Source organism: Lissotriton vulgaris, chromosome 10 (genome assembly GCF_964263255.1).
Source record: "Lissotriton vulgaris chromosome 10, aLisVul1.2, whole genome shotgun sequence".
Classification (NCBI taxonomy): domain Eukaryota; kingdom Metazoa; phylum Chordata; class Amphibia; order Caudata; family Salamandridae; genus Lissotriton; species Lissotriton vulgaris.
The window spans coordinates 810749900-810894078 of NC_141698.1; positions in this window are offsets into that span (position 1 = coordinate 810749900).

Sequence of the window (144179 nt, forward strand, 5' to 3'; positions counted from 1 at the left end):
CCTCTGTAGCACCCCCCAATTGCCTTCCAGACGTCACACTGTTTAAAACAAAAGTTCCTTCTAGTACGTATGCACACATGTTGACACTACTTGGACAGGTGTGCCGCAGTGGCCAGAAAACATGTGTTCAGAGCACAGAGCTCAAGATTTAATCCTCTGCTCCAGCAGCACCTCAGCTCACCACCATGTGACTCTGGGCAATAGCTCACTTAATAGCTCACATAATTTCCACGCCGGCCTCGAGGGCCTTTAGACCCATACGGGTGAGTAGTTTGCGCTTTACAAATACTGTTTTGATTTACCTTCGCACTCCCTATATAACACCATCTAAGCACCATATACAAGTTGGAAAGGTGTGGCACAGCGCCCAGAGCACATGACTTCACAACATAGGACACACAGTTTGGGCTCACGGTCTCATCCCCAAGTCCAGCAGCAGCTCAATTTAGCAGCATAACACTGTAGGCAATACCTCACTTAATTTCCGTGCTCCGCACTTTCAGACTGGTTGCGGTCAGTGGTTCAGCGGCTTTATTCCCGAGTCCGGCAGCAGTTCAACGTGCGCCCCCAGCGCCATCAGTCCCGTAGGAGTGAGTAGTTTGCACTTTACAAATACCGAATTGATTTGATACGCGCAAATTTACCTTTGCACTCCCTGTATAACACCCCCTAAGCACCATACACAAGTTAGAATGTTCTAAACAAAAGTTCCTCCAAGTAGGTATAACTGCATGCTGACACTACGTGGACAGATGTGGCACAGCGGCCAGAGCACATGAGTTCACAGCATGTGATACACAGCTTGGACCAACGCTTTCATCCCCGATTCCGGCAGCTCCTCAGCTTAGCAGCACAAGACTCTAGACAATACCTCACATATTTTCCGTACCCCAGAACTTTCAGACCAGTACGGGTCAGTACTTCGTCCTAGTAGGTATAAACACATGCTGACACTACTTCCACAGATGCTTTCATCCCAAAGTCAGGCAGCGCCTCAGCTTAGGAGCATGAGACTCTAGACAATACCTCACATATTTGCCGTACCCCAGGACTTTCAGACCAGTACGGGTCAGTACTTCGTCCTAGTAGGTATACACACATACAGACACTATTTCCACAGACGCTTTCATCCAGAGTCCAGCAGCAACTTAACTTAGCAGCATGAGACTCTAGACAATACCTCACATATTTTCCGTACCCCAGGACTTTCAGACCAGTACGAGTCAGTACTTCATCCTAGTAGGTATAAACACATGCTGACACTACTTCCACAGACACTTTCATCCCGAGTCCAGCAGCACCTCAGCTTACCAGCCTGAGATTCTAGACAATACCTCACATATTTTCCGTACCCCGGGACTTTCAGACCAGTAGCGGTCAGTACTTCGTCCTTGTAGGTATAAACACAGGCTGACACTACTTCAACAGACGCTTTCATCCCCGAGTCCGGCACCACCTCAGCTTAGCAGCATGAGACTCTAGACAATACCTCAAATATTTTCCGTACCCCAGGACTTTCAGACCAGTACAGGTCAGTATTTCATCCTACTAGGTATAAACATATGCTGACACTAATTCCACATCTGTTGTGCAGCGGCCAGGGCACATGACTTCACAGCATAAAACACACAGTTTGGGTTCAGGCTTTAATCCCTGAGTCCCGCAGCAGCTCACCTTAGCAGCATCCGACTCTACACAATACCTCACTAAATTTACGTAGCCCAGCACTTTCACACCGGTAGGGGTGAATACTTCGCTTCACACCCCCTCTATAGGACACCCTAAAAACCCCACAGAGGTTACAGTGCTCCTACCCTCCTCTTTCCTACTTTTTTCGCCCTATTTTCCCCTTACTCGCTTTAACGGAATCACAAAATGGAGGCCAACACTTCCTAGTTGCAACCGCTCGCACCGCTCACAGCCAATAAGCAGCAAGCTCGTGCTCGAACCGTCTCAGCCAATCAGATGGCAGAATTCCCAAATATCAATATCTGTAAATTTTGATATTTCTTAAAAACTACTGAATGGATTTACACCAAATAACCAAAAGCGTGCTTTCTAGACCAAGACCCTTCTCCCTGCCAAATTTGGGGAAATTTGGTGCACCCGTTCGACCTGTAGCCTTGTCTAAAGTTTCCTACGGAAAATAGCATGGAGAAAACACGTTAGGGACCCCCTTTTATCTCACAGTTATTTGAGATAACTGTTCAAAGTATTGTCAAAGTAACCCAAACAAATGAAGGGAAGGAGGTGATAACGCCCTATTCATGATCCCAATGAAATCACAAAAGCACAAACAATTGGAGTGTCATTAAACATATTGATCCTGTCAGTCAATTCTAATTTGGGTTGCTGTTTTCAATTTGCTAATTATCTACTAAGTAATAAAGGCTGAAAAGGATAATTCTCTGTCACAATTTCTGGGTGCTACCCCTCCTGAACGTCTCTCTGCATCGCCCATGAGGGGCAACATGCCCGCAGCATCAGGGAGACTGCTGTGGCCTGAGTAGAGTGGTGACTGCAGCGCCACTTAGTGGTCGCCCACTTGAACCGCATCCCGGTACGTGGCTTGTGCGAAGCGCCCCAACGGGGGCTAACATATTTGGATAAAGACATGCCGTCCTGCCACCTGGCATAAACACAAAGCTGTCAATGCCCCTAGACCTCACCCAGAGCAAAAACAAAAGAGACTGAGAAGAAAGCCACGCTGCACTGACACACACTGCCCCCAGCACAGAATCAACGGGTGAGAGTAGCCTGGGCGTGAGGATCCAGGCTTCTGTCTCTTCCCAAAAATGCTTCACAAGACAGAGGCATGAATAGCTCCAAGCCTGAAAGTAAACAGAGACTGTCCCAGTAAGAGCTACACAGTTCTCCCCCACCAGGCCCCCCGTACCTGCAGTGCTGGGAACTACCTCCAGCAGGGGGAGGAGAGTCAGTGTCAGGTGAGAACAGAAATGCACACCTCCTGTCGGCTGTCTGCCGCCTCCACAAGAGAAAAAAATAAACGGACTGAGCTTTCTCTGTGATGGGAGTGGAAGAGCATTGCATGCCCCTTGGTGGCAAGTGGCCACCACTGCAAGAGAGAAGAGCAGGCATACATGAAACCACGAGAAGGAAACACTGACATGATTCCACACAATAAGGAGCTGTCTGCAATCAACCTCACACATGTATTCAGCATCACCAATGCTTTCCAGAGACAAGATGGGAGAAAAGGCCTAGTGTGGCCTGAAAGCAGGAAGGAGAGCATCTATTTTACTGCTCACTGACCCATTACAAGCACAAGGAGTGTCAAGGTGTCACTGCAAATGTAAGGAGACCCCTGCCTCTCACTGTGATCATGAGTTGCACCCTGAATACCTCGCAGAGGAGGAGAAAGGTATGGAATAGGCTGCAGACAGGCTGCAGACCGGATCCATGAAAACAAACCTACCTCCACTGCCGTCCACAAAATGGCTGATGCAGTGGTGAGAAAACACCCTGTCCTACAGACTGGACAGGACCTGCGAGTGGTCATAAACGCAACAATTTTGAACTGTTGACACCAACCGCATCACCGCAAGACCATGCAGGACATTGACCCAACTGACATGCTGCCAAAGGATCCCAATTTCATCTGCACAGTCTTTGTGCCCAGAGGTATCTGGTCAAACCATGAACGCCTGCTGCACCTGCCCACTGCCATCCTGCCGACTGCCTCTCGAGTCTGAGAGACTAAGTGCTGACTAGTGTGTTCTTGTTTTATTCCCAGAGGTTGGACTCATTTGTGTTTTAATAAAGTTTGGGAGGAATGTAGTGTCCTGCTGGACACATACGTGTGTTCTGGCATGTACCAGTTTCCCAGACATCCCTGAGGGCTGGCCTTTACTCCCACCCCACACCCATCCAACACAGGTGTTGTGAAGTCAGCATACCAGTAGTTGGGAGTGGGCGGAGCTAGGGGGTCAGAGGAAGAGGAGGAGCGGACTTAGGAAGCGGGCAGTTTGAGTAGGGACAGGGAACCAAGCACACGTGTTAATAAAGAGTTAAGATGTACAAGTCGGTGTCCGTGTATGATTGATGTGGGACACGACAGCTGGCGACGAGGGTGGGATACAGCAGCAAACCCACCCAGACGAGCCCCGTCCCGCGGCGTGGAGCGTCCAGAGCTCCGCTGCAACTGCGACCCTGAGGCGTCATGGGAGAAGCCTAGGAGTGACCCAGCAGACCCTGGAAGCGGGAAGAGTCGAGAGGAGAAGAAAGCGCAATGTGAAAGCGCCGAAGCGCCAGAAGAAAGAGCGCCGAGTGAAAGCGCTCCTGAAGCTCCGTGGTTGTGGAGCTAGCGCGATTGCGCGCCAAGAAGGTATTCAAATATCGCCCCCTGAAGCGTGAGTCCTAGAGAGGAGCAGAAGTGCCCATCGGGAACTTACCCTGGCGACAACTGGCCTGAAGCTCGCCCTGCGTGTGGGGCTGGAGCGTGGAGCTAAAAGCGCCTACCGAGTGCCCACCTCGGCGGCCGAAGCGCAAGTGAGAACGCCCACCGAGTGCCCACCTCGGCGGCGAACAAAGCGGAGCTCACCCCTTGCCTGGAGGCTCGAGCGCGCCCACCGGAGCCCACCCGGCGGCAGTAGCCGTGAAGATCACCCCACGTGTGAGGGGTGGACAAGAAATAAGCAAAAGCCAACCGGGAGCCCACTCCGGCGGCAAGGGACGAAGAAAAGAAGTCTCACCTGCAGCAGCTACTCTGGCGGTGGATCGCGGCTGAAGACGACGAGTGGTGAGTGGAAACGGCAGCCCCGAGTGAATGTGTGGCTCCGGTCGAAGGAACGAGCAGAGAAGACCCAAATCTCGTTGAAAACGAGATTCCCGGCGGCCATCTTAGAGTCAGGCGTCTGAGAAGGACAACTCTGTGCAATGCAACGGCGGCCATTTTAAAGTCAGGCACCGGGAAAGAAAACAAGTATTGGCAGGGTGGACCAAAACAAACATTGGCAACAACAAGTGAAGCAAGCATTAGTGAAAATAAACATTGGCAACTGCAAGTGAAGCAAGCATTAGTGACTAACAAAACGAACATTGACACATGCAAACAAACACTGGCAAATGCAAGTGCAGAATAAATAACCATTGGCAACTGCAAGTGAAGCAAGCAGTAGTGGCTAACAAAACAAACATTGACACATGCAAACAAACATTGGCAAATGCAAGTGAAGAACAAACAAACATTGGCAACTGTAAGTGAAGCAAGCATTGGTGACGGCAACAGAACAAACATTGACGCATGCAAACAAGCGTTGGCGAATGCAAGTAAAGAATAATAAAGCGCTGAAAGGACGACAAACAAGCCCATGCAGATCCAAGAAGCAGTCTAAGAAGACAAGCATTGGTAAAGGAAAGTCACCAAGCATTGGTGCCTGTAAGGACAAGTATTGGACAAGAGCGAACAAGCATTGATACATGCAAACAAGCAAGCAGTGGCACATGCAAGTAAACAAAGAATTGATCCACACGAATCGTCAAGCACTGACACATGCAAATCAACAAACGAAAGCAAGCATTGGCAGTGACCAAACAAACGCTGGGGAAGACAAGTAAACAAGCACTGGTGCATGCAAACAATCACGTGTTGGTACGTGCAAGTCAACAAGCCTTGGTATGTGCCACTAAACAAACGCTGGTAAATGCAAAGCAGTAAGCGGGACAACGGCACGTGGACAACACTGCACAAATCTTGGCAACCAAACAGAATAAGCACATGCTAACACGAGAGTGTATCAATCAACAAGCACGAGCAACCACAAGAGTGACTCAACAAACAAGCAGCGACAAAACAAAGGTCAGCACGGGTGGAAACGCGAACAGTGGGATACGCAAGTGAATGTGCAGTGGCGAATGTCAGGAAGTAACGCGCGTCCACCAAATAGAGGAAGCCACAAACAAATATAAACAAGGACAAGTTCAGGGGTGTAATGTTGACCGAACGCGGAAGGACTAGTGAGCAAGCTCAAGCTAGAACACAAACTGAAGCACCTGAAATCCGAGGAAAAGTGGACAGCACAATGCCCCGCGTCTACGACCGATCAGGACCTCCTTCTCTCAGGGCGGGAGGAGACGTAACTCAATGTTTCAATCCACATCTTGAAGTATCGCCCCTAGTGGCACAGAGTGACGATTGGATTCAGGACCTCAAACGGCACTGGTGGCTAGAAGCATTGGACGACTTTTTGAAAGCCAACGGTGAGCAAAGAGAAAGAAAATGCTTACTGTTACTCCTCCATCTGGTGGGTCCCGGGGGCCGATGCCCAATTAGAACATTTTCCAAGGAAGAAGCAGACACTTATGACAAACTCCAAGAGGAACTCTATGCCCATCTCAATGCACAGGCAGAGGTAGATCATAATCGCATGGTCTTCAACACAGCACGGCAGGAACCAGGCGAACCATTGCCGCATTTCATCATTCGGTTGCAAAGTCTGGTTCAAGGCTGTCATTTCAACACGTTTACGAATGAGGATGCTGTTCGGCTCCGAATAATAGAAGGCTGTGAAAACCCCGAAACAAGCCACAAGATACTTAGAGGACATTGGTCGCTAAAAGAAATCATCAAGAAAGCTGAAATTGGGATGCACGTCCAAACAAGAGGCAAATGGAGGGATGTGCATCTGAGTACAAAACTTCGAAATACCTGGGAAGAGAGAACCCAGAATTCCAACAACCACAAAAAGAGAGAGAGAGAAGGCAGACCAGAGAAAAGACAAAAAAGACAGCGGAGGAGGCACAGCAACATGGAATGCTCAGAGTCAGACTACTCAGCGTCTGGCCACTCGGAGAGAACCAAAGAATACTCGGACTCAACCATCCAAAGAACAACTCCCCGGACTCATCCATCCTCCAGGAGTCCCTCAAGAAGTCAGTCACCGCATAACACACGTCACTCTGATAAAGAGGGAGCGTCCAGTGGGACAGATTGCACTCCTGGACAAAATGACATTCTGCACAACCAGTGGGGGAGAAAGACAAACAATAGGAGGAGCGGCAGTGATCAAGACAGGAAATCGACGTCGGAACATCAATCACCAAGGGGCGAAGATGAGCCAGAGGAAACAGCTAGCAGAAGGATGCACCACCAACAGCTCAGAGACACTAGATCACCAAACAAATGGGGAGGAGAACCAGATCACACAAGACGGACTGGTCCCGCACAACAACAACAAGCAAGAAAAGATCCATACAATCATGGGCCTCAAAGCATCCCTGGGCCCCGCGACAACGTAGAAACAGAGCGTGGATGGGTAACATCAGACGAGAAGAACGAAGAGGCAAACGCCTGGGATCAAGCGCAAGGAACAAGCGCGGAATCTTCAAACAATCTCCCAAATGAGACAACAGTGAAGATGCTACGACACAGGCACACGAAGAAGCCTTGCAAAGGCAATTCCGAGACGGAAAGCAGCTCGTCACGGACTACCCGGTTCCGAAGACCACCTGGTAAGACATTCCCAAAGGAACACTCACAGAGGAGACTAACGGAGCACCCCTCTGATTCAGAGAGCATGTCGGTCCGATCCTTTGAGTCAGGAGAATCGTGGTCCCGACAACGACCACACGCAACATTTTTAAAGAAACATTCCCAGCGGGAAGTGAGTGAGGACCCCTCTGACTTAGATAACATCTCGGTCCGATCCGTTGAGTCGACAGAGTTGTGGTCCCGACAATGGCCATGGTGCCAAGCACCTGAACACATCAGCGAACCAAGGGACACTTTTCCCGTTAAGAACAACGTGTCTAACCCCAATGACAATGCACACTCGATTACTCCACCAGACAACCTGTCACATCGAGCACAGGTGCATTGCGACGCAAAGACTACACCGTCACCCCGGGTAGGGGCAGAAAGGTTGACTCGAAGGTCCTGGTCCTGGTCCCACAAAATGGAAACAGATATCGTGGCCAGTAGCACTCAAATAAAGACGGACCAACCAGTCGATCCGCAGAGGAAGTCGGGCTCGCCCGGAGAGGCAAGTCATCATCAGACAAGAACGAAACACACAACTACCCGGCCGGTTCCAAGGCTTGCCTGGATCCGGCGCGAGCAGGAGTGGGAGAAGCAACCCGAGGCAACCACTCAATCTCCGAGTCATACCAAGATGGCCTCCCCAGGTCATACTCCACCGGCTGGCATCCCAGACTCGAAACAGGAAGACAGTGTTGGTCTCGACCTGACAAGGCAAAATGAAGCAAAAACACATACAGACACTTGGAAGGGAACTAAAGTAACATCCCCGTGGAAAAGAGGCCGAGCGTCACGTGAGCAAGAGTCACAATGGGGGACAGACTGCCAATATCAAACTGAACTCACCGTAGGCACCCCAGACACTGAAGGCCCCATCCCTCCAGACATCCGCAACAGAGCTTGTCTAGTCAAAGACGAACTATTGGCGAATACTCATCACGACATACGTCCACCCCAGAGACTGATAGTGGAGATGGACTGAGAAGTCAGTTTCTTTGTTTGTTTTGTTACAAAGGGGGGAGATGTTGTGAAGTCAGCATACCAGTAGTTGGGAGTGGGCGGAGCTAGGGGGTCAGAGGAAGAGGAGGAGCGGACTTAGGAAGCGGGCAGTTAGAGTAGGGACAGGGAACCAAGCACACGTGTTAATAAAGAGTTAAGATGTACAAGTCGGTGTCCGTGTATGATTGATGTGGGACACGACAACAGGTGTCATGAGTGACGTGTGCCTGCCAATAAAAAGGGCCTGAGCACACCTGCTCAGGGCCAGTTCAGTAAAATGACTCTCCATGTCTGTGTCATTAACTGTACATTACGTGGGGCTAGGGCCCAGAACATCACAACAGACTGCCGAGTGAGACCACAACTATGTATGGATAATAATGGCACTGAGCTGAGCATGAATGCACTGCGGTCCTGTGCAGCTGCCCAGGACGTTATGTAGGTAATGTGGAGTTCCTTGCAACTCTATAGAAGACTAAGAGGAATTCACCTTAAAACTAGAGTGTTCTCTTCCATAATGGTGCCCCAAGTCACATCTGTATACTGAAATGTTGTACAGCTAAATCTTTCATGAGGCATGCAGTTAATTGTTTTTCGTTTATTGACACTTTATTCAACGTAGAAAAGAGTTTATGATGAGAATACGTGTGCTTTGCAGACACAATTTGCTTCCCCTTTGGGTTATTGTGTACATCTCTGTAGTCACCAGCTGAGTGGTAAAAGTTTGCCATTTCCCATGAAGTTAAGTGCCAACTATTTTTTTGTTTCTCTTGAAGTCTAATTGTGGCTAGTAGTATTTATATCACGTTTCAGTTCTTCATACTACGGCAAACTCAAAAAGAAAGCAGCTCGTAACGCGGCACCGCGCAGGACTCTGCTTGCTTATTTTCATTAGCTTAACGGTGACGGGCATCGAGCCGCTCGCTTGTTCCTGGCTGGCATCTTCGTGGGCGCGCGCGCGCCGCAGCACTATGACTGGAATACCGATGAGGTCACCCGCGCCGCTTGAATCTCTGGCGCGGCCTTCCCTCCAGCCCCACTTACTATGATATACCCGATGACAAATCTCCCCTAAAACGCCCCTTCCTTGTTTATATTTAGCCTATCTCTCCGTCCAGAGCCACGGAGCTTCAAAGGCACTGACCTCTTGTCACCTGATTACACACCAGTTGCAATGAAAATCTGACCGACGACTGACCTTCCGTGGCAGCAGTGACGGTCTATCTTTAGAAGCCGAGCTAAGAGACCCTTCAACTCCCTGTGCTGCTTGCAGTCGCGGCCCATGAACAAGTCCCACATCATATAAAACAGAGCAGGGTGAGCCGTCTCAGATTATGAGGAAGTATTCGGTGTCGCGCAGTCTGGCCAGCGCTTTGCACTTTGTCATTCCAATGACCTTTCCTCGTAAAGAAGCGAGGTCTAATGGTCTGTGTTGACGATTCCAAACTGGGAGCGAGAAAGGAAGCGGAGAAAAGGGAACGATTACCTTTCAGCAGAGTTCAGATGTGCCAATTACCGCCTTGGCATATGCCAGGCCGAAATGAGTCTGAGGCAGAGTTGGCAGACTGAATATAAAACACACAATTTTGAAATTAGTGTGTTTAGTACCTTAGCAAGGATGCCAGGGGCCCTGGTTCAAACAAGTAATATGATCCCTTTGGTTGGGATAGGAAAATATAGCAACTGTCTGTGTTCAATGGGCCCCTCAGGGCTCGGGCCCCGGTGCCATTGCACCTGCTGCACCAATGGTAGCCACACCCCTGATTGTTTTGGGAGATACATGCTGTTACACCTATGATGGGGTCCTTTCTAAAACGTCTTGAGAATGCTTGTAGAGTTTACAATGCAAAGTAAAGAGCTACAAACATGAGAAAGGAATTACAATGTCATGTATGGCTCTCATGCAGAACCAGTAATGTGAATACCAGAGTCAAAATCGAGAGACTCACTGCTTTTACAACCAAGCACTGTTGAGGGGTTGCCATGGGAAGCGCTCTCTTTCTCAGTGTTCTCACCAAGTGAATCTCCAGAGACCTGAGCGAAGGGAGGGGGTGATGGCTGGCTGTCTCACCCACCTTCTCCCAATGCTCCTACAGACCAAGGCAAGACTGTGCTCTGCCACCACCTTTGGCTATTAGGTACGGATCTCCCCTCAGTCATGGATTTCAGAGCTGCACTGACATGGCGCCCAGAGAGTTTTAAGTGTAGTACCAGCTCATTCAGTGTGTAGCAAGGTGGTACCCGGTGTGGAAAACTCTCTTGTCACCCCCGGCTTCACAAAATGGTAAAAATATGTGTTTAAAACACATATATTTGCTATTTTGTCACCCCCCCCCCCTCAGTGATGACACCCAGGGCGACCTGCACCCACCGCATCCCCTTCCTACGCCACTGAGACCTATGCTCCATGTAGAGAAGATAGTACAGCATCAGTGAGGAGGAAGGAAGGCACAAGAGGTAGTGGAGGTGGATGGCAGAAAGTCAGGTAGTTTATTTTATTTTTGGGCAGAGAAGGAATTAAAGAAAGTGTTGCGTGGTTGGACGGACACAAATGCATATTTTTTTACATTTGGGAGGGGAGGTGTGGGAAATGTTGATGGTGGTGTGAGAGAGTGGCAGGATATCAGGTGTGTATGGTAAAATGTGGCGGTGGTAGTGTAGGGATAGGTAGGGAGTGTTGTGAAGAACACCAGGTGTAATATGTGGTGGGGGTGCACACAGGGGAGGCCATGATGTGGTTGCTCCCTGTAAGAAAGTAAATTATTACTGGGATGGATGGGAATTCATCACATATACAAATGTCACTATCTTTTTAGGTCCAGAAAGGGTTTCAATAATTTAAACCTGAGCTCAACCCCTGATAGCTATGGTACAGACCAGACAGTCTTCACCATGTGTAAAGCATTTAGAAGCCCCATACCAGCTAAAAATCTGACAACAAAACATAATAAAAAATCCAATAAGTGGAAAACAGAAATATGATTTCTTTAAAGTTTTAAATAAAAATAGTGCCAAAAAGCTTTGAGTGCCAATATTTCTCAACAAGTTGCAGTCGACTGGGACCTAGGTGCGATTTAAGGATGACCATGACAGCGGGTGGGATGGATACACTAACCAGGTTCAACCCAGTCTGAGATTTTACCCTCTTACCTAGTCTTGAAAATGGAACCCAAAGTCCTTCAGCGCGGCAAGGCAGCAGGCTGTATCCAAGAAGAGTTACCATTGAAGCTGTTGGTTTAGGTGGGAATAGCTCCAAGAAGGGAACATTCAAAACGTGCACTATGGGAAGTCCTCTCTTCGGCAGGATACATCTTGCACCTTCTGTCTTGGACACTTATTAGGAGATTGGAATCCTCCAGCAGGCAAGACTGCAGTCTGTAGCTGAAGAAGACTCCACAAGGCCGAATACCTCATCAGAAAGGTTCAGCTGAAACACATTTTCCTGCTGCAGAAAGGCTTTGAGCAAGGAAACCTGAATCTTCAGCCCAGTGGCAAAGTACCTTGGCCCAATCAATTAGGCCCTGTCCTCTGAGATCTTAGAAGACAACCCGTTTCTAAGTCTCAGGTTTTTCAGGATGTTAGGAGGAGTATACATTGACACAGCCAATGGTCACAAAACCTCAGGAATCACACTTGGGGGTCAACTCCAGCAGATACCCCAGCAGGGTCATGGTTAGTTTTAGTTTGAACTGGTCAGCTGGGCTCTTTAGGAAAAGGCTTCTGGCAGGTTGGTGTGGCCATTTAGCTTAAAAAGAGGTCAGCCAACTAACTCTTGGAGTCTGCTTCTTAGACCAGGGTACAAGTGGAGGCATATCCAGCCCTTCAGGTCTTTTCACAGATCTCAAACTGCAGGTGCAGTCCTACTTCTGTTCTTCCACAGGTTCAGAATGTTCTGAAAAAGGTATCATGTGATGCTACATTCATGTCTGGCACTAGCTTGTGAGTTGAGATGATTCCTGCCCCCTCCTTAACTAATAGAGTAAAGGTTACCAGGGGAACCCTACCAACATTTGCAGCATTTTCTGTGTCTCTCGCTGCCTCAATACAAAATGCTGAAACCCTTTACCCATTGTGCAGAGCCTGTGTGCCCACACCAGAAGGCGTGTGGCTATGGTAGTGAGCAACACCTCTTCTGCAGTCACTTCAAAACTGTTCTGGAGCTAGACCCTTCTTTGTTGTGATGAGAATCTGCCTGACTGAGGGAACAAAGAATGGAGTCTGCTGAGGTCGTAGTAATCATTTGCCTGTGACAGGAAAGGCCTCTTTGAAGTTAATTACGCTCCTGGGAAGTGCCCAAATGGTTATCCTGCCAGACAAACAAACACCTCCCCCACAATCAGGCTTTTATCCCTGTTCTGGGAACAGTTTTCACACCTCACCAGGGCTTGAGCACTCAAAGAGCTACAGCTGAAGGCTAAAAGCAAATTAGCATCCAGAGGCTATATGCAGGGAAAAGATAATTTTATGTTCCTTCATATTTATTAAAAACCCAACTTCACCAGTGAATTTGGCTTTTAATATAGCCTTATAGCCCGCCGTAGCAGGCTATACCGGCTATTAAAGGCCCGCTCCAGCGGTAAAGGCCCGAGCCGACGGCAAGGCCCTTTAACAAGGGACCAGGTCTTTAATAGCCGGTATAGCCCAGCTACAAAGGGCTATAAGGCTATTAGAACATTCTGTCACTAGAGGGCAGAATGTTCTAACAAATAAAACAAAGGCGTCTCGGAGCCCGAGGGGGTTTAAATCCCCTTGAGCTCCGAGAGGCCTTTGTTCACAGCACATGCTGTGAACAAAAGAAACATTGCAATGTTGCTCTGCTGGCCTTTACCGGCCCGTAGAAGCACGGAGCACTCCATTGTCTGCAATAGAGCTCCCAACATTCCAATGTTCTAATATAGCCTTATAGCCCGCCGTAGAGGGCTATACCGGCTATTAAAGGCCCTCTCCAGCGTTAAAGGCCCCGAGCCGAAGGCGAGGGCCTTTAACAAGGGAGAGGGACTTTAATAGCGGTATAGCCCATCTACGAAGGGCTATAAGGCTATTAGAACATTCTGTCACTAGAGGACAGAATGTTCTAACAAAAAAAACAAAGCCTTTTGGAAGCGTGAGGGGATTGGAATCCCCTCAGGCTCCCTGAAACCTTTGTTCACAGCCAGAGCTGTGAACAAAGAAACATTGGAATATTGGAGCTCCAGGCTTATACCAGCCATTATAAGCCCAGAGCACTCCATTTTTTTCAATGGAGCGCCCAACATTCCAATGTTCTAATAAATATTATAACAAATCCAAAAATTACATTGCTAGATTTTTCGCAGCTGCCGATAACATTATTATATTAAATAGTGCAGCCCAGTACATCCATATAGAAAAGCCAGCTTTTTTTTTTTTTTAAGTCCTCATTTCACCACTAGCAAATGCAAATTAACCCTTACAGCCCATTCTGTCCTGAGCGCATCGGCCGGATCTCTTGCTTTCGCCTGGAGCCAACCCGGCCTGCCCTTTTATACCGAGGCATGGTGTAATCATAGGACCTTTCAGGGCTTTAAACCATCCTCATTGCTGTCCCCCATTCTATAAAAGGTTCCCAAACCGTGGTATTTACATTATGTGCCATAACAAAATTCTAACCGTGCAATTCTCAATGTTGCTCGAAGCCAATTTTCATAATGAGGGGGGCTGGCATCCTTCCAGAGCTTACAGATTTCTCTTCAAGCAATTAAAATGAAACAAAAAAATAAAGCAACTTGTGCCCCCCTTAATCCACTAGTAAGGTCCGCTTCCATACCAAACATAACTCTAGCTATGTTCAGGCTTAATTTAACATTAAAGATACTCTTCATAGCCTTCTCCACTGTAACCCAGAAAGGACACACTACAGGACAGTCATAAAAAATATGGATATCATCTGCCTCAACAAGTCCACATCTAGGGCAAAGAGGAGGCGGGTTTACAAACTTCGCTATTTTTTGGGGCGTGTAATATAACCTGTTTATGGTATAGAAATGATTTTTCTTACGAGAAACAGACCTGACATATTTATACAGAAATTTAAGAGATGTATCATATAAAGTAGCTGAGGGAGCCTCGAGCCTAGAAGAGCTCCAGACATGATATAGTGGGGGAGACTGTAGTTCCTCTGCCTCCAGCATTTTTCTGTACCAGAGTCCGACTTCCTTCTTCCTAGGCCCTGGGGATTGGAGAGCAGACTCAATATGCCCCCGATGTTATCCTTCTCGGCAGAGAACCAGGAACAAAGTTGGATGTATTTGAATCTAGAGAAGGAGTCCCCAATCATAGATCTCAAAATCTCCTATGGGAGGACCCCTTCTGATGTTACTAGGTCCGACCAAATTATTATTCCTGCTCTCCTAATGGGAAGGGACAAACTGTCCCTAAGGCATGGTGGCAGGCCCGGATATTCCCAAATTGGGGCAAAGTCAGAATAGTATTTTATGCCCCACCTTCCTTTGACTTTATTCCATACCAAAAGAGCTAGTTTTAATACCTTGAGGCGCACCTTTTTTGTAAAACTTTGCTGCTCCAAATTTATACAAAAACACAGACCCGCCTCCCTCTTGATCCACCATTATATTAAAAATCCACCCCCAGTTAGAATCATCGGGGCTTGAAAGCAGACTTCGGATGTTTTTCAGCTGAAAAGATAGAGCATACCAATAAACGTCCGGAAGAACAAGTCCCCCTTTTAACAATCTTCTTTTCAACTTTTTCCATGATAAGCTAGAATTTTTATTAGCCCAAATGAAACTACCAATTTTCCCCTGAATTTTCCCCAAGATTTTATCAGGAAAAATCAGGGGTATCGAATTGAACAAGTAAGTTAATTTGGGCAAGATTACCATCTTGACCAGGTTAATACGGCCATAAATTGTCAGTGGGAGGTTCTGCCATCTCGAAAAGAGGTGATCGATATCCTTGCCTACCTTCTTTATATTGTTTTGAACTATACTGTTAAGATCTGATGTTATAATTATGCCCAGATATCTAAACTGGCTGTTTCGAGCTCCCTCCCAGTTGTCGACCGCCCAGCACATTATTTCAGTTTTCGAGTTATTGATTCGGTAGCCCGAGTGGAGTCCAAAATCAGTCATTATCTCCTCGACTCTAGGGAACACCTCAGCCGGATTTCTGGTATAAACCAGCAGATCGATGTCATGACCTGACAAACAGATGACGGACAGGGCAACAGGACAGTAGGGACAGCGGACACTAGGACCCTGTGGGTCGTGAGGGAGGTGACCAGGTCACCGGACACCACATCCGGTCAGGGGACAGGAAGAGGACATTCTAGCTAGGACCATAGGAGAGGACGGACGTGCTATTGATCCGCTCCAGACAAAAGAAATAAAGGAAGCTATAACCACCTACCTGTGTCCTGTATTATATGCGCTGCATGCGAGGAGAGACAACACAACATCTGGCGACGAGGGCACATGACGAAGCCACACGTGCAGGACAGTTGACGAAAAACGGAAAAACAAAGAAAGACGCGAGGAGCTACACGGGAGCCCACCCCGACAGCGTCCAACGAAAGAGTCTGAGCGCGGTAAGGAGCCTTCGGGTGATCAGTGCTAGTGCCCGTAATTGAAAGCGCGAGGTCCTCGCGCTTGAAAATCAAAGCGCGAGGTCTTGCGAGAAGTGCACATCTCGGCGGCCAGCACAAAGTCAGGCAAAGAAGGCCAATCAGGACACTGGAAAATACCGGCGGCCATCTTAGAAACAGGCTATGCGAGATTTCGGTCGTGAAATCTCGCGTGAACACGGCGGCCATTTTGTGTTGGGACATTGGACATTTTAAAGACGGGCAGAATCGAAGAATAAGAAGAACAGAAAGGAAACAAAGAAGAAAAAGAATAAGAGGCACAAAAAAGAGTGTCGCAGCAGCAGGAATAAAACAAAAGAATAGAAAGGAGAAGAGAAAGAAAATAAAAGGAAAGAAAAGGACAAAGAAAGCCTAGACAAGGATAAAATAAAATAAATAAAAAGAAGAAGAAGAAGAAGAAAATAAAAGGACAAGAAAAGGACAAGGAAAGAAAGGAGACACAAGAGAAAAGAAAATAGAAAAAGCTAAATCAAAGAAAAAAACAAGAAGAAGAAGAAGCAGAGAAAGACAATAAAAGGTAAACAAAAAGAAGACAGAGCAGATAAAATGAAGAAGGCAAGAATGGCAGATCCAAAGCCCAGCGCACAATACAGGAGACCACTACCGTTCAACTTATCGGAGCCACAAACAGGAATAAGGTGGGAGAAGTGGATCAGACGGTTCGAAAGATATGTAGAAGATACAGATGTAGGAGCTGGAAAGAAACTGGGACTACTGTTGAACTTGGCAGGGGACGACGTCGAAGAACTTCTGGTGACACTGCCGACCGAAGAAACAAAAACATATGACCAACTAAAGAAATGTCTAACAGCCAAATTCGACCCGCAACGAAACATCGACTTCGAACGATATACTTTTACCATAGCATGTCAACAAGTCGGCGAAACACTAGACGACTTCGCGACACGGCGGAGGAAATTGGTGACACATTGTGAGTTTGACAAATTTGATAACGAGCAAGCAATAAGGCTACGGATCATAGAAGGCTGTCGCGACACAGGATTCAGAGCAAGAATACTTAAGGAACCGACCTCATTGGAGAACATCCTGTCACTAGCGAGAGCAGAGGCGAGAGCAACGGAACATGCCAAGGAAATGGAAAGAGGGAAGAGCGTTGAAACAGAAAACGCATACTTTACGACAAACAGATATCGCACAGACCAACTAAAGAATGACTGGAGGGAACAAAAAGAGAGGAGACGACCTGAAAGAACATGCTACAAGTGCGGAATGGAATTTCCACACAGAGGTCAATGCCCAGCATTTGGCCAGACGTGCAGAAGATGTGGTGGAAGAAATCAATACGCCAGTATGTGCCAAGGGGCCCCATTAAGAGACGACAATGGGAGAACAGGAAGACAACAGGAATCAACAACAAGACATGTCAGGTATGTCGACAACGAAAGGAGGAGTTCATCACGAGGGTCAGGCGAAGAAGAGGAAGTAGAGAAAGTGGAAAGACTATATCACATGTCGGAGGTGCACACCGAGCAGAGCGAGGAAGAAGAAGCAGGAGAAACAACACAGCCAGCAGACAGAAGCGCCCGGGGAAAGACAGACCATGCAAAGATAAGAGTAGGAGTGCACGAAACAGACTTTGTACTGGACAGTGGCGCAACCTGCAATGTCATGTGTGTATCGGAGTATGAGAGAATGGAAGTAAAGCCGACCCTGAGAGCGTCCAAGGTAAAGATTTTTACCTGGGGGGCAAGGAAAGAAGTAACTAACTTGGGGAAGTTCACAGAGGAACTGAGATACAATGACAAAATAAATAAGGAGGACATTCATGTTCTACAAGGCGATGTCCCAGGGCCATGCCCGATGAGCAACAGCACCGCCCAAACGATGGGCCTTATAACAATGACATATAAAAAAGACAACAGCTATGCTGAGAGCAAGCAAAGAGAAGACTCATGAAACAAAGAAAGAGGAAGAGAACAAAAAAGAATAATGGAGAGAACAAATACAACAAAGGGCGGATGTAGAAAGAAAGGAGCAAGAAACAAAACGGAGGGCAGAGAACAACGATCAAGGCGACGAGAGGCCGGCAAAAAGGGAGCAGAAGGAGGACAACGGAAGAACAGAAAGAAGACTAAGAGGAGAGAGCAACGACAAAGAGAAAGAGCGACTGGCAAACTGAGAACAGACGGAGAACAACTGAAGAGCAGAAAGAGAGATGACGACAGAAAACGAAGACCAATGAAGGGATGCAAAGGGACAAAGAGACTACGTAGAAAGAAGTAGGAAACAGAGACTGGGGAGAAGGGTCGATGAGACTGACAATCTATCTCTATCTCTCTCTCTCTCTCTCTCTCTCTCTCTCTCTCTCTATATATATGTCTCCCTCTCTCACTGCAACGGCGAGTTAATGATGTAAAGGGTGGTGACACGGAATTGATTAGTAGAACTGTACCACAAACTGTTGTTTGCAACAAGGGGGGAGATGTCATGACCTGACAAACAGATGACGGACAGGGCAACAGGACAGTAGGGACAGCGGACACTAGGACCCTGTGGGTCGTGAGGGAGGTGACCAGGTCACCGGACACCACATCCGGTCAGGGGACAGGAAGAGGACATTCTAGCTAGGACCATAGGAGAGGACGGACGTGCTATTGATCCGCTCCAGACAAAAGAAATAAAGGAAGCTATAACCACCTACCTGTGTCCTGTATTATATGCGCTGCATGCGAGGAGAGACAACACGACAATCATTAGCATATAGAGCCAGCTTACAGCTATATTCCTTGACTCTAAAGATGTAATTGAGTCATCAATCCGCAATGCCTGCGCCAAAGGCTCGATGTAAAAGTCAAACAGGAGGGGCGAGATGGGGCACCCCTGCCTGGTACCCCTCTTTATGCTGAACCTTGATGTCAGAAAACCCTTCAATAATATTACAGCAGAGGCGCCCTCATAACACCCTCTCAATGTTTGAATGAAGATTTTACCAAAGCCCATAACACTCAGTACATTCCACAAGAACCCCCAGTTGACACGGTCGAAGGCCTTTGCAGCGTCGTAGGCAGCAACCTCCAAGGGCTCCGACCGTGCCACCGCTAAATCTATATTGCCAATCAGCTGCAGGGTCAACTCATGAATATACCTTCCAGGTACAAAGCCTTTCTGGTCGGGGCTAATAAGTTGTGGGGCCAATTTAGCCAATCTCCCTGCCAAAACACTAGTGAAGATTTTATAGTCAGCGTTTGGCAGGGAGATAGGCCTATAAGAATCTGCCTTAAGGGGATCTTTCCCTGCTTTAAAATGAGTACAATTATGGACTCCTTCCACAATGCTGGTGCCCTACCCTCAGAGCTATAGGCATAGTTGAACAGCTCACATAACCTTGGCACCAAGACATCCGCCCCACTGCTTTGTTATTTTTTTGTTTGTTATTTTCTATCTGTTTGACATGGGCCCTGCTTTCTTCCTCTGTGAAGGGGCTATTGAGGATGACTCGACCTTCGTCGGTCAAGCTAGGTAGGGCCTTACTCTCTAGCCACCGTAGGGTGTTCTCAGGGCTTGGAGACGATTCTTCCTCATAAAGGTTAGACAACATGGAGAGCAAATGCTCTTCCATATCCTTCTGATGACAGGATATATTTCCCTGGTCATCGAGCATTAGCCTATTTATATTGTTCCTCACCCGGTCTGCTCTGATCTTACTGGCCAGGGTTGGCCCAGCTCTTTCTCCATATTCATAATTTTCCATGGCATGTACATCCCATTGGGCCTTTATTTTTAAATCTAAGAGCCCTCTATATTCTGAACAGAGGAGTTCCAGCTCCTCTAAGACCAGTGGTAGATTGTGTGGGTGAGCTCCCAATCTTGCATTCTCTAACAAGGCTATTTTGTTTTCCAGAATTTTAAATTTCCTCGCCTCCTCCCTATTTTTCAAACAGATCATACTATGAAGGTGACCTCTAGTATGAGCTTTCCAGGCATCCCAGACAAATTCGGGGAGGGCAGAGCCAATATTATCAGAAAAATAGTTATCTATAGATATTCTGGCCGCAGTAGCTATATCCTGGTTATTTAGTGCCGCCCTTTTTAGAGTCCACCTAGGTGATGTTGTGACTCTGGCCCTTCCAATTAGGACCGAGAACATAACAGGTGCATGATCACATATAATGGTAGGGAGTATTTTTATATCCGCCAGGGCCTCTAAACATGACCTAACGAACAGAATATAGCCCAATTTTGACGCGTGGCCGTGTTTTTTGCTGAAATGAGTAAAGCCGGGTACAGTCCCCTCTCTTAAGCTTCCAGACATCTATTAGGTCCAACTCATGCATCATATTGACCATGGCACTCCGAGATTGCGGTGCAGCAACATACTGAGAATAGTTAGAGCTATCTTGCTGCGGATCAAGCAGGACATTAAATGATATGATAATAGATGAAGTGGCCTCCACTAAGTTGGACTGTACTTTAAGTAGGTGGGTGGGGTCATCTATATTCGGCACATAGTAGGAAACAATTATCTGCTCACTTCCGCCAAGATCAGCCTGCACCAAAACCCACCTTCCTGATTGGTCAGTTGATATTGACTTAATGGAGCCTCCTACCCCCATCTTTATCAAAATTGCAACCCCCTTATTTGCGACCGACTGCCCAGAGCAGCAAAAGGCCCCTATCCATCTGAGCTTCCCAAAGATCTCATTGCCCTCACTGAAACTTAGGTGGTTTTTTTGAAGAAGAAGTATTTTGGCTGGGGATTGTTCTAAATACTTCAAGATCAACCTTCGTCTCCTGTGACAACGAAGCCCGTTGACGTTCCAGGAGAAATATGGTATCTTATTACCAGTCATTAGGTTGTCTCCACCCCCAACTCCTTACCCGACCGCCGGAACCTCGTATGATCAGTAGGGACCTCTTGTGAGCTAATGTGAAATGAGAACTCAGTTTTTCCTTTTTCTCCCCTAACTCCCCATCGATGGAAAAGCCAGCTTTGCTACAGTGAAAAAAGCTTTTAGGTGTTAATCACTGTAAGGCCATGTTTAATGTTTACTTCATATATGTCCTACTCTTAAACGCCATTCTCACCATTTTATGAGCTATTGTCCAAGGGCTTATTTTTGCAGTTCATTTTAAAGTTTGTAACCTGCCTCAGTCAGCGTACAATGTTATGCTTGAAAGAGCTAATACAACAAGCGTGTTCTATGAAGAATTTCCCTAATCTAAATACAAGAATGGAGTAAGGTGCCAGGTCAGACACTCAATAACGAAGTCTGATGAGAGAATAATGTATTAAGCATAAAGCCTTTGCGGGGGGTCATGGCTAGCCGGGCTGCGAAATGGCCGTGCTTTAGGCGACCTCTGCCGGCTGAGGGCAAAATCCTTAATAAATCCTAATAACATCGTGAGTGAGGGGAGCAGGCGGCATCACATCTTGGTGCGGAACCCCTGGTGCACCAATTGATCGGAGGTTCCCGAGAAGCGGAGGTGATTCATCCCCCCTACGCCGGTGCTTGTGGCGGCCGGTGTACCACGCTGCCGCGAGCCGGGGGCAGTGAGACGTTTGTCGGCTTGCAAGCAACTCGAGGCCGGGGACATGTGGGCCCGACTGCAACGCAACTGGAACCAGCGGCGGCCACCTCCAGAGCGCTATACCAGACACAAAAGACAAACACTGCATGCCGACCTTGATGAAGGAGCTGCACTGGGAGCTGACGAGCCTCTAACGCTTAAGGTACGGTGGGGTGCTCCTGAAGCCCTGCGAGAGTCGCCATTTTGGAGGCCCAGATCTCGACTTTTTGCTACAGAGGTCCAGACGGGAGGAGGCGGAATATAGACAACATTGCTCGAAATGTGCTGTTGGCATGATGTAACTCGCTATATAACAGCCTAAGGGATAAGCGGGCAGAGCTAGAAATACGGTGTGCTACCACATCACTGCTTGTAGCTGAGGGAGTATGTACGGCGGACCAAGACGCTAGTACTTACCGGGAGGCGGGATTGCCGTATAGCTCTGGCCGTAACCACACACGACGAGCCCTGCCTGGGGAAGTGTAGTGAAGTGAACCTGCGCCATTTTGGAGAACTGTGGCAGAGGAGGCGCATGTTGGAGAGATAAGGCTGAACAGCGAACTGTGTGACCATATAAAATCTGGGCATTGTACACAATGTCGGCATTGCAGCCTCTGCTGCCCGCGCCCGTGCCAAGAGAAGCTGGTATGACTAGACAGGCATATATGACTGTGCGGTGTGGAAGCGCTGCTAATTGGGCTGCATTGCGCTTGGGGAGATAATCGAGTTCCTCCATACATACACGAACCTTGGAGGAAGTTACAACCTCTCTCCCCTGAGGCTTAGGGCGCCCAAATAGCCGAGATTGTGCCGGACGGTGGCTACTAAGCGTCATAAGGTGCGTGGCACTATCCCTGGTCTGAAGTCACCTGGCGCGCAAACGGCATGGGCAAAAACGACATGAGACAGGCCAAAATTACCTTTGAGGCCAAGTGAACTGGCAAACCTACAGGGCCTGACCCTGGAACACAAGGTGCCTCGGGCGACGATGCAGAACCAGAGAGCCATGAAGAAGATCGTCGATCGCTGATGCGAGAGATTCGCTCAAGCTTGCGCACCATAGACGCAAAGTTGGATAACATGTATCCACGCACAAAACCAGATTAGACTGTCTGGAGAATAGACATACTGAATCTCACGAATTCCAACAGGAGACGAAGGAGCAGCTCTTCCACATGGACAAGTTATTGACAGTTATAAGAGATAAGAATGACGACTTGGAAGCGCGCTCGAGAAGGAATAACCTTCGAGTCCTTGAAATTCCAGAAACTATGGCCATAACCAAGATGGAGACTTATATTGCGGACCTTCTACATGAGCTGTTTGACCCTCATCTATCCCCGGTGTTTATAGTCGAGCGGGCTCACAGAGCGCTTGGCCCAAAGCCACCAGTGGGTGGCACTCCGAAGTCAATCCTGGCAAAATTGCTGAATTATCAGGACAGAGACATCATCTCAAGCTGGGAGGGAAAAGGGTCAAATAACTCATAAGGGAAATTCTATCTCTTTCTATCCTGATTTTACTCCGAATGTGCAGGCTGCGCGGAGAGAGTTTCTCCCTGCCAAACGTTTATTGTTACAGGCGAAAATCCCATATTCGCTCCTATACCCTGCAAAGCTTAAAGTCACTTATGCTAAATCAGCCCTTAAATATGCCAAGCATATCTGTGGTCCGAAATCAAAAGCAATGCAGATGGGGCATGAACTGAGGGCTGACCTTATAAGTGATAATGATTGACTTACTCCCTCACCTAGTTACTATTAGAAATATGTTACTTGCAAGTGCATGTTACTTCTTGTCGGGTCTTTAATATATATACATAAGGTTCCAGGAGACTGACAGTTTTAAATATGACTCATTATACCTTACAGTGTCCTGTTGTGAGGATATGTTGGTGCACCTCAGTCTAATTTATAATTGCTACTTGTGCGGGGTACCTGCTTCATTGTGCCTTGCGATTTCATTCCCCTCGGCCACCCTGTGAAAACAGGGGAGTATGCCTGTGCTTCCTTGCCCTCCTGGGGTGTTTCCTTGAGTTTGATTTGTTCCACTTCTTATGTGGCTATGGGGGGGATTCGACACAACCTCATTGGGGGGGTTGGAGTGGGTGGGGGGTGAGGGGTGGGCTGGGATCGTTGGGTGTTTTACAGTATACCAGTATCTGCACTCTAAGAAGATTAATGTGTTGCTCTGTTGGAAAACGATAGACTGGGTTATGTATAGATCTGTCTACTGGTAGTTGCTCCAATGGGTATGAATGCTGAAATTCTTAAAATCCTAACGTGGAATGTGTGGGGAATAAATGATGACAGGAAAGCTCATTTAATGCATGCATATTTAGCGAGACATGGAATTTACATATGCTTCCTGCAAGAAACACACCTAAACTCACAACCATCACAGAGGCTAAAACACAGTAGATCGGAGGGAATTCCCTCTGCGATTTACTCGAACTACGCAAGAGGGGTGGTAATCCTTATTCGAAGAGGTCTAGACTGGTCCATTAACATGGTATATACTGACCCGGAAGGACGCTACGTAATACTCCATGGGTGCTTGGGCGGAAAGTCGGTGATACTGGCTGCCGTCTACGGGACAAATGTAGACTCACCAGAATTCTTTAGAGACGTTTGGGCTTGTATATCCTCTATAGATTGTTCGACTGTCATATGGGGAGGCGACTTTAATGTTGTTTTGAACGATGCCCTAGACCACAAAGGGGCTGACCGACAGTTACATCCACAAGCCAGTAATGCACTGCATGATATAATGCTTGAAGGGAACTTGCTTGACATTTGGAGAGTTAGACACCCAATGACCCGTGAAGGCACTTGTATATCAAACCAACAGGCGGCCTGGTCCAGACTGGACTTTTGGCTGATGTCATCTGATGTGGCCTCTTGGACGGCAGACATAAGTCACCTAGTTTGTTCATTATCAGATCATGCCCCATGCCTGCTCGAATTGTCCCTTCCAGATGCACCCTCCCAAGCCTTTAGCTGGAGACTGCCCCCTCACGCACTGTTAAATGAGGCCTTTAAGGAGGAGATTAGGACTTACATCACAGACTATTTTGATTTAAACTCAGGTTCGGTGGACACCGTAGCGACTCTATCGGATGCATTCAAGGTGGTGATACGGGGTAAATGCATAGCCCGACAGGCAGGAGTCCTAAAAGCAATAAGGAGCACATTGGTGTCGCTCGAGACTCAGATTAAAGACCTTGAGAATCAGTTCTGCCTGGATCCCCAACCTGGGGTGGCGGCGGAATTGAAAACGAAACTACTAGAATTCGCAGAGGAGACCCAGAGAGAACTCAAGTTCTTGGGCAAATATGCAGAGGCGAGGAGATATGGAGAAGGTGACAGACCCAGTCACACACTAGCGGGAATGATCCGTAAATCCAATTCAGCCACTTTTATACACACAATCACTACTCCTGAGGGTCACACCGTTACAGGGCAAGCCGAGGTCCTGCGCACTTTCAAGGACTTCTACTTAGACCTATACACCAATACTCAGCTGTCAGACCCAGAGCACCTGCAGGACATTTTAGACTCCATTGCATTGGTATGGTTCAATGACACTCATCGCCTATACATGGACCTACCTACAACCATCTCAGATATCACACAGGAGATTAGCGGGTTACCTTTGAATAAAGCCCCAGGACCGGATGGCCTAACAACAGCGTTCTATAAGACGTACGTGGAGGAACTAGCCCCGCGCTTACACGCTGTATATGCCGAGGCATTGGAGACGGGTATCTTACCACCTTCAATGCGTGAGGCACTGATCATGACATTGTTAAAACCAGATAAAGTAGACACAGCGCTGGATTCATACAGGCCACTTTCCCTAATTAATGTAGACGTCAAAATTTATGCCAAGCTCATAGCAAACCGCCTCCAACTCCTCCTCACAATGGTGGCTCTCCCTGACCAATCGGAGTTTATTCCCGGCAGGGCCACGTCACATAGCGTGAGAACACTCTTCTCGGTTCTGCATTACCTCCACCCTACGGTGCACGCCGCTGCCATCTTTCTGGACGCCACTAAGGCGTTTGACTCCTTAGAATGGCCGTATTTGTTTCGGATACGGACCCGCATGGGCTTCTGCCCTTTATTCATGACCCAAATTAAGCTCCTTTACACGGCACCACTGGCTAGAGTCAGGGTGAATGGCATGATTTCAGAAGTGTTCAGTGTGACTCGCGGCACCAGACAAGGCTGTCCGCTTTCGCCTCTACTTTTTGCTATTGCTATGGAGCCCCTTGCGGCCAGGATACGTAAACACCATACGGCCAGAGAAATAGGCTTCAGTACTAGAAGCCTATTAATTTCTATGTATGTGGATGATGTGACGATATGTCCTAAACCCGACAGAGAATTTGGATCCCTTACTTCTCGAGTTCATTAAATTTGGCAGCCTATCCAATGTAACCATAAATTGGTGGAAATCTGTGATTTTTCCCACTAACGGACGGCACACCTGAAGTCAGGTCAGAGTTCCCATTATGCTGGGAAGCTGACGAGGTTAAATACCTGGGGATCTGGATTAGCTGTAATATGCAGGAAATTTGGAACCTGAACTTTGGGCGGGCTGTGGACTGGTTGGAAGGCAAGGTGGCGATTTGGTCCAAACCACCACTGTCCATTGCGGGCAAAGTGGCACTGTCGAAGATGGTGGTGTTACCCAAATTCTTATATTTATTTATTTATTTATTTTTCGGTCTTGTATAGCGCAGGAAATCGATCTCCGAGGAGATATCTTCGCGCTTTGTTACCGATAGCAGAGCAGGTACAGAAAAATGTCTGTGTAGCATTATTGGAGTTACTGGGTGGAAAATAAGAACGTCTTCAGGCATTTCCTAAAGGTGGTAAGGTTGGAATTTAGTCTGAGGGCTAGGGGCAGTGAGTTCCACAGACCAGGACCTTTGTAGGCGAGGGCTCGACCTCCCTGTCTTTCTCTTTTTATCCTGGGAATCTGGAGTAAGGCTTGAGTTTCGGAGCGTAGAGCTCTACCAGGATAGTAAGGCTTAAAGATCTCAGTCAGGTATCTAGGGCCAGTTCCAAACAAGCACTTGTGGATAGTACAACAGATTTTGAATTTTATTCTCTGACAGATGGGAAGCCAGTGAAGTTTATTGAGTAAGGGGCGGGAAGAGGACCCAGCAGGGGCATTGAGAATCAGCCTAGCAGCCGTGTTTTGGGCCACTTGTAGCCTCCTTAGCTGTTCTTTGTTGGCAGACAGGAGCAGTCCGTTGCAATAATCCAGCCTGCTAATCACTAAGGTCTGTACCAATGTTCTCCTGTGGTGGTCTGCCAGATAGGGAAGAGCCCTTCTGAGTAGGCCAATCACCCTCATACATGTTCCTGTCACTTGTATGGCATGATCTTTAAGCACCAGAGGTTGGTCAAGCTTGACACCCAGATTTTTCACACATTCCTTTGGGCCTGGAGCTGAGCCCAGTTCCGGAGGCCACCACTCAGGTGACCAGAGGAGTGGGGCATTCCCAAAGAGCATGACCTCCGTCTTACCCACATTACATTGTAGGTAATTGGAGGCCATCCATCCAGCTATTGCCCTCATTCCAGCAGCGAAGAAGTTTTTTACTGCTGTAGTCATCTTTTGAAATGGGAACAATAGCTGGGTGTCGTCAGCGTAAGATATTGGTGTGAACCCGTATTCCCTGACAATGTTCGCCAAGGGGGCCACATACACATTGAATAATGTGGGGCTTAAGCATGAGCCTTGTGGGACCCCCTTGGTAAGCTCCCTAGAGATGGATTGGTGGGAGCCTAGGCGAACATTTTGGGAGCGGTTGGAAATAAAGTTTTTTAGCCATGAAAGGGCCGTTCCATCCACTCCTACATCCCTCAAACGACTGATCAAGGTGCCATGAGACACCGTGTCGAAAGCAGCGGACAAATCTAATAGCACCAGGATCATGGAGTCTCCTCTATCCTGTGCCATCCGGATGGTATTGGTCACGGAGAGGAGAGCCGATTCTGTGCTATGATTTGGCCTGAACCCAGATTGAGAGGGGTCCAGGCCGTCCGCTGCCTCGATAAATTTGGAGAGATGCAGGTTGACATGTCTCTCAGTCATCTTACTCAAGTGAGGCAGGAGGGATATAGGACGTAAATTACTAAGATCTGACCATGGCAACGCGGTGTTTTTGCGAATTGGGTTCACTACTGCCCTTTTCCAGTCATTGGGGACCATTCCTTCTCTAAGAGAGAGATTAATTAGTGCTTGAAAGCTAGGGGCTAGTAGGCTACCCAAAGGGGCTACCAATTTGGCAGGTAGTAAATCTGCAGGTGAGCCCGATTTAATGAGGTTAAGAAGGCTATTAACTTCAGTCAGACTAATCTCCGGAATTGTAGTCATAGTAAGACCACTTATTCCGTTTTTAGTTGACTCAGGACTAGGGACAGTGGTATCATCCCTGTTATTAAGTGCCTCAGTGATTTTTCCATAGATTACTTCAATTTTTTCCTCAAAAAAAGCAGAAACCTCATCACATAGATTTTGACTAAAATCATCTGGACTTTCAGAGGCTGTGGGTTTGACAAAAGATTGCAGAATTCTAAAAAGTTCCCTGGTAGAATTTCCTGCCTCTGTTATCTGCAGATCAAGTTTATATCTTCGGGCTTTCTTTATGTTTTTAAAATACTTTGATTGGGCCTCCAGGTATTGTATTTTGCTGATAGGGGTATATGATTTCCTCCATTTTTTCTCTAAACTCCTGCATTTTTGTTTTTCAATTCTTAAATCTTCTGTGTACCATGTTTCCGTTTTAGTTTTAACATTTTGCTTATGTAATTCTAGAGGTGCTAATAAGTCTATGGCTTCTAGGAGTGCTTTATTAAATTTAGCTAGACCTTGTGTAATGTTATCTTTTTCAGAGAGAGTAGGTTCAACCCATATTTCCTTTAGTCCTTCAAGAGTAATTTTATGCCATTTCCGTTTCCATATGGCAGGAAGGACTTTGGGGGACAGTCGGTGGGGAATAATCTATTATTCACAAATGTGCCAATCCCCCTAACAAAGCACTTTTTCCAGCGTCTCCGCTCACAGCTACTTTCGCTTGTTTGGGCGGGAGGCCAGGCCAGGGTGTCGTGGGACCACCTGACGTTACCACTGAGACAGGGAGGCCTTGGTGCCCCAGATATGCAACTATACGCCCTGTGTGCACAGGCCCAGTTTTTGCACTTTTGGATTTATCCAACCCCATACCAGCCAAATGTGGCAGTGGAGCTGGACTCTGTGAAGCCAACGCCGCTAGCAGTGGTGGTTTATAAAAATGTTCCTAGGTCTACGCTGGATATAAAACAGCGGATAACTTGCGATGGGCATGGCGGGAACTACAGCGACGTGCCCGGCTTCCTCTGCTTTAGGCACAGGCTGTCATTTTGAGAAGAAACCCTATGCTGGCTTGTTTGGAAGAGAGCGGCGGGGATGTGATGATAGGAGAAAAACAGCTGCACACTTTTGCAGATTCAAACCCGGACGGCGGATTTAGGGCACCACCAGTGGAAAAAGAAGGACGCGAGGTCTCTTTCCAAAAGACCTTCGCCTATCATAACTTGAAGGCTGCATGCCGCTCACTGTGGCAAGAATTCCCTGACACCCCCCCCCATGCTACAAGCATTGCAGAATATTCTTGCTAGAGCTTCACCGCGCAGACTGGTAACTCCCCTTTATGCAACTATACAAGACCAGGCCCCGGTCGTAACCCCAAAATCGATGCTGGTCTGCAATGAAGAACTAGATCCCCACCTTACGGACGAACAATGGTCCTTCTGCTGCAAACAATTTCTGGAATTGTCCCCTAATTATAGACTGAGGCTTGTATACTTTAAATTCCTCCACAGGTTTTATCGAACTCCAATCAGCCTACACCGGATGCATCTGAGAGACGATGAGAGGTGCTGGAGATGTGGGTTTGAACCGGCTTCCTTTCTACATATGGCATGGCACTGTCCAAAACTGGCTGAGTTCTGGGGAAATATATTCGAAGCTATAAACCAAATAACGGGACGGAATGATCCCCCATCCCCACACCTAGGCTTACTCGGACTAGTGTGCGACACTGTGCCCCAAAACAGAAAGCTACATGCCCTGTTGCTGGTTTATGCACGAAGACAAATTGCGATCCAATGGGGTAGATCAAAAGTACCTACGTTTGATGCGTGGCTATCAGACGTAACATATGGACACACTCAGCTAGGTGTATACTGGGAATTGATGCCATCGGCATGCAGACCACGTGACATCTGGGAACCATTTTTGCAATGGGCAAGGGCCAGGACAGGCTCCCCCACACCTACTGTCACAGATGACACTCACTGAGAGGATTAGGGGAGATATCAGCTGTATATGGTCGGAGGAAGGTTGTGTCTGCTTGTTGATGCTGTGTGTTTGTTTGATGAGAGACATCTATTGTACGATTTGACGGGTGCAAACCATCCCGCACTTCTAGAAATAAGTTCCTGTGGAGTACCCACACGACATTCAAGATTATCTGTAATTTGCTGCTCCTCACCCATTACCCAATGGTAAAGATTATGTTCAGATGCAACTATGTATTGAATGCACTCATGTTAAACTGTGAAGGCGGACAGATACCACAGGGACAAATAACTGGTAGTAGTTTTTTAGTTAACGTTTAGTTTCATTCTCGTTTTCTTTTAAATTTCTATCTGACAAATCCGACAAAGATGATGTAACATTGTATTGTCTATTGTTTCTATTGTTTTGCTGAAACCTTAATAAATAAAAATAAAAATAAATAGGAACCCCACGGAGTTTGTGTGCAGTGTGGAAACACGACCGCGTTCTCCGTACAAATCAACATGTAAATCGCGGTTGCAATTTTAAAGAAAAAGGATCCTTCCCAGTGTACCATGAAGAAACCCCGTAGAAGGTTGAAGAGACACACCACCCGTGGATACCTTAGTTCCCACATTACCCACACCAGGGAAGCAGGGTGCATAGGTGAGAAGTAGTGTTGGAAACCACCATCGAACCCAATAGAGGACCTCAGGAAAGTGCCGCTGCTGGAGAAGAAGAAAGTGTCCAATGGAATCCGAAGGTGGATTCAAGTTGAAGAGTAGCTGCAACCAGAGGGGATAGAGTCTATGTCACTCAGGAGTTACTCGGAGACCTGGAAGACAAATGCCCACCAATGTCAGGTGTTGCAGGGGAGTTGACGGTGACCTTGACTCTGCAGCTGTGAGAACCAGGTGATGCTGAGGAAGAACAGGAGCTGTGCACGAGCTGTCCCACGATGGATGTCTAGAGCTGAGGGGTCAGTGTCAGTCTGGAGCATCAACAAGCCTTGGCAGCTGCAAACAACATGGATGTTGAATAAGGTGCAATGTCGCGACCAGCAAGTTCCAGGGGGCTTACAACAAGCAGGCTGAGGGGTGCTGGCAAGCGCGCCTACCAGGCCCCAAAACACTAAAACCTGTATGGGAGGTGGTCACACCTCCCTGTGACAGGATACCTATTGTTCTGCCTTTCCCTGCTCGAGCTTGGCTCAGCAGGAGGGCAGAATTGTGTCTCTGGTCGGCAGCAGCCATGTTGTGCTGTCTGGGTCTAGCAGACTGGTACCAGGAGCACTGAGAGACTAACGGAGGCCCATCTCAGTGCTTGGGACCATACCTCCCACACAGTTATGGTGTGGGGGTATGATTCCAACATGTTTGTTAGCAAACATGATAGGATTCGTTGCAGCCAGTTTTGATATGGTCATCCCGTAATTATGCTATGCCCCTCTACATGGTATATGGCTGCTTCACTTACAACCCGAGAGAATGGACTCCGTAGGCTGTAGGGGTGTCTTGCTCATTCAGGGGCACCCTCACACTTAGAACCAAGGCCCCTGCCTTCAGGATTCATAAGGCCTGCTATAGTGGTGACTTATAGGTTTGAAGTGCAATGACCCTGGATATAGGAAACTTATATCTTTCGTAAGTAGTGCTAGCACCTGCTTACACAGGCTGCAATGGAAGACCTGTAGTTGCATTTTTAATGATCTCCCATGGGTGGCATAATGCATGCTTCAGCCCTTTTGGGGCCTCTGGGGTACCTATGCCCTGGATACTGAGGAAAAGTGTTCTTCTGATCGGCATCATTTGTACCGGGACTCCATTGCTTTTTCATTGCCATCTCGTGTCAAACACTTCCACGTGACCCACCTGGTCATTTCTGCTGATGCCTGGGGAAAATCTAAACTGACACGACAGAGACTATCTTGCAGCCTGCATTTCTGCCCGGAAATGTCGCACACCCAACCCCCTGTTCTTTGCAGTTCAACAGAAAGCCATGAGACACCCATGCCCTGTGTAAACAAGCTTGTTTTTCATCTCCTGCTTCCAGCCTGGTAAACATCCTTGACACCGTGATCAGGATATCTGGACAATGGTCTGACTGTTGGGCCCTGATCAGGTTATTTAAACAATGACTTGAAAGACCGGGCTTTGATCAAGGCAATTGAAAAATGACCTAAAAAGACTAAGCCTTGATCAAAGCCGAGTGAACTATGATTTGTGTACCAAGCCTTGACCAGGTCACCATCTACAAACGTCGTCTGGATCTGGTTATCAACTGCAAACACTGCCCTGATTAAACAATGAACTAACAGCCAACAGACTGGGATGAAAAAGTATAAAAGGCTTGTAAGCTACAGAGTGAAGTAGCAGCCTCCTCTGTCTTGTCTCTGACTAGCTTGGGACTCTGTTCCATAGCCCGGGCTATTGAAATAAATCTGTGTTCCTCCTGCAGACGAAGGCTCCTGTGTCTTCTTTTACTAAGAATGGAAGGTATGGAAGACTAGGGCGGTTCCCCCGCTGCCGAGACCCAGTAAGTGGGTTTAACCGGTTCTTCAAATGGGGCCTGAACAGAGACTCCACGAGCACGAAGGTCAGGCCCAGTGGATGTGAGGAGGTGCACAGAGAGACTCTGACGGAGGCGCCCTACCCGAGGGATTCTTGTATTCCGGTAGACCGAAAGACTCGCCCGCTGTCCCTCCCCACCCGGTCTGGGCCACATGCCCGTGTCCTCGCTGGAGTCCCCAGCAAATCATTTTTGGAGCAGGACACAGCCCTACGTCTGCTGAAGAGAACTACCCCTGTAAGGTAAGGGTGGACTGATCATCCACCAAGTCTGTATGATTCTGTTATTGACTTTCGCAACAGCCAAGTTGTTATTGACTTTTGCCAAAGCCAAGCAAGCGAGGTGAAGTTTTAAAAACTCGCTGGTGTCTGTTCTGTATGATTCTGCTGTTATTGACTTTTGCTAAAGCCAAGCAAGCGAGGTGAGTTTTAGAAACCTGCTGGTGTCTGTTATCTGTTTTTAAGCATGCCAGTCAGTAGTAAGTTCAAGAAATTATGTAGTTGTATGTGTACGCAGGACTCCCAGCTGGCAGCGGCCTGTCCGCTTCCTCCAGAAGGGACCCCTGGCCATACGATGTATGTTAAACATGGCCCTTCTGCCATAATGTTTTCCTCATTATGCGTAAAGTACACCAAACAAAGTAACGCGGAATTGGGTGGCCACTTTATGGCTCCTTTAATTCCCAAGTTCTCGCCAACTTAGAGGACCAATTAATGAAAAGATAAATGCGCCGTCTATGTTTGAATCTGTCCGATTTTGGAGGAAAGAGATAGAGCAGAGAGCTAGAAAGCAGAAGGCCCAAGAAAGGAAACAGGAACGTATGTCAATGGCCGACCACGCTAGTGAAAATTTACAAAATCAAATGACAAAATCTGTAGAAATAGCCGATAGGGAGCATGGGGCTCGGGTACAAAAATGTTATCCAGCTCGTGAGGAGAAAGGAAAGGGCCACATGGAAGGGGGAGAAGAAGGTGATTCCTTGCTTGATACCATGCTAAAAAGCCCTCCTGCATATGCCCCAATATACCCTGACCTGATGCCTCCCACCCAGTATGTCCCCCCGCCACCGCCCACTCCTGCCCCCACTGGCCCTCCTACTGTTCTCCCTGTCACACCGACCCTCCCGACTTTTCCTATGACACCGACCATGCCCGTTAACCCTGTCCTCGCTGCGGGAATGACAACAAGTCTTCATCCGCCCAGCCCCTGCGGCTTTACCCCTACCCGCCCTTTTCCTACAGTTAAGCAAGATTTATATAAATTGTTGAATTCCCCCCAACTGGCCTCCTTGCGCTCTGCAGTCAGCTTTTCGTCCCTTCGAGAAAATGACCTACAGAGGCAACAGTGTGAATGTTGGATAAATAACGGGAATATTTATACCTTTAAAGAAATATGGGCCACCTTTTCTCAGTGGACGATTATGGAACAGGCCACCTGGGCTGAATACATGTGTACTTTGGTCATGCAAAGATTTGAGAATGCGCTTATGCAGATACCCACCGGATTAATGGACCTTAGGTCACAAATAAAAAGAGGCGATGTTCAGGGAGAGGGGACGTTTGGTGCTATGTCTGCTTTAATGGTTTACCGTGATATGACAGCTTTTCTCAACACCCCTTTGGAAACAGCTATGCCAATGAGAGAGGCGCCCCTGTCTTTGTTAACGCACTTACTGATGCCCAAAATAATGGCAGAGGGGCTGTTGAAGCACACTGGCGCAAGCTTTGGGTTCATGTTCCTTGGGAAAGGTCAGAAGTAATGCAGTTAAAATGACAATTAGCAGATCTCTCGTTCTTTAGGATATAGATTTACTTTTTGGTACGGTTGTCCCCACTGAAATTTGGGACAAGATTCGACATACTGACCATGAATTGGCATTGGGAGGTAAATAGGCTGACCTTGAGGCTATGGAAGAAGCAAGTGTAAGAGGGACTAAACCAGAAGCAGCCATCTTGACTTTGCCCGGTAAAATAAAGACGTTTATGGAAACACTTTTGCCGGAAACTGTCCTTAACTGGGATAAAATGGGTAGCTGAGTGCATCAAACTTAATCCTCAACCGGCTGTCCCCCCCCCCCTCCCATTATGGGAGATGCATCACAAGATTCCACAAACTTTCATCTGTGGATTGACAAAGTGGTCTCTGCCAATTCTAAATCTGTCACTCAAAAACCAGTTAGAGGAAAAAAGAAGCCAAATGCCCCCTGGTATACTCCGGCCCTCACTGACTGTCACCTCAAGTGTAGGATTTTGGAGAGAGAATGGAGAAAAACCTACGATCCTACTTCCAGATCCATATACATTCTCCAGAGAAAACAATATCTTTCCAATATAAAAAAAGCAAAAAAGGCATTCTTCACTCTAGCAATAGACTCAGCTAAACAGAAACAACAAACGATTTTCAATATAGTAAAATCTTTCACTCATCCCAAGGCACTGGCACTTGAAATCCCCCCCTCACAAACTCTCTGCGATCAAATCGCAGATTTCTTTGAGGAGAAAATTAATAATATTCATAAGGACTTCCCCCCTTTACCCACTCCAACCCAAGAGCCTGATACAACCCTTCCTTTACTAAATCAATTCACAACAGTTTCCCTACTGCAAACGCAAAAAGCCATTTTGGCCTGCAAATCAGGTGCCCCTACGGATTCTTGTCCACCAGTGATCCTGCACCATCTTATCGAGGCCGCCAACCCTTTAATTAATGCCATTGTGAATGAATCTCTCAACTCTGGTATTGTTCCTACTGAGTGGAAGAAAGCCATAGTTAAGCCCCTCATGAAAAAGCAAAATAAATCCCCTACTGACTTGTCTAATATGCGCCCAATTTCTCTTCTCCCAGCGCTAGGCAAAATCACCGAGCAATTAGTTCATGAGGAATTAAAAAAATGTGTGGAAAACAAACGCATCTTGCACCCACAGCAATCCGGCTTTCGCCCTGGCCATTCTACAGAAACCGCTTTGATTGAGTTATCAGACACCATCAAGTTCTTGCAGGATGAGGGCAGGCAGGCTGTCCTCATCCTGCTCGACTTAACCGCGGCCTTCGACACCATCTCACATGCCATTCTAATCAATAGAATGCGTGAGATTGGTGTCTCGGGTTCCGCGCTTGCTTGGATAACTTCATTTCTGTCCAACCGCTCCCAAACGGTTTCCTTAGGCCCCTTTCTTTCTGGCGAACGATCCACCATCTCAGTTGTGCCCCAGGGTTCCATCCTGAGCCCTCTTTTTTTTAATATATATATGGCCCCCCTTCTCACGTTGATCGAGTCCCATGGGATTCTTGTGACATCCTACGCTGACGACACCCAGCTTGTCGTCACTATTGACAAAAGACTCCCAGATGCTGCCATTAGATTTCAAAACTGCCTGTCAGAAGTCTTTTCCTGGCTTAACCTGAATCATCTAAAATGCAACAGCGCCAAAACCGAAATAATACCTCTAGGCAAAGGCACACTCTTTTCCCCCAAAGACTGGTGGCCTCATAACTCCGAAGCACCACCGAGCGCGGTTGCTTCAGCCCGCAATCTTGGAGTTCAATTTGACGCATCCCTCAGCTTCGATGAGCATGTGCGCATTACCGCAGGGCGCTGTTTCAGTCTGATCAGGCAATTAAAGAAATTTTTCAATTTTCTGCCCATTTCAGCCAGGAAATCAGTCGCGGTGGCGCTTATCCTCTCCCGGCTGGATTATTGTAACGGCCTCCTAGCAGGCATCAAGAAATCTTCCCTTAAAAAATTACAAAGTGTTCAACACGCAGCTGCAAGGCTTGTCCTGAAACTCCCCCGCAGGTCCTCGGCCTCTGCAGCCCTCAACGCCCTCCATTGGCTGCCCCTCCACAAGAGAATCTTATTCAAGCTTCTAGTCACTGTCTTTAAATCCACCAGGTGTACGGGTCCATCTTACCTGATCAAGCGCTTCCAGCGTTATACTCCAACTCGCTGTTTGAGGTCATCAGGTGCTAATTTAATCACTGAACCCCGAATAAAACTAAAAACTAAAGGTGGAAAGACCTTTTCATTTCTGGCTGCTAGGGCATGGAATCGTCTTCCCCCCAACCTTAGGCATGCCCCTTCAGAAAGCCTTTTCAGGAAATCCCTGAAGACTTGGATTTATTCTCAATCTGACTCATCAGTCCTCGCAGCTATCTGATCCGTGCTCCCCATAGTCGATCTTCTGTGAGCTCAGCGCCAAGATGCTCCCTCCGGAGCGAAAGTAGCGCTTTACAAATGCTAATAAATATCAAAAATCAAATAAAATAAACGCCGGTAGGCAGCGAAAAGATAAGAATGTGGCTGACTTCTTTACCCTTTTTGAGACAGAATACAAGGGACATAGTGGTTTGGATCCCCGGACCCCAGGTTCTGGCCCAGTGTTTTTCGATAGGTTTGTCGGCAACCTGCTTCCTGAGATCTCTGCCAGGCTTAAGAAAGTTGAAAGTATGTTGCCTGCCCAAACTATGACTGGTATCTTGGCTATGCCAGAATATCACGATAATAGGGGGAATGAAGATAGATACAAGGAAAGTAAGAAGGTTAGGGATCTTAAGACTAGGGCACTTCTGCAGAAGGCTTACCCTCCCCGAGGCCCCGATGCTTGCGGGAATTTTAGACTTCAACTCCAACCCCTTCCGTGGGCTCGCCAGTCTACCCCCTCCAGCCCTCAATGTACGGGAGCCCTCCAAACAGATCAGTGTGCTTATTGTAAGGGGTACGGCCATTGGATAGATGAGTGTCCCGTGTTAGCTGAAAACATAAGAACAGGGAAGACTCGGCCTCGCTCTCCTAGGGAAGCGAGGCCGACTAGGGACCATGGCCTGCCCCATCCACAGGATAAAGAATGTAGGCCCAGGATGACGCTTCTGTCCGGTCGCGCCCGGCCAATAGGTTTGATGGGTACGACGCAACACGCACTTATTACATTGATGATTATGACGAAGTTGATCAGACAGGATCCTACCAAGCATAGGACAGCCAGGAAAGGTGTTTTACCAGAGTGCAAATTCCAGTGGTTCAAAGGGGCCCGTATGTTCCAATGTCAGTTTTGGGGAACGATAAGAATTTTCTTTTGGATATTGGGGCCATCAGGTCTTCTATTGCACGCCTGTCAGTCCCGGAGGCACCCCTTTCTGGCAATATGAATGTCTCCGTGGGTTTTGCAGGAACACCTGTAACCAACCAGGTCTCTGAGCCCCTCCCTCTCGATATTGGCCCTGCACATGTTGACGCTCCCTTGGTCCTTACTACAGGTTGCAGTGAAAACTTGTTAGGCAGGGATTTACTGAAAGCTCTGTATGCGACCATATCATGTAGTTCCCAAGGTGTATCCCTAACAATGTCTCCCACCACAACTTCCTATATGTACCTGTCCGGTCCCCTCCCACCAGAGTTGCAGTCTTTACCTTCCTCCCTCTGGGCATCATCAGAAACTGATGTAGGGTGTCTCAACATACTCCTCATGTGGTACGCATCCAGCCAGGTGCACTTCTCCCCCGCCTCCGGCAGTATCGACTACCCGCGGAAGGAGAAATGGTCTTTTTGACAATAATATCTGAATTGATGGACAAGGGCGTAGTGGAGGAGACATGTGGCAATATTCTGTAACAGTCCCATTATTCCTGTTCTTAAAAAGCCCAATGGAGATGCTCTCTCCCCTAAAATATACAGATTTGTGATTGACCTGAAAGCCCTTAACAAAATAACAATCTCCCAATACCCTGTTGTCCCCGACATTACAGCCCTCTTAACAATGGTCCCTTCTGACGCCACGCACTTTTCTGTCATAGACCTGAAGAATGCTTTTTTCAGCATTCCTATACATCCTGACAGCAGACAATTCTTTAGTTTCTCCCTTGGTGGGCGGAGCTTTAGATTCTGCTGCGCCCCTCAAGGTTTCACCGAGAGCCCCAGTATCTATAGTCAAGCCCTAAAAAGTCAACTAAATTCCTTGGAACTCCCTGATAATTCTACAATTACAATATGTAGATGTTAATGTAAATGTATAGGCATTTATATAGCGCACTACTTACCCGGAGGGTCCCAAGGCGCTTCGACCGCTGCAAAACCCTTCCTGGCTTCCCTGAGAGTGGTCCCTTAATGGGTATCTCCAGGGTAAGACCAGGCATCCCCGGCGGTCTGGTGGGGCCGTTAGTGAAGATAAGGCAAGCTAGTGCCCAGAGTTGCCAAGTGTGATCGCTGATCAGAGTGGGCACCGAGGCGAGAGAATTATCGAGTCCGCTGACCCTGGTCCAGAAACCTGCCGCGCCGGGAATCGAACCCTGGTCCCGGGCCGTCCTCTGCTCTCGGGTCTGCCACCTCTAACCAGTGAGCCACACTAATGACCTCCTCATTGCTGCAAATTCTGCCCCAACATGTAAAGAAGCTACTCTCTGTCTGTTACGCCACCTTGCCCTCCATAACCACTAAGAATCTTTGAAAAAGCTTCAGTTTTGTCAAGAGAAGGTGACCTACTTAGGTCATCTCCTCTCGAAGGAGGGAAGGCAGCTCACCGCTGATCGTGTAGCCATTATCAATGCTTCGACGGCCCCACAAACATAAAAGCAGGTGCGAGCCTTCATAGGCCTAACCTCATTCTGTAAACAGTGGATTTCCAATTTTCCAGCCATGGTCAAACCTCTTCTTGCCCTCACCACTAAAGAAATATCAGACAGTTCCTTTCCATGGACTACAGAGCGTGCACAGGTCTTCCAAGATTTGAAGAGGGCCCTGTGTACTGCTCCAGTCCTCGGTACTCCTGACTATAGCAAACAATTTTTTCTTTTTGTACATGAGACAGACGGATGTGCATGTGCTGTCCTGACCCAGATGTTTGGAGGTCACCAACGGCTATCTGCCTATTTTTCAGCCACCTCAGATACTGTTGCAAGGGCTCTCCCAGGATGCCTACGGCCAACAGCTGCGGCCACCCTCATGGTCCGTCAGAGTGCGGGAATCGTCATGACTCTGATGGCCCCCCATTCTATAGATACCCTCCTTAATAACACCAAGACACAGTACCTCACTAGCGCACGACTTACAGGATATGAACTTACACTCTTTGCCAGCCACATTAACATCAAAAGATGCACTGCACTAAACGCCGCCACATTACTCCCACTGGATACTCAGGATGCCCGCTTAGACCCACAAGACTGTATATTGAAGACAGAGGAGGAGACGAAGGGGCGGGTTGACTTACAGGATACCCCGATTGCAGAACCCGAAGGTACACTGTATGTGGACGGATCATGTCTCAGAGGGCCAGATGGTAACACCTCAGCCGCCTACGCCCTCACGACATTGGGGCAAGTAGTAGAAACAGCTCAGATTCCGCAGTGCTCTGCTCAGGCAGCAGAATTAGTGGCCCTCACTAGAGCCTGTGAGGTAAGCAAGGGAATAACAGTAAATATCTATACTGACAGTCAGTATGCCTTTGGGGTGGCCCACATCTTCAGGAGGTTGTGGAAAGAAAGGAATTTCCTTATTTCCCATGGGACCAAAATTAGACATGGCCCCCTAATTCACTGACTGTTAGACTCCCTGACACTCCTCAGAAAGGTGGCCATCATAAAATATAAGGCCCATAAGAAAGCGACAGATTATGTTGGGAAAGGCAATGCCCTGGCTGACCAGCTGACCAGACAAACAGCTCTTAGAAAAAGGGAAGCAATGTATGTAGGAGGTCCCGCTAGGTGGGTGGCAGACGAGGGCATGGTTGAAAACATAGTACAGAGTGTGCTTGATATTCAGTCCCATACTATAGCAAAGGAGGGAATTGTTGGTTGCTGGGTCCGTACGACTATGGAAAGACAATGGATGTTACCTGACAGTCATGTGCTAGCAGTAGTTGCGATGGCCCATGGTCCTGCCCACATTAGTGCAAAAGGGATATGTAAATTATTGGAACCTACCTGGTACAACTTTAAGATACCAGCATATGCTGAAAAGTTGGTTAAAACATGCATGATTTGCCTAATGTATAACCCAGGAAAAGAAACAGTTACTCATAAGGGACGATTCTCTCCTTCTACCTCCCTTTTGAAGTCCTCCAAATGGATTACATCCAGATGGACAGGTACAAAAAAATTAAAATATGTCCTGGTGGTGGTCTGTACCTTCAGCCGATGGGTGGGGGCCTACCCCGTCGAAGACTGCACGGCTATATCTACCACCAAAGTGCTATTAAAAGAGTACCTTTCACGATTCGGTTTGCCCTGCTTGGTCTGGAGTGACAACGGGACACACTTTACGGCTCAAATTATGGAATATGTCTGTACGGCATTGAGTATAAAACAAAAATGTCATGCAGCTAACCACCCCAGTCAGCAGGTCTAGTGGAGTATACAAAGGCATCCTAAAAACAAAAATGGAAAAAATAGTAGCCGAGACAGGTGTCACTTGGGTTGATGCTCTGCCCTTGGCCCTACTATCCGCAAGAACCAAGGCCCACACAAGGATAGGGTTATCTCCCCACAAAATTGTGTTTGGGAGCCCTGCCAATGTATGGGGTGTCCCACGGCCTAAGAAACTGTATGATGTTAAATATCCTGCATTAACTGATTATCTGTACAGTCTAACTAATACCTTTCGTACTCTTTCTCAGCAGGTGCACGAGGCCATACCTGACAAAAGCGAGGGCACAGGACACGTTATCCAGCCTGGTGACTGGGTCCTAATCCGGAACTTTCAACGGACTAAGAGCCTCGAGCCCCGCTGAACACAGCCCCGTCAGGTGTTACTGGCCACCCGCACCTCTGTGAAAGTAGAAGGTCGGAAGAATTGGGTGCATGTGTCGCATTGCAGGCGTGTGCCTCTGCCCCTCCCCTATGATCAGTGGGTAAGGGAAGGACAAGGAGACGAAGAAACAGAAACAGTCCCGATGTTTGTCCTGTTCAGCGATGCAAGACCGCATTCTACATCTACAGAAGCAGAGAGTGAGGTCATACTGAAAGGAAGGGTGGAACCCTCCCTTAACTCTGCTCGACACCAAGAACAATTGTTTCCCCACCATACTGTTCCTGCTTCCGACCGATATAACTTGCACCCCAAAGGCTTGGCTTGCCCTTGACTTCACCAAGTACCTACAGGCTGTAAGGCTGTGATCTTCCCCGGCTGAGAGTAGTGCTCGTGTGTCAGACTGAGGTAAGCCATAAGGGCCCTTGGCGCCTGCACCCAGAGAAGCAACCACCAATCACAGACAGCCACTAGAGGTCCCTGGCTTAGCACAATGGCCGCCGTCCAAGACACCCGAATCCAGAAACAAGATGTCAGCCTTCGACATAGTAAATGCTTCATGGCCACCGGGGTGACGCTGTTTGTCTCCCTCATCCTGTCTATCCTTGGTTGGCTGTTGCTAATCTACCATCCTGTTACTTCACCAACTCCTACACCGACTCCTTCAGAGCACCAATATTACACGCTACCAGCTCACGAATTACCCAGCTGTGCAGATTTCTTCAACAGCACCTTCATCCAAATGTTGCATCATAACCAGCTGAACATGAACACTTCCAACTGCTGGGTGTGTAGACTGATGCCGCATTCCATGATACACCCTGTCCCATTCTTTCCTTACCCATTTTCCATCTCTGGGTCTTGTCTTGCATGGTGGATGTTGATGCAGGAGGCCTACACTGTCAATGGTACTGCCAATTCTATCCTTGGGATATTTCGCGATGACTTCTGGCGGAACAGGTCTGGCAATGCCAATGCTCCTTTTTGCCCGACCAGCTCTTCCACATTGCTACTACCACCAGATGAACTCGGTGATATGGTAGTATTCAACTCAACCACTCGACGAACATTTTCTAGATTCCGCACCAGAAAGATACTGCCTGATGAACGAAACACTCTGAATGACATAAATGTGCAAGGCCGTGTCTGCATCCATGGCCTAGGAACCAAGAAAGTTGGTACCAGTACGTGTGATATCACTAAGGCCTTAAACTCTACATCTCCTCCGAAGCTGGTGGCATCCCCCAACACCTATTTTATCTGTGGCACTGCCGCCTACACTTGGCTTCCCCGTAACTGGTCTGGTACCTGCTATCTGGATTTCCTCCTTCCACCAACGTATTCCACCCATGGAGACTACCACCTGTCAATGAAGGGCACCTTGCGGCGCTCACGTAGGGGAGTCATATCAGCCGAGGGTACAGCGGGCCAGGAAGCCGGGGACTTCTTTAAAGGTTTCCTTCCATTCTGGAGCCCCATGGCAAACAGTCGAACTGTATGAGGACTGACCAGGGTCCTTGAGGCCACCATCACAGTAACAGCTGGTGCCCTCTCCAACATCACTGCAGAGCTACAGGCGGACTGCCTTATAACGCTCCAAAACCCCATGGCCCTCGACATCATCCTTGCTGATCGTGGTGGTGAGTGTAAATTGATCGGCTCCAGCTGCTGCGTGTATATCTCAGACAACGCACCTACAGTGTATGATGCCATCCAACGTCTGCATCGCCTTTCTTCTGAAATTCATCTGGATGAAGGCAACTGGTTCCTCACAGGCTGGATCTGGGGTCTTCTTCCCAGTGGGGTTGAGGGGGCCTCATCTTTCTTGCCTTGGGAGTAGCTGTCCTGGTCTCCTGCTGTGTGTGCTTTCAGTGCCTGCCAGTGCTCTTCACAATGTGTGTCCAGACCATTAAGCCTCCACCCTCTAACATTCACAACACCAATATGATGATGATGCTCCAACAAGAAACTGATGGCCTTATGAACATTGACATATCTTAAAGTATTTGCCACTCAATGGCAAAAGGAGGAAAAATGTTCTGATCGGCATCATTTGTACCGGTACTCCATTGCTTTTTCATTGCCATCTTGTGTCAAACACTTCCACACGACCCACCTGGTCGTTTCTGCTGATGCCTGGGGAAAATCTAAACTGACAAGACAGAGACCATCTTGCAGCCTGCATTTCTGCCCAGGAACTGTCGCACACCCAACCCCCTGTTCGTTGCAGTTCAACAGAAAGCCATGAGACACCCACGCCCTGTGTAAACAAGCTTGTTTTTCATCTCCTGCTCCCAGCCTGGTAAATATCCTTGACACCGTGATAGGTTATCTGGACAATGGTCTGACTGTTGGGTCCTGATCAGGTTGATTAAACAATGACTTGAAAGACCGGGCTTTGATCAAGGCAATTGAACAATGACCTGAAAAGACTAAGCCTTGATCAAAGCTGAGTGAACAATGATTTGTGTACCAAGCCTTGACCAGGTCACCATCTACAAACATCGTCTGGATCTGGTTTTCAACTGCAAACACTGCCCTGATTAAACAATGAACTAACAGACTGGGATGAAAATGTATAAAAGGTTTGTAAGCTACAGAGTGAAGTAGCAGCTTCCTCTGTCTTATCTCTGACTAGCTTGGGACTCTGTTCCATAGCCGGGCTATTGAAATAAATCTGGGTTCCTCCTGCAGACGAAGGCTCCTGTGTCTTCTTTTACTAAGTACGGAAGGTATGGAAGACTAGGGCGGTTCCCCCACTGCCGAGACCCAGTAAGTGGGTTTAAACGGTTCTTCAGTACCTAGTACCATATACTAGGGACTGATAAGGGTACCAATATCCAATCTGGGATGTACCTAAGTACTGACCACAACAATTTAAGGGAGAAAGCAGAGAGAATGGGGTCCTGATTAGGAGAATCCCAGTCAGACTAGTCAAAAACAGCTTAGCACCAGGCAAACAGTGGGGGTGACCATAAAAGATCCTACTTTCCTACAGGAACACACGTCAGTATAAACACAGTGAATTAATAATCTAAACAAACAACACTTTCTCCGTTCACAGCATCCAATACATTTCAGTAAACACCAGTCCCAGTTTATCACTTGTTCACAATAGGCCATAGATACAAGTCCTTGAAAAGAAACTTCATCCACATTTTGCAGTTCAGACAGTTACTCTCATGAATCATTCTTCCTGTTGTCTTCTCTACTCCCAGTGAGAGCCACACTATCAGTTGTCTAATAAATAATAAATGCCTATGCACTAACTATCAGACAGCTTATGGAAAGTTACAGCATTTGCAGTGGAAAGAAAAAAAAACATCCCCCGGTTGTATGATACGAGTAACACGTGTTGATCTAGGGGGCGAAAAGCTTTTATAACCAGCACTTGGACTACAAGCACCTGTAATCGTAACCAGGTCTCTTGATGAAGAATCAGAACATTTGTATTGGATAACTATGTTTTGAACTAGAACTCTTCCTGCACTGCAAGAACACTTTACTGCTATCACACCTGCAAACCCTGTTTATATTTTTGTTTTAATGTATTCTTTAAAACATTCTGTTTGATATGAAAAATAATTGCTACTTTTTAACTGAATTGGGCAACACATTACTGAGCCTGGTGGTCATCATTTAATGTATTGGGTACCAAACAGGTTGGAAAAAAGATTATTGCCTTCCTTACAATAATGTAAATGTTGTTAAAAATGATTCCAACAGAACAACATATGTTTACCCTGATTATGTACCCAGGTTCTTAGAAATACAGGGGTTCCCCATTAGTTGTTACGTCTTTTAGAACAAACATGCGCCTTTACATGATTTTAGTTTATTATTGATCTAAAAAAGGTGAGTGGATTTCCGCAGACCTGGTATTAGCAGACACACACGAAAAGCTCTCTTTAAGTGGTTTCTTTTGCTAGAAACACTCTATTTCTCGAAACTCGTGATGAGGACTAATAAAAAAACAAATATGGGGAAAAGCCTTTTTGATTTTCAGCAATATTTTTCACCTTTCCCCCCACAATAAGTGCATTTTCAAGGTCTTTTGACCCAGACGCCTTCAACAGGGAATGGTAAGTAGCTACCACTGCAGTTCATAATTTCTTTGACCTATTGCTTGGAAATATAATTTGAGTTTTTCCTATAGGTAATTTTCCTGTTCATACATCTGCAGGAAAGCCTACACATGCTTAGCATTTATTGGCTTTGAGGTAGGAAGTACACCTATTAGGGTACCATAGTATGAAATCTCGGTCCCATTTACACTTCCTACACTATTTTGATTTTTTTCATTGTTCAGGGTGTATCCATTTCCTTTGTTCTGACATCATACATTCATATGGGTCAAATCGTCGACACTGAAAGTATGAGTATGATGGAGGCTGATTGTTCAAGGGCAGAATATGATATTCACTGTTTTCCTAATTGATTCTGCCTAAAATGACTTTCAAGCTCTCTGTGATGCTCCGTATTTTGTTTGTGTGTTCTGTTATGATCTCACCTTCACAAGTACTGTGCTGCTTTTCACTTGTGGAACACCCCAATGTGAGGATTTTTCTGCTTCACATTTTGAAATATATTTCGGTATAACTAAGTGGTGTGATTCTTGAATGAATAATACTCCTGACCAGAAAAGAAAAATGATTTTATGTAAACAGATCCCCGACAGAATCACTTGTGAGAATATATTTTTTCCTGCATGAGAATCATTTGAATGAATCTTCAATAAATCTATTTCTGTCTTTAACCTTGCAAACATTTATAGTTGGAGAAAAGCCGAAAACACTCTTTGTGTTATTTTCAGACAGGAAATACCAGATTTAATTCAGGTACATATTAAGCTGTCAGGAAATGGAAATTAGACAGTATGACACAGAAACAGAAGTGTGGTTCTCAGTGCCCTATGTCACTTTGGGTCCCATACAATAGTGGGCCAGATGTACAAGGCATGTTTGTGGTCGCAAATGCTCCAATTCAGAGTTTGTGACCGGGAAAGAGGGGAGAGTAGTTGCCCAAACGGCTAGTGTGGTCGACCTCGAATCTGGGGAACTGGGTTCGAGTCTCGTCAATGACGCTGAACATCCTGTGATTCTGGGCAAATCACTTAATCTCCCCGTGCCTTACAAAAAATGAATGTGTCCTCATGTGATACAACTGGTGCTATGTAAAGTGCTCTGATACCCAATTCGGGTCAAGTTCATGCTATATAAAAAAAACTGTAAAAAAAAATGCTTTTTTGCAAATGGGTTCAGAAATGTATAAGGAAGCTTGTTGTAGGCGTCCCTTCCAAATACCGATTCCTATACATGTGTTATAATGGTCTAGAATCAAATTAGCATTCGTTAACCTTTGAAAAGTTATCGACCCTAAAGATAGGATGGTAACCCATTTGCAAAAAGGAAACGGGTCCTAGGGGGCCCTTTTCCTAGAGTAAATGTTTAAAAACAATTTGTTGTGGAGTAAGTAGACAGTGGTGCCCAGGGCCACTGCTAACTGTCAAACATTTTTTAAAAAACGTAAACTTTTCTTTACAAATAAAGTCCCATTTCCTTTCAGGAAAATGGGATGCAATTGACTTACCTACCCATTCCATGGGTGCCCTCAGTTACTAGGATTGCAGCATGATGTCCACTACGTTATGAATAAGGAAAGGCAACTAAACTGGTAGGCAGAGACTCGATCAGTGTACCAGGGAATGCTGCAGGCTGGAAGTAAGTGGTCAAACTGATTCCTGATATCCAAGATGGTCCCATGGTTGTTGTAGGAACTTAAATAAACAGCAGTTGCTCACAGCAAAAGCTGTAGTATGGCTGAATTGTCCACGGGCCTCTAAAGTGCCAGCCTTGGAGTGTGCCTCCTTTTGCTTTCCTCCTACAGAGAGGAAAGTCTACTTATGTTTATCTTGAATGGGATGTCCTGATGGCCTCTTTCAATCAATCAATCAACAGATTTGTAGAGCACTACTTCTCACTTGTGAGGGTATCCAGGCGCTTGTTAAAGGAGGGGTGTAAATATATCCCGGTGGGGCTCCTTCCCTTTTGTGAATGTTATAAAAACATTTTTTTGGGGCTTAGATAGTGGACACCATGGCCACTGCTAAATGGCAAAATGTAAACTATTTTAAGCGCAGTTCCATTTCTTTTCAGGAAAATACTTATTGCCAACTTGTCATTATCAATAGAGCATTTCCATGACCTTTCTCTATATTTTCTCAATCCTTCTGGAGGCCTAATTTTTACTGGTCCCCTTGCTCATGAGGAATTGTTTTTTCCAGAGTTTTATATAGCACGAACTTGACCCGAACCGGGTATCAGAGCACTTTACATAGCACCAGTTGCATTACATGAGGACACATTCATTTTTTTTAGGCACAGGGAGATTAAGTGATTTGCCCAGAATCACAGGATGTTCTGCATCATTGCCGAGACTTGAACCCAGTTCCCCAGATTCGAGGTCGACCGCCCTAGCCATTAGGCCATCTCCTCTCCCCTCTTCTGGAACTTTTTCTGGATCCACGGTCTTTCTTACCAGAACAAGTTATTTATTTATTTATTTATTTATTTATTTATTTATTTATTTATTTATTATTTACCTCAAGGACCCCGAGGCAAAGTGCCCTTTCTGACTGTACATTTGACGTCCACAGCCTCCTTATTGGGCACTTGCAAATCACCTGGGGCAGTGGAATTCAGGGACCCCCTCCTTTTAAAGATCACACTCCTTCAGTACTACTCCACAGAAGATCTAAAGGATCCCTACAGGGTCTCCCCAAACAGGTCCATCCCTCGGCTGTACCCCCAACGGTTTAGGAGGGCCAGCACCTCTAGCCTTGGAGAAAGAAATCATAGTCCCCGAGTATCAACTAAAGTAATGTAATGTAAAGTAATGTAAATACAATATATATAGCGCAACCCATGCCCGAGGGCATCTTGAAGCTGTGGAGGTACAGCTAAAGGCAGTGGCAATGTCTTGTGGAGGGTTATGCGAGTACACAGGATGCATTATAATCCTGTGTGAAGATCCAAGTTTTTAGGGCTTTTCTAAAACTAAATAGGGAAGGGGCTGTTTTTAGTGCCAGTGGCAAACTATTCCAGAGTATCGCAGTGGCCCTGAAAAAACTCTTCCCCCTCATATGGTCTACCTGAAGGGGGGACTATCATGTTCCTGGCAGAACCCAAGCACAATGCTCTGACTGGTACATACCATTTAAGTCTCCTCTTGAAATGGTGTGGCCCAAATCAATGCAGGGATTTATATGCAGGCAGAGGGCTTTGAACTTACATCTTTGTCTAACTGGTAGCCAAAGCAGTTTCCTAATGGCATCTTTGGTCGATTCATATTTGGGAATTGAAAAAATGAAACTGGCAGCAGCATTCTGCAGGATCTGTAATCTTTTCAGAGGACCTGATGCAAGAGTGAGGTAGGGACTATTGCAACAGTCAGTCCTTGTGAGGACCAAAGCCATGATTACTGTTTTTAAAAGTTCTGGGGGCCAAAAGATTTAGATTTTTTTTATATGCCTTAAGGAGCAGAAAGAGGCAGAGGTAATTTTATTATGTGGTCTTTAAATTTCAGTTCGCTGTCTACCAGGAATCCTAGGTTTTTTACGTTAGTTGAAGGTGTTGGCAATGTGTCTAGCTCTGGAGGCCACCAGTCCAGATGATAACCTCGGTTTTTGATGCATTCAATTTCAGTCAGTTGCAATCCATCCAGTTGCTCACCTTGCTTATGCATAGACAGAAAACCTCGCCCGAGTTGTTCTCGCTGTTTGCTCTTGACACCACAATTTAGGCGTCACCCACGTAAGATGCTAAAGTAAAGCCAGTGTCTTTGATTATCGACGCAAGTGGCGTAACATAGAGGTTAAAGATCATTGGGCTTAATGCTGAACCCTGGGGGACTCCATAGAGCAAGGAGAACTGCTTGGAGATGAAATTACCCATAGTCACATTATGTAATCCGTTAGACAGAAATGACTTAAGGAGTTCCAATGCTGTGCCCCCAATTCCCAGGCTTTGCATACGAGCAGCCAGAATCTAATGGCTGACCGTATGAAAAGCAGCGGAGAGATCCAACAGGATCAGTGCCGCCATCCTTCCTCTGTCAAGAATTTCTTGTATATATTCGATTGCAACCACTAGGGCTGACTCTGCTATCATTTTTTTTAAACCATGTTGTGTATCGTCTAGCAGAGAGTTTTCCTCTATATATTCTGAGATCTGCTGATTCATAATATTCTCAGCCAACTTGGCAGCAAAAAGAAGTCTTGAAATAGGACGATAAGTTTTGGGATCCAAAGTCTTCAACTTGTCTTCCTTTAGGAGCGGGAGGATTGAAGCAAGTTTCCATTGAGGTGGGCAGTCAGAAGTACTTAAATCCATGCTTGTGGTTTGGGCCAGATGTCTTGTCTCTTACAGCCGGTATTCCTCCAACTTGCCTAAGTGTGTTCCTTGTGCTTGGGGTTTTAAAAGGCAGTGGATAGTTTCAGGTAGGCACTTCTGCCCAATGATAGGGTGACAGATCACCCCACCTCTGCCCTAACTCTCCGACACAGTATGTTGTCAATTTCCAAGATGGTCTCACTAAGTTGTCCATTGAAAGACCTTTTCTTCAAGCCTAAGCTCTGCTCATAATTGCCTCTGCTGTCTGGTCCCACCCCTGTAAACATTAAAAGAGCAACCCTTCCTATGATTGGCTTAGGAGGTTCTTTGGAGCTGAGCCTTCCCAGTTCAGCAGAGGTGTGAAAAGTAATTAGGACATGCAGATTCCTTCCCCACCTTCTGCTCTCAGAAAGAGAAGGACTAATTACTGGCTACTAGTACTATTGTGTGGGAAGGCCTTTGAATGCCCACTGGCCAGCAGGGTAATTAACTTATCCTAGAATGGTGATTCAATGGTCTGAATATAATTAGGAGCCAAGTTAGAGAAAAATGATAATTCTTGAGTGCCACATGGAGTGCTGAAATTTGGAAATGAATGCCAGAACTATAATACCTCTGGGTGATATATGCACTCTACAAGAAGCAGTACATAGACATAGAACTGCATTCTGTTTCCTGATTTACTATAACATTGGTGAATCAACCAAGTCTCTAGGCCTAATAGTAGCGATACTGTAGTTTGGTGAAGATTTTGCCCATAGTTAATAATACAGAAAAGCAGTCCAGGTGTACATGCTTATACATATTTTCGGCCTTCAATGGTCAGCACTAATTCCTGAAGGGTTACAGGCTTACAATGCACAGATACCAGATTTAGCTAGATCGTAGTCTCACTTGCTCAGCCTGCACACAGTTTTATAATAACAGAGATTACAGTCTCTGGTCCGCCATCAATCAGAAATTTTCCACCTTCTGGATTCAGAACAGCCTGACGTCTTGTTCCTGACCGAGTCCTGGCTCACAGATGACTCATCTCCAGACATCCTGGCAGCCATCCCCCCAGGCTATTACATTCTGCAGACCAATCGCCCTACTGGCAAAGCGGGCGGTGGGGTTGCAGCTATCATCAGACACCCCATTAGGTTCTCCTTAGTGCCCTTTCCCAGCATCTCCTCGACAGACTGTCTCGTACTAAGACTGGAGCAGCCTGGGTCTTCGCTCATCTGTGTGCTGATTTACCGCCCCCCTCAACCCATGCCTGACTTCTCTATTCAGTTCGGCAACCTGATCACCCAGCTTACCATTAGCAACTCCAACGTGTTGGTCCTGGGCGACTTTAATTACTGGCCGTCAGACACTCATGAAACTTCTGACTCGCGCGCCTTCTCTGATCTAATGCTGAGTCTCAACTGTACCCAACACATACATGCACCTACGCATGTTAAAGGCCACATTTTAGATCAAGTCTGGACCACCTCTCTTGCCATTTCTGTTCCCCTCATCTCTCCCTGTCTCTGGTCAGATCATCACCTCATTACCTTCTCCATAGCTATGTCCTCCCCTATCACTGCTGCCCGCCAATCCAATTTCCTGGCACGCAACTGGAATAAAGCCGATCTCAACAAATTTACTGCTCTTCTGAGCTCATCGTCCCCACTCATCACTGGACCCAACACCTCCACTGACCTTCAGTCCAAAACCCTCACAAACTGGCTCACCACCGCGGCCGACTCTGTGGCACCTTTAAAACCTGTCAAGACAAGGCGCAGACATGATGCCCAAAAGTGGTTTACCGCTGAGCTAAGCGCACACAAACTCAGTCTCCGCCAGGCAGAGAGATGCTGGCGCCGGGACTACTCCCTCGAATCAAAAGAGATTTTTTTGTCTCGGCTGAAGGAGTATAAGAAAGCAATTACTGCGGCCAAATCATGTTACTTCTCAAGCAAAATCTTGAATTCCTCTAATAAATCCAAAGATATTTTCTCTATAGTGGATGAACTATCTAACCCGGAAAGAGTCGCCTTAGCCCCCCTTCCTTCCCAATCCCTGTGCGACTCCCTTAACCAATTTTTTGTGGAGAAAATCATCAAAATTAAAACCAGCATCTCCATTTCTTCACCTGCTCCTACATCTTCCTGTGTTCCCAGTTATTCTTACACTCACACTCTTACTCACATCCCCCCTATCTCAAAGGATAACTTTTCATCACTCCTACACAAAGTCTCTTCTGGTTCTGCCAGCGATTGTTGCCCCCCCTCGGTCCTCCGAGAAGCTTTCACTTCCTGTCCAGCTCCCCCCCTTGCTCTTTTGAACAAATCTTTGACCACAGGGGAGGTTCCTGGACCCTTCAAACAGGCCGAAGTGGTTGCCATTCTAAAAAAACCCTCGGCAGACTCTTCCATCATGAGCAACTATCGCCCAATTTCCCTTCTTCCTTTTCTCAGCAAAGTTTTAGAGTCGCACGTCACTCAGACTCTCAGTTCTTTTGTGGAAGAATCTAGTGTACTGGACCCCCAGCAGGCTGGATTCAGACCCGCGCACTCAACAGAAGCTGTCATTCTTTCTGTCATGGAGGAATTGCGCAAGGGAGCCGACGCTAACATCTGCCAGGCCCTGGTCCTCCTGGACCTGTCGGCCGCCTTTGACACGGTCGACCATGATATTTTGGTCGACCGTGTCGGGGAGGCCGGCATCCAGGGTACCGCCCTGGCCTGGGTCCGCTCCTTTCTGACCCAACGCCATCAAGCTGTCAGACTATCCCAGTTCTCTGCTTCCCAGGTCAAACTCACCTGTGGTGTCCCACAAGGTTCTTCCTTATCCCCCCTCCTTTTTAATTTGTATCTTTCCCCACTTATTCGTGCCCTCCGACAGTTCAATGTCACAGCGTTCAACTACGCTGACGACAACTAATTTTCAACATTGATTCCTCTGCTGATTCTATTGCCACCTTCCAAAACACCCTATGCTTTATTAGCAATTGGATGAGCTCAAACCACCTGAAGCTCAACCCCGACAAGACCGAGTTGGTTCTTGTCGGGGGCTCTTCCAACCCTTGGGACTCTTCTTTCTGGCCTGTCAGCCTCGGCAGTCCACCCCGTCCTGTCAACTGTGCCAAAAGTCTGGGAGTCGTCATCAGCAGCGATCTCTCCCCAGATTAGCGCGGTAGTCTCCTCCAGCCATTTTCAATTAAGGAAAATCAGGAAAATCTCCCGGCTACTTACTTCCGAGGCCCTTACCCTGGCCCTGCTTGCGCTAGTATTATCGAGGCTTGACTACGCCAACGCGCTCTATGTTGGCATCCCAGCCTACCAACTTAGGCGGCTTCAGCTGATCCAGAACCAGGCTGCCCGCCTGATCCATTTTCTCCCAAGAGATCAACACGTCCGCCCCCTTCTAAAAAGCCTCCATTGGCTCCCGGTAGCCGCCCGCTGCAAGTTCAAGCTGGGCTGTATCATTTTCAAATCCCTTGCCGGTCAGGGCCCCCTCTTTATTTCTTCCCTCCTTCAACCCTACGTCCCTCCTCGCACTCTCCGGTCTTCCCAACTGGCCTTGTTAACCACTCCCAGATACAAGAGGAAGAAATATGGCGGGCTCAAGTTCTCCTTCCTGGCCCCCACTTTTTGGAATTCCCTCCCCCTGCCTCTCAGACTGTCCACTCCGTACCCCAAATTCAGATCTTCCCTTAAAACTTTTCTTTTTACTGAATCCTACAAATAAACGGCCTCTTTGCTCCTTCATCTGCTCTCTTCATTATGGCGCCAAGAAACCTAATGGTGTTAGTTGCGCCTTATAAATTTGTTTAACATAACATAACATTAACATTTAACATACTGTGACTGAGACTCAGGAAGCAGACGTAAGTCCGCGCTTGTGTGAGTTGTACCCTTGTGGTTGTCCGTGTCCGAAAACTGTTTTTAGAATCCAATTTGCTACTTGCATTTTGTTTTTAAAGCAAGCTGATTGAATAGCTAAATCACTGCTCTTACCTGCGCCGCATGCCTCCCCTCCGACCCCGGTCCACCGCAGCTGAGGCTGATTGAGTGGAGGGCGGACCGGGCTGAGCGAGACACACCCCCTGACTCGCCTCAGAAACAATACATAAGGCCATTAGCTTTCCCAGGCGCGAGAGAAGCAGACGTGAGTCTGCACTTGTGTGAGTTGTACCCTTGTGGTTGTCCGTGTCAGAAAACTGTTTTTAGGATCCAATTTGCTACCTGCACTTTGTTTTTAAAGCAAGCTGATTGAATAGCTACATCACTGCTCTTACCTGCGCCGCACGCCTCCCCTCTGACCCCGGTCCACCGCAGCTGAGGCTGAATGAGTGGAGGGCGGACCGGGCTGAGCGAGACACACCCCCTGACACGCCTCAGAAACAATACATAAGGCCATTAGCTTTCCCAGGCGCGAGAGAAGCAGACGTAAGTCTGCGCTTGTGTGAGTTGTACCCTTGTGGTTGTCGGTGTCTGAAAACTGTTTTTAGAATCCAATTTGCTACCTGCACTTTGTTTTTAAAGCAAGCTGATTGAATAGCTACATCACTGCTCTTACCTGTGTCGCACGCCTCCCCTCCGACCCCGGTCCACCGCAGCTGAGGCTGATTGAGTGGAAGGCGGACCGGGCTGAGCGAGACACACCCCCTGACTCGCCTCAGAAACAATACATAAGGCCATTAGCTTTCCCAGGCGCGAGAGAAGCAGACGTAAGTCTGCACTTGTGTGAGTTGTACCCTTGTGGTTGTCCGTGTCGGAAAACTGTTTTTAGGATCCAATTTGCTACCTGCACTTTGTTTTTAAAGCAAGCTGATTGAATAGCTACATCACTGCTCTTACCTGCGCCGCACGCCTCCCCTCCGACCCCGGTCCACCGCAGCTGAGGCTGATTGAGTGGAGGGCGGACCGGGCTGAGCGAGACACACCCCCTGACAAGCCTCAGAAACAATACATAAGGCCATTAGCTTTCCCAGGCGTGAGAGAAGCAGACGTAAGTCTGCGCTTGTGTGAGTTGTACCCTTGTGGTTGTCCGTGTCGGAAAACTGTTTTTAGATTCCAATTTGCTACCTGCACTTTGTTTTTAAAGCAAGCTGATTGAATAGCTACATTACTGCTCTTACCTGCGCCGCACGCCTCCCCTCCGACCCCGGTCCACCGCAGCTGAGGCTGATTGATTGGAGGGCGGACCGGTCTGAGCGAGACACACCCCCTGACATGCCTCAGAAACCATACATGAGGCCATTAGCTTTCCCAGGCGTTAGAGAAGCAGACGTAAGTCCACGCTTGTGTGAGTTGTACCCTTGTGGTTGTCCGTGTCTGAAAACTGTTTTTAGAATCCAATTTGCTACCTGCACTTTGTTTTTAAAGCAAGCTGATTGAATAGCTACATCACTGCTCTTACCTGCGCCGCACGGCTCCCCTCCGACCCCGGTCCACCGCAGCTGAGGCTGATTGAGTGGAGGGCGGACCGGGCTGAGCGAGGCACACCCCCTGACTCGCCTTAGAAACAATACATAAGGCCATTAGCTTTCCCAGGCCCGAGAGAAGCAGACGTAAGTCTGCGCTTGTGTGAGTTGTACCCTTGTGGTTGTCCGTGTCGGAAAACTGTTTTTAGATTCTAATTTGCTACCTGTACTTTGTTTTTAAAGCAAGCTGATTGAATAGCTACATCACTGCTCTTACCTGCGCCATACGCCTCCTCTCCGACCCCGGTCCACCGCAGCTGAGGCTGATTGAGTAGAGGGCGGACCAGCCTGAGCGAGACACACCCCCTGACACGCCTCAGAAACAATACATAAGGCCATTAGCTTTCCCAGGCGCGAGAGAAGCAGACGTAAGTCCGCGCTTGTGTGAGTTGTACCCTTGTGGTTGTCGGTGTCTGAAAACTGTTTTTAGAATCCAATTTGCTACCTGCACTTTGTTTTTAAAGCAAGCTGATTGAATAGCTACATCACTGCTCTTACCTGTGTCGCACGCCTCCCCTCCGACCCCGGTGCACCGCAGCTGAGGCTGATTGAGTGGAGGGCGGACCAGGCTGAGCGAGACACACCCCCTGACTCGCCTCAGAAACAATACATAAGGGCATTAGCTTTTCCAGGCGCGAGAGAATCAGACGTAAGTCTGCACTTGTGTGAGTTGTACCCTTGTGGTTGTCCGTGTCGGAAAACTGTTTTTAGGATCCAATTTGCTACCTGCACTTTGTTTTTAAAGCAAGCTGATTGAATAGCTACATCACTGCTCTTACCTGCGCCGCACGCCTCCCCTCGACCCCGGTCCACCGCAGCTGAGGCTGATTGAGTGGAGGGCGGACCGGGCTGAGCGAGGCACACCCCCTGACACGCCTCAGAAACAATACATAAGGCCATTAGCTTTCCCAGGCGCGAGAGAAGCAGACGTAAGTCCGCGCTTGTGTGAGTTGTACCCTTGTGGTTGTCCGTGTCGGAAAACTGTTTTTAGATTCCAATTTGCTACCTGCACTTTGTTTTTAAAGCAAGCTGATTGAATAGCTACATTACTGCTCTTACCTGCGCCGCACGCCTCCCCTCCGACCCCGGTCCACCGCAGCTGAGGCTGATTGATTGGAGGGCGGACCGGTCTGAGCGAGACACACCCCCTGACACACCTCAGAAACCATACATGAGGCCATTAGCTTTCCCAGGCGTTAGAGAAGCAGACGTAAGTCTAGCTTGTGTGAGTTGTACCCTTGTGGTTGTCCGTGTCTGAAAACTGTTTTTAGAATCCAATTTGCTACCTGCACTTTGTTTTTAAAGCAAGCTGATTGAATAGCTACATCACTGCTCTTACCTGCGCCGCACGGCTCCCCTCCGACCCCGGTCCACCGCAGCTGAGGCTGATTGAGTGGAGGGCGGACTGGGCTGAGCAAGGCACACCCCCTGACACGCCTTAGAAACAATACATAAGGCCATTAGCTTTCTCAGGCGCGAGAGAAGCAGACGTAAGTCCATGCTTGTGTGAGTTGTACCCTTGTGGTTGTCCGTGTCTGAAAACTGTTTTTAGAATCCAATTTGCTACCTGCACTTTGTTTTTAAAGCAAGCTGATTGAATAGCTACATCACTGCTCTTACCTGTGCCGCACGCCTCCCCTCCGACCCCGGTCCACCGCAGAGGAGGCTGATTGAGTGGAGGGCGGACCGGGCTGAGCGAGACACACCCCCTGACACGCTTCAGAAACAATACATAAGGCCATTAGCTTTCCCAGGCGCGAGAGAAGCAGACGTAAGTCCGTGCTTGTGTGAGTTGTACCCTAGTGGTTGTCCGTGTCTGAAAACTGTTTTTAGAATCCAATTTGCTACCTGCACTTTGTTTTTAAAGCAAGCTGATTGAATAGCTACATCACTGCTCCTACCTGTGCCGCACACCTCCTCTCCGACCCCGGTACACCGCAGCTGAGGCTGATTGAGTGGAGGGCGGACCAGGCTGAGCGAGACACACACCCTGACACGCCTCAGAAACAATACATAAGGCCATTAGCTTTCCCAGGCGCGAGAGAAGCAGACGTAAGTCCGCGCTTGTGTGAGTTTTACCCTTGTGGTTGTCCGTGTCTGAAAACTGTTTTTAGAATCCAATTTGCTACCTGCACTTTGTTTTTAAAGCAAGCTGATTGAATAGCTACATCACTGCTCTTACCTGTGCCGCACGCCTCCTCTCCGACCCCGGTCCACCGCAGCTGAGGCTGATTGAGTGGAGGGCGGACCGGGCTGAGCGAGACACACCCCTGACACCGCCTCTCAGTATATATTATGAGCACAGCAACACCGCGCAGCGGGCGCGCAGCGGCGTGCCAAAGGCAAGCCCGTCTGCGCCACTCCGCGCCGGGACCGGGCGAAGGGCCACAACCCCTGTCAAAATTAACCTCCATAGAGGGAGGACAATTTAATTCGACTGACGAGCTACTCCGACTAAGACCCAAACCCTGCTGGAGCCCGTTCTCCCCGCTATCAGAAATTAAAGACTGCGCAAATTGTCAGCTCAAGTTTGAGTTTATATGCTGCAGAAGCATGACGCTACGCACTCAGTCTACTATACCTGAAATAAAATCCTTTAGAGCTGGACTCATTAATGCCCGATCACTAGTTAAACACAACTCCGAAACAGCAGACCTCATTGAGGATAAAAGGCTGGATGTAATTTTTATTACCGAGACCTGTGCCGACGAAGCCTCGGATACAGACTTGTTATTAGCAATCCCGGAAGGATATACAATAACCAGAGCAGACAGAAAAAAGAAACGGGGGGGACTTGGCAATCATTGCCAGAAATGAACTACAGATGAAGGATTGCGACTTAGGTAGCACACCTGATTGCGAAACACTGTCCTTTCACATCAGACTAACACAAAACTATACCTTCAAGGGCCTACTGATCTATAGACCACCTAAAGCCAAAACTAACTTGACGGCTACACTAAACCCCTTCTTAGAATCTAGCGGGCAACACCCTAACTTTACCATTCTGGGGGATTTTAATCTCCATCTGGAAAATAATGACGACACGGACAGCAGCGCTGACCGACACACTGAATAATATGGCCCTAGAACAATTAGTGCACAAGGACACGCACAAAGCAGGGCACACCCTAGATGGTATTTTCACATCTAATAAAGACATTAAAGTAATGGACTGTCTCCCCGTTCCATGGTCAGACCATAAAGTTATAATTTTCTCAATAACTCTGGATCATACAGAGGGAATAGTGCCTCCCCAGAGACATGACAAATCTACTTCATATCTGGACGGGGCAAGGTTAGACACTCTTAAATTACAAGAACACCTTGCGTCGCATGCACCCACTTTGGACCTGGAAAGTAATAAGGCCACTGACTAAATCTCAAAATGGATAACAGCAGCCATAAATATAGCTGTACCACTGAAAAAAGCTAAATTCAGGAAAAAACAACCTTCCCAACCCTGGTTTTCTGAAAATCTAAGGACCCAGAAGCAAATATGCATAAAACTTGAAAGGATATGGAAAATAAGCTACGACCCGGATAATAAAATCAAATGTAAAACCTCCCTGAATATCTATAAAAAAATTATCTTCACAGCAAAAAGTCAGTACTTCATTCTAAAAATAGAGGAGGCAAAAAAGTCTAGTCGAGAACTATTTTCCAAGGTTAAAAAAATTATCCCAAATAAAAGCGAACACGAATATGCCAGCCAGTACGGAGTTCTGCAACACTCTGGGTCAGTTTTTTATCGACAAAGTGACCCGGGTCTATGAATCCTTTAATGCAACCAACCCACAGATCCCCACCCCAGATAAAAGGGACCAAACAGAGATTTCAGATCCCAGAAGAACATCTATACCATCTTTTAAATTCTGCCTCCCTGAGAGGGAACAGGGTCACTAGATAATCGTGACAACGAAATCTGGGGCATATTCAGACCCATGCCCAACGAAAATTTTCCACCTCTTCCCAGAGCTGCTCAGTGAGCAAATGGTTGAGCTTATGGACCACATAGTGAATTCAGGTTCCTATCCCGCCCTCTGGAAACTAACATTGGTCTTACCCTTGTTAAAAAAAACCTAACCTAGACCCAGAAGAACCTGGAAACTACAGGTCAATAGCTAGGATCCCCTTTGGTGCCAAGGTAGTAGAGAAACTTTTGAATAAACAGCTTGCCCAATTTATTGCTGAGGCAGACATCCTTGACCCTTCCCAGTACGGTTTCCGTGAGGGACACGGTACTGAGACAGCCTTGCTGATGGCGGTGGAAGAGCTCAGGAGCGTGTTGGACGCCGGGGGGAAGGCCGCCTTGATCTTATTAGACCTCTCGGCAGCCTTCGACACGGTGAACGACGACACACTCCTGGACCGACTAGCATCAGCAGGAGTACATCAGGATGCACGAAAATTGCTAGCATCATTTCTGGACAGCAGAACCTTCACAGTGGAACTAGGAGAGATAAAATCTAAACCCTTCAACTCACCCTGTGGGGTTCCGCAGGGGTCATCATTGAGCCCAACGCTTTTTAACTTATATGTAGCACCATTAGCTGGAATCATCAGGGCTGTGGGATTCCTGCCTGTGTCATAAGCGGATGAGACACAAATTGTTGTGTCAATCAAAAATGATAGTTCAGATACCGCAGACAAATTCAAAAACTGCATGAAACAGGTCAGCCAGTGGATGGAGCAAAACTGCTTAAAATTGAACGGGGACAAAAGCGAGGTTATGTTATCAGGAACAAATGCAGGAATTTGGTCACCAGACTGGTGGCCTGCGGATTTGGGCAACTGTCTGTCACCTGTGACCAAAGTTATAAATGTAGGCATCTTGTTAGATAACAGACTCACGTTTGATGCCCAAACCAGCAAATTAGTATCCACTATGTGGTTTATATTAAAAATGATCAGGAAATTAGTGCCATACATCCCTCTGGATTCCCGTAAAACTGTGGTGACCACCTTAGCCTTGTCAAGACTCGATTACGGGAACGCATTATACGCTAGTATGCAGGCCCAACACCTGACCAAACTACAACGCCTGCAGAACTCAGCAGCACGACTAATCCTAAATATCCCGAGAACAGAGCACATATCGCACCATCTGGATACTTTACATTGGCTCCCATTGGCAAAACGAGTAAGGTTTAAATCATTATGCTTAACATATAAGGCACTCCAGGGCTCCGGACTTCTGTTCCTCAAAACTCACCTTAAGCCATACATGCCCACAAGAGAACTACAATCTAGCCAGGCAAAACTAATACAAGTTTCTAGGTTCAAACAGACTAGATGGGGGGCAGAAGCATTCTACTGCATGCTGCTAAAGACTGGAATCGACTCCCCCTCGCCATCAAGAACAGCGCCTCCCTGATGTCATTTAGGAAATCAGTAAAACCATGGCTGTTTAACCCTCGATAAACCAGCTCTCACTATGTCACTAGGATACCACGTCTTCTTCTGCAGCGCCAAGACGCCCAAGGGCATACGCGCGCTTTACAAAACCACAAATTAAATCAAATCAAATCAAATCAGGTAGTGATACTCGCGTCAGAAGACCATGAACCAAGGTAATCCAAAAAACTAATATTCCAGGGGGTTTAAATAGGGCAGAACTCATTTCTCACAATGATAAATTGCAGTCAGCACTAGTTTTGTTGTTATGTGCCAAGTGGCCCTCCTAGGCTCACATTCTTGATGCAGGTGTGGGTGGAAATTTGTGGATTTCTGCACATTTTCGTACCAGAACAATTCATCAGTCAGAAATAGGATTTTATTCGTATTTAGGAATAACTTTTAAGATTGCATCATTTGAGAAATGTTGTGCATGACAACATTGCCTCCCAAAAACTATTGTTCCTAGATTATACTGGTCTAGACATACAGTACAGGAACAGAAATTGTTGCTTTCACTATTGCAGACATCATCATTAGCTGTATGTGAGGTTATTTTAAGCTATTGTTTCACAGTAGCAGCCTGTCACCGGGATCAATACACTCATGTTGGACATACCGACCAAACTCTAATTTCTGTGTGATCTAGCTATTGTTCTTAGTAAGAGCACTGACTGCTTTATTCTCATTTTCACAAGGTGCCATAGCAGGTTGCATATAATCCTTGAGAAAACAAAACAGCTTTGGAAAAGTGTTTTTTATAACCTGCTGATTGGAACTTGTTTCCTCCCCCGTTATAGTGCTCCTTCTCTTCTCTTTGCTAGTTTTTATTCTGCTCTTTGAGTAAGATTACTCCAAATCTACTCTCCACCCCTCTTTACCCTTGTCTGTATTTTAAAAAGCAGTGCTTTTTCATCTTAACTAATTGTTCGTTTCCTCACCCTTCTTCTTCTCGCACATAGTTTGTTCTCTTCAGTGGTGGCCCCTCTGCTAAGGTCGAGGAGCATCGTCTCACTGCTTTTGCACGGTGAAATTAAGGAAAAATAAAATGAAAATCACTCAAGGTAATCATAATTTTATGTGTTCCTGCTGCAGCATCTCTGGGGGGTGGGGGGGGCTTCTCTGCTCTCAGAGCAGGGGGAGGAGTGGTATGCACACTCTGTAAGTGTGCATGAATGTTTGGCTGGCTATCTCAGACCGGCCAAACATTAATGTGCACTTTGCATGTCCTCCACCCAGACTACATTGCAGCCTGGGTGGAGAACATGCACAGACCAATCACAAAGCTGCATTGAGGTGCCTGGGTGTGCTTCCTGTTCCAGCTGAAGGCAGGGACCACTAAGGAGAGACCGGCTAGAGCGAGGGACTACGGAGGAGAGAAGCAGCGAAGAAGCGGCGAGAAGGTACATTTTTTCTTTTACACTAGCTTCCCTGCCCCCTTTCCCCCGCCTTCCTCCCCCAATCTGTGCCCGCTGCCACTGGCTCTGTCATTGCTTTTCTATGGCTTAACATACTACAAAATGCAAACATCATACATTTCTGCCTGTTTGAGACCTAGTGTTATGGTTTTGGGAAGCAAGAGCACTGTTGCTCTTAATGTGACATAGGACTGCAAAAGCAGCTGCCTACTACCTGCATGGGCAAGAAAGTGAGGGAATAGTGCTGGAGTGTGTCTGTTCCAAAAGTGAAAGGAATCACCAAACACTCACTCATAGATAAGCAGAGTGCAGATCCCAAGTGGTGATCAGCATTGTCTGAAAGAGTAATTTGGAAATGAGTGTGACAAATAGGGAGCTGGGACAGAATTGTGTGAGAGGGGGACCATTTGCAGTCTTGCCTTTATCCCTACCTACCATGTACATTACATTTGGCTTCACTGAAGAAGGGCACTTCTTTGGGAATCAGTTTATGTCTTCTACTCTACCTGCCATTGTCATCTCTTTGTGTATATCTTAGTGTCAAAGCACTCCTAAGCCACCAATGACCCTGTTCAAAGTTGGATTGCTACAGTGCAAGCCCCCTCAGGCTCCTGCTGCATAGATACGTAAGGCCAAGAGAGTGCAGGACTATTCTCCCTAATGCTGGCTTTGTCAAATGCCTAGAAAGAAGCTGTTACTGATGCCGCTACAAACAGAATTATCATTCAAACCTGTGTTGAAAAACAGCAATCCACCCTACTGACTGAACTCTAATAGTGCACAGGTAGCTAAAATACATCAGCTGCATATACCTAAGTCATCTGTAGCACTGGAGACCAGAGGTTAGGGTCTCAAAATCATGAGGCGCTTAGGGAATAAGCAACACCAAGGGTGTAGGAGGTTAATATGATCTAGAGTGGTGAAAGGGCATACTAAGAGATATATTTTCACCTTTGTTTTGTCCGTCTGTCTTCTATGAGCTGATGGTAACTGCCCGTGAAAAAAATGAGAGCAAAAATAACTTGAGCTCACATCCTAATGCAAGAAAGTGAATATATGTTGTTACAACGCATGCAATTACAACACATGCCTTTACAACGCAGTCTGTACATTGCAACTACCATTACATTGCATGGTTTTAGAACGCATGCCATTACAACATATTTTTAAAAACTACCATTACAATGACTTCCATTACAGCGCATACCATTACAACGCATAATACTTTTATGGCAACAGTAGGGTACGTTTTGGATAGTGTATTGGTAAAAATTACTATTCCCACTCCAGTGAGTGCAACACTAGGGTAATTGTTGAATAGTGTTGGTGTAAAAATTACTAAGTGTTGGATAGTGTAGGGGTAAAAATCACTATTCCCATTCCAGTGAGTGCAACAGTTGGGAAAGTTTTGGATAGTGTAGGGGTAAAAATGCCTCTTCCCACTCCAGTGAGTGCAATAGTAGGGAAAGTTTTGGATAGTGTGGGGGTAAATATTTCTATCCCCATGTACCCCAAAACCCATACCCACCCTACTACTAAAAAAATCTACATTACTTTCCTTATAATGCGTTGTAATGGGGTACGTTGTAATGGTATGTGTTGTAATGGCATGTGATGTAAAGGCAGTTGCGTTGTAACAGTTGTGTTGTAAAGGTAGGATTTTGTAATGACTGCGTTGTAATGGATGTTTCCCCAAGAAAGTTCTAATAGAGGTTCACATACTATATCTATCTAATTTATCACTTGATCATGTGTCTAAAAGACCACACGGGTGTCTTCACATCAACCCTCGAATAGGTAGATGTAGGCAGGATGGGTGCCCTCAGATATTAGGATTGCATCATGATGCCTACTATGTCCTGTAAAAGGAAGGGCAACTAAACTGGCAGGCAGAGACTCTGTATTGGGAAGAAAGCAGGCTGGAAGTAAGTGGTGGAACTGGCTCCTGAGATCCGAAATAGACACATGGTTTACACAAAGCTAGATAGAATCTTAGGGGCTTATTTACAAGCCCTCTGCGCCACCGGTACGTCACTTGTTCCCCATGCTGAAAGTGACGCACCTGCGGTTCAAGGGGCTTGTAAATAAGCCCCTCAATAAATAGCAGTTGCCAGAGCAAATTCTAGGGAAGGGCTGAATTGTCTGCGTGCCTTTAAGGCACTAGCCTTGGAGCATGCCTCCTTTTGTCTTCTCCTACTGAGAGGAAAGTGGACTTATCTTTGTCTTGAATGGGATGGCCAGATGGCCCCTTTTAGGACTGATGCGCTTGTGAGGTGTGGGCTGTCAATATATACCATATGATTTTTAACTCTCTTGTAATATGTGGACATCAATTTATCCAACATTTTTGAGACATCAGAACTCGTGGTCTATTGGAGATTGATATTTAATAATGGAACAAGATATCTGACTTTCCCAATATCTTTTGACATCTACAACTTAATTGTCGATGGTTTGTGTGATAGCTTCGAAATTATACTCTGAAATTATTTTGCACCGAATTGAACGATTGCACTCAGTGAACACAACTGTTCACAACAATTGCGTCGCATCGCATGTAAAATATGATAAACCACAATCATCAGCTGACTTTTGATCTCATTTGGTTCCCTTGAGCTTTTGCTTGGAAAGGCCAGGGATGGAACATAAAAAAACTGTAAAGCTGTGATGCCCACATATAGCAGAATATGTAATCTGTAACATTTTCAGCTCTATGAAGGAGATTGGTCCAAACACTTGTAGTCAATCTTTATTAAAAGAATGTAGGAGGATTACAACATCCCTAGTGCGTTATCTTTGAGATCTTTTTGAATGCTTCCACGTGTATAGTGCACAGTCAACATTTTCAACAAAATAAACTGAATTATCACAGCCATGGAAATATAATTCATGAGAAAGTCCTATCCTGACACCAGAGCGCCTATTCCTGTCAGCGCGTTCTGAAAATTACATACATAATTGGCCGTCGAAATCACAAAGCAAGGTGGCAAAGGTTAATATGAGAACTACCAGATGTGACCCATGAGGTTAGCCTAAAGACTAAAATAAATCTACAATGCACAGAAAATTATTGTTAACAGGATATTTAATTGAAAAGCATAAAACCTTAATGCATTGTGTCAACCTAAATTACCGTTTCCTTTGCGGCGCAGACACAAAGAACAAATGAAATTGAGAGAAAAATAAATACTGAACATACTTCCCGATGCAATCTATAAAACATCCCTGCCGTCCCTGTACAGTGCTCCAGGAAGGAGGGTTATGACGACAAACCTATTAGTGGGTGAGAAAAGCTATTAGACGGAAATAACATCGAAGGAAATTAAAAGTATGTGTTTGAAAGTCACCTCTAAAACACACAGAAAACAAACTTTCAGAAGGATATCATAAGTGCATAAAGAATAACTATCTATCACCCTAAATCACTTGCGACCGGCATAGATCATAGGTGGTTGGGTGGGCGCGGGGAGGGGGTTTCAATAATAAAAAATAAAAAAAACGACCTTTCTGCAGGCCTGGGTCCCGCATCTTCACTGCTCGGTCTGCTTTCCTATCTCTGGCGGGAACAGGTAGCATGCAGCCTCCCTTCCCTCCCCTAAGCCAATCACAATGCTCCAGTGGAGCGTTGGGATTGGTCAGGATGCCGCCCAGCCAGGGACTGTAGGGTATTGAATGTTCTCCATGTAGGTTGCAATGCAGCCTGCATAGAGAATTGCAGAGTGCGCATGACTGGTTATGGCGGCCCAAGAGGTCCAACCAAACCAGTCATGCGTACTCAAGAGTGGGCAAAACACTCCTGCCCTGCACGGGCAGCTCCGCCTACCCGCCTGCCTGCCGCAACGTGGAACGAAACATAAAATGGCAATAACCAAAAGTTATTACCATTTTATGTTTTGGTTTTTTCGCACTGGGAGAAAGCAGTGGGGCAACCCTCCTTCGCCCTAGTGGAGGAGCCACCCTACCCTGTCTACAATGTGGTTATAGTTTAAGAGAAAAGTCAGTTTTTGCAATACTTTTGAAGCATTGTTTCTGCATGGCTGCCATTTTGTGTTCGATGTTAACAACACAGCTCGCATTCAAGACTAAACTGGCGCAGCCCTATAAATGTGTGGAACTTCTTAGCACTGGGTCAACCTCTAAAAAAAAAGCTGTAAACTGTGTATACTGCTTTCCCCAGGAAGAAGATGGCTGTTCCATTTCTGCTTTCAATGACCACATTTTATTTGTCAATATACCCAATAATAACATGGTATCATAAGACAAGAGCAACGACAGACATGGAGACCAAGGACCAATTTAGAGTCTGATGGACATGATACTCTGTCACATTTGTAGCTGTGCACTCTGGCCCTCAAACTGAAGGCTGCCCGCTCTATTGAGATTCGGGCAGACCATTATGTTTCTGATGGCAGGGCCTGTGCTGGCTCTGCCATTGGAATTCCTAAATCAACACCATGATTGAGTTGGAGCTGTCAATGTAGTTCCATCAGACCGTCCACCATATTCAGATAGGGCGGCTGCTGGACTCTTTTTCTATTCAGGTCCACCAGGGAAAGCCTTGTGGTTCAGAACAGAAGTTAAACATGTCTCCCTCATCCTGTGAGGAAACTCCCAGGTTATCACTACTCTCTAGTGGAGATGGATATCTTTTCTAAAGCAGGTAATTTCCTAAACATAATTACCATCACCTCTGGAAATATTCTACTTCATTGTAGCCAAAGTTTATGTTTACATTGTCTTTCTTACATGGTATTGCCTTATTATTTGTATTGGCTGCTCTGTTTGCTTTGTTATTTAGTTATGCAGTTCTCTCTAGCACAGACATTGTATGAGGGTTTTGTGCGCTTAAATTAAAGATAATAAGTTAAAAGTGAAAATGAACAACTTCAGCAATATCAATGAGAACATCATTGTTGAAGAGAATGGAAAAAAACGTGTGATGTTGAGCCAAATAATAATGCACCTTTTCTTTTCAACAAGTTAATCAGAAAGAGCATCCTAAAAAAATAACTAAGGAGCCCTAAGTAATAGAAAAAATAGAAAGGGCACTATCTAATGATCATAAGGAACTAAAAAAATGTGACTGGATTACAGTAAAGCAGCACAAGAGGACATTGCAGTGTAGGGAGGCATGTAGAGAAACTAATGAGCAACATATTTGAACCAAGGGAGCTAGGTAGAGGGGACATTATCAGGATTTTAATGTTTAATATAAAGGAATAATCAGAGGAGGTAGATACCAAAGGGAACTGGGCTTAGCTAAAAGTATCGTTGGATGGGAATCTAAATGAAGTATTCAGAAAGTAACAGTTCTCTTAAAAATTTGTTCTACAAAGTCAATTTCAATTAGTAGTGGTATAACAAGTCAGTTTTATTATAGGCATCTGAAATTACTATAAGAGTTGGAGTGTTTGTTATTGGAATAGATAGATGGGGTACTTTCATCGTATCTACAATCAGGGCTGGCTTTACAGTGGTGCGACCAGTGCAGCCGCACCTGGTGCTGACATCGCCAGGTTTTGGTTTTAAAAGCACCTGCTTTAGAGTTCCTTGCGTATTCAGCAGTTTTCAGACAGCAAAAAAATTATCAATTTAACTCTGGTGATTAACGCTTCTGCTGGAGAGAGGGGTTGAAGTTTTGTCTAGTTGCAGTTTTGACTCATAAAGTTGCTCAGAGAGTTAAAATCCCCAAAATAAAGAAATTCAAACTTTGTACTGTGAAAGCCCGTCAGACTAAAGAATGCACATAGAATGCTCTTGATGCTGTATAAAATTGGGGTATCTAAAATTCTTGAATTTGCTTTCTGGATTTGAAAATTGATAATGAAATTGGATTTAGCTTTGATAAAGAGGTAGTGCCTAGAAACATATGTTGGCAGTGTTTTGATTCGAGATTGTTTTTAAACTGAAAAGGAATAAAGGAAACAAAAATATGGTGCCCATCGTGATTGAGAAAGTTTTGGGGGTCATAATTGATGAGTATCCTGCCTGAATGTGTGCTATGCAGATCACAGAACTGTATTTTATGTGGATATGGACTGGCAGGAATGGTGGCCTGCGAATATGTTTCCTCCTGCAGGCTCCTCCCAGCTGGCTAAGAACTTGGTCGTGAAGATCGATAATGGCCTGACACTGCGATCCCAGATTCTGGGTCTTACTGGCACCTGTTTTGGTCTGCTCCGGATGCTTCGCAAGTTTCTTCCTATACTATCGGAGGAGCACAGGAAGATCACGGTTCAGGCCTTAATCGGTTCGAGATTGGATTACGCTAATATTCTCTATCTCGGCCTACCGGAGTATCTGCTGCAACAACTGCAGGTGGTCCAGAATTCGGCAGCACAGGCCATTTTTGGACTTCCTGGCCGTGTTAGAACCTCGGGCCTCCTGCAGTCACTTCACTGGCTCCCTATCTGGAAGCGGATTATTTTTAAGGCCCTGACCTTGGCTCATAAAGCCTTACATACTTCAGTAGCAAAATACCAGCAAAAAAGGTTAGCTTTTTACCATCCTGCCAGGTCCTTGAGATCGGGGTCTTTGTTTCTAGCTGTGGTCCCTCGGATAAAAAGGGCACGTATAGGAGGTCGATCATTCAGACTGCTGGCCCCGCAGCTCTGGAACACTCTGCCAGTGACACTGCGTAGCACCTCAAATCTACTGGCGTTTAGGAAGGGCCTCAAAACTTGGCTTTTTACTATGTAGTGATAAGGTTCCATTATTAGCTAGGGATCTCTCTTCTTGTCTGCCTTTTTTTCACTGTTGTGTTGTGATACAGGTCTGCAATAAAGCGCCGGGACACTCTTCTGAGTAGCCGTGCGCTATACAAGACAAAAAATAACAAAATAACATAACATAGCTCAGGGGGTTGCTGCTTATGTCACAAAGCTTCTTTTGTTACTTGCAGTGCATAAGTTGCAATCCTTATATAGCTCAGTGAGCTACTGGATGATATAGGTTAGAAAGGTACGTTTTTACCCTAGACTTACATTATCCTGATGTTGCTAAAAAGGTTTTTGGTATGGGGCGTGGCAGAGGGCAATGTTTTCTGCCTCGAGCTGCTAATGCGACGCAGCTCCTTGCTCGTGGTGTGTGTGGCTCGCTCCGGCTCCTCGATGCGATTCCGTTGGGGACAGTTTATAGGTCATCATGTGACAGAGTGAGGCACCAGACAGAGTGGGAGCGATTTGCCAGATTATCGCTCTCCCCAGGGCTTACTTCCATTTCAAAATAAACACTTGAACTCACCTGTGAGTCTCGTGTTATTTCAGTCTCAGCAAATTGGCAAAAAGAATGGGATTTGAAGCCCTGGAGTTTCCTCATCACGCATGCAGTACTGCTCACACCTCGTTTTCTTACAGGAAAAATATTACGTTTTTTACTCCCTTTTCTACCAAAACACAGAAGGAGGTGGTTTGGTTACTAAACAAAGAAGCTAAGGATTCCTATTAAGGTACTGTTAATTTACAGTTCACTATCCTGTTTCCTCCATTAATTTAACCGTGATGCACACACTTGTTGTGCACTTCTGTACCAGACTGGAATTTTCTCTTATTAGTTTGTTTTCTCAAGGCTCATACAGTGCTACTAATATTTAATAGAACATTGTTGTCACGCAAGCAGTGCATTCTCCTTCACATTTTCTAGAGTTGCCTGGAGAACCTGTAATTGTCTGGAGAAGTGTGGCTCACTGGTTAGAGGAGGCAGACCTGGAAGCAGAGGTCAGCCTGAGACCAGGGTTCAATTCCCGGCTCGGCGGGGTCTTGAGTCCTAAAATGTCCATGGACTCGACAATTCTTGCTCCAGTGCCTACTCAATTAATGGGTTCACACTCTGCGACTCTGGGCAATAGCTTGCTTAATGTCCACAACGGCCCCTCGCGGCGGGATGCCTGGCTTTCACCTTGCGGATACCCTGCCGGGGTTATCTCACAGGGGAATACCAGGACGGGTTCCCTAAGCAAGCGCTTAGAAACCGGTGGTGATTTGCGCTATATAAATTCATTTACATTTACATTTGGAAAGATTAGTACAGGCCATTTAATATATATTTAGGTGCGATTGATGGTCTGCAATTTTGCGCAGAAAGGAAAACGTTTATTTTAGAACACTGTTTGGGGTGAGAAGGGTAGCGTATTTTGAACACTTACCTATTTGTACGCCACCTGATGAAGAAGATTTTGATGATTTTCAAGAGACTGTTCTGAGATTAGCGAAAAGATTTGATTCTCACAGGATTTTTGTTGTTAGACAGTTTAAATTCTTCTAGAGAACAAAAGCAAGATGAATCAGTCGAATCTTATGTGACTCCAGTAAGAATTTTAATAACTAATTGTGAATTTGAGAAGTTTACTGAGTAACTTGTACGGGACTAATTAGTGGTCAGATGTCGCAATAAGTCTATGCAGGAGAAATTGTTTATCTCTTAAAAGTTATCGCTTTCTGAAGCGATTGATGCCATATCTATGATTGAGTCTTTGCAAGCTGAAGTAAAGATTTTAAGGAAGCACACTGAAGAACCAATCTTGGCAGTAAAGAGTAAATCACAAGTTTGCATCGTTATGACTTCTAAAATTCATTTTAAGGCGATTACTACATCCAATAACACATGTTGTGCTTGTTATTGTTGTGTATCTACCCATCATGCAGCAAATTTCAAGTTTTGTCCTGCAGTTAAGAAAATATGCAGTCTATGTGGCGCAACAGATTATTATGCAAAGGTTTGCATGAAAAGAAGCCATCAAGTAAATGAATTACCCATCTATACAGAAGAGGACTCATTGAAAGAAAGTCTGTCTGATCTGGTTCTAAATATCACTGCATTGGACAATGATGACTGTGAAAAACCCACTGCTAACATAGGAAGTGGCTATTATCACTTATGATACTTTCGAACAACTATGGAAAGATGAGCTAATGGAAGATCCTGACATTAGAACAGAGCCTTTTCAAGGAAACACTATTAATCTTATAGGTTATTTTGTATCTACGATTAGTTTTCAGAATGTGTGTTTCTCTGGTAAAATCTATGTCACCTTCAAAGGAAATAATATTTTAGGTTGGGTACATAAAGCCATGCTAGATATTGTACTCTACCAAGCAAACGTAGCAAAGCAATGTCATTTTCTGATCTCTCTTGTGAGATTTTACAGTAACACACCAATAGTATTGTTATTTTGTTGCAAGTTACTAATGTTGATTTTAATTTCAGTTCCCAACTTCAACAGCTGCTTAGAAATTACAATGCTCTTTTTGCAGATAAGCTTGGTGTACTAATTTTTCTTTTTATTGAATATCAAACTTAAAGATAGTGTCAGGCCGATAAAACATAAGTGAAGGAATGTTCCCTAAAGCACTAGAAGTGAACTATCCAAAGCTTTTAAAGATTTGCAAGATCAAGGTGTAATCGAACCAGTGGATATTTCACCTTGGCTTTCTCCTGTTGTCAGAGCCAGGAAAAAGAACAAAGAGTTGCGCATATGTATGGATCTTAGGTCTTTGAATAAGAATATTTGGGTGGATTCCCACCTGTTACCTAGAGTTGATGAGCTGATATGAAACTTAATGGTGCAAAAATGTTCTCAAGGTTAGAATTAAAGTCTGCTACCATCAGATTGTTTTAGCTGAATCCTCAAGACACCTTACTGCATTTGACACTCCAGATGGCGCTTTTCAATTTTGTTGGTTGCCATTTGGTTTGGCATCTGGGGCATCAGCTTTCCAAAGGATTATGAAACAAATTCTAGGGGATACAGAAAGCATTCCTAATTTTTAAGATAATGTTTTGGTAGCAAGTGCAAATCAAGATGAACATATCCACAAACTTACTGCTGTGTTTTAGAAGATCAAGGTCAATGGTTTGCAGTTAATACAAGATAAATGTAGTTTTGCGCAAGATCAATTGAAGTATTTGGGGCACATTTTCAGTACAAATAGCATAAGTCCTAAACCAGGTTTAGTTACGGCTATTGAACATGATCCTTAACTTTGAAACAGAGAACACGGCATGTCCTTTAGGGACATTCATTATGCTGATTCTAGCAGCTAACATATGCGAAAACAGCTTCATCATGTACCGTGGCATGATGGGTCTTTGGTAATCTTTCCACTGACCAGGCGCCTACCATGCAGTTGGGATCAATTTGAGGGGCAACATTTCTGCCGCATATGTGAGTAACTTTAATTTTTGCAAAACACTAGGAGGCTGATTTATTAACAAGTCACATAATGTAGCAAGACCATTTTCTGAGCTGTATTGTAGTAAGATATGGTGCAATCCTGCCCTCTCCCTGCACTGATGAACTGATTGCAGCCTACCGCTAATGCAGGCACCCTTGAGCCATGGAGCAGGGGTGCCTGAGTTACAGACAGGATTATTTTTATGTAGGAAGAGGCACCTTCTTGCCCAAAAACAATCATCTGAGGCTTTTTTCTCCTTTTATGAGTGCTGCAGACTGCAGCACATGTAAAACAAGCATTTGCAATGCAATCAGTCTCGCCTATGGGACCGTTTTTAGCTATGCCGCTTATTATCCTGGCTGCTATAACATCTAGGGCCAGATGTAGGTGGCCCAATACCGGTCGGTAACGGCCGAAATTACCAAATTTTGGCCGTTACCGACAGGTATTGGGCATTTGGGATGTAGGGGAGGATTCGGTAAATAACAAATCTGTATTTACCGATTCAGTATTTACCGTATCATCATTTACCGATTCGGTATGTGCCGAATCGATAAATGACATGTAGGGAGCACTTTGAAGAGTGTTTCTGTGCTTTAAGGATTCATTATTTACCACCAACTATTAGTTGGTAGTAAATAACAAATACCTGTGTAATTGCAAATCTGTGCATTTACACCTGTGCCATGTGACAGACATACATGCCCTTAGGATATGTATGTGTGCCACATGTGCACACAAGCACTATTCAGGGGTCCAACAGGGTGTCAAAGTGACACCCTGCCGCCCTTGACTCTTTCCCTATTTTATCGAATCGGTAATTACCAATTCGGTAATTGACATTCATTCCAGGCCCATAGGAATGAATGGCAATTACCGAATCGGTAAATACCGATTCGGTAAATACCGAACCTTAACGATTTGGTAATTTTAACTGAATTATTAGCTACATAGGATTTACCGATTCTAAAATTCTAAATCGGTAAAATTCGGTATTTTAGATTCGGTAAATCCTATTTACCTACATCTAGCCCTTAGTGTTCTATAATGTGGAAGTTTTTGTTTTTTACAGTTTATATAGCGCAAATAACCCATGAAGGTTTTAGGGCACTTAACAAGAGCCTCAGTTGCATTACGCAAGGACACATAGGCATATTATCGAACTGCATCGAGAAGTATTTATTTAAAGTGTTATTTTTGTATAACTGGCTGGTAAGAGCGCATTGCATTCATCCAAGGGTAGGTTGCTAGGAAATGGCACTTCCTTTCAACACATATATGATGTCTTATGAACAACAAACTTACCTTTAGAATATGTAGTGAATTGCTGCTGTATTGTGCCACTAAAAGACATCTGAATACCTTTGGGTGGATATGTACTGGAGTTGTAGAATTAATACGAGCTGCTTTAAATTAAATGTGTGCCTAGCAATATCTCTTGTTATATATTTAATAAAGAGGGAGCAAGGGTAAGGTAACTCTGATGGAGTTTGAATCCTGACATGCAAGTTACACATATTAGCAGCAGAATTATCAACTCACCTATTTAAGTGGCTAGCGTGAATGTCATGAATGATGAACATTAGCATACACAACTGCGTTTCACCAGGTCTATGTTACACAAGATAAAGAAGAAAAAAAGTTAGGGCTCAAACAGCTGTAACAGTTGCCCAGCCAGTAAAAGTTTAAAACAGCGCCTGAATCTTGTTCAGCATCTACGGAGACAGAGGGAGAGGTGGTTTGCTTTAGTGATGCGAAATAGCCCGGCAAAAACAGTAAGGGAGAGAAGTTGTACCTTTTAAAACAGCAACAGAAGATGGCTGCAAAAGCTGGAGAGGATTGAGCAAATGCACAGGCCCTTGTAACAGGGAAGAAGAAATTATTAGGATGGGTGGGAGCCTCAAACAATGGTCAGGCGAAGCTCTGGTGAGACTTGGAAATCTGCCAAATGCAAGCCAGGGACAAAGTAAACATGAGGGCAGAGTCCGGCTGTTGCAAAGTGAAAGAGCGAGTGGCACGCTGTAAGAGAAACTCAATAAGGAAAATAGTGCTTGCAAGACTAGGTAACACGTACTGTGTAACAACAAAAGTAAAGGGGCCTGCTGCCTTAGGAGGTCACAAATGATGACAAGGCTGTATTTAGGACGGACTAACAAGCCTATTTACGAATCAGAAGCTAACATTTACGAAGGATAATGACACAAGCCATTGACAAATATGGGCGTAGAGTGGGCGGGGCTTCCATTCCATACTCCTCTACAGCAGATCGCCAGCGCAGCGCATGGCCCTAGCTCAGGCTTGACCTAAAGAGCATTTTGGCATACGCAGAGAAGAAAGAGCAGACATTTTTCAGAATTAACAGCTTCGTATGGTGCGGTAGATGGCGCACTTTGTATGCTTTGCAGTTAGTCCTCACACATAGCTGCCAAGGTTTCAGATTGCTATGTGGGACATTTTAATAATTTTAGTGTAATGAGTGACATTTCAATAACTATGAGTGACACTTTTGCGGGAGCAAAATCAAGCAGTGAAAACTAGGGAAACATGCTGGAGCTGAATAAAGAAGACTTACCACAAAGTCACCTTAGTAGTGAGTTAGATTGATTTACACAAATGGAACGGCACCCACTGACTGCAGGCAGACTGCTGCCTGATCACGCGCTGCCAAAAAGGAATTTGTGTTAAGTAACACACGCTCAGGTGGCTGGTAACATATTTTACCAGCAATATCCCTGCCAGGGACAAGTGATTGTCAGGCCCAGATCTTGCAGCAAGTCCCAATCCTACATTAACTGAGGCCACTCAAGCATCAGTGACTGCATCTAGCGGAGGGGATGGGGATGATGAGGATGAGTGGCTCTATGGTTGTATGAGAATTCATAGCAGAGAGCCTGTGGACGGGGACAGGGAGAGGGGCTTTCCCACAGATGTCCTACTTCAGCATGGTTTTCACAAATATATCCAATTTCCTGACAAGCTTTGATGCCCTGACTTCTCCTTTCCCTTTTGCACCTCTCCCACACACGCGTACATTTTCTGTATGGTAAACACTGCGGGCCATGCCAATTGGTAACTTTAGTTGGACAATGCTTCTCCTTCACTTGAGCCAATGTAAAATGACATCCTTGTTCTTCATTGTTCCTTCTTTGAATATGCGCAAGCTCTGAGTTTGTGGACGCTACATTTATGAATGGTCTGCCCTAGCCTAATGACCTGATGTTTATAGGCATCTAATGTGCAAGCATTTTAATTATGCAGACTACTATAGCAGAGTTCAAGATATGCCATTGCTTTATCATACTATTGCTCTTTCCTTTATGGTCTGATGAAGTGTTTTGTTAATCGGTCTGGCAACATTACTTTTAAGCATTGCTTTCATTTTACAAAATGGTACTCTAAATACGGATCATATATGCTGTCCATTCACACTACGTTGCCATCTGAGGCCACTGCAGTAATTTGGGCTAGCCACCTGCTTCAGTCCTTAAGGCCTGTTCACTGACAAAGGCTGTCCAGGCAGACTCTACAAAGGTCACTGACTCCAATCCCCCCGGCAATTAAATTTGCCGCAACTCTGGGGTCTGTTGATTTTTATACTGCAGCTGACAGCACTTAGCGGGCTGTGCAAGCAGCAGCCAGTGCTGTGGGCACCATTGCTGCAAACAGCCACCTGTACTGTCTTATGTATCCAAATACTCCTTCGTATCCTCATTTCTGTTCCTTTCTCTGCAATTTTTCATTTAGTTTGTTTAATGTTTAGAGGGGTTGGGGCAGTGCGTTTGAAGGGGGAGAGGGGCTCATGCTAGTAGTAATCGGATCCCTCACCTGAGAAGGGCGGGAAGGGAGCATTCTTTGCTGCTAGCTGCTACCGGAAGGGGAGGATGTGAACATGGAAGCCGGCATTAGGTGTGCACTGCAAATTTGCTCCCTAATCGCTTTACCCTTTTCATCTTTTTTTGTTTAGGGTGTGCCTTCGATCACATGGAAACCATAAGATACCACTTTGAAGATAGGATCAAAGTAATAGAGTCTTCAAAAGAATATAATAAGTGGTGTACCCCAATGATACTGTAAACAAAAACGGTGTGGGGGGGTCAAGGGGAAAGTTTAATGACCTGTCTGCTCGCTCCCCAACATCAAGATACAAAACACACAAGAGCAGATCAAGTCTGAAAAAATGTGTGCCTACATCAGTAGCCGTGTGGCATTCACCACCAGTACCACACGGCTACTGATGTAGGCACACATTTTTTCAGACTTGATCTGCTCTTGTGTGTTTTGTACCCCAATGATAGCATCAATAAGTGAAGTGGGAAAGATTAGCAAGGGCAGAGAAGTGCCATCTCCAGTCCAAGAAATTCTAAGTTTCTTCTTACTCTGGACTGAGGTCACCGTAGCTGTTGAGGACAGAGTGTTTAAGTTTCAGGCTTGGGGCTCCAAATTTCCTGTGCCTCTGCTCTAAACAGTCTGTGCCCTGCGAGCTGGAGCTTAGTGCTTCAGCACACCCCGCGTACTGGGAATTAAGTCTCTGGGGGCGATGTTCGGGCTGGATTTGTTGACTTGCCTCAGAGGCGGTGTCGGTGTGGCCGCGGCAAGGCGTTGAAGCCGTGGTCATGAAGCCTGTCTCAGTGCTGGTCCTAGTGAAGGTGCCTCTTTGTGCAAGTAAAAGCTGGTGCAGTGTTAAAAATAAAGTGCGGTGTTTCACATCTGATAAAACAAAACATGAAACCGGGCGCCAGGCGTGGCAGTGCAGCGCCTAAAAAAAAAAAAAACATGTAAACCGGGTGCCGCTGTTGGAGAAACTCAATAAAGAAAAAAGTGCTTACAAGACTAAGCAACACGTAGCGTGTAACAAGGGCAGTAAAGGGGCCAGTAACCAAGGGAGATTACAAATGAAGACAAGGGTGTACTTAGGAGGGACTAACATGCCTATTTACAAATCAGAAGCCAACATTTACGAAGGACAATGACACAAGCCAATGAGAAATATGGGTGGAGAGTGGGTGGGGCTTCCATTCCATACTCTACTACAACAGATAGCCAGAGCAGCGCGCTGGCTCAGGCGCGACCTAAAAAGGAAAGAATTTGGAGAAATAAATATATTGCACTTCACCTGGGAAGGCGTAACATTTTGGTGCCTTCCCAGGTTTACTAGACTTGGTGACTCTGGGGATGCACCAAAATCCATGGGGGAATGCGTGAGAACACCCAAGCCCCCCCACCCCAAAAAAAGCCTTGCCAGGGAAGAGTAACGCAAGGTAACAACTTGCGCTGCCTTGCATTTCTCCGGATTTACTAAGCCATACAGAGCCCTGCAGAGTGGTTTTGCGTGGCTTACTATGTCTCACTAAATTACTTGCTTAACCTTACACTGCCTTACCTGACACAACAGCAATGCAAGGGCTTTGTAAATCTGGGCCATAATGACCTCCTTAGTCTCTTGCAAGCACATTGTAGCTTTTCACTATGTTGTATTATGTCTTGATAGGCTGGGTAAAGACTTTGTAGGGCTTATTTTAGGTTTCTAAAAATATAAATCTGCTGGTAACGCATTTCCACAAATGTGATTGACATGTCTTGGCAATCAATCAGCTGTACCACTTGCGTAGATTATGTGCCCCACTACTTCAAGGAGTGTCCCTCAGCATGAGCTGAGCCACAACAGAGCATCAGGTCCAATAGGGTTTGACCTGTTACCAGTTGACTTGCCTCTAAAATTTCGAGTCCTTCCTCTATACTCTCAGAAAATACAGAACCTGTGAATTGTTGCTCAAGTTAATGTAGTATTTAAGGTTCTCAATTCCAGCTCTCAGCACTCCAGGCAATATTATTACTACTCCAAATTAAACACCGATTGGAATTGACAATGGGCTCTCACTGATCATGGCACACTTGGATTTGTGTAGCATCCTTAACAGTGGTCTCCACAAGAAACACTTGACTAGCTAACAAAAGTTACAAAGCCAGGAAGCCCAAATGTGTCTAACCGCGACATAAAACTACTCTAGGAGGACTCCACTGAATCTAACTAGAGTTTAGTATGAAATTTATAGTTCTGTGCACTGTCCTTTTAACTGCTTGCCTGCGGGGCTAATTCCCCCGCTGTGCTGGGGGGCGGGGGGCGTATACAGCGCCCCGATGCTCATGACGAGCTGAGCTTGTCACGGCCACACCCGTTCAGCACAGCGGGGGAATTAGCCCCACGTGCGAGCGTTGTGGCCGTTATGACGAGCTCAGCTCGTCATGAGCACACGGCCACCTCAGGAGGTGTGAAAATTGCTGAGACAAAGATGTCAGAATGACATGGGCAGTTGGACCTGGATGCATGGGCAGTGTTTTAGTAGATTAGCATATCTCTCACTGTGCAAATTAAACCTCAGTTTGCAAACCAGTCATCAAGCAAAAAATACCATTTGTTTGTGACTAAAGGCTTAGGACATCTAGCCCTGAATTCCTGTAGTTATGAATAATTACTAAATCCTGCAGTCAAGTACTGCTAGGGAAAGTTAGCTTAATTCTGTTTTGTATTATTTAATCTGATTTGGACGTTTGCCTTGTGATTCTGTGAACTTCTTGCCTTTTTTAGGGATTATGACAGTTAACTCTAGTTACACTTTTACCTCTTAAATTTGATTTATGGATAGCCTTCCAGTAATGTTGTCTAATGCTTTCCATCATTATTGTAGGCTCCCCATCGAGGGTCAGTCACATAGGGTAGAAATCCGTCCGGGGGGTTGAATGGACACTATTTTTCTGAGCACCACCCCGCAGCGTTAACTTCAGTAGCTGTCAATTTAAAGAACTTTGACATTAACACTATAAAGAAATGTGTGTTTATGCATCAAGCTTCAAGCCCAGCATTAACCTTTATTACATCAGGTATGGTGGGTTTGCTAATAGAGAAACCACAGCTAGCTTCGTTTTCAGGAAAACCATACATGACATAGGAAGGCCTTCCCTATTAAACCCTAGTGGGCAGTATGACGCTACATCATTCAGCTTCTCTTCTGTGCTAGGAGCAACACCACATAAGTGAGTAAATACTTTATTCTGCAGAGCCCACACCTGATGTAGCGAGAAAACAGAGATCAACAGCAGGTATAATGTAATGCTCACTCATACAGGACTATTTCATATGTGTGTTAAGTAGAGCAGAATTTGGAATGAACAGGGCATATGATGTAGCAGGGTGAATAGAAGTATTAAAGAATATGACATGAAGAACATAATTGCAAGACCACTATTACAAAACCACACTTTCGTTTACTGGCTTATAATGTACACACGTGTAGTTCTGGCAGCAGGAAAACTGCAGACATGTCCCCCTCTACATCAAGGATATTCGTAGGCCCGGGCGGAATTTAAATTACACTAAAGTTATTGGGGTAATTTTCGTAATTCTAAATCAATTTTGAGGCAGAATTACCAATAATAAAGTAAATACTCCTGCTCGCATAATTTGGAGTAATTTGGGGGAAATAAATCCTACAGGCGAGCAAATTTAGCAATCAGCCGCTCATGATCACTGTGGAAAAGTGGAATATTATATAGTGCAGCTTGGTGGCTTACCATGTCACATTATCACAATATCCCATAGACGGTCCTTGGATTCACAGTAATAAATTCTTAGCTCAATCCTCGTAGAGGGGCAAAGAGCAGTCCAGCTTTACTAGAGAAACATGTGTTAAGCATTTAATAGTACCATAGTATGACACCATTTTATAAATATAGAGTGCATATTTATCTTAATTTAGACACCAAAATGAATGAGATGTCATACATAAAATCAGAGTTATAGATGTTTGAAGCAATATTAAATCAGTGCAGTAAAATACACAGACAAAATAAAATTACGCCCAATGTCAAAATCTACTAGTGCAAATCAAGTTACTTGAAACCCTCATAGGGATATGGTCATGCAGGCCCGAGGACCAGGCCACAACCGTCAGATCAAATTTGCTGAGCCTGTGTCAAAAGAGTGCAAAGTTTTTCTGGGGTCCTTGGTGCTGAACAGCCTACCCCAAAAGCACATCTAGTGTGCACGAGCGGCTGCTCATACTCCCTATTCGTGTTCTATTGCATTTAGCATATTTTATAGAGCAAAATGTATCCTCCCATCCATTTGAATTGTAAAGGTGCATTTTGCTCCAAGAAAAATATTGCTAAATGCCAGCAGTAACATGGGGGAAGGTGAGGGGAGGTGAGGGTGTGATGGTATGTGAGGATGAGGGTGTGGGGGTGAGGGTGAGTGAGAGTGTGTGAGGGTGTGTGAGGGGGTGTGAGGGTGAGGAGGTGTGAGGGTGAGTGAGGGTGTGAGGGTGAGTGAGGGTGTGTGAGGGTGAGAGGGTGTGATGGTGTGAGGGTGACTAGGAGAAGGTGGCAGTGTAGTTCTCCGGTTAATGTTAATGTTATTGGGATTTATATAGCGCTCGGCTGCCCCAGCCAAGGGGCGTCCCGGCGCTGCGAATGAGGCTGAAGGCAGAAAAAGAAGAAAGCATCAGAGGGGAGAAGGGGAGATTACTGAAAGAGGTGGGTTTTGATGGCTTTCTACACCTAGTGGCACAACATCACTGAATAAAAGAGGAATGGCAGTCCACACAAGTCAATAAATCGCATAATCGGCCATCAGAAAAGGTGAGAATATTCGGACGCCGCTAACGAAGAAGGAAATCTTGCACAAACATCAAGATCCAGTGTGAGGGGCCCTGGAGCCGAACTGAAACCAAATTGGCACCGCAGCCCTAACTGAGACACTGTGGTGTTCTACGGAGAATAGTAGCCCCTCGCAGTGCACTATGGAACCTACACTCTACTTACAATAAAGAGGGAAGACTTTTTAACAAGCAGAGTGCATTTAAACAGCACTTAAAGTGCAGAACGCATGTGCGATGCATTAATCCCCGGCAGAGAGGCTGAGAGCGATAAGAATAACACGTGACGGCCCCTGCGACTCAGACACACAGTGTAGCATCCAGCATCAATCACAATAGCAGGAGCTGCACTCAGAGCATCACCCACCTTTCAAGCCCCCCCCCCTCGTTTTTAATCCCAGTTAATGCCCTGGGTGCAAAGGACGCACAGCTCTCACTGGCATCTTCAACAAGTAAACACTGCTGTACATAAACTATAATACAATCCTCGCACGGACTTTGCTAAGTAGTTGTTCGGCAGGAATCTAGCCGGATGTAGCTCGAGAAAGCTCCTAGACTAGAGGCTTGGGTTGACTGGCACACAGTTCTCTGCCGGTGAGTGGACTGGAGAGCTGAGCTTCAGGGCAGCAGAGGACGTGTAGGGGCAACGGCCTTACCTCCGCTCCGACGGGGTCCGCTCCCCCTGCTGCCGCGGGCTGCCACCTTTCCAACAAGCGGCTGCGGTGTCCCCAGCCCTGAGGGTCCCTTGTCGCAGCGGGGGTCCCTCTGGCCTTGCAGTTGTACCACACACTCGAGTCTGCGATGGGGTGGTGCGTCCCCGCCTCAAACAGGAACACATAAATCAATCGACAAGTCTGGGCCAGCAACAAAGGAGCGAGTGAGTAACTTGGAGACCAGAAGTACGCGAGGAATGCACAAGGCACGCAGCACGCATTAATACAAACCGGGCAGGTAGCTCGGTGGGCTAATGCAGCGTACGTAAACATCTTTGCTCAGGTGTTGCATCCACGCCTGGTCTGATGTCAGCAAAAGCAAGATCTCAGCAGGTGACCGGATTCAATGGAGCCGGGGCTTTTTTAGAAGTGCATTTAAACAGCACTTAAAGTGCAGAACGCATGTGCGATGCATTAATCCCCGGCAGAGAGGCTGTTAGCGATAAGAATGACACATGACGGCCCCTGCGACTCAGACACACCGTGTAGCATCCAGCATCAATCACAATAGCAGGAGCTGCCCTCAGAGCGTCACCCACCTTTCAAGGCCCCCCCCCCTTGTTTTTTCGTCCCACTTAATGCCTGGGTGCAAAGGACGCACCGCTCTCACTGGCATCTTCAACAAGTAAACACTGCTGTACATAAACTATAATACAATCCTTGCACGGACTTTGCTAGGTTGTTCGGCAGGAATCTAGCTGGATGTAGCTCGAGAGAGCTCCTAGACTAGAGGCTTGGGGTGACTGGCACACAGTTCACTGCCGATGAGTGGACTGGAGAGCTGAGCTTCAGGGCAGCAGAGGGCGAGTATGGGCACCGGCCTTACCTCCGCTCCTGCGGGGTCCGCTCCCCCTGCTGCCGCGGCATGCCACCTTTACAACAAGCGTCTGCGGTGTCCCCAGTCCTGAGGGTCCCTTGTCACAGCGGGGGTCCCTGTGGCCTTACAATTGTCCCTCACACTCGAGTCTGCGACGGGGAGGTGCCTCAAACAGGAACACATAAATCAATCGACAAGTCTGTGACAGCAACAAAGGAGCAAGTGAGTATCTTGGAGACCAGAAGTACGCAAGGAATGCACAAGGCACGCAGCACGCATCAATACAAACCGGGCAAGTAGCTCGGTGGGCTAATGCAGCACACGCATACATCTGTGCTCAGGTGTCGCATCCACGCCTGGTCTGATGTCAGCAAAGGCAAGATCTCAGCAGGTGACCGGATCCAATGAAGCCGGGGCTTTATTAGACTTTCATCCTTCTGAGACAGATGAGCTAAGTACTATCCAGCCCTAAAGCCTGTTGTCTGCAGGGCTATGAAGCTCTTAGACTGTGGCGGCAAGAGCATGCCCTTTGTGATTGGGTAAAGCCAATGGGATCGCGGGACACAGGTGATGTCACTGAAGTCCTGGAGAGTTGCAGCGAATCCCGGATCAACCCTCTGATGACACGGCGGGAATCGCTGAAACTTTGAGCCAACCACAGCACGGCACGGAGGTGACGTAGGTGGAGCAGGCAACGGCCTTCCGAGGTTCCCGGGCCACTGGCGGTGCTTCTAATGGTGATCTTGATGCACTCTCACACGGCGGTGAAGTTGGGGGTAAGTTCACACACTATGAGAACCTCGGGCCAGCAGCGGTGATCTTATCATGTACATTGCTTTCCCTGCAGCGCTTCCCAGTTCCATAGACGCAGACTCTACCCTCCCTCCGCGTGTGTGTGTGTGTGTGCCTGCGTGTGTGTGCCTGCGTGTGTGTGCATGCGCGTGTGTGGGTGTGTGTGTGTGTGTGTGTGCCTGCCTGCGTGTGTGTGTGTGTGTGTGTGTGCATGTGTGTATGTGTGTGTTTGCGCGCTTCAGGGAATGTGAGGTAGGAGATGTGCACGGCGCCGGCCTGTATGTGAGTGTCCACAGACACCCATCGCCGTGCGTGCCCGACCCCTGTCTCAGATTCCCAGGAAGCGGACAACATTAGATACTTCGCTGGACGCAATGCTTCGCATTGCTTTCTCCAGCTCGACCTAAAAACACATGCTCACATTCATTTTAGATGCCAGAGGGCATTAAGAAATAGTGCTAAATGCAGAGTTACTCTTCTTGCATAATTATGAATAATCTTGCAGAATTCTTAGTTAATTCCACACGATCATGCCACACTGAATTACGCAAGTTACGTCCCCCTCTAGATATTGGTTTGTCTTCAGAGAATAAAATAATTGCCAACTGGTCTCATGCTGGGTGTAGTGCCCATAAGTGTTTTTTGCCGAGTGGCTCTTGCCATGGGGTTGGGAGTCACTTCAGTGAGAAAAAGCTTTTGGCCCAGTGGGAGGACCAACTGTTGATCTAGAGATACCACTCCACAGACATTGACGTAGCCCACCAACCAAACTCTAAATTAAGCCCTAAATCTTCCAGGGCAACAGGGACATACATATTATGATATCAATTCTGAAAGACATTGCTCCTTTTGAGGTTAAACAGATTGAGGCATTACTTTGTTATTTTCTCTGAGGCAAATATCAGAATATTCGCATAGAGATGGATTGTAATAGCATACTCATCTGCAATATGCTTCTGTATGTTGTCTTCAATTAATTGAAGGTCTAAAGGGATTTAAAGGGGACTGTTATGTAGGGCATTATCTTGAATTAGGACATTGGAATGTTGGGAGCTCCATTGAAAACAATGAAGCGCCAGTGGCGGGCTGCCTCTGTATGGGGGTGGTGCGCAGGGGGTTAAGGGAGGAGGCATGAAAAAAATAAAAAATAGACTTACCTTCTTCACTGCCGCACGTCTCTCCTCCGTCCTCGCTCTCTGCCACCGGAAGCACCCAGGCTCCCTGACTCTCCCATCCAATCACAACTCTGCAGGAGCAGCGTCGTTATTGGTCAGAGCGGCCTGTTTGGCTGCTCAGGCAGTACATGGGAGGCTGGACATGTTCTCCACTGGGCTGTGCAACAGAGTCCAGAGGAGAACATGCCAAGTCCTCATGGGACCGACCAAGCCGTCATGCGCACTTAGGGAGGGAGTGCAAACCACTTCTGCTCCCTTTGACGGCAGCAAGCCCAGCCCGACCTGGCTGGAGTCCCGCAAAGAAAAAGGAAATGATAATTAATTCTTGTTATTATCATTTTATTTTTATTTTGCAATGCTCAACAACCAGTGGCGTGACGCTCCTAAGGAGCTACCTCTATGGAGTGCACCGGGCTTCGAATGGCTGGTTAAAACTGCAACATTCCAATGTTTGTTCACAGCTATTGTTGTGAACAAAAGGCCTCATGGAGCCCAAGGGGATTTAAGTCCCCTCGGGCTCCACGAGGCCTTTGTTTTACAAATTAGAACATTCTGCTCTCTAGGGGCAGAATGCTCTAATAGCCTTTGAGCCCTCCGTAGAGGCCATGGAAGGCCCGCTCCCTTAATAAAGGCCCTCATAATGCTGGAGCCAGCCTTTAATGGCTGCAAGAGCCTGCTCCTGTGGGCTCTTAGGCTATATTGAAGCCTCAACAACATCTTCAAGCCCCCTTGGAAATCCACCTGGTCACTCATTAAGAAACAGCCACATTGACAACATGGGTGAATGATCCAACAGACAGCTAGATTCAGTGGACTGATGAGGGTGTTGTATTATAGGTGCTGTAAGAGAGCATGCAGCCCAAATTGGTTGACAATCGGCCACAGAACTGTTGAGTGTTGAAGTATTGATCCGGGACAAAAGGGGTAGGAATTCAGGAGCAATTGTTCTCACCTCTGGATGCATGGCAGACATTTTTCTAGGACATGCAAAGCCCCTTCCAACCAAAACTGAGTGTGAAAACCCCTACATCTTAAAGGGTTAAATTTCCCATATTAGGGCAATAGATCCCTGTTTAAATAAGCCTTTCCATTTCATTTGGATCTGTTCCACAAATTTCAATTGTCCTATGATTCCATCCTTTCAGAAAGGCTTAGAATGGACAGATTATACTGAACCACTGTGTCAAGCTGTGTGCGCTCATCCCATAGCTCTAGTGAATCAAAGTGAAGTCATTCAATGTGGCTTGAATCCTCAAAACGAATGTAGGCAGTCTCCTAGTCACCTAAACAAGGCAACCATTCACTATTCGGACTCCTTGATTGTTGTGACTTGGTAGTCAGATTCAAGCCTCCACTCAAATCGGTAACTTCGAGGTTAGGTGTGGGCTTGGCCTAAATATGTATTTTCAAGTAGTTGTAGTTCCCCCTAATATGGCATTGTTGGGGAAGGTTGTGAATGCACCAACATGATGTTCACATGGACCATCGTCCTGAAGAAGTGTGATCAATGTACAGGGCGTGTTACATTACAATCTGACAAAGGGGGCAATAGAAAAATAACACCAATGAACTTGCTAAGTTACAATGCATCCAATCAAAATGGAAACAGTTTCTCTTTTGGTTATGAAGCCGCAGGTGTCATTTCACCAAAGTCAAAGGAAGGGAAAACAGTCTCGATTCACATAGTGAGTTGGCAGAAAAGTAATGTATTTCAATGCAAATTTTACAAACATAATGATGCCAAACAATTTATTTGTACCATTCCATGTGAGAGCTTGTGAAATACCCCAGCTCTCTAAGGGCTGCTGCCACCGTGGTATTCTCTGCAGCAACAAATATATGTTGTGCTGATCAGAAAATTGTGCATCCACAAAAAACACTGAATGCACAGGAAAAAAACGTGCCCTAGAGAAAGGTATACCCACAATGAATCTTCTGCCAGGAGATACAGGGCCCATCGTACATTGGACTAGGAGGCACATCACACTGCATGCACCAGCAAACAAGTAATTCCTCTGGCAACCCTATTTGAATATTCCAAAGCACTGCCAACAACATCAGGATGCTGCTCAGAATTCTAGGGTGCTGCTAGCAGCCGAAGCGCTGCTCAGTATGTCATAGAGTTAGCAGTGATTAATTTGTAAAAAAAAAAAATAAGTGGCGGGCCCTCGTCCGGAGGCCCCTACATATTACATAACCCATTCCAACAGCCAACGTTGCCAATGACAATAACAATACAACTACTAACCATGGTACTCCTACAAGTGTGATGATTCAGAATATTCCACATCCTCAAAGCTATTGAATGGGTTGGGCAACAGGTAGCAGTCATGTTTAATGTATATTGAATTAATAAATAACTGTTGTTGTGCTCATCTCTAAATTAAACAAACTGCGCCACCATGTGGCAGAGTGTTATAAGTGCCGGTGTTGACAATGAAGTGCCAGTGCAGAGCACCTGGAACCCACTGGATCAAATTAAGCATTGGTGTTATCCCTGACCTCAGGTTGCATAGAGGTCACATATTTCACTTCTGGAGACCATTCCATCAAGACTTTGTCACCTATTGTCATGCCAAGCGCTGGCTCTTATCAGTCGCTTTCTGGTTTGTGGAGAGAGGTTGGCTGAAGTACCCTTATTTCCATTGCCTTTGGACTAGAACAAGACCAGTTTAAGAACAACGTTTCAAGCCCACACTCTACTTGTAGGTAGTGCTAGGAATATTTGAGCCCAAGGAGTTAACTTTGACCATGGCAACGACATGTCACACTTACAGCAGCTGGTGGGCATGGACTACAGGCGTGGAATACGGTTCCTATAAAAGCTGTGTGTCAGGTGCGCGTAAGCGGGGCGAGAGGTCATAAGGCAAAGTCGACGAGGCCCGACCATGACCCGTGAACAGTGCCCTTCTATTTGATTTAATGTATTGCATGGAATATGCGAGCTCAGTTGGACTCCAAGAAGTATTGACTTTTTTCATTTGGCTTGAAAAAGAAAGAAAACAGGTTCCCACCCTAGTAAAAATAGCCTAGAGAAAGAAAAGCGGTCAGGGTGAAAATAACATCTCCGCACAGAGCTCTCAGTGCACAGTAATTCAAATGGCATGCAAGATATGTACACCTACCCCTGGCACCAGATTTTGTTTCAAGCTAGTCCAAAAAAATAAATATTTCACAGCACCTTCCTTATAATGGTCCTCCCTTCAGTGCATCAGGGCAGCTGAAATCCTCCATTTTCTCAAGCCAAGCCCAGAAGCATTTGTGTGGGCACAGCCGATTTTCCCTTACTTTGATAGCCGTGAACAACAGGCCTGTCTGTGTTCTTGCAGACCTGGCGGTTCCCTCGCGCCGCCCAGCCTTTCTGTTTTCATTGGCAAGCGATAGGAAAGATTTCAGGAACCACAAAAAGAGCGAAGCAGTTGCTCACATTTTTTCACTGCAAGTGGTAAATTCTTCTCGAGTGAAGTATGCATTACATGTGAATGCAGAAACCAACCAAATAAACAGAGTGCATGAGTCCCGGGGATTGTTCCACAGCTTTGGGAAACCTTAACGGGACCTTATGAAAATATAAGCTCCTTATTTGAAGGATTATGGGCTGCGGCGAATACAACATTAAAAGAGTTTCGAGAATATTCCCTACTTCTATCATTCGTCTATAGACAACCGTGGACACTTGAATATTTTCTATTCAATTACATGTTGCACACATAAAGCGTAAGGTACCGAATATTACTTTTTTTGTATGTTAGTTTTCATAAACAGAATTATCAATTCAACTATTCGAACTGTAAATTATAGTTAGAAATTTGTAGATTTTGGAGCATATTTTTATTACTCTTGGTAAAAGGGACAGACTGTGTGGGATAAAAGAAAGTTGTCATGTAGTAAATGTGATAATGGGTTTTACCTAGCTCACTGTAAAGCTTATCTCTATCTATACTTTTATTTTTAACACTATGTATGCATGCGTCCCAGGACTGCTGATGTCACATTCCCAGAGAATCTCTTCTCTTTACACTCTTAATCAGACAGTACACGTGACAGAGCAACAGTGAGTAGTCTGCAGTTGTGACATGATTTGCAGAAGCAGGCCCACAGATGTTTACCAAGGTCCACAGACAAGGTCAGATTGGGATCACAATTTGGCGCGGGCACTGACGAAAAAAGTGGCCCACGTTCAACGGGCGTGGCATACATTTAAGGGGCGTGGCCTACATGTAAGGGGCGTGGCCCACATTCAAGGGGCGTGCCCTTTCATGAAACACTATTTGATTACACTTTGAGGTTTAATTCGTACAGAAATATTTAGTAAATTAAGCCTTTTAAAGCTTACAGAGCAAGTAACATTGGTAAAGATTAGGAGCACTGCAGTTCTGTTAACTGAATACTTACTTGCAGTCTTAACGCCCTGCACAATGTCGTAGGATACTCTTTCCCAACCAGCTATGTCCTAGACTCTAATCATCACATAAATCAGAAATCTAGTACAAAGTCAAGGAGAAAGGGTAAGACTGGAATCTCTGGGAACAGAACATGTAATAACAAAAGTAAGAATTCACAAATGAGGAAAAGGCAGTCTGGGGTGTAAAGAATGCTGAAAAAATGTATCTGTGCAATCTAGTCATAAATTTATTTCACTGCCAGCAGGTGATGTCTATATACAAAAAACACAGTTTTATTCATATCTGTTGCTGCCTTCAAGTCTGTGCCATGAGGAGACTGAGGATTACTCAATTGACCATGAAAATGATAGAAAATCTGCAAAAAGGAATTCTAACCTGTACATGCTAGAAAAGTGAATTCTTCTGCACAGAGAAAGAAGTGCCAAGTTTGCAAATTTTGCTTAGGCCTCGAACAAGGCTTAGCTTAGAATGAATGAATGAGAAAGCACATTACACAAAGTCTTAGACATGTCCTGAAATCAACACACAAACATAAACTAAAATAGAGTGCAGTCAGACCTACACACTACAAACCAAAACTAACCAAAACTTACTAATTAATATTTTTGGCATATAGAGAAATATGCCCCTTGTGCGCATTTTGGATGAGGCCTTTAAAATAAAGTTACATTGTTAACTGGCACACAAATGAATCAGTAAATTGTGCAAAGAAATGGTAAACAAAATGGTTTCTACCTGTTCCTTCTTGCTTCAGAGGAAGGGATCGGCTAGCAACACATTGCATTTCTGGGTGCTGGATGTGGCAAGTCAAGTAAACCTTTGAGGAAGACCTACTGCACTGAGTCTAGTGCAGTATTTTCTGGATTCGGTGGGAAGACGATTGAGGCACACTAGATGTAAGCTTTGAGTACTGCTTTACTCAGCCTACTTTGGTCAGCCCTGTGGAGAGTGGGATGCCAAGGGGATTAGATGGCCCCTCTTGAGTTAGAGCTTGGCAGTGTGGTGCATCTGGTTAGAAGAGTAACCAAATAGAAAAGGCAGGGTGAACACTCTGTAGTTCTGTATGGGAGGGTCAGGACTAGGGTGACCAACTGGCATGGGGATGCAAATTCAGGATGGGGAGTGTAAAAATTCAGCACAAAGGGTCAAAATTCAGAACAAAACTTCTGGACAAAAGGTAAGTTTTACAGACCCATCAGAGGAGGTTGCGCATTATTATGTAAGTAAGTAAATAGACAACCATTTAAGCACTAGTAAAAATAGGTGTTTATCAGGTTGAACCAATCGTGTACTTCGCTGTTTTTCAGTATGCACGCAGCTTTGATCAACTGTGCAGGTCTTTTTGTGATATTTCATATGATAATAATCTATATATATGGTTACAGCACTGGGTTGTCCAGTCTGATATTTTGTTTACAATTCATGGTTCTGAGCAGGCATGTTTGGTGAGAGAAATGGTCAGGAAGATCTGCTTGGATAGTCATTGTGAGATGTAAAGTGGCAAACATAAGATGCCGCTAATCCAGATCCAAACATATTCAACCATTTGCAAACCTATCCATCATGTATTCTTCCATCCATCATTTCACTCATCCATCCCTCCATCCACCCTTTTACTCATCCATCCATTATCCACCCATTCATCCACTCTTCCACCCATCCATCCATTCACTCATCCATCCATTTACCCTTTCACCCATCCAGCCATCCTTTCACTTACTCATCCATCCACCCAGTCACTCATCCTTCCACACATTCACCCTTTCAGTCATCCCTACATCCATCCTCACTTTTTCTCTCCATCCACCCTTTCACCCAATCCATCCCTCCACTCATCCATCTAGCCATTTTCCCTTTCACCCATCCAGCCATCCTTTCACTTTCTTATCCATCCACCCAGTCACTCATCCTTCCACCTATTCACCTTTTCAGTCATCCATCCTCCCTTCCTCTCTCCATCGACCCTTTCACTTAGCCATCCATCCTTGCTTCCATCCACCCAACTATCCATCTACTCATCCACTCATGCATCCATCCATTGACCCTATCACTCATTCATCCTTTCAATCATCCATCCATCTTTTCTCTCATCCATCCTTTCACTCCTTCACTCATCTATCCAATCCTTTGCCCATGTACCCTCCCTTTCACTCACTCATCCATCCTTACGGCCACCCTTTCACACATCTGTTCATCCATTCACTCTTTCACTTATCAATTAATCAATCCGTCCATCATTTCACTCATCCATCCACCCATTCTCTCTCATCATCCATCCATTCACCCTTTCATTCATCCATTCACCCTTTCACTGATATGGACATGTTTTTATAAAGTGTCCTCTTTAATTGCCATGGTCCCTTTGCAGAATCATAAAGCATGAACAAATGGTTATTTTTTATAGTTTTACCATTTGGCAGTTTTATATAGTGTAAATGCAGCCCAAGACAAAGGCTATTTGAGTTCTAGTCATGAGTACCAATTACAGTACACATGATCTGATGTTTTATTTAAGGGCCTGGGCGAGGAAGTGATCTGCCCAGAATCACAGGTTGTTGAGCTGGGACTCAAACTTGAATCCCCATCTCTGCAACTCTGGCGTTAGGCCACCTATGCCTATGCACAGACAAGGAATGAAAGTGGGAGGATACTGTTCTTGCGCAGGACACAAGGCCAAGGTGACAATGGTCTACATGCTGAGCAACTGAAAAACCAGCAAGGCCCTTTCCATCACAAAATTATTCGAGCCCTCCAGCACAGGAGCACCTGAAAAGCAGCACATGAACAGCAGTAAGGCCCCTGCAATTTGTAAATTAATCAGCACAAAACACAGCTGCTGGATCATCCACAGTAGCCAGGGGGGGGCTAAGGTGAAGATTGTGCGCTTTCAAAACATCACCTGGCCCCCACATCCTGACCCATTCTTCCTCGCCCACTGTGCCCTGAATGTGAGGGGCTGTGGGCGAGGTGTTAAGACTAACACTGTTTCCCCGGCTGCGTGGGCCCCAGGGGGCCAAGGTGAAAATGGCTCAAAAGGCCTGAGCAACACCTGGCCCCCAGGGAGGCCGATTCTTGTAAACAATCACCCCTCCCCAGCCCTGCCTCAGCATGATTGCTTTGCAGGGCAGGGGGTGCAGTAGAGGCCACAGCTGATAATCGCTGTATGGCCGCACAGTGAAGCGCTTTAATTTCTGTCCCTGTCTCCGTGCCCTCTGTGGGCCGTTTTATTCTCCCCTTTCCCAGTCGACAGAGAGCAGACAGCAGAGAGCACTCTCTGTGGACTGGGAAAGGGGAGAAAAAAAACGGCCCACATAGGGCACTGAAACACCGGCCCTTCGGCCGATGCTCGAATGCCCGCAGTGCCAATCCGCCCCTGTCCACAGATGTTTACCACACTAAGGGGCCGATTATGATCGCGGACGGACTTGCGTCCGTCCGCGATCACTTAGGAGGAGGGAACGTCCACATGGGCTGCGGCGCTCCCTCCTGTGTGATTAGGATGTGGCCGCCACCCTGGCGGTCACATCCTCTATTTTTAACATTGCGGCGGGTGCGGCTTCAAGCTGCACCCACAGCAATGTTAAAAATGCAGGCATTGCATTTGTATGCAGAAAGAGGCAGGCACCTAATATGGCTGGCGGTGTCTGAGAGACACCGCAACCATATTAGGGCTTTTCCGCCGCGGTTGTAAGCCAACCGCAGCAGAAAAGCAGCGAACGGAAACCAGGAACACCAGCCATTCTTAGGTGGCGGTGGGTCTTTGGTGGGTCCGCTGCGGTTTTTCCGCATCCTCCGGGCCAGCGGTGGCTTTCGCCGGCCCGGAGGATGCGGAAAAAACGCAATCGTAATAGGCCCCTAAGTGCGATGAAAAATCTAAATTGGTGAAGGGAACATATTAATTTTTTTATCTTTATTTAGGACTCTGTGGAGTGCTGACTTGAGGAAACGTCAATGGGCTGAGAAATACGGCTCTTTCATTATGGTGTGTGCTACCTAATGTGCCTCTGCGGTTAGCCCAGCTGTTCCTTACATTTCCATTTTCAAATTAGAAAGTGCTCTCTTTCTCCACGTGGCTTCCGTACACAACTTCCCTGGATGACTTATTTTCCTGCCACTATGGTACTCTCAATCTCTTTCCCCTAAGACTCTCTGTCCACAGTGTCTTACACCCAAAAGCGCTGAAACATAGATGTTGAAAATGGTCCATTTTGCCGAGTAACCCCAAACATTTTGCTTTCCACCTCGGTTTTTGTATTAGTTTTTGCTCATTTTAGTACTTTGTTAGTTGCATTTTTATGTTAGTTGCATTTTAATGCGCACAGCTGCTCCAGCGAAGGAGCGTCCTGGCGCAGGGAAAGGTAAACACAACACAACACTAGGTCCAGTAACAAAAAGCAAATAGTAAAAGCTAGAAACAATTAAAACAGGAAGGTTTTCAGGGCCCTACGGAAAGACATTAGGTCATTCGAAAGGCGGATTTCCAAGGGGAGCGCATTCCAGAGGGTTGCGGCTTTCACGCGGAAGGAGCGACCCCCCATCCGACTAAGTCTGAAGCGGGGGACGACCACTAAGGACTGTCCAAGGGATCGTAATGAGCGGGTAGGAACATAGGGAGAGATCAGTGTATTCAGTATTCCGGGTGCCAACTCTCTCAGAATTTTAAAAACCAGGCAGAGAGCCTTGAATTGGATACGCTTGCATATCGGGAGCCAGTGCAAGGACCGCAGGGTGTTAGAGGTAGGGCAGGTTCGAGGCAGACCAACCACCGCCCTAGCCGCCGCGTTCTGGACTCGTTGTAAACGGAGAATCTCGGCTTGGTTCGCTCCTAAAAGGAGAGAACTGGCGTAATCCAACCGCGAGATGATCATTGCTTGAATGACCAGCTGTCTTGTAGGAGCATCGAAGAATCGCAGCAGGGGTCTTAGCCCGCGTAGTACTCCAAAACAGCAGGCCGCCACTCTCTTTGTATGAGTCACATACAGGGCACTGTTTTACTGCTAGCCAGTGCCAAGGTGCATGTGCTCTGTGTCTAAAATGTAATGGCACTTGGTTTCTCCATGATTGGCATATTTAATTGACTGATAAATCCCTAGTATAGTGCACTACATGTGTCCAGGGCCTGTAAATCAAATGCTACTAGTGGGCCTGCAGCACTGATTTTGCCATCCACATGAGTAGCCCTTCAAACCTGTCTCAGGCCTGTCACTGCAGAGCGTGTGTGTGTGCAGTTTTAAACTGCCTTGTCGGCCTAGCAAGTTCACCTACTTGCTAGGCCCAAACCTTCTCTTTTATTACATATGTCGCCTCGAAGGTAGACCCTAGGTAGCCCCATGGGCAGGGTGCAGTGTTTTTAAAAGGTAGGACATGTAATTTTGAGTTTTACATTTCTTGGCAGTGAAAAACTACTAAATTCGTTTTTCACTACAGCAAGGCCTATCTCTCCCATAGGTTAGCATTGGAACCATCTTGTAACACTTTACAAGTGTAACTTCCAATTGGGGGAAGATAGAAGATGTAAGATTGGTATCTCTGGACTCACAATTTTAAAACACATCTTTTAGTGAAACTGATTTTTAAATGTCAGGCCTGAAAATGCCTCTTTTAGTAAGTTGTGAGAAAATGGAGCCTCGATAAGGTCACCAAACCAGCTGCACTGCCATATGTGTACATGAATCAACAAAGTCCAAAATCTTTGGTCAGTTTATCCCCCTTTAATCTAAATTTTCATCTTGTTGTTTTACACTTTCTTTTTTCAAAAAATATCCTTTCACGTATTACACAGTAGCACGAGTGAGTTCATGTGTCCCAATGCTTGTTATGGAATACCCAATGCATTTCGGGATAATTCCCTTTATGAGGGGTATCTATAATACAAAAATTCATAAACAACCATCAGTATAATTGATATGACTTTTAGCCAGTCAGACAAAACTGATACTACTACACACTGAACATTAAGCCTTATGCATTTACAATGATGGCTCACTACATGCAAATCGTGACATGCTTTGCTAAACAAAAGGCTATGACCTACTAACTCCTTGGTTTAAAATGATCCTCATTACCACCGATTCCCACAATAATCATAAACCCCCCTATGTTAGTTGCAAAACCTCCACAATGCCCTATACCCAGTACGTGAAAAAACTACTGAAATGCCAAGTTTACAGGTAAATCACTTCATTCGGGGAGGACATCCCAGTCTAACAAGGACCATGAACCTCATTACAAACAATCCCCACAATGATCATAAGGTCCCCATATGTATGTAGAAAAACAAAGCCTCCATAGAGCCCTTTGCCCAGTGCATGAAAAAACAACTGAACCCCATGTTTACTGGTAAACCCCTTTGTTTGGGGGGGACAGCCCAGTCTAACTGGCAACATGAACAAGCATACCTCATATTCTGCTTCACTGCACTCGTATCTCAAAATGGACCGATACAACAGAGTCTAAACTCATTTGGACGGTCAAATTTTGTTAGAGTTCCTGGCTGTCATGTAGTTCTTCCATTAGCCTAGAAAGAAACCGCCGACTTACAGTTATATTCAAAATGAATTGGTAGTAAAAAATACCTGCTTTGTTCACCTCTGCAGTTAATTACCTACAGTTCCCCTAATACTCGTGCATAACAAAAACAAACAACAGACTCTGGACGACATGCTTAACTAAAAACCCCACATCTTCACAACATATTTGGTGACCTTATCGAGGCTCCATTTTCTCATAATGCGCATGGGCAGAGTGCATATCTAGTCTGCATGCTTCATACGCAGTTGACCCATAAAACAGAAAAAGTTGGATTACTAATGAGTGCATTCTACAATTTCTGACTTGCATACTTTTTGTAAATTGGCATTTTCTTTCTTTAACCATTCAGTGTCTCTGCCTGTCCTTAGAATATATGTCTGGGTTGGATGACAGCTGGACTTTGTGTATTCCCTCTAGGCAGTCACACACAAAGGGAGTTGAGGTGTGCCTTGCATATCCTGATTGCGCACCACCAGGCTAATGGGTCTTCCTGAGCTAGAATGAGAGGGAGAAGCTGACAGTTGCACCTGATTAGGGCTGTGCCTTTCCCCACACAAAGAGCTGCATACTGCCCTGTAGTGTGCCTGGAGCCAGGGCCTGAAAGGGCTGGGACTTGTGACCTAGAAAGACTTTTGTTTGAAGTCTCCCTACTTCAAACACTAAAATGGATATAAGTACTGGACCTTTGACACCATATACTCAGAACACTTCTGGACTGAGGACATTCTGCCAGGAAGAAGAGCTGTTGTGCTGTCAGGAGTGACTGCAATTTGCTGCTTGCTTAGCTGTGTTGACCTGCTGCTTCAGACCTGGGAGTTATCTTAGTGCAACTAAAGGTTCTCCAAGAGCTTGTTGGGGCTTGCCTCCTGTTTCTAAAGTTTCAGGGATATCAAAGACTTCACCTGCATCTTGCTACCTCATCTGGGCTCCTCTGCTTTGAGTCCAGCTCTGCCAAGTAATGCCTAATCCAGTCCTAGGCCCTTAGAAGGGAGTGTTTGGCGCTGCAACCAAAGAAACCAATGCATTGACACCAAAGAGATGTTCACAACCAGTGCGTTCCCTGCAAAATCGACGCATCAACAAAGCTTGCAGATGTATGCGACGCCCTGTCCAGACTCCGAACATTCTCTGCGTGGTGCAGCGTGGTTTCTAATCAATGCATCCTCTTAGATCAGGGGTTCGACATCGACTTCTCCTAACCGATGCACAGAGATTTTGAGATAGACGCATGACTGACTTTGCCCATTCTCTGATCCAACGCATCGCCTGTAAGGCCAGCGCATCACCTCCGGATTTCAACGCATCACCCTCGAGCATTGATGGTTCCAATGCACTGTCAGCGGTCTGCGTGACTCCTGTATCTGTCCTGTGCTCCCTCACAGTCTGACTGACCTTTTGGATTTGCCCCAAACAAGCACGACCAGATAGACCCAGATGGAGCTATTGACTTCTAAGCACTGCATTTTGATTTAATCTTGCAAAAGTTTTATCTTCACAAGTGTATGTTGGATTTTTGATGTTTTGGTCTTGTTTTACTCAGATAAACAGCGGCTATTTTTCTAAACTGGTTTGGAAAAAAACATTTGTGGTGGTTTCATGGTGTAACTGTGTGTGCACAAATACTTTACACATTTTCTCTTTATTTTAATCTGGCTGCTCTTTTCCAAGCTACTAGAGGGTGAGCATAGAAACACTTTTAGTGTATACTACCCACACTTACCTGGAATAGGATTGTAGTTCCTGCTTGGACAGGATGTATACTCTTCCGACAAGAAACCCAATTTCTAACAATACAATTTTTCTGTATCACGAAATGCATCTGAGTGTGATTGTAGGAACACTCAAAAGATTGGTGAAGGTGTACATGAGAGTTTACAAAACCAGGTTGAAGTTGTGCAGGAGCTACTTCAAGGTGCATAGAGCCTGTAGGAGAGTATACAGTTCTGGATATGGGTGAAAAGAGGAAGGATGACTATGTCCTGATCATGCCTGAGGGTGCAGAGAGCATGCATGGACATATGGATGTTCCGTATGACTTGTGGATGCAGAATGTAACTGAGAGTGTGCAGAATGAAGTTGAGAATGTTTGGAGAGTGGCTGAAGAAGTTCAGATTCAGGCCGTGGGTGAAAGGACAATGGTTGATACCAAGGGAGCTTGGAAGGTATGTTTTGAGCAAAGAATTACGGGAATTCATTTTTCCCTTTGCTTATATTGAGGTGACAGATGCTTTAGGTTGAAGAAAGCTAAAATACCTTCATGTTTAGATTTTATAAAATCATATGTTTCTTGTCTAAATCTGGAGTGCTGGTATGATGAGGATGTGTGGGATGTGGCTGATGCATAGAACATGATGAAAGGTGTGCGAAGCTTGACCGAATATGCAGGACATAGTTGTATGTGTAGAATGCAGTTGAGTTGTGCAGCTCATCGGTGGCTGTATACAGAGTATGACTGATGCTGTGTGGGGCATGGGTGAGGACTTGCAGTGCATGGGTGGCTATGCTTTGCATGGTTGAGGCCATAAAAGCAAAATTGGTTTGCAAAAAATGGAAGCGGAGCAAGGAAAATGTTTCTGTGGTTAAATATGTGTAGCGAGTGTGTCCTAAATGATTTCGGACTCACAGTCTTCTACCAGCAGGCGCTATCTTAATCTCTAACACTTGGCCTGGTAATGAAGCAAGGTTTCATTTGTAAAAGAAACTTGCTTGGATTCAGCCCTCTCAAAATAACATATAATTTATTAACCAACATGTTCTGTAAGTACTAATAATTGCACCACACAACATTTCAGTGTCTAAGGGAAGCTTATCTAATCAGTTAGATTGTCCGACTTGTCACAGACCTGACACTGACCCAATGTATGCTGAAGAAGAATTGTGGATGCCACAGACCTCAGAGGGCTGGCCGAGCACTCTGAAATCAGGAGTTTTTGCTGAAGGAGAAGACTCTATCCTGGAGAATGGGAACGAGAGTAGCTGCAGAGAGGGGTGTGACGCTGGCAATGCACTTAGCGGAGGTTACCTGTCCTCTACTGCACCTGTCCTGACCTGTTGGCTCCTGATTAGTCGGGAGTCCTTTCTTTCCAGCCCTTGGCCAGGGGTTGGTCCTCGCACCATTCTAGGTAAATATAAATCTGTGTGGTATGTCCATGTGCAGTTTTTCTTTCTCACCCTTCCCAGGTACCAATGTCTAGAAATTTTACTAAGTCTTTAATGGTTTATTCTTTAATCATTATTTTCCTACTTGAAAAGTCTTTAAGCGCTCTGTATTAGTACTTGACTCGCAAAATATTGCATAGATAAAGAGTTTAAAACCCGAGTCTGTGGTAAATTTATGATAAGGTGAATCATTATGCTACCTATTATTCTGACTGCCAGATCCATTTACCTAAGTGATTAGAATAAAGAAAAGTGACAAGGAATTGGTAAGTTATAGTGTTCAGGTATAAAATATAAACCAATGATAGGCAGGGAAAATAGATTACCGGTTTAAGGTGTGTACGTTTATGGGCTCAGGTGAGAATCGTATTAGAAAATATCCTGAACTGGTAATCATGCGCCATCAGTATTTCTTTGGTAACAGAGCTATGGTTAGGTTTTAGTTAAGATAGGTAGTTAGTTGTGTATTGATTTATGTATTAACCAAAAACCTGTTTGTACTGTTACATGTTGTCTGGAATTCCCCGGGGATATTGAATAGCTGGTGGTAAATGGAAGCCACACTGCAGTGAGGTTACTGGCCTTGATGAAGTAAGGGCAGATAGTTAGGTAAAACTTGAAGCAATAGTTGGGGATTATTTCTCGTTTAAAAGTGAGAGTGATTGATAGCAAAGGAGTTCACTGGTGAAACTTTGGTCTTATATCACCTAGAAAGGGTACGTCTGAAGAAGTAGCAGGTTCTCTTTTGCTTCCATGAAGAGTAAGCGGAAGAGGTTTTACTCATAGTGTGTGAAGGGTACACGGAAAAGTTTTACTTGCTGTAAAAGAATTGTCTTTCCTTTGAACTTTAGTCAATCAGGCACAGTAGTGAATGTTTTTGTGTTGTTAATTAATGAAATGTGTAATTAAAATTGCAAGAAATTGAGTTGTCGTATTACCTTGCAAAGGAGGGGTCAGTCGTGGGTGCTGTACTGACGTCACTGAGAGCCGCGCTGGGATTATTTGAGACAGCGGGTGTGTAGCTGAGGTAATATTGTAAAGGAGGGGTAAGTTTAGAGAGTAAAACTCACGTCACAGGAAAGCGGCGCAAGCATTGGTTAAAGTGTATCTGTGAATTAAATGTTGATAGGTCATTAAAGTAAAACACGCGCTGTTATTGGAAAAGCATTTCTGAAAAATATACAATTGATTAAATTGCAAAAATGGAATTTTCAGTGTTAATAGATAGTGGTGATTATATGTGGAGCTCTGATCCAACTATAATGGGAACTCGTCCATATAGAAGATATATAGGTTTTGCTCACGAACAATACATTAGAGGAAGACCGAGCATCATGTACGGAGAAAAGAGAAAATGTCATTTATGCAGAAAATTAAGAATTATTTTAAAAAGGATAAGCCTGTTAAAACAAGAGAAGGTATTGTTATTCCACAACTGAAAATGCACAAATCATACATGATGATAGAAAGATGCTACCACACTTGTATATGGTTAGAAAATTGGATAGAGTACACAAAAGATGATGGAATATTAGCATTCCCAGAGTACTGAACATTTAATGGAAGAATTTTACACAATTTGTGAACTCGTATGAACGAATTAGAACCCAGACGTAGATTAACACAGTAGGAAGCTTTAGAAGAGTGGGAGACTGCGGCTTTTGAGTGAGACAGATCTCGATGTGACAGGAACTTAAGTAAATTTTACTCTAGATTTCCCAGATAAGCAGATGAAACAATGGACACAGTCTATGATGGTGGAAGGATTATATCCTGTATTTACCACAGAAGAACCGACAGGAAGTAAATGTACAGAGAAAACAAAACATTTAGGGACTAGTAATGTGGATTTTGAAGACGATTATCTTGAAGACCTATTAATGAAAAATCCTCCACCCTATCAGGAAGAAACAAATAGAATTACTCCTAGTGTTCCAGTCTTAAAAACACCCTTGGTTCCACAGATTGTACATGAGACTACTATAGAAAAATTGTTCCAAGAAAAAGAAAGAGCAATAAACATAGAAGTGAGTTAATTCAGAAAATAACCCAATTGAATATGAGTCCTGAAGCCCTAACGATCCCAGTGACTATAGGTCAAGTTGTTCCTTTATATGGAGATAAACAAACCAGTGATAAAACTCCAATTCTGACTACACCAATTATGCAACCTAGAACAGAAAATATAATAATTGACGATCAAGCAATTGAGTGTGAGTCAGTAATTTCTGTAATGGATTTGCCCATAAGAGAGCCAACACATGATTTGTTTAGAAAAGTTAACGCTGGATGCTCAAGAGAGGTACAGATAGAAACGTCCACAGGGACAAAGAGTGCCACTGTACTAAACCCAGAAGAAACAGAAAGATGGTCACGAGATATAGAGAAAACAAAATCACAGCCAAAAGTATTAGATATTTTTAAATTAGGGTCGAATTGGAAGAAATGGTAGCTGGAAATGTAGGGCTAGAAAGATAGAATTCCTTCATTGAAGAAGAGTTGTTATTCATATGCAGAAGCATCACCCGAAATACAAACATATTACATGAGAAAATAATGAATTTGGCCTCAAAAATTGGAATTGACATAGGCAAATCAAAAGTATTACAAAAACCATATAGGGCAGAATTTTCTGACAGAGATTTAGAGAACATAAATGTGTCAGGAAAAAAGTTGCAGATAAAAGAATTATTGTCATTATTGCAGAAATGGGGAAACTTAGATGGAAAGCAAGATGGACAAAGAAAAAGGAAGAAGCATAGGCTTCTGAATATGTAATGAAAGAAACAGAAAAGGTTGAAAGGTTGTGCCCAATGAGAGAAGTTCCAGGAGGAGGTTATGTACATGTCCCATGGTCCAGACAGGGTATTTTATCATTCACAAATGTCTTCCCAAAGCTTAGAGAGAAACCAATAGAATGGTCAGACAAGTTGAAAAGTTTGTGAAAGTTTCAAAAAATACTGCAAAAAGATTTAGATGGTTTATTTGACATAGTTGTTCCAGCTGACCTATGGACCGAATGTAAAATTTCAGTAGATTGGCCTAATGATGAGTATCCAAAAGATGCAAAGACAGGAGCCCCATCAGATGATGTGATGAAAAAATACCATCAGGCAATAACTTATTTAAAGTGAAAGGTCCCCCCAAAAGAAACAGATTGGACAAAAATAGACAGAAGTACTCAAGATAAAGAAGAATCTGTACATGCATATTAGCCAGACAGGGAACTGCAGTAAACGACACAACTAAAAGGATGACCCTGTAGTAGTGGGCCACAGCAAGGCCTACCAGTGCTAGGGGTTCTCCCTTCTCTGCACAGAGTCCTCAGACCAATAGGAAGAAGTGGCACAGAAACTGGAATAGAAAAGACAGAGTTTATTAAACCTCATGAGGTGGAACTACATTCACACAGCACCCTTCGGTAATGTATGAAGTAGCACACTGAATGGAAGGAGCATGGTCCTTCTATACCCGCTCAGGGGCTCAAATGAAGGTGGTACAAGTACAAAATGCTGGTTTAAGGTACATATAAGGTCATACAGAAAGTGCACAGGCAACAAGTGGGAGGAGCTAACAGTTTGCTAATTCTGGTGGACACATCCTGACAGTTGCAGAATACAGCAGCTGCAAGCTCAACTGAGCATGTGCGAAGGTGGGAGATGCTAATTATATCTCGTCTCTAGGTAGATTTCAAGAGCAGTTAACAGAAAGGTAGGACAGAGCACATGGCGAGCACATGGCAAACAAAATGGCTGACAGAAATACAAAATGGATTCCACAAAATGGACAAGATAGTCTCTAAATACAGGATTTCTTCTGCTAATGCTTAACTTAATTGCTGCCAAAATACAACTGACAACCCTTTCAGCATTAGCTGAAGACATTCGTTTATCTGGGGTAATCTAGATACGCATCCTGTACATTGATGCTCATCATCTCAGTGATTTCTTTATTTAACATTTGTTGTGCTTTTATTTCTGCAATTTTCTTTTGGCAAGTGTACAAGCAGTGATACACATGGAGCAAAGCATAGGACCACATTGTATACAAGTAGAGCATGTAAATAGTATCACCAGTAGTATACATAGAATAGTCAGTAGCTTTCAGACCCAAGTAATAAAGAGTGTCCCTATCCAGTTCGAAAATGTCCATGTATCAGTCTCTGTGTGAATTTCTGCAGCAATCTTATGCAGTTTTGAGATTGAATCATATACTGAAGGTGAGTGATCTGGTATAAATACGCAACAACTGCTACCGTTGATGCGACATGCACCACCTCGATAGCCAAAATCACATCAAGCACCATTCTGTTTTGGAGTGCTACAATCATTGCAATTTGCAGTTCCTCTGTAATATTCCCAAGTGCCATTGCTGTTTGATTGGTGACAGCTTTCACAATACGAGTCAATCGCTTTATCTTTCTGCTATTCAATGCAGCACCCACAAAGAAGAACAGTCCCAAATTGAAATCAACATATTGTTGCAAAGTGGTATCAGTCTGATCGACCTCATCTCTACTTATTGTTCGTTTGTATCTATTCTTGAAAATGTCATTATACAACTTTAAATTTCGGTGATACGATGGACGGGCCAAGAACACAGGTGGTAACAAAAATGATATGTAACATACCCCAGGCCACCCGACTGGTAATTGATAGTATCCTTTATTACCACACACAAAATACGTGTTATGTGAAGACGTAAAACTGCTGTTATTAGCACCTTCAATTGTCAATGTCAAAATACATTCACTCCGTCCTACTGGAATTCTTCCAGCACTGCCAATACATAAATCTGAACTCAAGTTGGACGCCATTGGGGAGAGATTGATAACACTTGTGAAAGACTTAATTCAATCATTATTATTTTTCTGCCCTGAAGAAGTCCGTGAAGGACGAAATGCGTTGGCTACGGCTACAGTTTTTATTTGAAGATAAATAAAGAGTGAACTACAAACAACTCCACGGAATTGCTGTCTTCATCTACCTGAATGATAACAAGTTGTATTGTCAATTTTGTTGAAATATTGAATGTACTTACAAAAAATAGCGTGCTGGACCATGGTGTACTAAAAATTGTGAGGAAGACTTTTGTCTTAGGAGATTTAGGGGCAAGTGAATCTCCGGTCCGTGGCACATAAGACATTTCTTACTTGAACAGTACTAAGGATAGGTGCAATAGTGTGTGAGCCAGTGGATGACATCCGCGGCTCTGAGTCCCTTGCCTTTTCCATCACTCTGGCACCTCACCAATCCTTTAAAGGATTATTAGTATATAGGCCACCTGGTCCACCTGGAACCTTCTTTGAAGAGTTCGATTTGGTTTTATCGGGACTGGCCCTGAAAGCAGAACATTGCATTGTAGCCGGGGATTTCAACTTTCGTATGGATGATCCATCGGACCCGGATACCATCAAACTTCTGGAGGCTACGGCCCCCCTGGGCCTGATCCCCTACCTTCGGGAGCCAACGCACGACAAGGGACATACTCTTGACCAGGTCTTCTCGACATCTCCTCTGGAGGTGAAGGAGATTATCCCGGTGCTTTGGTCAGACCATAGGCTAGCCAAATTTTTGGTTAGAGGCACGGCGAAACCATCTAATCCCATGTCTCAGCATCAGGGACGAGTCCACAGGGCATATCATCGAGTGACTCCTGCTATGCTGGCGCAGGCCGCTCTGGATCACCCTTGTCTCCTTTCAGGCGACCTGGAGAAGGACCTGGAGTCTCTGCAAGCATGGCTATTAGATAGGCTGAACAATCTTGCCCCGGTGTTGGCCCCCCGCTTAACATCGAAACGGGTTTCGGCTCCCTGGTTCACTGCGGCACTGTCGGCCGCTCGGCAGCAGTGTAAGGCAGCCGAAAGAGCCTGGCGATCACAATATGACTCTGTGGCAAAGCTGACCTACAAGACAGCGGTCAAGGCCTATCACCGGGACATTCGCCTAGGAAAAAAAGCCTATCTTGCAGGGAGGATAGATGCCGCCTCTAACTCCTGTAAGGAGATTTTCACCATAGTGAGAGAATTTATGGCTCCTCGTTCCAATACATCCCAAGGTATGCCTTCCAAGTCCTGGGCGTCTGATCTTGCAAACTTTTTCACCAGCAAGATTAAACTTATCCAAGACTCTTTTCCACTGGCGGCGCCCGTGGGGCTGATCAACCCTGAGGACGACTCATGCCTTTCGGCCCAGCTAGGTCCGGTGCTGGCCGTTTTTCCATCTATCTCAGCCCCTGCTTCCTTAGCGCTTATGGGCAATCTTAAATCTGGGTCGCCTTTGGACCCCTGCCCTGCCAAATTCTTGGCAAAAATGGCGGAAGTGATAAATCTGCTGGCGAATCCACTCCTGAATCTCTCGCTGAGCCAGGGAGTGGTTCCGCAGGCCTGGAAGCAGGCAATGGTCATTCCTTTGCTGAAGAAGCCTGGCCTTGATCCTAAGGCTCCGGTCAATTATAGGCCTATCTCCCTGTTGCCTGCTCTCACGAAAATCTTGGAGAAGCATGTACATACGGTGCTCTCCAATTTTCTGGAAACACATGAGATTCTGCACGCCACCCAATCCGGCTTCCGTCTAAATCTCAGTACAGAGACCGCGCTCCTAGAGGTCTCAGAAACCATTAAAGGGGTTCTGGACCCTGGGGGCAAAGACATGCTGGTTATGTTGGATTTGTCGGCGGCCTTCGACACCGTCCCCCATGACGGCCTTCTCGCAAGACTCTATGAGATTGGCCTATGGGGGAGGGTGCTCAGCTGGTTTTCATCTTTCCTAGCTGGCCGTCGGCAAACGGTCTGGGCCTCCCCAGACTCCGCCGTGATGCCGCCACTGGGAGTCGGGGTTACGCAGGGCTCTATACTGAGCCCGACCCTTTTTAACATCTTTATGACCCCTTTGGCGGCGCTGGCGGAGTCGTTTCGGGCCCAGATCGTATCCTACGCCGACGACACCCAGCTCCTCTTTTATTGTAAGAAGGGAGGAGACTTCGACGGAGAGAGTATCCGGGATTGCCTTGGGGCTGTTTTTAAATGGTTCCAGCTGAACAGCCTCAAGTGTAATTCTGATAAGTCCGAGGTGCTCTTCTTCGGGTGCGCTGCGGAGCCAGACTGGCAAGCTTGGTGGCCCATTGACATGTTTCCTCTGTCCTGTTCATCCCAAGTAGCTAAGAACTTGGGGGTCAAGATGGACAAGGGTCTGACATTGAGATCCCAGATCCTTGGTGTGACGGGCACATGTTTCGGCCTCCGCAAGATGCTGCAGAGGTTTTTGCCTCTTCTGTCTGAGGAACACAGGAAGCTGACTGTGCAGGCTCTGATAGGCTCTAGATTGGACTACTCCAACGTCCTCTATCTGGGCCTGCCAGAGTATCTGCTGCAGCGGCTCCAAGTTGTGCAGAACGCGGCCGCGAGGGCCATTTATGGCCTAAACAGGCGAGCCAGTGCTGCTGGCCTTTTGCAGACCTTACATTGGCTGCCTATCCGTAAACGGATTGCTTTCAAGGCATTAACTTTGGCCTACAAAGCTCTTCATGCTGTGGGAGCTAAGTATCTCCAAAGGAGACTTGCCTTTTACCATCAGGCTCGCTCTCTCAGATCAGAATCTCTGTTTCTGGCGGCTGTGCCGCGTGTAAAGAGAGCCCACATTGGAGGCCGCTCCTTTGGACTGCTGGCGCCACAGCTGTGGAACACCCTGCCGTTGACACTCCGGGGAGCTACTAGTCAGGAAAGGCCTCAAAACCTGGCTGTTTGCCCTCTAGGCTGTTTTTTCTGTCTTTTTCTGTTTTCTGCTTTCCACTTTGTTTTTATTACTGTGTTGTGTTATTCTGCGGTAGGTCTCATTATTAAAAGCGCCGGGACACTCTTTTTGAGTAGCCGTGCGCTATATAAAAATAAATATAACATAACATAACATAACATAACCCCATTCCCTGTTCTCTTTTTTGATAAATCTGCATTAGCTCTGGTCAAAGAAATTACAAAAGGTCCAGTGTTCTTGATGTTCCTCATATTCGTGAAGACATATGGTGTCAAAATAGTGTCCGGTTGATACTCTTCCCATTCCCATTTAGTCCCTTCAGCTTGAGGATAACCATCTTTATCCTGATAGCATACTTTATTTAAGTGAAAGATACTCCCACCTACTGAAGGTTTTCCGGAAGCAAACAGAAGTGCATACCAAGCTTGACAAGAACCATTATGGGAAAACGGTAGAGGAATAAAAGGTGTTCCTCCTTTCTTTTGGTGTGCAGGTATCATCCCACACAGCCAACAGTTAGTAGAATTCGTGGCTATGGACCCAATTCTTCTTGTTCGTCACTCGAACTGCTGTCCTTGTCGCAAGGAGCACCTGTTTTGGTTCGAGCCACCTCGGCTACAAGCTGTTCGATCTGTCGAAGACCTTGACCATCACGTGGTCACCAGGATGGAGTTCGTGGGCCTCACCTGTAGAACTGTCAGGAAGCGCTTCTCGAACCTGTTGATGAATAGAGATCAAACTGTCAGTTAACTGTGCCAAATAATCATTCAACAGAACACAAGGAACATCATGTATGGGGCGTGGTTTAGGAACTCCCCAAATGTTCATCGGTCTCCCAAATACTATCTCATACGGTGTAAGCCCAGATTGTGAGTGTGATTCAGAAAAGGGGGTGGTGATGAACAGAGTGTCTGAATTAAGCAGACCACTCTTACCCAGTCCAAAGATCAGGGCTTGATCCATCACCGTTTTTTAGCTCACTGCACCATCCCAGCTCAGAACCTGGCTACATGCAAATTAGTCTGTTCCTGTCCCAGTGCATGATGGGAACAGGGCAAACCAAACTACCAAGCCAATTCTTATACTGGAAAGGAAACAAGCTTCCGGGGACCGGTTTCTGGCATTTCAGCCGTCGTCGGCCCGGCTTGCTTAAATCCTGATGGTGCAATGAGCAAGGGACTCACATCTGAGTATACCCTTCCACGCTTATGGTGGACAAAATGATTCAGAAAAGGGGGTGGTGATGAACAGAGTGTCTGAATTAAGCAGACCACTCTTACCCAGTCCAAAGATCAGTGATTTTACTACGTACATGGATGTAATGCTTCGCTGCATTGCAGTCTCACGAGCTAAGCGATCTGCAAAGGTATTGCCTTGTCCTATTTTGTCAATGATTTTCTTGTGTGCGCTACACTTCATAATAGCAATTTTCTTTGGGTATGTAAGTGCAGTCAAGAGATTATGTACTAATTCTCCGTGCATTATCTGCATCCCGTGGGATGTAAGAAAGCCTCTTTCCTTCCAGAGTAGGCCAAAATCATGAACCACTCCAAAAGCATAGCGGCTATCCGTGTAAATGTTCACACACAAGTCAATGCTAAGTTCACACGCTCGTGTCAAAGCTATCAGTTCAGCTGCTTGAGCCGACTTCTGAGGTATGCGAGCTGTTTCCACTACCGTCTCAAGCGTGATAATTGCATAAGCAGCTGAAGTTGTGCCATCTGGTAACTTCAAACAGGACCCATCAACCCACAGTTCCCCATCTACATCTGAATGGGGCGTATCTTGCAAATTGATGCAACCCTTTGTCTGTTTCCTCAGTAAGGAATATACAGTCGTGAGGCTCCTTTGACTGAGACTGAGTCGCAGGATGTGGCAACAAAGTGGCTGGGTTCAGTGTCCCACACCTCTGCAAGGTAATATGAGGTGCTAACAATGTCAATTCGTATCCTGTCAGATGAGCACTAGTTAAGTGTTGTGTTTTACTCTGATTCAAAAGGGCATCTACTGCATGGGGTACTAGCACCAACAGTTTGTGTGACAAAACTATCCCTTCACTCTGACGTATAGACACAGCTGTCGCTGCAACTGAACGGACGTACCCAGGCAACGCACGAGCAACAGGATCAAGGACAGCTGAAACGTATGTGCAGGGATGCTGCTTGTCCCCGTGTGTCTGTACTAAAACTGACAATACACAACCATCTTTCTCGTGTACATAGAGTGTAAAAGCCTTCGTGTAATCTGGTGTGCCTAACACTGGTGCAGGGCAAAGAGCTTGTCTTAACTGACGAAAAGCGTTTTGGCATTCATCTGTCCATGGAAGGGGGATCGAAGTGTTTTTAGTCAAAAGCGCTAGCAGGGGTTTAACAATGTGTGAAAAGCCCAATATCCATTGCCTACAAAACAAAGTCAAACCAATGAACGCACGGACATCTTTCTGTGTGGAAGGTACTGGGGTGTTTAAAATTGCTTGAATGCAATTTGGTGTCCATGCACGGCCCTCCTTAGACAGAAGGTGACCTAAGTAGGTCGCCTTTGATCTACAATATTGCAATGTCTTTCGTGATACCTTATGATGATGTGTAGCAAGAAACGAAAGCAAAGACAAAGTACATTTTCCAGACTGCTCAGGCGTATCAGCTCCCAACAAGTTGTCATCGATATATTGTATTTGAGTCACTCCTTCAGACAAAGTAAAGGAATCTAATTGTTATTTTAAGGCTTGACAATAAATACTCGAACTCTCAGTGTACCCTTGAGGAACTCTACAAAATCTGTATGATCGATTATTCAGAGTGAAACCGAACAAATATCATCTATCAGGATGAATAGGAATCGAGAAGAAAGCATTCTTCAAATCGATTACAGAAAATGTAGTTGCTGTTGGAGGGACCAGGGTAAGTAATGTCGTTATGTCAGAAACCACAGGGTACTGCGGAACTACAATCTTGTTGACTTCTCTTAAATCATTGATGAATCTATAAATCCTGGTGTCAGTATATTTTTTTCAAAATGGGAAGAATCGGACTATTGCAAACATTGTAAGGAACTTCTTCCACAACCCCCACTTTAATCAAATCATGAACAATGCATGTAAGTGCTTCTTCTCCTTCTCTAGAAATTTTATACTGAGGCAGTCTTGGCAAAGAAGCACCCTCCTTGACACTAATATGCACTGGCGGAATAACCATTTGCCCTACATCGGTGTCTGAAGTAGCCCACAAAGTACTAGGGAGTGAAGCTAATGCAATGTCCTCTTTAACAATACAGGATCTCTCAATCGCAGGGTAGTTTTCATTCAAAATAACCTGTACTCCCTCCGGAGAACATCATATTGTAGCCCTGAAATATTTGAGCATATCAAGACCCACAATATTATCTGGTGTGTTTGGAGAGAGCAAAAACGGACATGGAGCAATAAACTTATCAACATGGAATGCAAGTGGTTGCGACAGTGGGCTAAGGGAAGGTGTACCATCAAAACCTATCGATGTAATCATTAAGCCAGACAGGGGAGCCCTAGGAACCAGTTGTTTAGACAAGGCGCTACGAGTAGCTCCTGTATCAACCAGAAACTGATCAGTAGAACCCAAAACATGTGCTGTAACATAGGGACCCCTCTGTTCTACTGGAACTTCAACTGATTCCTTACCCCATCCTAGGCAATCCTATGCAGAAGCAGAATCTTGTAAATCAGTCGGCACATAGTCGGACATTTGATATTGGTTCCTTCTATCAAAAGTGTTAAACCCATCCTGCCAACGTGTATTAGAATCAAACCTAGCGGGATCATTCGTGCTTCCTCTAGGCCCTGAATATCCTGAGCAATTTCTCATTTGTCCCCGACCACGTGAACACTGCTGAGCACGCAGTACTGGACAATCAGAAAGCCAATGTCCAAATTTCTTGCAGTAGGCACACTGATCAACAGACAAATTCGAACGAGTATAGGAAGGAAAGGACGAACCATAAGATCCACGTCCACCTCTATCATTACCTCTAGAAGGTGGGCCATAAGCTTGGGCCAACATAACCTTTGTTTTCAACTCTTTAGTCTTTTTATCCTCATTGCTTTTACCTTCTAATTCTTGTCGTTCATAATACTGAGCCATAGTTAGGAGAGAAACCGGAGAAGAGGTAGTCCATGAACTCTCAATGGCCTTCAGGCAACTAGCTATTCCTGGCAAAAGGTTTGCGACATATTTATCGACAAACAGATAACTACCCATGCCATCTGTCAATGACTGACCACTGAAATCGTGGAATGCCTCCTCAAAGCGTGAAAAGAAATCTGAAACCGATTCGTCTGCCTTTTGCTTACACAACGCTAATACAGTCCAATCTATCTTTTTAGGGGGAATACTTGTTTTTAACTTAACTAATATAGCTGTAGGGAGATCTAGAATTAACTGACATGGTTTCTGTGCAGGTTCTCTATCTTCATCGGACTGCTCTAAATCTATCCACAATGCTCCAAATGTTGCACGATCATCAATTTTACACACAGTTCTCCACATATCAGGCAGTAATACTAGTCCAAAAAACAAATCAATATCAGGCAAAGACATAGTACAAGGGCTAATGGCACCCTCAACTTCCTCATAAAAGGTTGTTGCTGGATTCTTTCGCGGATCAGGCAATGCATTTTTAAGGGCCATAACATCTGCTCTATTCCAAGGAGTTTAAACCCAGTTATAAATAAAATAACCTTTTGCATCAATAGAAGTCTTATCATTACTTGTACCCGTTCCTTTAGGAGGAACATATAAAGGCGCGGCTTCCCGCATGGGTTTCACATTAATTACAACATTCTTATCTGTTTCAGGAGTAGAAGTTCGTGCCATGCTGATTTGGGATATTTGTACAGCTGGATCTGCTGCCTTTTTCTCCTCTCACAAATGGGATGCTTCAACTTGCACTTTAACCAAGCGTCTGATCGTGTCAGCCACCTGGGAGAAGACAAGAAGACCTTCACATAGTTGTTTACAATCAACTGCTAGCTCATCGGGTTCCATTTTTGCTGAACATTTTCTAAACCGTTCGATAACTTCTGTGGCAAATGTATCGGTAAAATATATTTGCTCCCTTTCCTGCCAACCTTTTATACTATCTAAAAGTTCAGAAGCAGTGGCAGTACTACGAACGGCTTTACGTGCTGCAGATCTAATCTGAGACGCATGTTCAGCAGATAACATCGAGAGAGTTTCTCTAGCTTTGTTCTGGTCTGTAGAAGAGTCCTCATCTGACTCATAAGGAGCAGAAGGAAGAGTATACGGAGGTGGACAATGATCTAATAAGAGAGAATCATCTTGGGGTTTATTGAGAATAGGATAAAGAGGTCTACGAACAGCGTATTGAACATTTAACTGTAAATGACGCTCTTTCCTCTCTTTAATTTCTTTCATTTCCCTATTTTTCATTTCCAATGCTTTCGTATGAATGGTCTTATGTTGTTCTTTTTCAATCAAGGCTTGCTCACGCTTCATTCGCTCACGCACTTCTTTCGCCCACATTCGCACACACTCAAACATATCTTGCCTAGCCTTTCGCTTAAACATTTGTTGCTCCACATACTAAATCTTTCGGAAATCAAATGACCCATGCATAGGCCAACGCAACTCAGGATCTTCACAAGTGTATTTGTTCCATAACGTGCTGTACATTATGGAAGAAATACCATATTAATGGCCTAATGTGATGTCCTGTGGCATATCTCACTGCCACCTTGGACCCAGTGGCATATACATTACCAGGGTGCTTCAAGTCTGTAGCTGCAACTTGCATGAGTCTGGAACAAAGTTAATCCATAATAATAGGACACCCTGTGACAGTGTATGTCCCACATGCAGTTGTGATCTTGCTGACTTGAACTTGCACACAATAGCTTACTCATTGTTAGCTGACTAAATATGAGCGAGTTATTCTAGGTGCAGAAAATGTGACGATAGTCAGATGTACTGTTTGAATCCTGCAACCGTGTTGCCTGATTCGCACTTTGAAGAAGTAAAAGATGAAGTCGAACATGATTGTCTCGACCTCACTGAATACAGTACTATACCACACCCAGATATACAAGAAGAGCCTTTAAATAATCCAGAACGTGAGCTGTTTGTAGATGGCTTGTGTATGCGTCATGAGGAAGGAGGTTTGAGGGCTCCGTATGCTGCGTGTACATTGGCTGGAATAGTCGAAGCATCCTATTTGCCAGGAGTCAAGTCTGCACAAATAGCTGAATTGGTAGCCTTAATCAAAGCTTGCAAAATTGGGAAAAACTGGAGAGTAACCAATTACAATGACAGTCAGTATGGTTTCGGGGTTGTGCATGACTTTGGCCAACTCTGGATGCAGAGGGATTTCATGATTTCTTCAGGAACCCCTATTAAAATGGACATTGTGTAAACTAATTAATTGAAGCATTTCAATTACCAAAAGAAGTGGCTGTGGTCAAGTGGGCTGCTCACCAATCTGCAAACAATAAAGTGACAGCTAGTAATCGTTATGCTGACCAAGTTGCCCAACATTGTGCTAAATACAAAAGAGCAGTAAACAAGAAAATCGATGGATGTGGAATCAGCTGCCAATTTATGCTACTAGGGGGCATAGGAACATGGGAGGAAGTGAGAGATTTACAAAATGAGGCAGAACCCAAAGCGAAGGCAGAATTGGAGAAAACAGGGTATCAGAGAAGAACTGATGATGGTGTAATAGTTTACTTAGATGGAAGGCCAGATTTGCCTGACTGTATGCTTGCATCCATGGCTAGAATGTATCACAGACACACACACATAGGCAGAGATGCAATGATAAGACAATTTAGACAGGATTGGTTTAACGCAAGGTTCAGGAACGTAGCAGAGAGTCTTTGCCAGAGATGCTTAATTTGTCAACAAATGAATTCAGGCAGGAAAACTGTAGTTTGTCCTGGAAAGATTGGAAAAGCAGAGGGTCCATTCATAAGACCCCAGATTGATTTCATTCAGTTGACTGCTTGTCAAAGATTAAAATATGTACATGTCATTGTTTGTTTATTTTTCAAGTGGGTGGAGGCATACCCAACCCAGAGAAATGACAGTTTAACTGTTGCCAAACTCCTCTTTAGAGAACTCATTCCCCGATTCTGATTTCCAGTAATGATTGAATCAGACCGAGGGTTTCATTTTAATAATGAATAATTTGATTAATTTGTGAAGCATTCAATATTGAGCAAAAGCTGCACTTTGCATAGCGCCCAGAGGCTTCTGGAGTGGTAGAACAACTGAATGGCACAATAAAATCAAGACTGAGAAAGGTGTGTGAATCCACCCCATTGAAGTGGCCTGATGCTTTACCTCTTGTCCTGATGGGACCCAGAAGCATACCAGACAAAAATACAGTCTTGAGTCCCCATGAGATATTCATGGGAAGGGCAATGAAGCAAGCATGTGTACCAGGACACAAACTGTTAAGTATAGCTGATGATTTGGTATTGGAGTATTGCTCAGTTGGCTGATCAAGTGCGTTCTCTCTCTCACCAGGTTGGGGAAGATGCCTTGATCAGACAGTCGATTCAAGCACATAATTTGAATACAGGTGATTGGGTAGTGATAAAAGATCACACCCGAGAATCGTGCCTAGCACCAAGGTGGGGAAAACCACATCAAGTCATACTAGTTACCACCACAGCTGTAAAGTGTGCAGGTATAACTAATTGGATTCATGCCAGCCATACCAAAAGAGTATCAGAACCTGACGGAGCAGAGGCTGAAGGTTGTACAGCTGAAGGATCAAAAGAATTGGATCCTGAAGTAGCTGATGATAAACGACCGAGCACAAGTCAGGACGATTGGTTCCAATAGTAGACATACCTGAAGTAACAGTGAGAACAAGAAGCCAAACTTATTTAGAGAGACAGAGTGATATCGAGGATGAGACAGGAATAGAAGAACACACTCAGATAACAGAAACAAAAGCAATTATAAAATCTGAGGAGGACCAGATAAGGAAAGAGCAATGCACTCAGACAGAGGCAAATAGAAACAACACTCCTGAGTCTGAGAAGGGACATATAGGCACTAGAGAAAACACACAGGCAGAAGACAATCAAGAAATGATAAGACCTGAGCAGGACCAGATAGGTAAAGAAAAACAAGTTCAGGAAGAAGAAGGGGAACAAAGACAAAGTCAAAGTCAAATCAAACTAAATCCTGAACAGGGTCAGATTAGTAAAGAACACATCCAGGTAGAAACAGCAAAGATAATAATCCCTGGACCAAGTCAGATAGAAAGGGAATCTGAAGACGAGAAAATTCAATGTGTGCCACAAATTAAAGAAAACAAAAGAACATCTGAAGAAAATAAAAGCACAGTGCCAGCTAAAAAACTCAGAAAAGGTGATACTTGCCCTAGTATTATCAAGAGACTGAAATATCGCCTTAAAACAATAAATGAAGACCCAGACCAAGTAGATGAAATAACCAGCCAGTCTGGACCGTCAACAGAGAAACCAAAAAGGAGAATCCACTTTAAAAAGACTGAATAATAAATTCAAAAGTCGCGAATGGACATATGTAATTTTTGAAGATTTTGAGAACCTGGAAATTAATGGAGACAGTGATGAAGAATTGATTGCTGATCAAATTGATGAAGAAGTGAGACCAACTTGAAAATGTAAGTTCACAGTCTATATATTGTGAACATTTTCAAAGAGGGGATTAATTCTCCTTAATCAGAAATGGCTGATAATATAGCTACTGGTAACCCGAAAAGTAATTGTATAAAGACATGTTGTAGAATATGCATATGTAGTATATTGATAGTGCTCATAGCATAGCTAGGATTGACAATAGCGATACCTTATTTAATGACTGCAAGTAAACAGAATAACACTAGTACACATGGAAGGGTAGCCAACCTTAAGCAAGGCAGAGTAGAATTAGAAGCACCAGATGAGACAGATTTACACCACAGTATAAATAGAAATGAGACAGATTTAAATGTTTTCGGTAACCTGTTTGTGCACTATGTAGAAACAATGGAAGTTAGTGATTGCTATGTATGTATGCAATTACCGACATCAGTAGCAGAAGGAGTGACATATCATCATTTACCACTGACATATGGTATTTCATGTAGTATTTTAGCTAGTTTGTTTTATAGAACTAGAACATTACAATATTATTATTCTAACATAGATGTGATCTTCTCTGAAATTCCTAAACGCATAAACATGAACCCTGTCCTTAGCAGTAGAGATTCTCAGTTTATGGGTGAATATTTTCTAACAATGAAAACAATAGATATAGCTGAAGCATATAAAGATAATCTAACATGTATGTTATATGAAGAAAAAAAGATACCTTTGAATCTTGTAGAGAAAAGGAGACAGGATTTCTATAGAAAGGCTAGTGAACCAAAACCTCGGATACCTAAGTGGGCTGAAAGGGAAGAATGTATTGCAACTGTCAAGACTCATACTGCTATGTCCCTTGATCTTGAAAAGTAGGGAAAAATCTGTCTCCGTAGGTTAGAAACGGAGTATACCAATGTATTTGTATTCATTGGTTCCAGTGAATGTTAACACAATTTCTTGATAGTTGGGGGTTGAGGACTAAAAGGGGGAACTGATCCAGTATTTCCTTGAGTATATTATATTTGTGGAAACAAGGCTTATTTTAAGCTGCCTTATCATTGTTATGGGAGTTGCTATTTCGGAATAGTATTCCCAAAGGTATATCATGTGAAAAGAATCACTGGAAGCAATGAAAAAATAATGGACTAACACAACAGAAAAGAGCTAGTTTTTCAGAAATTGTAGGAGATAAATTTAGTGCAATGATACCTTCAGTGGGAGTAATTCTGAATACGCAAAGAATCTGTAAATTGTCTACAGTGGTTGATCGCTTATCGACTGACCCTGTTGGAGGACTTTTATTAATCAATACAGAATTAGTTGCAATAATTTCTATGGTTTCGAGAAATCGACTTGCTCTTGATATATTATTGGCAAAAGGGGGTGGAGTCTGTAGAATGTTGAAGGCACAACATTGTTGCACCTACATACCTGACAAAAGTATCGAAATTGGGAGATATGTCAGAAATATCACGAATTTGGAAGAAGAATTGAAACCAGTGGAGGTTGATGGAAGAGACTAACTTATGGTCTCTCCTCTGTAAGTAGTTGGTTTTCTAATGTTGGGAAAAGCATTGTAGGTCGAGTACTGATGCCAATAATAGGAATAGCCCTATTAGTATTAATGATACTGATTTGGTGCAAATGCGGCAGAAACAGAAATTGGTATGCGGTGAATGAAAAGGGAAAGATGAGAAAATATGATGAGATTCAACTTGAAGAACTGATAGGGGATATTTAAAATGAATGAAAGGTTTCCAAAAGAAAAGAGAAAGAGGAAACTCGAAAGTAATAGAAGAAATTCAATTGGGAAAATGCTAAAGTTGGAATCTGGTTCCAGAAATTAGTGATGGCATAGAATGCCATCAAAGAGGGGGTTGATGGAGCAAGGTTTCATATGTAAAAGAAATTTGCTTTGATTCAGCTCTCTCGAAACAACATATAATTTATTAACCAACATGTTTTGTAAATACTAATAATTGCACCTCACAACATTTCAGTATCTAATGGAAGCCTATCTATGTGCTTTACTAACAAGTAACCTGAGTGTCTTAGAATGGCTGCTGAAAACACAGGAACTCTTCTGCGCATGCGTCTACTGCATCTATGTAGTATGACGTCTTTGCTTTTGGTGGGAATTCTTGCAGCTGCGCAGTAGTATTTAAAATGTCCACTTCAAACTTCACATACTAATGTGTATGCTTTCGCTTGAACTAAACCTCTTTTGTCTTGCTAATTATTAATGCAATATGTAGGAGAGTTTTGTCTGCTTTCCTATAGTCACCCCACTTTTTGCTTTTTGCTTCACTGGTTTTCGACCTAATGTGGCTGTGGGCCTGCTAATCAGACCCACAGCCCAGCTGTGCACTCTCTAAATTCAATACAATGTACTTTAGGTACATTACCAATTGGACATTAGGTCACCTTATGAGCCCATGTACAGTGTACTATAGGTACCCAGGGCATAGGTACATCCAAGGACTACCACGGGCTGCAGCATGTATTATGCCACCCCTGGCTGGCCACTCACATTGACACAACTGGCTGGTCACTCAGCTGGGGCAAGGTCGTGTAATCACCCCTTGCTTAAATATAGTATTCCTATATCTAACCTTATATCTAGACAAATATACACCTATAAGTCACTCCTATGGCAGGCCTTAACAATCCTGGAGGCACAGTGCTTGGCTTTATGTGAGATGAGGCTCTAGCATGAGCTGAGCATGTCTGCAGCTTTCGGAACCATGTCCTTATAGCTGTTCTAGGATATATACAAAACAAAACAATTAATAGGAGGGTCCTAGGGCAAGTTTAACGACCCAAACTAGATACACACCCCAATCTACAATACTAATGACACAAATAGTATCTAGGAGTCAAGCTAAAATGTAACTCAACTATGGACGCGGACTGCAACACAACAGGTAGGAACAGTGGAGACCCAAAAATGCAACCGAGTTTGACATATTTTCTATGAGACAAAAATCACAACCTACAGATATTCTCAAGACTGTGTTTGTTAGGGTTCAAACACAGCCTTGAGAATATCTGTAGGTTGTGATTTTTGTCTCCTGGGCAAGGAGAACCCACATGATGTTAAAAAGGGCAGAACAGAGCTGCTACTGATGGGAATATTTACCCATGCCCTTGAGTCTTAGCTCATAGAAAATATGTCACACTCCGTTGCATTTTTGGGTCTCCACTGTTCCTACCTGTTGTGTTGCAGTCCACGTCCACAGTTGAGTTACATTTTTGCTTGACTCCTAGATACTATTTGTGTCATTAGTGTTCTAGAATATAGCCATACCATATACTCTTAAGTGCGTTATGAACCTCGCAGTTAAATGCTAACTCTGATTTGGCTTTATCAAAACATGTTCTGTAAGGTGTCATACGCTTTCGATTACTACCCCCTCGCCAGTTCTGGCGACGGGGGTAGAATTCAACCATTCTAGAGGGAGAAGACATGTTGTTCCTACTAATCCCGGTTAAAGTTAACCAGAGCCTCAGCATCACAAAATGGATGCTGCTGCCACAGACACAAGTCTGACCTCCTGCTGCTGGGAGTCCTTCCAGCGAGGGAGGCTTGGACAGTAGGTTTCCTGTCTTGGGAGGTGCTAGCACCACCCCAGACAGGCTATAGTGTATTGGGGCAGGGAGGGCTGAATGAAATGAGACACTGCCTGGGGCACACAAGGTGTCCCATGCATAGTCCAGTTCAAACCGTGTTGGGGCACTCCAGCCCCAGCTCTGGCGCAAACCTGGACAAAGGGAAAGGGGTGTAACCACCCCTTCCCTGGTCCCACCCATAGGAGGGACCTAGCAGGTAATCCAGCCCCTAAATTTGGTATATAGGTAGGAGCTGAGTCCCAAGACTTTAGATTAATCCTGACTGAAACTTGAAATGAAACTCTGGACCTTCGACGTTCTACTTGAAGATAGAAGACTGAAGAATCTCCCTTGTGGTCAAGGAGTGACCACTCTGCACAAGCAGGCACCATCAAGCAATCAACAGTTTGCTTTGTTGAACACTCCCACCGGAGCCCGAGGACAGAGCCTGACAAGACCTAAACTTCCAGACTTCCTTCAGCCCGATCCACAGCCACAGCAAATCTGAGACCCATGGAGACGACGCAAGACGTGGGACCGGCCATCTTGGAAAGCCAGCGAATTGCTTTCCGTGCAAATTCTGAGGCACCCTCGAAGTTGTGCATTGGGGATTTAGAAGCCCCAGCCCCGGGCACCAACTGCACTGAAGATCAGCCCTCCACACTCCACGAGTTCTGCGTGGGGTCCTTCTGCATTTTCCTGCTCGACGCGTCTGTCAGGTCACTTGCCCGTTGGCTAGTGGAATCTGTAATGACGAAACCTTGAATCTGCACTGCTGGTCTGGTTGCTACAGACTGGCCCTTGCTTCCCTGAAAAGGAGAAGCCCATCAGACTATGCTGGTCTGATTAAGAAGCCATCTTTGATTCCTGCGTGGGTTGCCTTAGCCAAGGCTTGTTGACTCCTATCCGGAAGCCGACACTGTCAACAGCGAGATCCTTTGTGGGACAGTCCGTGCCCAGCTCTTGGTCATCGTCGACACCTCCTGGTCCACGTGGCTGCAGAGACAAGCTTCACAACATCACCTGATTGCTTCGCGACATTGCCTGGTTCCTTCCTGGTCACTGGCTAGTGACCCAGACTCTGTCCCCTCTGCTTTCAGGGACTCTTCCTCCTCGATCCGCCCTTGGATCCAACCGGACACTTCTCTCCTGGTCGCCTGTGACATCTTTCTTCAAGTCTCCATAGGATTTAGCGACGAAACCCGACACACTTTGACACCTATGCACCCGCTTCCTGTGGGTGAGGTAATGCGAGTACTCCGGTGCTCCTGTGGGTATTGACTATGCTAGTGTCTAAGTTTCAAGTAGCTTTCTCCTAGTCCATCCGGAAGTGCCCTAAAAGAACTAGTTTCCAATTCTTACGTTCCCATTCTAACTCTATGGTAACTTGCGTGTGTGTAAAGACACTGCACACACCTCCCGTGGGCCTCCTACTTCCTATCCTTTGGTAGTACAGTGTAGCCCCAGAGATTCCCTAGGACCTAGGCCTATCTTTTGTTCGTGACGTGGTTCTCATACCACTATTTTAGTATATGGTTTGACGTGCCCCTAGGGTGCTACTGCATATTGTGCAACTTATTGTATGATAATTAAGTATCTTGTTATGTGCTTGTGCCTCTGACCTCATAAAGAGTTCAGAGGGGTTGTGTTAGAAATAAATACATATATATATTATATATAACCTGTGTGGTGTCCTTTCATTTGGAATTAAAGGGGTTACATATGGTAAAACAGCTGGCTTCACATGCCCTCTTGAGTTTAGCCTAAGACTGCTTTGTCCATGCTACAACTAGGATAGCTGGTCTATAAGGTTGACTTTACAACCATCACCATAAGGGTTGTTTGGACTGATACAGGGTGCCCACTAGAATAGTGGACATCACATATCAGGCCAACTTCTCACACAATCTATACTAATATAATAAAGAGAGACCAAACCTTTGAGGCGGGTAATCTCAGGAACAACAGCACCAATCACAACACCCAATACAGCGTTGGAAAGGGTAGTTGCAGCAGAAGGACATAGGCTATGCAGATGCCCACCACATACATTTAAAAGGAAAAAGAACTGTGCCAGCAAAGAAGTACCTTGTGGGCGTGTCTGCGTTGTGCTGTGGGCGTGTGCTGGGGGCGTGACAAATGCTGGGGGCGTGTGGTACGTTCCGCCCTTCATGCCATGTCTCATATCGTGTGCTGTGGGCGTGTGCTGGGGGCGTGGGCGTGTGCGGGGCGCAATATTATGGAAAAAAAAGTGAGTGTTGTGCCCAATATTTCATTGTTTTTTCTTCCCAGGTTCTGTACATTCCAGCTCCGGGTGTCCACCATGCTCCCTTTAAATACCCCTGCACCCCATAATCATAACCCACCCTTATTCCTTAAAATACCCCAACACCCTTAAACACTAACCCATCTTAACCCTATAAATATACCCCTGTACCCCAAAACCCAAACCTATCCCTAAACCCTAAAAATAACCCTGTACCCCAAAACCCAAACCTAGCCCTGAACCCTATAAATAGCCCTGAACCCTATAAATACCCCTGTACCTAAAACCCAAACCTACCCCTGAACCCTAAAAATACCCCTGTACCCCAAAACCCAAACTTAGCCCTGAACCCTAAAAATACCCCTGTACATCAAAACCCAAACCTACTCCTGAACTCTAAAATACCCCTGAACCCCAAAACCCACACCTAGCCCTGAACTCTTAAAATACCCCTGTGCCCCAAAACCCAAACCTACCCCTGAACCCTAAAAATACCCCTGTACCCCAAAACCCAAACCTAGCCCTGAACCATAAAAATAACCTTGTACCCCAAAACCCAAACCTACCCCTGAACCCTAAAATACCCCTGTACCCCAAAACCCAAACCTACCCCTGAACCCTAAAAATACCCCTGTACCCCAAAACCCAAACCTAGCCCTGAACCCTTAAAATACCCCTGTACCCCAAAACCCAAACCTACCCCTGAACCCTAAAAATACCCCTATATCCCAAAACCCAAACTTAGCCCTGAATCCTAAAAATACCCCTGTACCCCAAAACCCATATCTATCCCTAAACCTCTTGGGTTAATTACTGCAGATACTTTAGCGCCGAGACGCCCTCGGGCCTTTGTTAGCGCTTTATAAATGTTATTAATAAATAAATAAATAAATAAATAAACCCTAAAACTACCCCTGTACCCCATAACCCAAAACTATATCTGAACCCTTAAAATACCCAAACACCCCAAAACATATACCTCAGTACCCCAAAACATATATCCCTATGCCCATACTTACCTTATCCAAACATTAAAAAAAAACATGCTTTTACCATGCAACGAATTTTGTTGTAAATGTATGCGTGGTAAAAGCATATAAAATGTAATGCCATGTGTTCTAATGGCATTGCGGAGTCATGGCACTTTCGTAATGAAAGTATGCGGAGTGATGGTATGCGGAAAGAAAGTTGCGGAATAATGGGTGTTTACCCTCCCCCAGTAAGTACATTGGTGGCACGGCGGCCCACATCTCCAGCAACATACTCATATTTTTTCACCACCGATTTGAAAAATGCACAGGTCTCTCTCATTGATGCCCAGCACCGACATACACTTTTAGACACACCTCCGGCCACAAGTTCTAGAAATGCGAACTTTAGAGCTGGGGAGCTACGTTCGAATCTCGGCATCAGCTCAACATCCTGTGATTCCAGGCAAATCTCTTTGTCTCCCCGTGCCTATCACAAATGAATGTGTTCTTCTTTAATGTAAATTGTGCTCATGCCATGTTGTCGAGTTCGCGCTGTATAATATTGCAAGGAAAAATAAAGTAGGGAAACTCGAGTTCACACACTACTGAACGCACACTCTTAAGTGCATCAGCAGTGCACTGTGAATCGGAGTGTTTCACAGGCCTGTCACAGATAAGAAATGCTATCAAAACAAAATCCTACAAAACAATATACTACTGGCCGGTAGCTATTCATACCCGGACAACGTCAGGGCGGGCTGCTAGTAGTTAAAATAAAATAATGGGGTTAGAGTAGAAATAAGTGGTATATAGTGCATACATTTATTTTAGTATTCTAATGTCTCTCTCTTTGACTTTAATGATAGCTCCTATTCGGTCCTTAAGAGTGTCTGTATTCGCACTGAAACTTAAAAGCCTTGAATTCATTGACATTGAAACCTTGCCAAGTCCCATTTTACCAGTGATGCGCCTGGGAACCTCACCTCCTGACCCAGAGAAAGGAAGAAAATAAAATAAAATGTTATACATTGTATATGAAACAAAATTAAATAATGCTGGGTGGAATATAAAAGCATGGGATAGTAAAATTATGGGTGGGAATCTAGCTTAATTAAACTGAAGGAAAATTACTTCTTACTGGTATGGTGTGATGACCTCTCCCCATCTTTCTGACCAATCAAATAAAGGGAATACACAAATTTGCAACATTGGGCGGAGGAACATACCCTGGAAATGGTATAACTAAGGTAGGCTTAGTCAGTTAAATTGTCCGACTTGTCACAGACCTGTCACTGACCCAACGTATGCTGAGAAGAATTGTGGATGCCGCAGAACTCAGAAGACTGGTCGAGCACTCTCAAAGAAGAATCAGGGGTTTTTGCTGAAGGAGAAGAGGAACGAGAGTAACTGCAGAGAGGGGTGAGATGCTGGCATTGCACTTAGCGGAGGTTACCTGTCCTGTCCTGCACCTGTCCTGACCTGTAGTCCGGAGCCCTTTCTTTCCAGCCCTTGGCCAGGGGTTGGTCCTTGCACCATTCTAGGTAAATATAAATCTGTGTGGTATGTCCTTGTGCCATTTCCCTTTCAAACCCTTCCCAGGTACCAATGTCTTGAAATTTTACTAAGTCTTTAATGGTTTATTCTTTAGTCATTATTTTCTACTTGAAAAGTCTTTAACCGCTCTGTATTAGTACTTGACTCATAACATATTGCATAGATAAAGAGTTTAAAACTTCCCTGAGTCTGTGGTTAATTTATGATAAGGTGAAATATTATGCTACCTATTATTCTAACTGCCAGATACATTTACCTAAATCATTAGAATAAAGAAAAGTGACAAGGAATTGATAAGTTATGGTGTTCAGGTATAAAATATTAACCACTGATAGGCAGGGAAAATAGATTACCGGTTTAAGGTGTGTAAGTTTATGGGCCCAGGTGAGTATGGTATTAGAATATATCCTGAACTGGTAATCTCGCGGCATCACTGGTAAAGTCTAAGATGATATTGCCATAGGACCTAGAAAACGTGATAGAATTCCAGGTTTTTCATAATTTTCTGAGGTTTTTTTTTTAAGTTTTTCAATTTTGAGGGGAGAGATTTCTATGGATGGAGTCATCCTACCTGACAAGATGCTCTTTTCTTTGTAGCATAAAGAACGTAGGTACCATGATAACATTCTTGTCAGCTGATCTTGGATGATGAGCAAATGTACAGTGTTTAATTTGGGATGATATGTATTTTATTCCACTTCGATCAATAATTTTGTACAGAATGATAAAGGATATTAATTTGGAGTGTTTGTTTGAGTGACAGTCAGTGGAGGTTTTTCGATGGTCAATGTTGGAAATACTTTGTCAATGTCTGACATAAGTCAGGCACTAGAAGTCATTAGTATCTGCAGTTTCAGAAAAAACTTTTATTTATGCCCTTTAGTAGGGGCATGCAGTAGCTTAATTTGGATGAAAGGATGATAATAACAGCTAGGAAGTCAGCCTAATGTAGGATGGTTTTGTCACACAGTGTAAGAGATGTGACTCATCAGGGCTGTGTAATCCTATTATAATGGTGATCGCAGTGGCGGTTCCGCTATCTGGAGTCACGACGTGTCACTACCCGCACTGATCCGTGCGGTCTTCCCTTTATTTCAGATCCATGCCTCTGATTTTGGGACGCACCCGTCCTGATTTACCCCTCGTGTGTCTCACACATAGAGCAGGGCACGGCCTTTTCCATCACATTTCCACACGCAGACGGTTTTGTACACCGCCACTGCGATCACCATTATAATAGGATTACACAGCCCTGATGAGTCACATCTCTTACAAGGTGTGACAAAACACGTGTCGGCTGGCTATTCTCATATGTACTGATCAAGATTGACTTATAAATCTTCTCTGCATGCAAAACCTGGAGTTTGACCTTCATTCACTCTAATGAACATTGTTTCTAACGTTGGGTTCGGACATCAGGACCGATTACTCTATGAGCGTGGGCACAGGACTTGGTTCTTAGGTATAACATAGTGCTTGAGTGACTGAGGTAAGTAAGACCATGTTGGGCATGGCTCCCCATGTCTCTTCGATACCTGAAGATATGATGGGAGCAGATGAAGGGGATTTGGGAGTGTAGTGTAGTTCCTATATTCCCATTAGGCTCTGCGCATTGGAAAAATATATTCAATAGATGTGACGTAGGACTGAGGTCAGTAGGTCTCTAACAAATATACTAAACTTAATTGTGAGTGCCAGCTAGCTCAGAGGTCACTAGAAACCTTCTCGAATACACAAGAAGGGATTAGTTTCTGACAATCGCATAAACATGACAACGTTGTTTCCCTAGGACTGGAAAATATCTTCAGAGTCGTGGAAACAATAGATAACTATTTTGCTCAGTCAATCGTGCATACTTTTTTTCTACAGAGTTGCAGAAAAATAGTGAGACGGCGTTTTCAATAAAAGGTTTATTGAACAGTCTTCTATCTCATGCAAGAGAGGTGAACTGCTACAATCGTTAGACAGAATGCATAATGCATACAGCGAGAATAGTATTATAAAATAATATTGTAATAGAATTGTCTAAAGCTATGACATAAAAATACATACATAAATAACACAGGCTAAAATACTCAACTGGTGCTTCTAAAATACGCCTACCCGAATGCACCTAACCTAGGTCTAGTACCTGAGAAGAAGTAGGTGTTTGTCTTTTAGCATAGGTTTAGTTCTTGCCAAGAATTGCCAAAGGTTTATCTAGGTTCTAATCGGCTCCATACCTTAGAATGAAGGAGGTTGGTATCTCTGTCTCGGTCTCGATTTCCCGACACCCCGCCAGCGGAGTCAGAAACACTGGAGCTGGATTCTCGGCAGAGGAGGACAGCTTCTTGTCAGTGTGTCAGCTGGAGAGTCGGCTTCCTTTGGCACTTGCTGTAGTGAGCTGCGTCGGGCAAGTAGGTAGTCGAACTGCACCGAACCACACAGTGCTTTGCTATAGCAAGTGAAGGTATATTTATACCTTGAAGGTGTTTAGGAATGCCACCTTTGACGTAAAGTCGGGCATATGAACGTCATGGATGAACCCCTGAGTAATAGTTGTTCATGCAAACTAATGAGTTTCTTGGAGAAATCAATATCTAGGCTAGGGGAAGTCCCTTCTGCTTAAGAGTCTGATTTTCCAAGAAATCGTTGTGACCTTGATGAACGGATGGAAGTAGCCATGCCTGTATTTGCGTAGCATGGGCTATGCCTAAATAAGGACTGGATTTCTATGCTTATATAAGGGCAATGTGAATTGTACCTATAAAATGGCATGAGTCTGGAAAATGCATACGGAATCTAAATCGCCACATAACAGGAGGGCATGCATAACATAAACATGTAGTGGATAACTGTTAATAAAAGGAACGTTTTTACCTCGGGCTTTCATTGGCATCATATAGAACTCAAGATTCGCTCTCATTGTTTATTTGCTGTCACTATCTGAAAACATCTTTTATTTAGCTACCGAACTCTAACCACATATATTCTGCAGAGACCCAAATGTTCTATTAAATGCTGTTGCTATGGTGATGTTCTACTGTGAGTGTCGGGTCGAGTATCACTTTAAGAGATAACTTTCTGAAAGTATGAGATTCCTTGACCTCTATTGTGATTTGCTTCACAGGGCCTCTTTTGAATTAGTAAGTGCATGAATGCCATGTTTTACACATTTTATCGGAATTTGATAATGCAATAGAGAAGTACACTGACTTTACAAAAGAAGAGCCTGAGCATTTACTGGGTAATATCCTACTACAGAAGTTATTAGAATTCAACACATTGTTCTCATATAGATATTAAAGGCACTGTGGAAGAGGACTGAGCCAGTGCTTAATTTGTAAAAATGTAAGTGCCAAGGCCCTCACCATGAGTCTACCGGAGTTTGCATCACCCAATGCCAATGCCAGCACTGTCAATGCCTGTACCAATACAACTACTAACCATCACACTCTTAAAAGTGTGACAATTCAGAGGGTTCAAGGCCCCCAAAGCTATAAGAACGGCTTGGGTGACAGGTATTAGTGTTTTTAATGTATACTTAAATAATAAACAACTGTAGTTCTGATTATCTCTATTACACACAGGGCGCCACCATGTGGTAGCTGTCATAAATGCCAGTGTTGACAATTAAGTGCTGGTGCAGAGCACCGGAAAACATGGCTCAATGTTGGCCACTGTACAACTGACAAGAGCAGACAAAGAGGGCACATGACCTTGAATGAGCGTTAGGATAGGGATACAGGAACAAGGGGATTTTGGCATTATATGCCATTGGCTTACAGGCCTGGGGCAACATTTGATATCTAGAGCAGCGATTCCTAACCTGTGGTCTGTGGTCTCGTGGGAGTCCGCGATGCCTATGTGAGGGGTGTATGTCTGTTTAGGAAATTACCTAATTTTAAGAGATTAATAAAGGGCATGTAAAAAAAGAAGCACAATGTCAAATTTAAAAATGTTAAATGTTAAGTCAATGTGAAGGAATTTTCATTTTCCGGTTAACAATTAAGTTGGTGTCCAGAGATTAATCCGTAAGAGTCATACAAATGCGCCAAAAAGAATATAGTAGAGGGCTTAGTAGCCTCAGTTGAATTTAGTTGAAGTTAAGAAAAGTTCCAAACTTACCATTAAAATGAAGAATTGTTTTTTATATTTGTAATTTAAATAAAATATATCATAATTTGTGTATTTGTTTGATGAATGCTTGTTTCTGAATTTTAGGTAATTATTTAGGGGTTCCAAATATCAAAATTACTTCTGCTGGGATCCCGAGCTTCTTTTAATGGCTCACTGGCGATTCCCAGATTCAAATAATGATTCAGTGGGAGTTCCCAGATTCCAGTGTTGGCTAACTGGGTGTAAACAAAAATCAAAAGGTTATAGACCTGGGATCCAGGAAATTGAACGCCACTGACCCATCGAGGATGATAAAAACAAGATGTAGCCCCTCACAGTCAGGCTGTATCCAACTGTCGTTGGTGACTGTTGGAGTGTACATTTTTCAGTGTGTTTACTTGAACCTTTTCTTGCAATGTCCTTCGTTTTTGTAGCACTATGTGCCCATTCATTTGTTTTTATTCTGCATATTATGAAAGTTTGCAACTAAATGGGAGTTTGACTACTGGGAACATCTTCCAAAGGTCTTCTATGTCAAGAGAAGGTCTTTTGACTGGAGAGGTCATCAAAGGGTCTGCACTGTAATGGGAACAATGTAGTCAGTTAGGAGGACACTGCAAGATTTATTCAGGGTGTGTCAAGGCTTGCTCTGTTTATTTGATTTGCAAAATCTTGTATTTCCTCTTGGTAATTGACATAATACATGGCGTCAGTGATGAATTGAAGTTAGATTATTGAATAGTAGTTTGCAAGGTACTCTGTATCTGTAGAGTCGCTTTTAATTATCTGCAATCCTTCTCCACGTTCAAGATCTGCTTCTCCGCTGCCACTTATATTGATCGTGACATTAAGCAGAGGGCTACAATTCTTATATGATAGTTTATGACTCTTAAATGTTTTGGGGGATTTTATTTTATTTTTACGATAGATCACTGTGTTTTGAAGTGTAGTATTGAATGTTCTTTAATAGGGTTGATTTTCTGCTTAGATACGCAAGGGGGACTTCACGGACCCCTTATGAGTTTTTCTTTTATGACTACTACCGAGGTTTTTGTTCCTATGGTTTCATCCGAGCTTTGTGAAATTCATTTTACAATATTTGCTGTATGACTATTCATCTATTTGTGTAAACTGCGATGACTATTTTAATTTTTTAGTGATACATATTGATCTGCACTGTACACTTGTATGGTTCAAGTGAGCCGTAATGAAGTTGTTTTTCGATTTGGGTTGCATCTGGTTCATTATCATCAGCGAAGGGAACCATTTCTCAAGTTTTGTTTATTGATTCTATGATGTAGGTTTGGGTTCTCCAGTCTGTTGTGGTTGACATTGGTCAGACATCTGGTTAAACATGACTGCTACGTGAATGATAATTTTAAAGGTTTGTATATATTCTCAAAAACGTTTGTTGAAGAGGCAAAAACTCTTAAAGAAATGTAATGAGCTTTATGATATTTTTGATTAAGCTATGGGTGTTTGACTGTTAGATGATTTAGGTATTTCTGATACAGAGAACCAATCTTGATAATCCTACGCCTAGCAAGAAGGGTTTCTCTGGGTTATGGGTAGTGACACATTTTCAGGGAGGGTGGAGAAAGAGGAGAACAGTGCAAAGTAAATTTTTTTAAAGAATATTAGCAACTGCTTGAAATACAACTATTATTGTTCCTCTGAAAAGAAAAGTAAAAGACAAAATGAAAGCAATAAAGAAAGAAAGAAAGAAAGGAAGAAGAAATGACAGAAAGAACGAAAGAGAAGGAAAAAAGTAACACGAGGATAACTCAAAACAGAACAGTTTGAAATGGGCGCCATCTGGTATGCTGCGAAATAGCGAAAAGTGAAACATTCTAAAAGGAATTAACAATAGTATTGGCAGAAGATGGGATCTGATAAAGATGGGATGTGCCCTGTGTTCAAATCTGAAGCGTCCTGCTATCACATTTGGATGTATACCCAAAGGCAACACCACAGTAATGATAAATTAAAAGCAAAAACACTGTCACTCAAAGAAACAAGCTTACTTGTGTATGTACTCCTTGTGAAAGGGCAAAATGCAGTCCTTCAAAGTGAAGTTGAACAGTGGTTTAAGTAGGCTAAACCATCACACCATGCTGTACGCACAGTGGCACGAAGCAAAATGCGCATGACACAACAATAGTTCAATGGATTTAAAGCCCCTATATGTAAGTATATCATACATTTTTTTTGTAAAATCAAAAGGACTTCATTGACATCAGTCTTGAAAATGAGCAAACAATTCGAAAGGAACTTTTTCTATACAGCCTTGATTTAGTCTGTGTTCATTCTTTGCATTAGTAAGGTTCCCTTGGGAATTATGTACCATTATATGTGAGAATGACAATGAGACTTAATTAAGTTTAGGAAAACATGAATGCTCATATATCCTATACGGTTTTCAGATGATCCAACCTTCCTTCAAGACATTCCTCTTAGCTGGTCCCCAACGTTCTGGTTGGTCAGTCATGCATTCTTTTTTCTTGGCTCTCAGGATCATACTCTTTGCTGAGGTCTTATGTTGTATGGGACATATTCAAAGGTAGGAGTCCTCAGCACCTCCCTCCATTAGGGGAAGTTATTTTGTCCTTGACAAGGAGGATGTAGTAAGCACTACCCTGAAACCTGCTACATTTCAGATTAACTCACTACATAGGCACCAGTTAGTGGTTATCAGCACCAATAAATACAATATCCTTGAACTCCCTACTTTTATGAGTGGGGCTTTAAAATGTCTGGCATATCTTAGGGTGAACATACTTTAAAGATTTGCAGTGAGCTAGGAGACAACTACCTAAGGACATACTCAGAAAACTTGACTACAAATGATTCAGTCACTGTTCCTAAGTAGAGAGAGAAAGAAGGGAAGTAAGAGCTACTCTCGTCATGTGCTACTCAAATTGTGGGGGGCAGTGTGTCCTCATCTTGATGCCCTCATACACCCCAAAGTATGTCATGCTTCATTATTTGGCTTTTGCTCCTCGTCGAGCCGGCGCTGCAATGCCCTACGCATCCCCGAATGGCCCCTCTTTTGGAGATCTTTTGATGAAGCTGTATGGGTGCGTAGGTGTAAGTGGCAGTGTAGTCCTAGAGGGTCTATTAAAAAATGGCTGGAGAGAGAGTGAATAATTTTTATTAAGGTGATCCCTCTGTCATTATTAAAACAAAGTGTATGGTGCTGCTTTAAGGGGTATTATGTCCCTTGGTAGCTGGGTAACTATATGTCCCTAGTGGGCTTATGTTCTGGTCAACATGTTTCGCACTTTAGTTGTTTCAGGGGGAGATTCAGGGCGCTTCGTCAGGACCGAGTAAGAAAGTTGTATCTACAGTGGCCCAAACATTTTGGTGCGCCCGGATAAATGAAGGTAGGGATCACCTTAATAACAAGCATTTGCAATGCAATAGAATTCGTATTTGCTAGAGTAGGAGCTATTGGCATTGTAAATGACAATGCATTTTATTCATTTGCTTTGAAAACCTGCAAGCAATGCATAAACATGTACTTTGTACGTATAGTCCTTGCTTACGAGAAGCAAGGCTGTCAGTAAAAGAGACTGCCAGCTATGCTTCTCATAAACAAGAGCTATAAGTACAAAGTGCTTATTTACGCACAGCTTGCAGGTTTTCAAACGCATAAATAAAAGGCATTGTCATTTACAATGCCAATAGCTCAAACTCTCGCAAATGCGAGACCTATTGCATTGCAAATGCTTACAGTCATGTGGCTCAACAAGGTATCTACATCCAGGCAGTGGTCTGGGGTATGCTAATGCACAGAGGTGTGGGAGCACACTTTTCCACCATTACCAGACAACAAACGATACAAAAACCAAGGACAATCCCTTGGCTGGCACTTTTATGAAAAGATCAAGGAAAAGAAATTTCAGAAGAGATAATTGGGCCTTCACCTAAAAAAACCTATAAGAATCAGAGCTACACAAAACACGAATATTGTGCTGCAAAACTAAGTACTTATAAGGTCCCAGAGGCGAGACCTATTGGCTATGAGGACTGGGGGACAGTTGAAGAATAGGCATCAGGTGCTAACTTATTTCTAAAAATAGCTCATTTCTGAAAGCTATGAAACCCACTTTATTTGAGAATGCTCTACAGCTGATGCCTGTGAGCCTGTTACATTCCATTCACAACATGGCTCTTAGAGCTCTATAAATGTGTGGCCTTCCCTTCTCATAGGACTTAGAAATCTCTCCCGAGGCGTTGCAGCACCACGCAACTGGTATATTCGTTCATAACATGAAACTTGTTTTGAGAGGTTATTAAAGTGGAAGATATCCTGCCGGAAGCCCTATTTTCAATGCTAAAAAATTAATTCCACCAATTCCATTGTAGCTCGTAAATACACATAATTATTACAAATATTCAGACGTTGGAAATGCTTTTTCTTTGTGGTTTCCTGGAAGAAAGCAGACAATGTGTTCCTCCAAACACACAATGTGGAATGTGCCAAAGGGGAGGGGGTTCCAGACGTCTTCAGATTGGACTGATGTGATTTGACCCAAACAAGTAAAACAGTTAAACTGCAAGTAATGAGGTGCGAGAAACATCCTAGGAGGGTCCCTTTGAGAAAAAGAGACAGGGCCGAGGCACCTGCGGCACGTGGCAGCACGCACTACTCCTGATCCTCATAGTTCTTTCAAGATGTTGTTACATAGGCACACATGTTCCGGAAAATAACAGGAAAAAGAGCATGAAACATGGGCGCTTGAAGAAAAACAAGCAATGAGGATTTGTAGTATATGAGGTGGTAATTATTCCCCAAGTTCTTATGTACTTTCAAAATGTTAAATTCAAATAAAATTTCTTTTTATTCAATCTCGACTACCCATGAATAAAGCTGGGAACACAAAATCACACTTGCAAAGCACAGGGCGGTGCTAGGCAGGGGCATGCCACTCTGAAGCAGAACCGGGAAGAGACCTAATGCAGTTTGTATCATCTCCGGGGAAGTGCCAACAACAGAACTTGGTGTTTAGTGGAGGTGATTATTAAAGCTTACAGTATCAAACAGTAAGGATGACGTGTGCGTCTGAAGAAAACAAAAGGTTGGCCAGCTAACTACTAGACGTATATTTACAGAGCGCGCAAATGAGTTTCACCATCAAAAGGTTAATGCGTCCTGCCACGGTCTGAACTCAGGCTTAGACAAAAGCTTATGGTAACCATAGTTACAGCTTCCCCTTCAGTCAACATACTGTACTATCGCTTGGAGTGAACACAGAAAGGAACTTCTCTGCACAGAAAACCGTGTCTCGAACCCAGCAAGCTTCGGTTCTGTAGCTGGGGTGCGCGCGCACCACTCGCAAAGCCGGAAAAAGTGAAAGCAGGGGTGCGCACGCACCACTCAAGAAAACAGCAAAATAGTAAAAATAAACAGGAGATCTGCGCAGCTTGGTCCAAGTAGCCTAGCACAGGGAGGGTCTGCAGCATGACGTTGATAGTTTCCAACAAAGGATTATTGTATGCAAATAAGTTATCAGCTTTACGCCATACAGACGCATGAGCCCCCGAAGCGGTTGCTTAATGAAAATAGCAGAATTAGCTTGAATATGTATGAAGAACAGCACGCGCCATGCTCATTATTGTATGCAAATAAGTATGCGCACTACTTTAAAAATAACAATTACGCTGTGTAAGCGTAAGAAGACTGTAGTTAGGCTATGCTGCTTCTGGTACTAACGGAAGTTACGTATCGGATCAAGAGACGATTCTAAGCTCGCTAACAAAAAAGATGCAAAAGTTATCCAATAGTAAGCGGCGAGAAATGAGCCAGCAATGGGTGGAGTTTCAACTAACATACTGATTACGTCATGCCTCGTAGAGGCAGTGCATGCGCTGCCTATGCGAGACCTAAAAATTCATTACTCTCCATCCAGCCATTTTTTATACACCTTCTAGGACTTCACTGCTACTTACACCCACGCACCCATACAGCTTCATCAAAAGATCTCCGAAAAAGATAATCATTGAGGGATCCGAAGGGCATTGCAGCGCTGGCCCGCTGAAGAGCAAAAGCCCAATGAGGAAGCCTGACATCCTTAGGGGTGTGTGAGGGCATCAAGATGAGGACACACTGCCCCCCACAATTAGAGTAGCACACGATGAGAGTACCTCTTACTTCCCTTCTTTCTTTCTCTACTTAGGAACGGTGACTCCCTTTTTGGTATAAGTTTAACTTCAGTAGCACGGGTCACCAGACCTTTTGAATAGCTCCTAGAGTCCCACTCTTTTGATAAATAGGATACAAATGATTCAGAACTTTTGTTAAAAGTGTGAGTCAATTGTTTAGCTATCGGTTTCTCACCACTCTTTTTTCTTCTGCCTTGAACTACCCTTCAAGGTTCCAACTTGATGATTTCTTTATTAAATATAATTTTCAAACAGGTAAATGTTTCTACAGTTTAACTTTTTTCATCTTGACCCGGCTACTCTTTGGAAGTGTCTTTACATTAATACTCTAGGGATAATTGCAAAATAAAGAACGATTCTGAAAGAACAAGATATTCATTGCTAGGTACTAAGGAGATATGATGGCAAAAAAATTAATGTTAAGCAAACATACCCAGTATTAAAACTCTGGTAATGTATTCAAACAGTTAGTTTACCATAAGAAGGCTATTTCTAAACAGAAATATATATAAGGTGAAAACAAATGTTAGATTTCAATTGAAATGGCGGCAACTAATGATCTAATCAGAAAGGTCTTTGTTTATTATTTAGAGCCCATGCTGAAATGATGGAAGCACTGGGTCATCAAATGCTGAGATTAAGTTTTTAATGGTGACGTTTCTTAAAATCAAACACGTGCTTCTGATTGGCAATTTCAGAAGCTAATTCAAGAAGTTCTAGCTGGCTTAGTAACTGGCAAAGCAGCGCATGCAGATAGTCTCTAAGGGAAATCTCTTAGTGAAGGTTTGAGTAGTGTGTTTTATGAAATTGATGATGGTTTTCCTATCTTGACATTTTGCCTTAAAGCACTGGAGTGCCATTCCTTGATAAACAGCAAATCTCTGAGTGAAATCAAATGCTTTATCATCTTTGCTTTTTCAGCTTTCAAAAACAGGATGTTAATTACAGCCAGAGATGCCCTGGACTTCCCTTTGAGAGAACACAGGCATGGAAACAGGTAAGGCAGTATACTCTCAAGAATGTTCCTTAACAGTAGCCCATGACTCTCTTGCATCTTGCCAGAAGGATGCTACTTTGGAGTTTTTTAACTTGTAAATTACCTTCACTATGGTTAGGAGGAATTATGCCCAAGCTTTCCTTAATAAATATAATTGAATACAGTTCAACAGGAGACGATTTGAGTCAATATTATGCTTTTCTAATCTTCATTGCAGCTGAAAGACATAAATGTACTTGACTCCAGTTGCCAATGACAAATAACCATCGCCAATAGCTCAAATTTTCACTTTATGTCAATGTTTATTTCTACCATAGTAATGCATATTTCACACTAGATGTTAGAAGACATGTTGGTTATGGATCACTTGTGGGCAAAGGACACGAAGGTAGAGCTGTTGCACATGATAAAGGTAAGGAACTAGCTGTTCTGGAGTCTTGTTCTCACCAAGATATGGGCAACAGCCGAACTAAGCGCTGATTTATTTTGCCCAAATGCAAATTAAGTCCCAAGGACTCTGATACACAGGACCCTTTATATTTATTTTTTAATGCATGAAAATATTTGAGAACATAGATGAATTGTGGTTGAACTAATGATTATGAACATCAAAATGGATACAAGGGGAGGAGTGATTGTGATCATCGCCGATATACCTGTCTTTAGGGTTATATTAATCTCAACATACACATCTCTTTGTCCAGTTTGTTATTGGGAGCATATCTGCATATATTTAAGATGTTAATAAAATGTTAATAAATTGCAACAAAGCAACCATGAAACTCAAGGTGGTTTCAATCTAGACAGGTTACTCAGCATCTCAGTGAGTTGGGCATAGGTATAAATCGCCAAGTGATACCAACAGTTTGTCTTTGTGCCTTCATGGATGGAGCTAAAAAGCTTAACAACTAGATAATTAGTTTGAAAGGACACTAAAATGTGTCTTTACTGGCAACAGTACAGATGATATTTTTAATACAATCCCTAGTCAAGCCCAATAGTTTATTGGCGTCCCTCCAACACTGACGACCACTTTGGTGCGCTCCGGCCAGTCCGGTCGTGACCGATGGGAGTACAGGAGGGGTTCACAATTCCCCTTTGGCATTATTGCCCTATCCACTCTGTAGGCCGGCTCTTCCATACCCACATGTACCCAGTCATTGATAACCTGCAGTTGGGAGGCACTCCTCTATGTAGCTTATGTAGTGCAATTCTCGATGAGCCTCCTGCCCACAGCAGAGTTCGCACTTCCTGCGATATGCGCTTGAAGGTGGTCGGCGGGATCTGGAAAGGAGTGTTCTGTAATATATAGAGGAGCCGCTGTAGCATCAGCATCTTAAAAAGAGCCGCCCTTCCCATAAGTGAGAGCGGGATCGAGCGCCAGTGGCTAACATCTGCAGTCAAACAACTCATTTGAGGACCCCAGTTCCTCTCCAGGAATTCTTTCTGATCCCTAGTAATGTGTACCCCCAAGTATTTTAAGCCATCCACCACCACCGGGGCGAGCATCGCGGCGGAACCCTGGGGGAGGGGCCCAATAGAGGAAAGATCACTGACTTTGACCAGTTACGGTACCCTGAATAGCTACCAAAAAGCTCAAAGATATGGAGGACTCGCGCTATGGATTAGTACGGTCGTGCCAGGTATAGAGCAATATTGTCGGTGTATAAAGAAATACGTTCTTCCCAACCTCCCCATGCCCGCAGTCCGCAGATCATAGGATCCCTCCTGACCCAATGAGCCAGTGGCTCTAGCGCCAAGGCAAACAGGAGCGAGGAAAGGGGGCACCCCTGCCGAGCTCTTCTCTGGAGTTGAAAGAATCTAGACATAGCACCGTTCACCCTCACCCATGCTGTAGGTCTCTCATACAGGAGTCTGACCCAGCCACAAAAGGAGGGGTCAAACCCCAACCTCTGAAGGATCATAAATGGATATGGCCATTCAATACTATCTAAGGCCATTGAGACGTCCAGCACCATCAATGCCGTCTGCTGAGTCACGTTGCTACTAGTCAAGTGCTCATAAAGCTGCCATAGGTTGTGTCTAGTACTTCTACATCATTAGGGTGGGCGGGGTGAATAGATGCGGGGGTTATCATTGTTAGTTCATTCACGGCCGTAATGGATTGCTGGTTTTGATATAATTGAATGGAGGATTATGGGTTTTGTAGTTTAGGATCATTGAGATGAGAAAGGGAGGTGTTACATGGGCTGTTAAAAGGGAAGCAGGCGTGAGAGAGCAGTTTAGTTGGTTTTTCGAAATAGCTGGGACGAGATCAGGACATGTACTGCATGTATGTGAGGGTCTCTCAGACGGTTGGTTTAACGCGCATCGGGCAATTTGGGAAGTTAGGCTGTGTGATGACATTTCTGCATAAGTTTAATAAGGTTTACAATTTTAGACTGAGAGGGAGAAATATGGAGTTATATTACATCTAGGTCCCGAGTTGTGAACTTTTAGAGGGAATATGCTGATAGAAGCAGTTAAACAATAAATAATGAACATGTCACAAGTTTAGGATGTAAAATGTTTAAGCAATTTAAACATCAAGTCTAAAGTAATTGCTTTTATTTGTAGTGAACCCCTGCCGAAGTGCAAGGAAGATGCCCGAAATGCATTGGGAATGACATACTACTGAGGATGAAATATGTATATGTCCTGCTTTATGGAAAAGGCCTGGAAAGGCATACCTTCAGCATCAGATGTTTATGCATAATATGGATTTCATGTGATAGAACGAATTGGAAAACTGAAAGACTTAAAAGATTGGAACAACAAGAATAAAATGTTTGAACAGAAATTAATTGTGGCATATATTTCTTGCAACGCAACAGTGCTCACGAAATGGGAGCGACGTCGTTCCCGACTAATTGCCTTGATCTTTCACGTGGCTGTAGGGCTGACCGCGTCTCCGTGATGCACGCAACTCAAAATGATTTATTTGATAAACAGCATGGAACAGGTGTGCACTTCAATCCGATATTTTGCTTCTGAATACTTCAGCCCCATTCGAAATAGCACCCACGGAATACTCGGTTTATAAAACAAAATGGATAGTTACATGAAAACCTTGTTCGCCTCTATTCGGGGGAGCGTGTTTCAAATGCTCCTTCTGCAAAAAAATTGACTTTGTTTCTATTTTCATGAGCATTCTACGTACAGACTTTTGACATGGAGTAGTTCATTTAATGGTCTTTCATTTTGAATTCTGTGTAACACTTGAAATACAATGGAAAGTTTACATTTCTATTGCTGTTTATGTTTAATGCTTAATATATATACATCTGATATCTGGCTTAACGTGAAAAATCATTAGGGTGGGCGGGGTGAATAGATGCGGGGGTTATCATTGTTAGATCATTCACGGCCGTAATGGATTGCTGGTTTTGATATAACTGAATGGAGGATTATGGGTTTTGTAGTGTAGGATCATTGAGATGAGAAAGGGAGGTGTCACATGGGCTGTTAAAAGGGAAGCAGGCGTGAGAGAGCAGTTTAGTTGGTTTTTAGAAATAGGTGGGACGAGATCAGAACATGTACTGCAGGTATGTGAGGGTCTCTCAGACGGTTGGTTTAACGCGTATGGGGCAATTTGGGAAGTTAGGCTGTGGGATGACATTTCTGCATAAGTTTAATAAGGTTTACAATTTTAGACTGAGAGGGAGAAATATGGGGTTATATTACATCTAGGTCCCGAGTTGTGAACTTTTAGAGGGAATATGCCGATAGAAGCATTTAAACAATAAATAATGAACATGTCACAAGTTTAGGATGTAAAATATTTTATCGATTTAAACATCAAGTCTAAAGTAATTGCCTATATTTGTAGTGAACCCCTGACGAAGGGCAAGGAAGATGCCCGAAATGCATTAGGAATGACATACTACTGAGGATGAAATATGTATATGTCCTGTTTTATGGAAAAGGCCTGGTTAGCATACCTTCAGCATCAGATGTTTATGCATAATATGGATTTCATGTGATCGAACGAATTGGAAAACTGAAAGACTTAAAAGATTGGAACAACAAGAATAAAATGTTTGAACGGAAATTAATTGTGGCATATACTTCTTGCAACGCAACAGTGCTCACGGAATGGGAGCGACTTTGTTCTACTTCTACCAGGCATGAACCTCGATTGGATCACATGCACCAGGTCTGCGATCACCGATACCAACCTGTCTGCCAACACCTTTGCCAGGACCTTGGCCTCCATGTTGATAAGGGAAATAGGCTGATAGGTGCTGCACTTGTCAGCTGGCTTGCCATCTTTATAGATCACCACTATCATGGCTGCTTTTTGGCCCACCAGCAAGTGGTCCATGTCCCACGACTCAAGGAACATATCTAACCTTTAAGCTATTTTAGTATTTGTAGTATTTCTGTTCTGTTTAGAATGTTCTTGGTTGCTTGGAGACATTAGAAGGTGTGGATTCTTAACATGAAGCTGTGCTGTTGGAGCAGGCTGCTTCCCTGCTGGCTCCTTTTCATGTAGGTTGGTAATGAATATCTTCAATACTCTACTTGTTTCCTGCTTCCTTACTGCAAATTATTGGCGATGATCTTGGCTACATGGATGTACCCAGCGTGCACTTTCACTTAAGATTTAACCAATCTACTCATCCGCAACTACAAGCCTGCAAGAAGGTCTTTAAAAATCTACATCAGACCGGTTGGGAGCTGCATATCAGTCTTTCAGATAAGGACCTTTAAGCCTGCCTAATACGTTACCAAGGTACTTTTTTTTCAACTTTACAGCTATCTGCACTCACCTTCTCCAACTGCCGCTCTCACACTGCACTCACACGTGCCCACCTCGCGCTGCCTTCATGCACCTCACTCCATTGTTCCTGTTTTCTGGCATACACTTAATGAGCTGTGACCCTGCGTGCACCCGGCTTGATCTTCTCAACTCTGCCATCTTGTCACACCTTCCCTCGTCACGTGATATCAGAGCAGCATATCTTGTCACCACGTCGGTGGCCATCTTAGCTCATTGGGCATACTTGTAGCAGCAGCAACCATTGTATTTGCTTGGGCAATCTGCGCTATTATTCCCGAACTCACAGACTTCACCACTGCTGTGGTTTGCATGGTAACCCCCAATCGATAAGTACTTTGGACTTTTGTTTGTGCTCATCGCCCGCTGATGTGCACACCTTGACATTTCTTTTGTACTTAGTTTGTCTGTATGGTTTACTTTTCGGTGATGTACATACCTCACATATTTATTCCTACCAGTGTCTTGTACCCACTCATCACTAAGTCATCGGCAAGTACTTTGGGCTATTATTTGAGCTCATCACTCCATGATGTGCACAACTAGACATTTATTGTGTTCTTATCTTTTCAGTTCAGTGTACTATTCGGTGATGTACACACTTCACACATATATTACTCCCAGTGTGTTGTTCCATGACACACTCATCAAAGAGTTCACCTTGCAGTAACAGTTTTTACTCGCTCATCAACCTGTTGTATATGGTGATGTACACACCTTCATAGCCTTTTCACATTATATGCATTTATTTCAATTTCGGCCTACCATTTGGTGCTCCTCACATTTTTGGCGTATTTTGACATCATTGCGTTGTTTCACATCAACATTAACTTTGCATTAACGTTTTTTTACCTTGGGCACCTTGCAATCAGTTAATCCTCCTCCTGAGTTCCTAGACACTCCAGGAGAATCATCCATCAGATGGGAGGTTTGGCATGAAGCCTTTAAAAACTTACCTAGGCCCAATTGGTGCATCCAGATTCAGTGCTGATAGAAAGAAATGTTTACTTTTGCATTCCCTCTGGTTTGAAGGAAGGTCTGTATTCAAACATTTACCTGATTTACCACAAGAGGAAGGTGACGGAATCGATGAATATAGGGAAACAGTAATCAAACTTAAGCTCAGGTTTGACAGACAACCCAGCCTGATTGTTCTCAGCCATATGTTTTTTAAAAGGAAGCAGAGCGCAGCAGAAGATGTTGATTCCTATATTTCAGTTTTATGCAGGTTGATAGCTGATTGTAAGTTTGAAAATTTACAGAACAACTTTTTAGGGATCATTTTGTATGCCACTGCCAGGATAAAAACATTAGGCAAAAGCTATTAAGCATGAGTGATCCATGTCTAGAGGACACAATTAAATTAGCTAAGAGCATTGAAATCTATATGGTCTCCTTAAAAGAATTGGATGACAAGTTGTTGGATTCTATCAATGTAATCAATACCAACTCTTCTGTCAAGCCACTAAAGAATCAAGGAACGGTGTTGGAAATATTCTTGCCAACTCTATCAGATGCTGAAACCACATTTAATATGGGTCCAAACTTGTGTCTTAGGTGTGGTAATCCTCCACATTACAAGGGAGCCATATGTTAATGTAACCTGCAACTACTGTAAAAAGGTCGGTCACTTTGCCAAAATTTGTCTAAAAAGGGAGAGGACAAAAGAAACCAGTGGTGTATGTTGTTGAGTCTGATTCTTCTTCTGACACGGAAATAGTTTCAGTAGTCAGGAATAGCAGTACAAGTCTCGAAGATCCTACTCTCTCACAAGATGTGGTTGAAGGTGATCCTTTGTCTTGTGTTGATCCCATTGTCAATATTACCGTGGGTGACAAGACTATTAAGTTGCTAGTTGACTCTGGTGCCAAGATAACAATGATCACTCAAAGATTGTTCGAAGAGACATGGAGAGGTTCCCAACCATTGTGTCCTCCTGATCGCCTTCCTGTATCTAATGAAGGTCGTAACTGTCGTAATAAGTTTCTTTGAGGAAGAGATGTGTTTTAGAAGGGAGGAAAAGCAAAGGGAAAATTTATGTTGTGATAAAAGGGTTGAATATTTTAGGCTGGTTCCATCACGGGCTTTTTGGCAGGATTCTCAAACCAGGAGTCAAGGAACAAGTGCTGGTCGTGGGGTGTGCTGATAAAATTCAGGTTTTGAAAAATAAATTTCCATCTGTTATCTGTAATGATCTGGGCAAAATTGGAGGTGTTCCCTACGGTGAGAGAGATGACCTTGAAAAAGAAAAGATACAATTGTGTGAGAAAGGAGTTCTTGAACCGGCAGAGTCCTCTCTGTGGCTTTCTCCGTTTGTGGTTGCCAGCAAGAGGTATGGTCAACTTAGGGTCTGCATTGACTTAAGATCGCTCAACATGGACATTTGGGTTGACTTACATCCTCTTTCCAAAATCAATGATTTGTTTGCATCCACCAAGGGGGCTAAGATTTTTTCCAAGCTCAACCTGGCTAGTGCGTACCACCAGGTGGAATTACATCCTGATTCCCATCACCTGACTGCTTTTGTTTCACCTCTGCGTAGCTTTCAATATAGTTGCATGCCATTTGATTTGGCGTCAGCGGCATTGGTATTCTCGAGAGTGATGGGAAATATTCTTAAAGAGGTTGATGGAGTCTTGGTGTTTCAAGACGATGTTTTGATTTTCGCTAATGATACTACTTCATATGATCGCATTCTACACAAAGTTCTTACATTGTTTCAAGATCATGGCATTGTGGTAAAGGCAGAGATAATTAGCTTTTTTTGTACAGAAGTGGAATTCTTGAGACATATTCTAACACAAGAAGGGGTTAGTCCCAGACCTGGCCTACTTGAGACCGTTGTCAATGCCTCTGCACCAACGAATAAGACTGGAGTCAAATCTCTACTAGGTTTGTGTGAATACTATTCCAGATTTATTACTCACTATGGGCCATATGTAGGTGGCCAAATACCTGTCGGTAACGGGCGATTTTCGGCCGTTACCGACCGGTATTTGGAGTTTGAGATGTAGGGGCCTTAAAAATTGCAGATTTGGTAAATTTACCAATTCGGTAATTTACCAAATCGGTATTTACCGAATGTGTAATTTGAGATGTTGGTGGCACTATTAACAGTGCCACAGGGCCTTAAGGATTCGTTATTTACCACCAACTATTAGTTGGTGGTAAATAACGAATACCTGTGTATATGCACATCTGAGCATGTACACCTGTGCCATGTGGCACACATACATGCCCTAAGGGCAAGTATGTGTGTCACATGGCACATACATGCCCTAAGGGCATGTATGTGTGTCACATGGCACACAAGCACTGATGAGGGGTGCAACAGGGTGTCAAAGTGACACCCTGCCACCCTTGACTATTCGGTAATTTTACTGATTCGGTAATTGCCATTGATTCTTATGGCGGTTAGGACTTCAGCACGCAACAACAGCGATGCTCTAAATCATTCAGTAATATTTACTTCATATTCATCATGACATTTTCAAATTTTTCAAAATGAATTGCAATTTTCAACAATATATCATTGTATATATATTACATTTCAGAGGTTTTTGATGTAACTATACATAAAAGAAACCACAAGCTTTGAGTACCCAATGCATTTCGGGACGCATTTCCCTTCATCAGGGGTTTCTGTGAAGAAAAAGGAAATTATTTATCCGATGCCTGTGCAGGTTCTTTCTACAGAAAAACACGATGCACAAATTTAGTGAAATAAAGACAGCATTATTCAAAGCGCTATCTGACTTTGTGTGCTCAACATGTGACACTACTCCCCTTAACATTTTCGCAATCAGTGTTCTAAGACCAACATTATGACAGTCGAGAGCAATGAAATTATATCGCTCACCTTGAGAAACACAAAAACTTCTGGTGATTTTGTGGCAACTTCTATCTTTTTAGAAACTGTAGACTGCAATCTAGATATTAACAAATATGCGATCAGACTATGCTGTTCAAAAAATTACAAAAAGATGTGCAATGCACTTTTCACTAATAACTATGCGGCTTACCTATTGGACGACCGGACGATTTACAGGTACTTAACCTGTTGGGAAATAAAGTGAAGACAACGGTCCACAATATTGTTCGTGTTCAAACTAATGAGCAACTGAAAAGAACAGTGCGTTTGTAACAAGTCGCGTGCTCACCTCTTTTACAGAGTCACGTTAATCGACGGTTAGGATGAAGTTCGAAAAGCAACCTCTGTGAAATGCGAAAAATATACGTATCACAAACTATACTTATCGACAGTTATCTACGAAAAACTCGCAATTGTGTTTACAAATCCGCTTACCGATACCACCGTCCGTTTACTCGTGGAACGCTTGACCATTCAATTTCGGAAGGGTGGATACACTTCCGTTTGAGATTCTGCAATTATTGACTAGCGTGGTGAGAAGTGAACATAAATGATGGACTCGCTGCTAAGTGTGTTTTTTTATTATTGACGGAGCCAAAACTTTAATCAGTAGGCTCACATGATATCGCGAGCAAGCTCATATTTAATGCCAACAGTATGAATCACCAAGTGAATCCGAAAATCGTCATCAAAGCGACTGTACGCGCTAGACAAGTCTACCTAGAGATTAACGCTAGGGTTGTTATTTGGCACGGTGTGCATCATGCTTTTGTTTGTAAACATAGTAACTCTTTTCTAGAAGCAGACACGTTTTGTCGCCGCTATTCAAGATCCACATAGCTGTGAATGTCCGATGTGAAAACAGAGACAATACTGACAGTGATATAGACATTCCTAGAGATACATGTTGAAGTTATATAAACATTGGACACCAGTCAAAATCACCATTATTACAATTGTGAAGTGAATAAATAAAAATAAAATAAAATAATGTAAACAAAATAACAATATGAACAAAGCAATACAAATAATAAAACAAATATACCCATTCCTGAAGGTTTTAGTTGGCCAATTGTGAATGTATAGATTATTATGGAGTGTATGTCAATGTATTCTACTGCGAAATAGGGACCACTGGTGGGGG